The sequence below is a fragment of the Diceros bicornis genome, chromosome 13 (assembly GCF_020826845.1).
Source record: "Diceros bicornis minor isolate mBicDic1 chromosome 13, mDicBic1.mat.cur, whole genome shotgun sequence".
Classification (NCBI taxonomy): domain Eukaryota; kingdom Metazoa; phylum Chordata; class Mammalia; order Perissodactyla; family Rhinocerotidae; genus Diceros; species Diceros bicornis.
In genome coordinates, this window is record NC_080752.1 from 21,870,495 (window position 1) to 21,991,389 (window position 120,895).

The following is a 120,895-nucleotide window of genomic DNA, read 5'->3' on the forward strand; positions in this document are numbered from 1 at the left end:
ATTTCAGCTGGGGAAAAGCTAGAGCCCTACAAAACCTCCTCCACCCTGACCTGTTTCCCACCCTGCCCCTCACTCACGCCCTCGGTGTCGTTCTCCTGCCTCTGCGCTGTCCTCACAGTCTTCCCAGATTTGCATGGGCTCACACTCATGTTTGGGTCTCAGCAGGGCTTCTCGGAACTTCCCCTAAAATGATACGCAGACCCACCCCAACTCCCCTCCCTCCCCTCCCAGGTTCGCACCTGTCGCACTCGGGACGCGTCCAGTTACACGTGTGTGTTGTCGGACTCCCCCGACGTCGTCTCCGCGAGGGTGGGGTCGTTTTCAGGCCGTCGCACCCCGGACTCAGAGCACCGCCCAGGATGCAGCAGGCGGCCAGCACCGGGGACCGGTGAGTGAACCGGCGCGCGGGGGCAGCGCGCGGTGCTGTCGGCCGAGAGGCGAGTAAGACGCGGGCCCTGCGTACAAGAAGGGAAGGCACCGAGGAGACAGGTGAGCCACACAGCAAATGCACCCACACCTGAAGGCACAGAGATAACGGGGCACATGCGCGGGGCGCCAGGCCCACCTTGGGAGGGAGGGAGTCAAACGGCGTCCCCGCAACCAGGCGAAGAAGGCGGCGAGTCTGTTTCGCGAGTGGGTACATCGCTAGCAAAAGCGAACGGACCTAAAAAGAGAGGACCGCCTAGATTTCCCGACGGCTCAGCAAAGGAGATGGAGCGGCATGAACTACACTTCCCAGAAGGCTCAGCGCCGCCTCGGAAAGGGCACGAACGACGCGGAGGGCGCTTGGCATTCTGGGGCCTGTAGTCCAGGACCCGCGGGGCTGAGCGACTCATCGGACAAAGGCAGCGGGCACCCAGCCTTGGGTGGGTTCCACCGGCGCACAGACCCTGTCACCGGGATGGTGGAAGGGCGGGGGCTGCGGGAGGAGCATTCAAGAGGTATTTATCGAGTGCCTGTTTATGTTCGTCGTAAATAAGCGACGAAAACCCTGCCCTCGAAGTGGTTTGCATTGAAACACAGAGAGGGAAGGACAAATGCTAAACAAACAATGAGGCTGCGCAAGGGCGGTCTCAGGTTGTGGGTGGCCAGATGAGGCCTCCCTGAGAAGGGACTTTTGAATGAAGAGCGGGAAAGGGTGGGAAAGCGGACTGTGCGCACACCTGACAGAGGGAGCTGCGCGCGCTCCGGGGAGCAGGTGGGCCGGCAGGTGTGAGGTGGAAAGCCGGTAGAGGGCAACCTGAGCTGACCTGCGAGCTAAGCTCTGATGGGAGGAAGGCAGGAGAGGGAGAGCGGGAAGAAGGGATGCAGCAAATGCCGGCAGCGTGGCCCAGGGCGGTGACCGTGGACAGAGCAGAGGTCACATTCAGATGGAGGGGTGTAGAGTGTGACGAGAGACAGGAGTCAGTGGTACTGCCGACAGTTTACCCTGTGCAACATTCAGTCCGTGACATGAACATGTAAGAGAAACAGCTCACGGTTGAGAAACCTAGGATGAGAGTGCTTTTTAGGGTGGGTTTCTCCACAATCAGACCCTGAGAAAAGTATTTGAGTGCAAGTGGTTCATTGCTGGGGGAGGGAGGGGGGTGACCCTAGGAAGCACAAGGAGGGGTAGGCAAGCAGGGTGTCACTGTGGGCCGCTGCACTCAGTCCTCTCAGGGACCTGGGGGAGACAAGGACACGCCTCAAATCGGCAGCCCGGCCCAGGGGGCTGGGCCTGTTCACTGACCGATCCATCTCTGTTAGGAGGCTGCTTCCACGGTGTGAATCCTCCAGCACTTTGGCCTGGGCGTGTGCGTTCCTGTGACCAGAGAAAGCCCTGGGCGGAGTGCAGGAGCTGGTGGTAAAAAGCTGTAGGTGAGTGTGGATGAGAGGGGAGCGGGCCCTGGCCACATCTGCTCCAGTGTCCACAGAGGTGTGAGCAGAGAGCTAGTCTCACAAACACAAGTCCCGGTGAGGAGGAGGGCGGGAGAACACACGAGGTCATCACAAAGAGTGCAGTCTGAACAGACAAGAGGCCCAAGGACAGAGCCGCTGGGCCCTCCAGCTTTTAGAGGTCCGCCAAAGGAGGAAGAATCTGGAAAAGAGACCGAGAAGCTATGACCAAGGAGGGAGGAGAAAAGCCAGGAGACTGTGGCGTCCTAGAAACGAGTGAGAAGCCATGCCTGAGGGAGGAGTGAGCACCTCTGTGGCATGTTGCCTTACCAGTGTGGAGGTCCCCGGGGCCTCAAGCAACAGTTCTGGGAGGCTGGGATGGGGAAAGCCGGCTGCAGCAGGTGCGTTGGTTTTCCTAGCTGCTCTCGTTCAAAACCTGTCTTAGTCTTCTTTGTCTGCATTGTGCTGAGTAATAAACAAGGTCAAAACCTCAGTGACTTACAGTGGCATCCATCAGAGTCCAGTCAGGAGACGGAAACCACACTAGGAACTTAAAGAGGGAAATTTTCGTATAAGGAATCATTGACGGGAGAGCTGGGTATTCATAAAGGGGTGAAAGCCCCCTGGTGTCCCGGCCCCTCCAGGTGCTGGGGCAGCCCAGATTCGTAGTCTCCATGGCCTGGCCTCAGCTACCCTCTCTTCCTGCTCTTGTCCCTGGGGTGAGAAGGATGAGGCCTGGTGTGGAGATGGCCTAGGGGGCTCCCAGCAAAGAGGATGACCCTCCCTCCCACACTGTGTCTTCTGTGAGGCCTGTCAATCACGATTTTCTCTGTTCCATATTGGTGTTAACAAAAAACAAACACTAGGGCCAGCCCGGTGGCATAGGAGTTAAGTTGGCGGGCTCTGCTTTGGCGGCCCATGGTTCACAGGTTCGGATCCCAGGTGAGGACTGATGCACCATTTGTAAAGCCATGCTGTGGCGACATCCCATATAACGTAGAGGAAGATGGGCACGGATGTTAGCCCAGGGCCAATCTTCCTCAGCAAAAAGAGGAGGATTGGCAACAGATGTTAGCTCAGGTTAATCTTCTTCACAAAAAAAAAAAACAAAATAAAAACACTAGGGTTTGTTTTTTCTGCCTAAATATAAAATATAATTCTGAAGGTGCCTTCTCAAATGACATCAGGTGTGCCCTCCCCAGGTGAGACTCTGTGACCAGGGCCTCCGAGGCCACATCTGCAAGTCAGTAAGGGGGGTGGCCTTAAGTAAGGGGTGCCAGCCTACGTGGCCCCCAGGACAAACCACATCCCAGAGGCTCCTAGGCACAGTGGGGAGGGGCCAGGACTGTTTTCTCTGCGGGAAATGCCACCACAAAGAGCACTTTGTCCACCCTCCCAGGCCGGGACTCTCTGGAAGGGGTCCCAGGGAAAAGAGACCCACCTGGAAAACCTGTCCCTTCCCTCTAGGTGTATGGGTGGGAAGGAGTCTGGGTGGCGGGGGAATCTGCACAAGCAACCAGGGATGAGTGGGGTGAGGTGAAGGGGGCGTGGGCGCCTGTGTGAGAGGGCATCTCCTGTGTGTATAACCCGTGGGTGGAGTGGGGTCCACGTGGCTGAGTATTGGGGGGCAGTGATGTCTGCGAGGGTGAAGGGTTATCCATGTGTGTGTGGAGGGTGCTGTGTATGTGCAACCGTGTGTAAGGGTTTGTATGTGTGAGATCTCTAGGGGTCACCATGTGTGGCTCTGAGTGGGGCAGTGGCCAGTCAGGCAACTCTATTTACTGAGAAATGTCGGTATGGAGGTGTCCTCCTGTGACCGGGGGAAGAAATCAGTCTTTGCATGTGACCCTGGGTTGAGGGAGTGCCCATGTCGATGCATGTGAGGCAGTATGTGCTTAAATGTGTGCAGGAAGGAGCATTGGGGGAAGCTGTAACACCAGGTTAATTAGCAGCCCCAGGAAAGTGACCTCCTGTCTGGGGATGCCATGGGGCGCGGGTGCGTCTCCAGAGTGGACAGCTGCGGTCTCTGCTGGCCCAGGGTCCTGAGCTGCCGCTGGGCGGAGCCTATGGGCTCCTGGGCTTCCTGTCTGTCTCACCCTGAGAGCAGAACAGACAGGCCTCCCGCCCACCCTCAAAATCTCATCCTAGCTGAAAGACCCCGCTCCTCAGCCCACACCAGCCTGGGGCCCACACATTCCCTGTAAGGAGAACAGGGTCCGGCTCCCAGAGAGGAGGGGGTGGGTTATTGGGGGCCACTAACAGCCATCCCGTCCCGCCTGAGTTCCGGGAAGTCAGAAGAGGTTCAAGTCCCCTCCTCTGAGGGCAACACTGGTTTGCAGGAAGTGCTGTGCGCTTGTGGTGGACGCCAGGACCACTTGTGAGCTGCAGAGGTCGCTCACCATATTCGTTTGCCATCACAGATACCACAGATGGGGCGGCTTAAACAACCGACGTTTATTTTCTCAAGTTCTGGAGGCTAAAAGTCAGAAATCAGTGTCGACAGAGTTGGTGTCTCCTGAGGCCTCTCTCCTTGGCTTGTGGACGCTGTCTTCTTCCTGTGTCCTCACGTGGCCTCCCCCACAGCTTGTCTGTGTCCTAATCTCCTGTTCTTAGAAGGATGCTAGCCAGGCCGGCCCCGTGGCTTAGCGGTTAATTGCGCGCGCTCCGCTGCTGGCAGCCCGGGTTCAGATCCCGGGTGCACACCGACGCACCACTTCTCTGGCCATACTGAGGCCGTGTCCCACATACAGCAAGTAGAAGGATGTGCAACTATGACATACAACTTTCTACTGGGGCTTTGGGGGAAAAATAAATAAATAAAATAAAAAATTAAAAAAAAAATAAATTTGCATTTCTTTAAAAAAAAAAAAAGGACACTAGTCCTTCCTCATTTTCTCACTGTGCTGGAGGCTAGGAGTCCATTTCTGTGTTCAAGCCACCAGTCTATGGTGTTTTGTTAGGACAGCCCAAGCCGACTAAGACGGTGGGGCACAGAGGGGCAAAGGGGGCCAGTCTAACCCTTGGGCCTCGGAGCATTGGAGGCTCTCCATCCCTGCTGTCACACCCCAAGCCACTCTTGCAAGAAGGGTCCAGCAGTGAAGGTGTCTAGAAGGTGGTCCTGCCTGTGGGGTGAGGGTCGGGGGACAAGTGACCCCTACAGAGGCCTATGGGAGCACAGGTTTGGGGCAGCTTCCTTTGCGACAGGCCGAGCCTGGGTGCCTCTGGGCCTCCAGATGTGGGGCTGGAAATGGAGCCTCAGGAAGGTCAGTGGGGGGAGAAGTCAGCATGAGGCCACGTGTGGGCTGTCCAGCACAGCGTCCTGAGGAGCAACCTTCCACGTGCTCATTCCTTAAAGATCCTGCTGCACCTGCCCTCACGTCCATCTCTGCATGTCAGGGCCTGGCTTCTGCCCAGTGCGGGCCACGACCCCTTGGCCATCGGCACATTGGACGCTCATTCAAAAGCAAGGAGGCTGTAAGTTAGACAGAGAGGAGGAGGGGAGGGGCAAGGCAGGGGTGGGGTATGGATGCTCTGGCCACAGTGGGAGCAGCCTGGCCATGCTTTGGTGTGGCTGCACCTTCTCCTCCTAAATTACCACAATCTCTGCAAAGGCATATTGATCTCCTGCCAGCCCCACCAGCCATGAGCAGGGGCACTTTCTCTACAAGGCACTTCTCCTTCTGGGCCCCCAACACCCTCCTAGAAGTGAGACTTGGAGACATGGGGGAAGGGAGGGAGAGTTATTAACCACTTCTGTGCTGTCTGTCACCCAGGGGAGGAGGGGTGGGAAAAGTGGCAAGAGAGCAAAATGCTCCCCCAGGCTGAGCTCTGGGAAAGAGGACAGTAGGGCTCATGAGCTCTTCTGCTGCCAATTAAGCAGGGTGCTAATTGCCCATAAATAAGCAGGTACCTTCAGAAGCTCCTGCAACCAGCAGGACAAGCTGAGGAAAAGCAGCAGATAAGGAAAAGCCCAGATAAGGCAGGCATTCTGGGGGGCGGGGGTGCCCGGCTGGGACACCTGGGGCAGGTGCACTTCAGACCCCTACTAAGGGCAGCCAGGCCTCATGGTGGCTGTCCTGCTGGGGATCCGGGGACCTGGCTAACTTTAGGCATTCCCTCCTTCACCATGCCATACAGGAGCTGAGGACTCAGCTGTGAGAAGGGTGCTGCAGAGTGGGTCCCGCCGTGGCCTCTGGGGCAGGACTGGGGCTGAGACACTTCTGAGAGCCCCGCAGGTCCCCACTGCATAAGGCAGGGAATGTATTTTTTACCAAAGGAGGAAAGGTGAGTTTGGCAGCAGAGGAGCTGAGGAGAGCAAAGAGGGGATACGGGGACAAAGCGAGGGTGCCCTGGCGTCTACACAGCATGTGACAGTCTGGTTGGAGGGTAAGAAACCGAGGGAGCTGCTTCCTGAAAACTTTGAGAGGCTCTGGGCACAAGCAGGGTGCTTTGGTCTGGGGAGCAGTAAGCCCCTCATGACTCTGCCCCTGACCAGGGCAGCTGTGAGGGCCATCAGCAGAGGCAGCTGTGCCCTGCTGCACCACCGAGGGGTTGAGAATGTGAACTGGAGAGGAGACCTGGGGAACTTCCAGGAGTATCTGGTGACTTACGCTGCGGGAGCCCTTTCATCCGAGGAAAGTCCCGCCTGCTAACCCCACTTCACAAGGCCATTCTGTTTGATCTCTACCTTCAACCATTTCCATTCAACAGACTTCTTCCCGTGGCTACTGTGTCTAGGATTGGGGGAGTCCAGTGCCTTTCTGGCTGCCCGCTTCATGTACCCCTTTCTTGAACAGGCGGCTTCCGTTCCTTCACCTCCTCCATCTGCCACCCCTGTGGTCAAGCTCTGGGGGTTATAGCAGCCTCCATGTGGGCAGTCCAGGACACTCTTCAGCCCCCTCCTCCCTGACTTCTGGGCAGCTTTGCTGACTGCACCATCCTCGTGGGATGCTCTTCCAAATGCCCCTGCACCCCAAGGGCTACCTTTTTCCTTTCCAGACTCTCTCCTCTGCCACACCACACATACCAACTACCTTCTGGGCTTCGTCCTTTCAGTCCACACTCTCCCCTGGAAATGTACCCACGGCTCCAATCACTTGTGGCTTCAATTTGCTAATACCTGCCTGCCCACTCCCCCCCAAATAAGCATCTATGTCCCGGATTCACTTTCTAAACTCCAGATGCACATGTTCAACTGCCCCCTCAGCACCTCCACTTGGGTGTCCCTCCAAAGCAGAATGGAGAAGTGCTGTCCTGTGGCTGATTTTAGTCCATATCCTCTCACTGTAATAAACCATCACCTTGAGTATCGTGGCTTTTCTGAGTCTGAGTGCTTCTAGCGGATCACTGAACCTGAGAGTGTTCTTGGGGCCCCGAGCTGTGCTCTCAAGTCAGGCTGCTCACAGCACGCATTCCCTTCGCTGGCCTACTGACACATCTCCGTCCTCTCTCTTTCCCCTTTGCTCACTACGTTCCAGCCACACCAGCCTTCTCTCTGTCCCTGGAAAACACCAGGCTTGTCCTGATTCAGGGTCTTGGCACTCGCTATTCCCTCTGCTGCCAACCCCGTGGCTGCTCCTTCTCATCATCTAAGTCTCAGTTCAAATGTCGCATCCTCAGCAAAGCCTTTGCTGACCACACAGTCTACATTAGCGCCCACCTCCCAGGCCCTCTTCCACATCTCCTCAGGTTTTCTTCTTCCCAATACTTATCACCATCTGAAATATCTAGTTAACTTATTTGCTTTCTTATTGGTTTATTATCTGTTTTCCCTCTAGAACAGAAGCTCCTTGGGGTCAGGAATGTGCCTATCTTGCTTGCTCCTGTACCCCTGGTAATAACGGAGCAATCACCCTGCTTACAGCTTCTCTTCTCCATAACCATCCATAGCAACTAGCAGCTTCAGCTTCTAAATGAAAACTTGCTCAGATTTTTTTCACAGGACCCATCCATGACAGGATAACATCCATACTTCTTAGCCAATCTAGATTAGTTATCTATTGCTGTGTAACCAATTACTCCAAAACTTAACACAACAAACACTCATCATCTCACAGTTTCTGTGGATCACAAATCTAGGTGTGACTTAACTGCCTCCGCCAGGTTCAAGGTCTGCCTTGAATTTCTGTCAAGCTGTTGGCCAGGGTTATGGTCTCACCTGAAGGCTTGACCCGAAGAGCTCCACTTCCGAGCTCATTCTTGAGGTTGTGGTCAGGCCTGGTCCCTTGTCACTTGGGCTTCTTCATGGCGCTGCCTCATAACATGGTAACTGGCTGACTTGGGGTGGGGCCAAGATGAGCCATAGTTTGTGTTCTTTTTTTAATTGAAGTACAATTGACATATAACATTATATTAGTTCAGGTGTACAATGTAATGATTTAATATTTGTATTGATGGTGCTCAGGGCAAGCTGCCCCAGGAAGCACCACTCTGGTATGCGGATTATTTCGAGCTGAAGACAATAAGGATATTTGACCTCCCCCACTAACTGCCTAGAGAATCTGGCATGGTGGCTCATTCCTGGAACAGATCTTCTATCATGATGGCTATAAAGATAATGTAAAATAGATGTTGCAATGGGAGGGGCACCAAGCCCCTTTTATCAAAAAACTCTATCTCTCCCTGACCAAATTATCAATAGATGACCCCGAAAAAAAATTGTCCTTCTACCCTCTGAAGTCCCAGGCCACTACCCACCCCCAACACGCTCCTCGCCTTTAGCTGCAATACTTAAGCAAGCAGCTTAGACAGAGGGACGAGTTGCTCATTTCTGAGTTTCTCCCATGTATACATGTTATTAAACTTGGTATTATTTTCTCCTGCTAACCTGTCTTGTTGATTATTTGGCCAGCCAGAAGAACCTTAAGGGAAAGGGCAGAGGGAGATTCTCCTTCTTCCCCCGACAGTATATATCACAAAATGATAACCACAATAAGTTTAGTTAACATTACCACCACACATAGTTACAAATTTTTTTTCTTGTGATGAGAACTTTTAAGATCTACTCTCTTAGCAACTTTCAAATATGAAATACAGTATTACTAACTATAGTCATCATGCTGTACATTATCTCCTCATGACTTATTTTATAGCTGGAAATTTTTACCCCTTGACACCCTTCACCCATTTTGCCCATCCCCCACCCCCAGCCTCTGGCAACCACCAATCTGTTCTCTGTGTCTATGAGCTCAGTTGTTTTTATTTTTTATATTCCACCTATAAGTAAGATCATATGGTATTTGTGTTTCTCTGTCTGACTTAGTCCACTTAGCATAATGCCCTCAAGGTCCGTCCATTTTGTCACAAATGGCAACATTTAATTCCTTTTTATGGCTGAATAATATTCCATTGTATATATATACCACATCTTCTTTATCCATTCATCCATTCATGGGCACTTAGGTTGTTCCCATGTCTTGGCTATTGTAAATAATGCTACAATGAACATGGGGGTGCATATATCTTTTCAAATTAGTGTTTTGTTTTCTTTGGATAAATACCCAGAAGTGGAATTGCTGGATCATATGGTAGTGCTATTTTTCACTTTTTGAGGACTTTCCATACTGTTTTCCACAGTGGCTGAACCAATTTACATTCCCACCAGCAGTGCACAAGGGTTCCCTTTTCTCCACATCCTCGCCAGCTCTTGTCTTTTTGATAATAATAGCCATTCTAGCAGGCGTGAGGTGATATCTCATTGTGCTTTTGATTTACATTTCCCTGATGATTAGTGACGTTGAGCGCCTTTTCACGTACCTGTTGGCCATCTGTATGTCTTCTTTGGAAAAATGTCTGTTCAGGTCCTCTGCCCATTTTTTAATCATTGTTTGTTTTTTTGCTACTGATTTGTATGAATTCCTTATATATTTTGGATATTAGCCCCTTATCAGATATGTGATTTGCAAATATTTTCACCCATTAGGTAGGTTGCCTTTTCGTTTTGTTGATATGCAGAAGCTTTTTAGTTTGATGTAGTCCCACTTGTTTATTTTTGCTTTTGTTGCCTTGGCTTTTGTTGTCAAATCCAAAAAAGTCATTGCCAAGACCCATGTCAAGGAACCTACCGCCTATGTTTTATTCTAGGAGTTTTATGGTATCAGGTCTTACATTCAAGTCTTTAACCCATTTTGAGTTAATTTTTGTGCATGCTGTAATACAGGGGTCTAGTTTCATTCTTTTGCCCATGGCTGCCCAGTTTTCCCAACACGATTCATTAAAAAGACTGTGCTTTCTCCATTGTATATTCTTAGCTCCTTTGTCATAAATTAATTGACCATATATGCATGGGTTTATTTCTGGGCTCTCTATTCTGTTCCATTGATCGATGTGCCTGTTTTTATGCCAATACCATACTGTTTTGATGACTATAGCTTTGTAATACAGTTTGAAATCAGGAAATGTGATGCCTCCAGCTGTGTTCTTCTTTCTCATAATTGCTTTGGCTATTCAGAGGTCTTTTGTGGTTCCATACAAATTTTAAGATTGGCTTTTCTATTTCTGTGAAAAATGTCATTGGAATTTTGATAGGGATTGCACTGAATCTGTAGGTTGCTTTGGGTAGTATGGACATTTTAACAACATTAATTCTTCCAATCCATGAGCACAGAATATCTCTCCATCTATATGTGTCTTCTTTAACTTCTCCCATTAATGTCTTATAGTTTTCAGTGTATTGGTCTTTCACCTCCTTAGTTAAATTTATTCCTAGGTATTTTATTCTTTATGATGCAAATGTAAATGGGATTGTTTTCTTAATTTCTCTTTATGATAGTTTGTTATTAGTGTATGGAAATGCATCAGATTTTTGTTTATTGATTTTGTATCCTGCAACTTTACTGAATTTGTTTATTGATTCTAACAGGTTTTTGGTGGAGTCTTAGGGTTTTCTATATATAATATCATTTCATCTTCAAATAGTAACAGTTTTACTTCTTCCTTTCCATTTTGGATGCCTTTTATTTCTTTTTCTTGCCTGACTGCTCTGGCTAGGACTTCTAGTACTATGTTGAATAAAAGTGGCAAGAGTGAGCATCCTTGTCTTGTTCCTGATCTTACAGGAAAAGCTTTTAGCTTTTCACCATTTAGCATAATGTTAGCTGCAGGTTTGTCATATATGGCCTTTATTATGTTGAGTTATCTTCCCTCTGTACTCTTTGTTGAGAGTTTTTATCATAAATGGATGTTAAATTTTTTTAAGTGCTTTTTCTGCATCTATTAAGATGATCATATGATTTTTATCCTTCATTTTGTTAATTTGGTGTATCATATTGATTGATTTGTGGATGTTGAACCATCCTTGCATCCCTGGAATAAATCCCACTTGATCATGGTGTATGATCCTTTTAATGTATTGTTGTATTTGAGTTGCTAATGTTTTCTTCAGGATTTTTGCATCTATGTTCATCAGGGATATTGGCCTGTAATTGTCTTTTCTTGTGGCATCCTTGTCTGGTTTGGGGATCCGGGTAATGCTGGCCTTGTAAAATGAGTTTGGAAGTGTTCCCTCCTCTCCTATTTTTTGGAAGAGTTTGAGAAGGATTGGCATTAATTCTTCTTTGAATATTTGGTAGAATTCACCAGTGAAGCCATCTGGTCCCGGACTTGTGTTTGTTGGGAGGTTTTTGACTACTAATTTAGTCTCCTTGCTAGTAATTGTTCTATTCAGATTTTCTATTTCTTCATGATTCAGTCTTGGTAGGTTGTATGTTCTAGGAATTTATCCATTTCTTCTAGGTTGTCCAATTTGTTGGTGTATAATTGTTCATAGTGGTCTCATGATCCTTTGTATTTCTGCAATATCAGTTGTAACATCTCCTCTTTCTTTTCTGACTTTGTTTATTTGAGTGCTCTCTTTTTTTTGTTGGTGAGTCTAACCAAGGTTTGTCAATTTTATCTCTTCAAAGAACTAGCTCTTAGCTTCATTGATCTTTTCTATTGTCTTTTTAGCCTCTATTTCATTTATTTCCACTCTGATGTTTGTTATTTCCTTTCTTCTAGTAACTTTGGGCTTCATTTGTTCTTGTTTTTCTGGTTCCTTGAGGTATAAAGTTAGGTTATTTATTTGAGATTTTCTTGTTTCCTTTCTTTTTTTTTTTTTTTTTTTGCTGAAGAAGATTCACCCTGAGCTAACATCTGTGCCAACCTTCCAGTACTTTGTATGTGGGTCACCGCCACAACGCTGCCAATGAGTAGTGTAGGTCCACGTCTGGGAACTGAACCCAGGCCACTGAAGCAGAGCACACCAAACTTAACCACTAGGCCACAGGGCTGGCCCCTCTTGCTTCTTTGTGTGTGTGTGTGTGTGTGTGTGTGTGTGTGTGAAAGGAAGATCAGCCCTGAGCTAACATCCATGCCAATCCTCCTCTTTTTGCTGAGGAAGACTGGCCCTGGGCTAACATCCATGCTGATCTTCCTCCGCTTTATGTGGGACACTGCCACAGCATGGCCTGACAAGTGGTGCATCGGTGCACATCCAGGATCCAAACCCTGGCTGCCAGCAGTGGAGTACACACACTTAACCACTATGCCAGGGGGCCGGCCCCCCCTCTTGTTTCTTAGTGTAGGCATTTATCACTATGAACTTCCCTCTTAGAACTGCTTTTGCTGTATCCCATATGTTTTGATATGTTGTATTTCCATTTTCATTTGTCTCAAGGTATTTTTTTATTTCTCTTTTGATTTCTTCTATGACCCATTGGTTGTTCAGTAGCATGTTGTTTAATCTCTACATATTTGTGAATTTTCCAGTTCACCTCTTATAATTGATTTCTAGTTTCATACCATTGTAGTAGGAAAAGATGCTTGGTATGATTTCAATCTTCTTAAATTTATTAACACTTGTTCTATGACCTAACATATAATCAACCCTGGAGAATATTCCATGTGCACTTGAGAAGAATGTGTATTCTGTTGCTTTTGGATGGAATGTTCTGTAAATGTCTGTTAAGTCCATCTGGTCTAACATGTCATTTAAGACTGATGTTTCCTTATTGATTTTCTGTGTGGATGATCTGTCCATTGATGTAACAGGGGTGTTAAAGTCCCCTACTATTATTGTATTGCTGTCTTTTTCTCCTGTTATGTCTGTTAATATTTGCTTTATATATTTAGGTGGTCCTATATTGGGTGCATAAATATTTACAAATGTTATAACCTCTTCTTGGATTGACCCCTTTATCATTATGTAATGCCCTTCTTTGTCTCTTATTGCAGTCTTTGTTTTAAAGGTGAAATTGTCTAATATAAGTATGGCTACTCCTGCTTTTTTTGTTGTTTCCATTTGCATGGAATATCTTTTCCATCCCTTTACTTTCAGTCTGTGTGGTCCTTACATCTAAAGTGAGTTTCTTGTAGGCAGCATATCAATGGGCTTGTTTTTTATTCATTCAGCCACTCTGTCTTTTGATTGGAAAATTTAGTCCACTTACATTTAAAGTAATTATTAATAGATATTTTATTTCCATTTTGTTAATTTTTTTCTAGCTGTTTTGTAGTTCCTCTCTGTTCCTTTCTTCTTCTCTTGCCCTCTTCCTTTGTGGTTTTATGACTTTATTTAGTGGTATGCTTATATTCTTTTCTCATTGTTTTGTGTATCTACTATAGGTTTTTGCTTTGTGGTTACCATGAGGATTGCATATAACAACTTATATTTGTAACAATCTATTTTAAGTTGATAACTTAAGCTTTAAGTCTGAAAGCATTCTAAAGCTCTACATTTTTACTCTCTACTCCCACAATTTATGTTTTTGATGTCACATTTTACATCTTTTTATCTTTTCTATCCCTTAATTATTGTAATCATAGTTATTTTTACTATATTTGTCTTTTAACCTTCATACTAGCTTTATAAGTGATAAATCCACTACCTTTACTATATATTTACCTTTACCAGTGAGATTTATTCTTTCATATGTGTTCTTGTTACTAATTAGCACCCTTTTTTTCAACTTAAAGAAGTCCCTTTAACATTCATTATAAGGCCAGTTTAGTAGTGATGAACTTCTTTAGCTTTTGCTTGTCTGGAAAGCTCTTTATCTTTCCTTCAGTTCTGAATGATAACTTTATCAGGTAGAGTTTTCTTGGTTGAAAGTTTTTTTCTTTCAGCACTTGGAATAGATCATACCACTCCCTTCTGGCCTGCAGTTTCTGCTGAAAAATCTGTTGATGGTCTTATGAGGGCTCCCTTGTATGTAACAAGTTGTTGTTCTCTTGCTGCTTTTAAGATTCTCTCCTAAGGGAACTTTCATACACTGCTGGTGGGAGTGCAAACTGGTGCAGCCACTATGGAAAACAGTATGGAGATTCCTTAAAAAGTTAAGGATAGAACTACCATATGATCCAGCTATTCCACTCCTGGGTATTTATTCCAAAGAGCATGAAAACACGAATATGTAAAGATGCGTGTACCCCTGTGTTCATTGCAGCATTATTCACAATAGCCAAGACTTGGAAGCAACTTAAGTGCCCATCAAGGGACGAATGGATAAAGAAGATGTTGTATATATACACAATGGAATACTACTCAAGCCATAAGAAATAATGAAATCCAGCCATTTGTGACAACATGGATGGACATTGAGGGTATTACGCTAAGTGAAATAAGTCAGAGGGAGAAGGTCAAATACCGTATGATCTCACTTATAAGTAGAAGATAAAAACAACAACAAACAAACACACAGAGACAGAGATTGGATTGGTGGTTACCAGAGGGGAAGGGGGGAGGGAAGAGGGTGAAAGGGAGGAGTAGGCATGTGTGTGTGGTGATGGATTGTAATTAGTCTTTGGGTGGTGAACATGATGTATGCAGAATAGAAGTATAATGATGTACACCTGAAATTCATACAATGTTATAAAGCAAGGTTACCACAATAGAAAATATATATACATAATAAAAAAACAAGATTCTCTCCTTGTCTTTAACTTTTGACATCTTAATTATAATTAATATGTCTTGGTGTGGGTCTCTTTGCGTTCATCTTTTTGGAACTCTGTGTGCTTCCTGAATCTGAATGTTTGTTTCAATGGCTGAGGTTTTCAGCCATTATTTCTTCAAATAAGTTTTCTGCCCCTTTCTCTCTCTCTTGTCCTTCTGGGACCCCTATAATGTAAATGTTAGTCTGCTTGATATAGTCCCATAAGTCCCTTAAGCTGTCTTCACTTTTTTTTCATTCCTTTTTCTTTCTGCTCCTCTGATTGGGTGAGTTCCCCTGCCTTGTCTTTGATTTCACTGATCCTTTCTTCTGCTTCACCTAGTCTGCTATTGAGCCCCTCCCATGTATTTTTCAGTTCAGTTATTGTATTCTTCACCTCTGTGACTTCTATTTGGTACTTGCTTATCCTTTCTCTTCGTTGAAGTTCTCACTGTGTTCATCCATTCCTCTTGCCAAGCCTTTTTATACTCTAATCTCAGAAGTGATGCTCCATCACTTCTGCCATTACAAGAGCATGGGCACCATGAGGGGGTGACTAGGGGCATCTTAGAGGCTTTCACAGGCTCTTATCTTCCTTCATGCTCTACTCCAAGCCCTGCCTCTGAGTTGCTCCCAGCAGGTATACTCACTGGGCACTTAGGAGTTGAGAATGAATGAACACCCCACATCTGTACACTTCTGCTAACATATGTTCATCTCCTTCTTCCAGATTGTTCTCCCCACTCCCACCCCCACATAAAGCTCACCAATTCATCCTCAAGGTGCAGATCACACCCCATCCCAGAGACTCCAGGGCCTGGCATTGGAAATGGGTCTGGAGGCTGATACTCTTTGGACACTGGATCTGCCTCCTCACTAGGCCCTACATTAATTTTATGTTAATTTATGTAAATACATACTATTGTGGAGGATAATTCATGAAGGTTGAACCTTTAGCTGGAAAAACATTTCTAAAATGTCAAAGACAAGGTTGAATACTGGGCTTGTGCAGGGGGCCTTGAGAAGGCTGGAGCTGGAGGTCCAAGGAGAGGGACATCCCAGCTTTTCCTCTGCTGCCGAGGGAGGGCACCGGCAAGCTGCGGACAGTGTCGCCAGTGGCCAGGCCCAAAATAAGAGCTTGGATCTGGGCTGGGGGTACCCAGAATTTAGCCCAAGCAAGAGGTCTCTCAGCGAGACAGACGTGGCTCTGGGTTAGACCGCTGCAGCCTGAGTTCCCTCTGTCATTGCAGTGTCACCCAAGCAGTGAGAATGAGCCGCACAAAGCCACCGGGGCTCACGGATGAGCACTGTGAGTCCCAGTGTCCCTGAACTCTGGCCTTACAGTTTTGTGATTTGAAGCAAGGCCTTCAACTCCTCTGAGCCTCATCTGCGTGTGGGCAGGTTCTGCTCAGGGTCCCGGAGAAGCACTGGGAAGAGCAGCAGGAGGGAGGTGGGGCCTGCACTCTCTGAACCCAGATTCTCCTCTCTAGAGCCAGGGCCTTGAGAATAGGAGTGTGGAGGCCCCTTCCCACCCTCAAACTGGCGAGGTGCAAAGAGGCCTCTGCTCCCAGGAGTTTGATGAGGCTCCAGGGCCACCTGACACCCCTCCCATCACCCTCCTTGTGTAGAGGAAATGTCCCCACATCAAGTCCCTTTCTTCTGCTCACCCCCTTAGGAGAGCCCCTGGGCCTTGGGGTGCTGGGCCGTTGTGGCCGCCTGCACCTGGGTCTTCTCTCCTCAGGTACCTGGATGACGGAGGTGCTGCCCCCTCCCGCCCTCTTTGCATCTCTGTCCTTTCCCAAGATGCCGTGGGCTCTCCCATGCTGTCACCGATTTTCCTGCCGGGAGCTCCGGCCGGTCTCCCGCGCAGGTTCGCAGCGCCGCCACCAGGGGGCGCTGCTCCTCCTTGCAGCGCCGCTCCAACTTCCCTGGATGAAAGGCTCCAAAAAAATAGACGCGAAAATAAGTGAGCGACCAGGAAGCCCTTACAGAAAAGACAGCATCAGAGCAATCGCCAGGTTCCCCAAGTTCTTGTCTTCTTCTGGACCCCAAATTCACATAAAGAGGCTCGTGTTCCGGGAAGGATCTACCCGTAGAAATTTTGTTCTGACACCTGCCTCAGATCCCCCACTCCTGGGTGAACACATGTGGGACTCTGTCACCACAGGTGCGGGTTTGGTCGTTTGAGTTCGTCGGGAGACCAGCCTAGTTCCCAAGACTCAGTCTTGTAGGGACAGCAGGGAATAAACAGGGCAGAAGGGGCTTTGGAGTCCGCAAGTTCTTCCCCCATAAGAAGCAGCATGTCCCCAAGCAAGTCACCCAGCCTCAGAGGCTCTTTTGTCCTGGAGATAATAGTGCCTCCCGGAAGCGTTGTTGGAACCGTCAGAGGCAATGTGTACAGTTCCCACCCCATCACCAGGCAGCTTGACCCTCTCACTCTCCCACCCCACTGGTAAACTGCAGCCTTCTGAAACCACCGTTCAACTGAGAAAACAAATATATAAAATAAACGGGCCAGGAACCACTCCACTTCCACTGGAGTGGCTATAATTAAAAAATATATAAAAATTTAAAAAGCAAGCGTTGGCGAGAATGTGCAGAAGTTGGAACCCTCATGCACTGCTGATGGGAACATAAAATGGTGCAGCCTCTAAGGAAAGCAATGTGGTCGTTCCTCAAAAAGTTAAACACAGAACTGACATATGATCCAGCATTTCCACGTCTAGGCATATACCCAAAAGAACTGAAAACTGTATCAATATGCATATACATGCATGTTCATTAAAGCACTATACACAATAGCCAAAATGTGGAAACAGCCCAAATATCCATCAACTGATGCATGGATAAACAAATTGGGTATATCCACACAATGGAATACTTTCTCGTTGTTAGTGCCGTGGAGTGATTCCAACTCCTAGCGCCCCTGTGGACAGCAGAGCGGAGCCCTGCCTGGTCTTTTTGCTCCATCCTCTCCCCTTCCAGGGCTCTATCAGACAATGCTCTGCAGCTACTCATAGGGTTTTCATGGCCAATTCTTCCAAAGTGGCTGGCCAGGTCCTTCTTCCCGGTCTTAGTCTGGAAGCTCTGCTGGCACCTGTCCACCATGAGTGACCCTGCTGGTATTTGAAATCCAGGTGGCAGAGCTCTCAGCACCACAGCAACATGCAGCACCACAATATGACAATTAACAGACAGGTGATACGGTTCCCTGACAGGAAAATGAGCCGGGGCCGCAGTGGTGAGAGCACCGATCTTAACCACTAGACCACCAGGGCTGGCTAATGGAATATTATTCAGCCATGAAAGGAATGAACCACTGACACATGCTACAACATGGATAAATCTTAAAAACAATATGCTACATGAAAGATGCTAGATACAAAAAGTCATATATTGTATGAGTCCATTTATGAAATGTCCAGAAAAGGCAAATCCATAGAGACAGAAAGCAGATGAAAGGTTGTAGGGGTTGGGGGAGAGGGTAACAGAGAATGACCGCTTAATGGGTTCATGGTTTCCTTTTGGGGTGACTAAGATGTTTTGGAACTAAACAATAATGTTGGTTGCACATTATGAAAGCACTAAATGTCACCGAATTGTTCCCTTTAACATAGTTAATTTTATGTAATGTGAATTTCACCTATATAAAATAAATAAACAAAGCCAGCCTCATGTGCCCGATGCACTTGGTCGTACAGCTGTGCCTGGACTAATGGGAGCCCAGCCATTCCCTGGGACACCAGCTCCACAGTCTGCTGCTCTGAGGCCTGGCGCCCACAGGCCCCCTCCATGTCCCTGATGGCACCTTCCTCTCCACCACACCTGCCCTCTCCCAGGCCCTCCACCCTCACCAGCTTCATGTCTTCTGTCTCCCTCGCTTCATTCACCCCCATATGAGACCCATGACTACCCCACTTCCAAAACCCACACCCCGATTTCAGTCACCTAGCAGCGACCCCTGGGCCTGCCCTTCCACCTCCTTCACCAGCCCTGACCTGGCCTCGAAGACCGCCACCTGTCAGGCCCTCCCGCCCTCGGCCTGATGCTGGGGGTCCCTCTTCCTGTCTAAGGCTGACTTGCTCATTTTGGGGGGACTCCTGGGTCTTCAACCCCTGCCTCTGAAGCAGACCCTTGGCTCTTTAACACACTCCATCTCCCAAATTGCGGGAGGAGGGGTCATTTTCCACGACTCTAACCTTGCTCTCCGCTTGGTCTTCTCTCTGATGCTCCGGGTCAAACCTCTAGGAAGAGTAGTTCACAGACGCATCTCCACTCACTCTGCGCCTCCTACCACACTCCACACCTCAGCAGCACCCCCACGTCTTTGCAGTGCCACTCCAAGGAGCACGTTCCAGCACTATCTTCTCGTGATTGGCAGCTCCCCTCTTCGCTAACCTCACTCTTGCCCCTTCACATCTCTCTTGGCTTCCTCGGAGGCCTCCTTCTCCCGCTCCTTAAATGTGAAGGAGTGTTCTCAGAGCTGTCCTGGAACCTCCGCTTTGCCGTCTACCCCAGGGGTGCCCACCAATAGTTGCCCTGTATTGATCGGGGTGGGCAGACTTTTGGGGACACATAACCCAGGATCTGAGGCTTACCTCACCGTCACTGAGGTCTTTTCTGGCTCAGCCAAGTTGTACGGGGATCCCCTGGGCAGCTCTCTGAGCTGTGACCTGAGAGAGCCTCTCCTGCCCCTGGGCTCCATCTGTGGCCCCCAGGATCACAATCAAAGGAGGGGAGCCTTAGGTTCAGCCATTCCTCACCTGAAATGCACAGCGGCCAGGAAGACAGTGGGGCCAAGTGGTTCCCTGCAGCGCTCGTCACTCTGGAGGAAGGAGGACTGGGGGTCAGCTGACATCTGCACCACAACCTGCAGGCAGCGTCTACACTCCGATCCATCCTCTAACTACAGACAGATGGCCAGTGCCTCCTGAGTCTGAGGCCATCTCCCCGGTAAACGCACTTATTCTACAGTTTTTGTGCCCAGACACCCAACCTGAAGTCTTGGGGAGCAGAGGTTACGTGTGCCAGCACGTGAAGAAGCTGGGCCCACAGAAACAACTCCAGAGAGCCCCACTTTGTGGCGACTCCTTTTCCGTCCTAGGTGAAATCTAAGGTAAGTCCCAAGACTTTTCTGTCATTCTCCAGTAACTGAAGTTTTCTGTTCCTTAAAGTCATTTCTAAGTCTCATTTCAGTTAGAAGCCCCAGTCCTGTGTAAGCATTCAAGCTGGTCTCTTGCAGCGGGCAGAAGGGACTGGGTTCACTGTGCGATTCCTCAGCCCTTGGAGGGTCAAGGTGGAGAGGTAAGGGTCAAGGGTCTCCCCTGATTACAGCTGCCAGAATCCATATTCTCTGGGCTCAGCGAGTGTCTGGAGCTGACACTTCCTCTCCTGGGACCCACAGACACGCCCGCCCCCACCACTGCCTGCAGACCCTCCTCAGGAGCCCTGGGAATCTCATGGTCTGCCTACCCATGGGCCACATCACCTCTCACACCATCTGCTTGGGAAACAAAGAAGACCCCATGCCAGCTCTCATTCCCAGGTGGTGAGAAATCCTGCACATACCCTCCGTCCTGAACAGCAATGGAGTGCAGACACTCCTCAGTGGAGACCACCCACAGTCGCTGCACCTCCTGCCCACCAAGCTCCATCTTGCCTCAGAACTTCCCAGGGCCCCTCCTTCCATCTCAAGGGGGCTCCCTCTGGCCAAGTCTCAGCTCACTGTCAACATTCAAGACACAGTCAGAAACAGCCCCAGAGGCACTTACCCTATTACAGCCACTCTATCTTCACTCCCCACATAGGACCATCTAGTATTTCTCTAATGTATTGATTAGTCTATTTGTTCACTGTCTGCCCCATCCCCTAGTGGGATACAAGCTCCAGGCAGCAGGGACCTCCCAGCGCCTAGCAGAGCCCTGCACACAGTAGGAGCTCAATAAAAACTTGTCATCAGTATATGGGCTGTTAAAGCTACCTGGCAGCAGATGTAGACCACAAAGAGGGACAGACTGGGGTGCAGGAGAGAGCAGGGGACCTAACACTGAGGGCGAGAGTGGCTAGAACATGGGAGCCAGGGAGGGGTGGGGATGGGTCCTGGCAACGACTGACAAAGCGTTTCCTGGTGGGAGAGGGCAGGAGCCAGGGGAGGGTAGTGCTAAAGTTCCAGAGCAAGCAAGACAGTGGGAGGCAAGGTGTGGCTGAAAGAAAAGCAGGACTTCAGACAGGTTTCTGTGTTGTGATGTTGTGGTGGGGGCGGGGGTGGGGGGGGAGCTGGGGGGAAGCAGCTGCAAAGAAAGCAAAGTCTAGAGATGGGAGAGGAAGGTGCAAGGTGCAGGAGGGGGAGGGAGGGGACATCAGCCCTGAAGCAGGAGCGGGATCCTGCTCAGCTTCCTTCACTGTGGCTGTGGCCAAGTCCTTGGCCTCTCTGGGCCTCAGTTTCCTCATCTGTAACCTGGGACAACACGGGTATCCTGAGCGCCACGATCTGTATGAGCAGCACAGTGGCTGACACTCTAGTAATACTGGTAAAAATAGTTATTGTTATTGGTATGTCATCATTGTTATCCTTGTGATTTTGGAAGGACAGGAGGGCAGATGTGGCTGCAGAGAACCTGATGGGTGTGGGGTGAGAGGGCAGGGTGAAGTGTGGGAACCCGGAAGGAAGGAAGGGATGGTTTCCTCAGTAACCAAGAGAAGGCACTGACCCAGCACGGGGCCAGGGGACCCCGGGGTGGGGTGGGGGCTGTACCTGAAGGCCCCTGGAGCTGCCCACCGGGGTCTCCGTCTGGGCAGTGTAATCAGGCTCCGGGGACACCCCAAGCTCCGCGGGCCAGACTCAGGCCCGGGTCTCCCTAGCTCGGCACCAGCCTGCAGGCTGAGTCCCCTGGGACCCGCGCGGTCTGAAGGCCACAGCAGACAGCGGACAGGGAGGGAAGGGTTAACCGCCGCGCGCGGTTGAGGGGCTGGGGCCACGAGTCGCCGCGATTGGCTCGGGCGCAGGACCCGGGGGCAGCTGCGGGCGGACTGCCGCCCAGACTTCCCGGACGCGCCTGGCGCCTCCGCTGCCCCGCCGGCGGCCTCCGGGGACGCGCTGCCCGGCGGCCTGGGGACAGCTCTGCTCCTGCGCCAGCCCCCCAGGCTCCCGCCCCGGTTTGGGGGGGCGGGGACTGTCTCTCTCGGTGCTCGTCAACAGCAGTGACAGCGCGGCTGTCAGCGCCTCCGCCGCGCACCCACCAGCGGCGGTGCCTCTGCCCTCCCCGCGGAGGGGCGAGAGCCCCAGGTTGCCTGTGGGGATGAATCTGTCTGTCCGGACGTCCAGCCATGAGGCGACCTACTGGGTCCCATGAGCTGGGGGTGGGAGGCCCTTCTTTAGGGATCACTTTGGCTGATCTGGGGGAGGGACGGGGCTGGATGCTCTCATCCCCGCTCCCAGACCCCAGGAAACTCACAGACCTAACAGAGAGGGGTGAGCTTGTTCTCTGGGCCCCCTGTGCCTGCCACCTCCCTCCTGCCAAGCCCTCAGCGCCCCCACTGTGGCCAGGGACCTTGGGGGGGGGGGGCAGGCCAGTACCCCCACTGCACGCCCACTGGCAGCCTAGCGGACTACAATCCTAGCATGAGCACCTGGGAGAGGCTCCAGTTGTCTACAGCAAGTGTTAATAGTCTGGTTGTCACTCTGAAAAGTGTCAGTCTGCCCACACTGGTGAGATGGGTATGTTGAAAAAGATATCAACTCGTGGAGAATTTCATTGCAAATGAAAGATGGGGGTAAGACTCCTGGAGGACTATGGTGGTGTTCAGAAGTTTCTGTGATTTTTCTGTCCGGACGCTGGAGCCGCTCACCACCTGCCCCCGCAGGACCCTCTAGACCTCAGCCCTGAGCAGGATTTGGGGGGAAGGACGCATCTGCTCCCCTGCTTGGGTCTTTCCAGGTGTTCCTCCTGGAGGTCTGACCCCAGTCTGTGCCCTCTGCCTCCTCCACCCCACTCCCACCCTGGCCTTGCCAGTCACCCTCACTGTGGCTCTTCCCTCCTCCTCCCTTTGTAAAAGTCTCCTTCCAGCCTCGCTCTCCAAGTGGAGGGAGGCAGCGAGGCGATCACCTGCCCCGCTCCCTCATCTATCACCCTGAACTGTGTTTCACGATAAAATTACTCATCCTGGGCCAGTGATAAATGAAATCAGTCTAGAGGCGACCACACGAGGTGGGGGTGGGGCGCCCCGTTCAGTGTTTCTGGGCCTGGGTGAGGGAACCCAGATGAATTGTGTCTCTGTGTTAACACACAGCCTGGTGAGGGCCAAGTTAGTGGGTTTGTATGGGAGACACGGCAGAGCAGCCTCCTGCAGCTTCAGGGATCAGATGAGCCTCTGCCCCTCCAAACGGGACCCTCCAGACTTGAGGTATCCAGAGGTCAGGAAACTTAGCACCAGCCCAGGTCAGCAGGGTGACACCCAATGGCTCCTCTGGATTCTACTGGATCCCCCATGTTCTTCTGCTTTCAGCCCAAGAATCCCTGAGAAGTCCTTAGCTGATAACCAAGGGGTTAATTAATAACCAAACTGAAGAGCTCAGGAGCAGCTGTGGGCTCCTCTGATTAAAGCACAGAGGTCCACAGGACCAGGCCTCAAAGCTCCTCTGCCACCTGCCAGCTGTCATCTGTGAAAGGAGGTAAAAAGAGCACCTGCCTCACAGGTTGCTGCCAGGGCACCTGAGGTTGCATTTGTGAGGTGCTGAGTCATCGTGGCACGTATTTCCAAGGCCCTGGAGCAGAGAGGAGACCACTCTGGAGCTCATGGTTCAGGGAGGAGCCAGAGCCAGGGCTGTGGACATGCAGTGATGTGTGTGCAGGAGCTCAAGGGACAATGGACTCGTTCTGACTGGAGGGCTTCATAGAGGAAGTGGCATTTGAAGTAAATGGTCATGAAAGGATGAGTAGGATTACACAGAGGGTTCTGGTATCAATGTACTCTTCTGGAATGTGGGGCGATCCAGCCGCTCCTGGGCTGTGTCATGCAGGAAGCTGTGACAGAAGCAGGGTCTGCTGCTCCAGGTGGAGAGTTGGAGCTTCCCTTTCTGACTCCCATACCAGGGAGAAAGGGCTGTGTGAACTGCTCACGTTTGTCCCTGGATGTGCCACACTGCCTGGCACAGTGGACAAATCAGGGAGAAATGATAAGTGTGTGCTCACCCTGTGGGCCACGGAGCCACGGAGCCGCGGAGTTAGTCGGGAAAGGACAGTCAGATGCCGGGGCAGTGAGGCGAGGCCAGTGGAGAAACAGCAGATGGGCCCAGGAGGCTGCCGCCAGGCCAGGCTCAGGGGAGGCCTGAGACTCTCCCAGGAGAGCAAGCCTGGGATGGGGAGTGGGGCTCACCTGAGAGATGGCACAGGGCCCCAAGGAAACGCTGGGCCAAGCGTCTGTGCTGTTTGGGCACTGAGCCTCCCAAAGTCCCTGCCTTTGAGGACAGTGCTAGGCAGAGAGGGAGGCCACCTCCCAGAAGTAACACTGGCTTCCCAGCATCCTCCCCACCGTGGGCCTCACCTTGGGGTTTCCAGAGGCTCTACCCTGCCGCTGGCTGTACTCAAGGCAGGTGGCATTTTGAACTGGGCCCTTTTCCCCTTTTCTCTGGGAGAGAGTTTTAGCTGCCACTCAAAGAATGCCTGGCTCCAACCTGTCCCCCAAACAGAAGAAACAGAGCCCAGTTCAAGACCAAGACTCTGGTGGATGGCACCCTCACTCCCCCTCCACTCTTTCTGTCTACGGCCCCTCCACCCTGCGCTGGACCACCCCATTCCTGACACCATCTGCCCATCCATCTGCAAAGCTGGGAGCCAAGGCCCCGGTCTGGCTGCTGGTCAGATGTTGCCTCCTCCAGGTACCACACGCAGGCTACTCGTTTGGCCAGAGAGCCAGCCCTGGAGTGTTCCCCCAACTCCCGCTCTATGAGCAGCACTCTGTCCTTGGAGCCCCTGGGCAGTGACAAGCTGAGATCTGAACCTCCCTCTGTTTCGGACAATGTCCACTCCAAGCCAAAGCCAGATGCTGCCAGGCCTGCCTGTGTCTCCTGTGTGCACACATGTTAGCAAATGTGTGCCCTTGTGTGGCACACACGTGTGTGTGGTCTACAGAGTGCACTTCCAGGTAATAAAACACACCCAGCATCTTTAAGCCTTCACTCCTCTCCCAGGGCTTTTCCAAGATTAAATTTCCTCTACCAGAGGCAGCATCCTGTCACTGGGGCACTAGTGACAAAGCCTTCCCCACTGAGGGATAGACCCCTGGTCCAGGGCCCACCAGGCTCTTCTCAGAGTAGACTCCGCCTCCCCTCCCAGCTCTTGCCGCTCCAGGTGTGGGGTGCACCTTCACAGATAACGTGCTATGGCCACTCCCTCTCCCTGTTCTCCTGGTCCCACAGTAAAGCTACCAGCCACCCTGGGCAGCAGGGATTGGCCTGAGGTCCTAGAGGTGGACATGGGCAGTATAGGCCAGGCTGGGGGTGCTGCAGGGAGTTGTGGCTCCCAGGCCGTGGAGCCCTCCCTGATGCCACCTCCCTGGGTGAAGTTCAGGATGTCCCAGGCTTTACTAGGCTGTAGTGGATTAGCAAGTGATGGGGCCAAGCGTCTGTTGCGCAGCAGGTTATACAGTCCATGGGGCCCAGGTCCCACGAGCAGCCCAGGCAGGCTCAGAGAACACTTGCCGAGAGCCTCCTTCACGCCCAGCACCAGGTCCTGGCACATCGTGAGCAGAGCAGCCAGACTTACCCTCATGCCAGAAACAAACACCAGACAAGATCCAGGAAACAGCAGCCCTCAAGACACCGGACATCACATGACGAAGGACGGAGAGCCCTCCGACCGCCCCAGTTCACCGCCTCGAGAGTTTCCAGCTGTGGCTCAGCGAGGGGACCCAGGCGGGTTGAGGGGTCCCCCTGAGAAGAGAGATGGAGCTGGGTGTCCCGAGAAGCCAAGGTGGCTAGGGTTCACAGGACGGAGCACTGGAGAGGAGAGAGCCCCGGAGTCTGCGGAGCACGGATCAGCACGTGTGGGTGAGGAACGTGCTCAAGGCCAGGGAAGAACCATCGAGAGGATCAGAGGGACTGCTGTCCAGAGCTCGCACAGGGCCGTGAAAAGTGCTTGTTCCATCAGCCAGGCAGGAGACCTTAGCTCACTGCAGCCGAGCACAACAGGTCCTGCCAGTGAAGTGGGCAAATCAGCCTGGACTAAACACTGCTCTGGTCCTCCCAGCGAAACGTAAAAGCAAGACCTGACGGGACCGAACTGCTTCCCAGTACCTTCCTGGTGTCCAGAGCAAAGTGCCAGAATGTTTAGGAAAATACTCAGCACCCAATGAGACTCACAATCCTGTTCACCCATTAGAAGATCACCAGGCATGCAAGGAAGGAGGAAAATACCACCCATCACAGTCAGTCGATGCTGACCCAGAAATGACTGGGCAGTAGGGCAGGTGCATGGGGACATGAAAGCATCTGATCCTGCTGTGTGCAGGAGTTCAAGAAGCCAGAGGACAGGTTGAATGTGTTAGGCAGGGGCATTCTGAAGCAAAGATGAGTGCCGCTGAGAAGGGGTCAGTCATGGGAAGAGAGCAAAAAGCTTGGATGTGGACAGAGTGCAATCTCTGCAGCGGGCTCGGGCTCAGACCCAGGCCCTGAGGAGGCTGCCACCACACATACAGCTGCGGGATGAGCCACTGCCATCCCACCCCACCCCACCGCACATGTCCCTGGATCGCCTGGCACCCAGGAGGGGCTCAGCACATATTAATTTTGTCTTGTTTAATTCTCACTCCCATTTTACGGATTGAGGCTCAGAGAGGTTAAAGGCCTTCCCAAGGCCACACAGCCAGGCAGTGGTGGGTGCGGTACCCTGGGCATGAAGCCTTAAGCACTCTTGCTACACAGCTCTGACCACCAGGTCTCACCAACTTGGGGAATCCAAGGTAGGCTGAGAGTAACCCCAGTCCCCCAGGAAGCAAGCTGAGACTGGGAGGCACATCAGAGAGTTTGGGTCCGATAACGTCAGCTGGCAGGAAGCCGGTGCCTCAATTCCTTTCGCATCCTCCGTCCAGGACATCTGGGGTCAGAAACCCCCCACCCCAATTTCCCAACTTTGCCTCAGCCTGCCCAGTTTGGGGGTGCGGCAGGCAGGCAGGGAGCCCAGCCTGAAGGTGCCCATTTCTGAAATTATCATAAGTGCCTTAATCACCACTTGGGCTGGAGCACTCTGGGCTCTGGGCCTTTGTGTTCAGCCCCACCTGGGGGTGCAGGTGCACAGCCCGGGGGCACAGCACATGCTCCCAGCCACTCTCACCCGGCCCCATCTGCTGCGGCTCGGGCACCGGGCACCTCTGTCAGCACCGACCCCATGTCTAGCCTGTTTGCTCGATGCCTGCCTCTGAGACCAGGAGCCCCATGCTGGACACAGAAAGACAGACTCAGCCGGGGAGTGAATGCCACACCTGCACATGTGCACACTCAGGTACAGGTGCTCACTCTGAGTCCCACCTGGGGAGGCACAGACGCACCCAGAGGAGTTGACACAAACCCAGACACATTCCTTTCCTTTCCCCTGGTCGAGGGGTTGGACTGGAGTGGTTTGTTGGCCTCTGTTGTGTTGATGATAATGACTGCTGCCCTCATTGAGCAATACCACGGGCCAGGCGTGTGAGGTTCCTTACCAACCTCCAGTAGTTTCGCTTCACTTACAGGGAGGGGAGGTCTGAGGCTCAGAGCACAGGAGCTAAGGCCCTAAAGCTCCCCAGCTCCAGAACCGGCCTCGCCACCAGCTGCAGCCTCTAAGCTGAGGCAGAGGCTCCGGGCATCCTGCCACTGAGGGGCTGGCGTAGGAAGGGTGAGCAACCCCACCCAGAGTCCCCACAACAAGCGGCAGCTGAGAGCCAGGCCCCGGCAGGCGGCGGGACAGCTGCCGGCTCCTGCCAGGCCCCTGGCAGCATGAGCAATGGCAGGCTGAGCGATAAGAAACTAATAATTTATGTTTCCAGCTCCCGTGGCCCCGGCGCCAAGGGAAGGCTGGGCCACAGCGTCCTCCTCACTCGAGCGCTGCAATCCCTTATTGCACAAATTATTAACGACCAGAGAATGAATGACTCTGTAATCAGATCAGGGCTGCCAGCACTTTTCATTTTGTTTATTTGTATAAATTCTGAAGTCAAGGTCTAGCCTAAGCTCAGAAAGCCAGCTTCGTGCTGGGTGGTGCCCAGGCCCCCACTTGGACAGAGCACACCCCTCCCTCCCCCTCCCCCAGGACTCCAGGGGGTGACGAAGACAGAGGGAATCGGGGAGGGAGCAGGGAGGTGGGCCTGAGCTGGAAGACCTGGGTCTATGTGCACCCACTGCAACCTCATTAGACAATGGGTCCCATTCTCAGAGCCAGGGGCTGGCCTAGGGCTTGAGGGATGGGAGAAAGCCTCTCGTCCCTAAGGGAAAACCTCTTCTCCCTCTCTCTCCTCGTCCTTCCCCCAGGTGCCCACCTCCTTCAGCTGATGGTCCAGGCTAGCAACTGCCCAAGGCCCAGATCCCGTGGCACTACCCTCCATCCCTGCCCCTTCCCATCATCTGCCTCCCAGGCTAATCTCTCCCCTGCCCTCCCTTTTCCCATCCTGCTGCTGGGCTGCACTGTCACCTCCCTTAGGCCCAGGGATTCCGGCGGTGAGGTTTCCTGTGGCAGTGCTGAGGAGTGGGCTGCTATGGTCCTCTCATGAGCCCACTTTTAATCTCATTGACCTCTCGTTATACTGCAGTGCATAAATTCAGATTTGGAGAGCTTATGTTCCCTCATAAATTGGGCTGGCAGACTTCCAATCAACAAGATAAAGCTGTCTCCCATGGAGGGCGTGTTTTATTAGGTCTTGGCCTCAGTGCTGCAGGCAGTGGAGGGTGGGGGGGTGGGGGAGGTCTCTGTGCTGGATTCTCCTGTGCCGTTCAGAGGGGCTTGATGGTGCCCAGGGATCTGAGTCCCTCCTATCATCATGGGCAGGTACCTGGGCATCCCCTGGACCTGGGCTGTAACCGCCCCTAGACCCCCATCCCCACAGCACCAGGGGAAGCAGCCACTGCTGGGCCCTCAGTGTAGGCATTTGAGGGTCAAGACAAAGACCTCATGTGCACCCAGATGTGTGTCCATGGGTGCCCCTCCCTCCATGGTGGACCTTTGGGAGCCTGGCTGGGCCCAGACTGGATTGTGGGATTCATAGTTTGCAAGAGAACAGCTGGGCCTGCCTGAAAATTCTGGGTCCAAAGGGCTGCAGGAGTGGGGCCCAGAGGAAGGGAGCTCAGGCCCCTGGCTCTGGAGACGTGGTGGCCTGGTCTAGCTCTGCCTCCCGGTGCAGACACCCCTTCAGAGGCCCAGAGGCAGACACAGGGAGGTCCTGGCAGCTATGGGCCACCATGGGCCTGGGCTCCTGCCACCCACCCAGAACTGGGGGTGATGTCTGTAGGCCTTGCTGCCCCTCCCTGGAGGTCAAGTCTTTCTTCAAAAACTCAGTCTCTGTCAAGACCACCTTTCACTGCTGCCAACACCTCCAGCCCAGCTTCTGGAACAGCCTGCTGGCATCACGTCTCAGTGAAGCCACCCAAATTGGTACCTCTGAGGGGGCTCCACCTGGCTCCTCTGAGCCACCAGTGCTCTATTCCTCACTTACCCTGAGTTCAGTTCAATTGGAGCATCTCTGAGCACACTGGCCTGCCCAGGACCTTGGCAGTACAGCAGGAAACCTGTGGGGCCAGGGTATGTGCTGGTGTTCTGGGAGTGCAGGGAGGCCCTAACAGGAAAGGAGGGCGAGCCTGGGAAGCTTCTTGAAAGAGGGGACACTGCTGTGAGTCTTGAAGATAGGTAGGTGGTAGCAGGGCCAACCAGGTGCGGCAGGCATAGCACCGGCCCCCCTGGTACGTCTAGGGACCATGAAAATGTTTTAATTTTAATATCCTTTAAAATCAGAAGGAAAAAAGAATATAATAACAAATAGCGAATAATGAATCAAGCATAGATTATATTCATCTTATACCAACATAGTCATAAAATATAATTTCAAAATTTTTAATGGAGGAAGGGGCCCACAAAGGCAAAAGGTGATACACGAGTGTAATGGGGCCCTGAGTGGCCACAGAATGGTGACAGTGGGGAGCAGGACTCCTGGGCAGAGGTAACCATTCAGCCGAGCTTGGACACTGAGGGAGGACAGGGAGAACAACAGCTGGGTCCTGGGGCAGAGGCAGGGCCTGCAGGGCAAGGAGCCTGGACTGTTCCTCAAGGAGCCCCTGGAGAGCAAGGAGGCTAGATGTGCCCATCAGGCTCTGGGTGAGTCGGGGCAGAGTCTGGGGGTGTCATGGAGGTCGTGATGGGTGAGAGGGGCCAGGTGAGGTCACAGGAGTGAGAGGGATCCAGGAAGGAGCACAGATGAGGCTTGCTGCCTGATTCATGGGGAAAAGTCCAGGATAGAGAGCCAGACAGCAACGACAACACGGTGAGAAAACGGCTCCAAGGACTGTGAGGTGGACACACACGGCAGGCTGAAGACCCTTGAGTGTCTGGACTGAAGCTAGAGATTTGGGGTCACAATCTGTAAAGGAAACCACAGAAGTACACACAAAAGAGAAGAGTGCCTAGGGTGGAACCCACTCATCCGTCCACCCACCACCTATCCACTTATCCACCCATCTACCCACCCATCCACTTAACCACCCATCCACTTATCCACCATTCTCCCACCCATGCACTTATCCACCATTCTCCCACCCATCCACTTATCCACCCATCCACCCACCCATCTACCCAGCCAGCCAGCCTATGCTTGAGGGATCAGTGACACAGAAGAGGATCCTGAAGGAAGGAATGAGAAGCGAGAGAATGGGAAGCTGATCTGAGAGGAGGGTCTCAGGGCATATGCCCAAGAGCACAGCTCATCTAATACACACAAAGGCACCAACTGAAAGCACTAAGAAAATTCTCAATGTGTCAAGGCCAGAATAGAGCAAAACAGGAAGCAGAACATCAGCATCAAGCAGAAGCTGACAAGTTTGCTGAGGGCCATGTTCCTGGATAGAAGATGGGATGACCCAGCCCAAGCCCCAGCTTTGCCCTTTACCAGTTATGAAGCAACCTGTCATGTCTCTGAGGCTCCTGGGGCTCAGGAGCCCACACAGACCCCCTGGACCTCAGACACAGTTACTCAACTGCTGATGTGGGGCAAACTCAGATTTTGGCAAGGCCACCCAGGAGGGTGGTCTGTCTATTCTCCTGGAGGAGAGTCTGCAGCACGCTGACATCTGTTGGCCTCTGTATGTACACAGAGCATCAAAGTTCGGCTCCTCTGTCCTGGGCCGTGCATGAGGTCCCCACATTTGGGGATGCCCACACTCCTCTATGCAGAGGTAAAAATACCCTCAGACCAGCCCCAGTCCTGCCAGCTGCCTCTGCTCCTCCCACTTCTCAGGGGCCTCCAAGCGGCCTGCCCAGTTCCCCAGTCTGCAGGTGGCAAGTCCCCCAGGGCCATCCCAGGACTTTGTTAAATGCTCTGGGGAAAGCGCCAGGTTATGGCCTTGGACAGAGCCCTGGAATTGCTGCCCTTCCCCTGCTGGTGGTAGGTTCAGGTCCGGCCTCTGCACATGGGCTCCGCTCAGGGTCTTGGCTGATACCAGGCTGTGCCCTTCGACCCACCCACTCCTGGGGCTGCACCTGGGGTACCGTGCCTAACTCCAGAAGCTTGTGCATCACAGAGTTCCAGCTTTCATAGCACAACGTGCAGGGCCATCTTATTGTGACACCACAGACAGCAGCACAGAGACGAGATGGCCCCACAGCAGGCTCACCCAGCCACAGACAGTGCCCACAAAGACTTCAGGGCACCCCACAAGGACGTTACTGAGTCACCCTGCCCTCAGAGGGATGAGCCCATTGGTAATGGGAGTCCGGGATTTGGCCTGGGGTGGGGTCAGGCTAAGTCTATGACCTCAGAAAGCCAGCCTGGGCCAGAGTTGTGGGGGAAACAGTAAAACTCATTGTCCACTTCGGCTGGCTACTTCTGAAAATCCCTGATGTGACAAATCAGTGCTGACAAAGTGACCCTGACTGTGGGACTGTGTGTGGGAGAGACTCAGACCACCCACCCTTCCCCTGAGTGCAGGCAGGTGCAGAGCCGCAATCCCGCTGGGATGTGGCTGGATGAGATCCTAAAACACACAGCCACATGCACAGTGGAACCCAGTGAATTCTGTTGGGGTGCAAGTTTCATTAAATAAGGAAAAATGGACGGGAATCAAGACCCCTGGCCCCACTCACAGGCCATGAGGCACCCTGGGGAGCAGCCAGAGGCAGCGGGCGGTGGGTGTGAGGGGTGTGTTCCGTGTCGTCCACCCACGTGCGTGTTCCCATTATGTTGTGTGCACGTTGCTGTTCCGTCACACCCAACATGCACCTGGGCCACACCGGGGCAGGGGCCAGCACATGTGTGATGGGTTCCAGGTGTGTGCTGGGATCTGGGCCTGGGCCCCTGTGCTCTCACCATCGGCGTCAGGCTCTCCAGGGCCAGTTCTGGACAGGGAGCTCATTACCCAGAAGAGTGTGGATGCTGCTTCCAGGTAACTCTGGCTGTTTTTCTTCATTTCGAATCTCCATGTCTGCCTCCCCTGTGACTGAGCTCTGCCTTCTAAGGCCCCAGAGAACAAAATGCCCCAAGACCCCTCCATGTAGAACAGAGAAGGCACTTCATGGGAGGAACATGGGAAGGGTGTCAGGAGGCCTCGGACAGTCACAGCCTGTGCTGGGAGCAGTATCTTGGAAGCCTCTCCACGGTCTGCATCTGTTTCTTCATGCAGGAGCAGGTGCAAGCCCTGCGTGTTTCTGGCCCCATGGGATGCATCATCGGGCCTCTGTGCCACCCCTGCGTCACCAGCAGGGACCTCAGAGCACCACACCTGTCCTTGGACTCTGACCTCACCTCTCAGTCTGGGCAACGCCTACCGGCATCAAGGATGCCCACCCTGGGCCCTGCCGGGAGATTCTCCAAGCTCGTGAGCTTTCTCTCTCTCTCTGATGAAGAGGATGCCTGTGGCCAAATTCTTAAGAAGCTTCTGGGGACGGGATGGAATTTGGAGTCCTGCCTGGGCAGAAGCCCAGTGGACAGGTGCTGGGAGAAGAGGTGAGCAGAGATGGGGCTGCCCCAGGCCAGGGAGGCCAAACTGGGCTGAGAGTGGGCTGCACTAGGATGGCCTCCCTGTGCAGCCCTCAAACGCTGACAGGAAGGTATGTCAGAGAACAAACAGAAGTTCAGCTTTCAAGGAGCTCACATTGGGCAGGAAGTCCACTATATAAACGGTCACTTCCGGGGCCATCTGGACTCCCTGCGCGCCCCCCTCCCAGCCCGCCCAACCAGCCCCTCAGCCCCAGCTTCCCTCTGCCTCCAGGGTGCCCTCCTGGACGTCTCCTCTTCTCCTTAAACTTCCACCCAGCAGTCCTGGCAAAGAGACCACCTGAGCCCACTGCTCCCCACCATCCTCAACTCCAGGGCCCTCCCATGCCTGAGCCCACTCCTCCCCCAACACCCACTCCTCTGCCCCCAGGGGTGCCTGAGCATCGCCCTGTGGCCCCAAGGACAGCACAGCCTGGTGTCTCTCTCGGGACTATGGTGAGTTCTGAGCGCTCACAGGTCTGCCCAGGCCACAACAGGTAAACACGCCGAGTGAACACGTGACCAGCACAGTTGGGATTGACCCTCCAGGGCCCAGACCCCCACGATGAGGAGCAGGGGTCCCGAGGCCTTCATGTGAGATCTGTGCTGAGTGTGAGCCGACCACAGTGAGGACTGTGGTCACAGGAGGAGGAAGGTACAGACCCACGTGAGTAGACAGGCATCCCTTGAACACGTCTTGGGCACATGTGAGCACACGTACCCCCACTCTCAGGTCAGGATCTGCTCTTCCCTGACACTCCTGGGACATGGGGCTGTAATGGGACTGAAGCCCAAGGCTGCGTGCTGGGCCCCAGCTCTGCTACTCAGCTCTGATCATCTCCCTGACCTGGCATCTGAAAGACAGGATGATCTTGGTGCTGCAGTGGCTTGTGCCATGAGGGATGAGGACTGTACAGGGCCTCGGTGCCCACGTCCACCCAGCAGGGCAGCAGTCACATCCAAGGGTCCTCATGTCCCCCGCCACCCCCCATACCCCAGGCCAGGTCCAGGCCAAGGTGTCTGCAGGGAGAGGAAAGGAACCAGCCCTCATGCCAATTCATTGGGACAGATTGTCTTGCTCCCAGGGGCACGGGAGGACCCTATTCCTTCCCTTTGCTTAGCCCCACCTTGAGGGGAGAGCCCCAGCTCCTGCACTCTGAGCCCACTTATGGAGGAAACATGTAAGATGTGCCAGGCTCACCTCCCTGTGCTGACCAGGGTGCCTGCAGCCACATTTTACCCTGACTGCTCTGCTCCAGGCCAAAGGGACTCCACAGATTTTGAGCCCCTCTCTCATTTTCAGATGGGGAAACCAGGGTCCCGAGAAGGACAGAGAGGACTGGGTCATGCAGTGGCCGGCCAGAAGGACCTGAGTCTCAGGCCACTGCAAAGTCTGCCCTCTCTACCACCTGCTTTAGCCTCCTCCAGTACAGCCCAGGCCCAGGTGGGCCACAGCGCCTGGCAGGCTGTCCTGAGGCAGGGGCTGCTCTCTGCCCACAGTGATGCCAGCAGGCGGGTGTCTCCACTCCTCCTGTGGGGGGGGAGCAGGTGTGCAGAGCCAGTGGCGGTCAGGACTCCTGCCCATGTCGCCAGACCAACAGCTTCCTCTGTGACAGCGTCAGAGTGGACCCAGGGCATCCTGTGGGGTGTCGAGCACCTGTGTGTCACTGTGCTTGTGTCTGGGTCATTGCAAGTGTGTCTGAGAAGATGTGTGTGTGTGAGTATATGTGTAACATAGAAGGTGAATATCATGGCACACGTAACACAGTCTGGCAGTGTGTGCACCCAGTCTGCACAACCATGGTGTAGGGTGTGAGGTTGACCGCAGGCCCTATCTCTTTGCTCCTTTAAATGGCTTAAGTTAAGGTCAGCGGCAGACTGCCCTCAGAAACACCTTCTCCTCTCCTGAAAGGTGGCGTGGACTGCAGCCAGCGCACGCCTGGCCAAAGGCAAGGCGTGTCCCAGCAGATCAGCCCTTCCTGTGTCTGACCTGGAGCCAAGAACAGACACATTCCTGTAGGCTCTGGCCACTCTTACAGGGGTGTCTGAGGAAGCCCTCGCTGACCGATCACTAACCTCTGACCCAGGTTAACCCTTCCTAGTGGAACAGTGCTGCAGATCAGACCCTTGCACCAGACACGCTGTCTCGGACATGACTGCTATATCCATCTGGCCCTCATGCTGCAGGCCTGTGTGTCTGTGTTTTGCGCACAGGTCTTGCTGGTGTCTTGGGTCTTGGCTGTGCTGTAAGTTGGCACACATACTCTCTGTGTGTTTGTGGTGAAAATGTCAGCATCTGTGTGTGCACCTGTTTGTGTGTGCAGCTTTGGGAGCTGCTGTGCATGCACTTGGGAGTGTATGTGTGTGAGCACACATGTGGGTTGCTGTCTGTGCTCTGTGGGCACATTTGTGTGCACATGGGTATGCTTCCTCACAGCTCAGTGTCAGCTGTACCCACACCTAGGGGGCCCATGTGATCTGTCCCTGCATGCCTTCCCATGTCAGGGGGTCTGGGCCTGCCCTCCCACCCCTCAGTCCCCATGGCTGAGCCAGGAAGACTCTGCACCTGTGCTCTCAGGGACACACTGCTTTCCTCTGCATCTCTCTCTCCTTTCGACCTCACCTCTGCGTCTCTCTTCCTGGGGTTACACCACATCTGGTGCTCAATAAATGATTGATGGATTAAGGAATGGATGAAAAGGGGGCTCTAAGGCGTGCAGTCTGGAGGGGGATAGGCAGGCCCTCCAGGATGGGAGGGAGGGTTCCGGCAGGAGCGCCAGTTGCCGACAGGGTCAGGCAGCGCCAGAATGCTGGGCTAGGGGCAGCAGGGTCTGTGGACCACCCCCGCGCTCCCTGGGGACGTCTCGGGTCACTGTCTGCAGCCGGGCGCGCCGCCCTGTGGTTATTTATGACCCCTCCCCTCCCCCTCCTGGCAGCAGCGGCTCGGCCCAGCGCCGAGGGCCCTGAGCAGGGGGACCGCGAGCAGCGACAGCGCCGCCGAGGCCGGGCGAACAGGGGCGGGGCCTCCGCAGGCGCAGGAAGGGCTACGCCCGCGGTGCCCAGGCCTGAGCGCCAGGCAAGGAGTGGATTCTAGCGCCAAAATTCTGTCCCTCTGGCCTCTGACTCTAGTCTGAAAAGTGCAGAGAGACGTGTGGGCCCGGGCGCCAGACCAGGACACAGGTGGACAGGTGAGAGGAAGTGAGCAGATCCTCGTGGGAGGGGTATGATGCCCAGGGGTGAGGCCATCTGGTCCCCATGGGAAAGCGGCTCTGTCTGCGTGGGCAGAGGGGTCTATTTCCCGTGAAGAGAGGGAAACAGGTGTGGCTGAATTGCCCTGCTCTGCCAAGGCCCTGGACAGCCCCTGGAAGGGGGTCTCCTGGGAGTCAGGGAGTGGCCCTTCGAGGAGAGGGGGTCCTACAGGGAGCTACAGGGAGCTTTGGACCCAGTCACACTCTTTTCAGGAAGGAGCCCTGGTCCTCCAGAGAGGGGTGGGGCCAGACAGTGGCATGGAAATCCTTGCCAGCTGGATCCTTCCCCTGAAAGCCAGAGTTGGGGCCCCCCCATGCCCCTCCTTAACCGCTATGGGCCTGTGAGTGAGGAAAGAGTCCAGGGGTGAGTGATGGGTGGTCCTGCAGAAGGAAAGGAAGAGCCCTCCACAGGCTGAGGTTAGATGAGAGGCCTGGCTTGTGGACCACGTAGTACCTTCTTGGATCTGGAGATGTGCTTCCTTGGCCTCCCTCCCCAAACCACACCTGAGGGGCAGGGGTTCGGAGACCTGAGGCTCAGCGGATAGGTGCCCCCACATATGAGAAGGGTGGGGCGGACAGGAATCTCTTTCGGCAGCAGGGTCAGGGGTGGTGCCCAGACAGTGGGCACAACATGGGCCCATCCCACTTGGCCTCCAGCTGCGCCCTGACAGCCTCTGCACACGATGCCACGATGGCGATTAACACAACAGCCCCTCAGTGGGCCTTGGCCCTCAGGCAGAGACAGCCTCCTGCGTCCATCAGACGTGGAAGCACCGTACAGCCTCAGCTATCACACCTGGGGTCAGGCTCATGCCGGTGTCCAGGCTGCAGAGGGGGCAATGGGGCTGAGGGTGGCGAAGTAAGAAAGGGTAACTCACACCCACACTCCCACCTGGCCCCTTAAACCCCAACAGATAGATGTGCCTCACGGAGGGAAAGCAGAGTGGTCGCCAGCTGTCAGCCACGTGCCCAGCTGGTGCTGGCATCTGGAAGGAGGTGGGTGGTGGTGGAGTGTTCCCTCACTCCCAGCCCCTCCCTGGCAGAAGTTGCAAGCCCTCCTCTGATCCAGCTCCACCCCTGGTCAGGGAGGTGCCCACAAGGATGCCCTGCCAGGTGCATCTCCGAGGAGCAGGGATGGGGAGTCTGGGCGCTGGGTTGGCATCTGAGGCTACTTTCTAGCTTGTCCAAAATGACACACCAGAGAAAGACAAGCTTGTTTCACCAGCTAGCACCAAAGCTACAGGGTTTCTCGGTTTCTTTTCCTAATTCCACCCCCCAGAAGGCTGACATGCTGACATGTAGGGGACAAGCTGCCCTCATTCCAGCGCTGGGCCGAGGCTGACCTCTCCCCCAAGGCACAGAGGTGGACACGGATGTAGCAGGTTTCCCTTCCCCACACTTGCTCGCAGTAGTGAGCAGAAGTGTTCTCAAGTGCACAACCCCACATGCAGCTGCCCTGCTCCTCCCTCACCCGGATTCACCCAGATTGGGTCTAGCCCACCTTCTTGCCCTGTATCCCGGCTCAGACACTGTCTGTCCTGGAGTCAGACCGCTTGGCTGTGAAGCACCTGTGTGACATCGGGAGAGTTACCTGACCTCTCTGTGGCTCACCTTCTCCATCTATAAAATGAGGATAGTAAAAAAAATCACAGCGGGATGATCAAATGAACTAAGGTGTGTAAAGCACACAGTAAGGCGGCCATAAATGACAGAATTGTTATCGTTGTTATCCACAGAACATGAACCCACCCCCCAACACATGTGCTGAGGCCACATACCACAAACGCACAGCCTCACACCCTGCGGATGCAGAGACCACCCACACCCTCCCCGACACTGATGCCCACCACCCACTCAGAGCCGCCGGCTCACACACACACCCGCCGGAGCAAGCGGCCGATCCGATCCCGGATCCGTCCTCCGCACGGAGCCCTCTCCTGGTCCTGGGCCCGCCCCCGCCCACGTGGAGGCCGGGACCCCAGCTGGGCTCGGTGACTCCCTCGACAATGGCGGGTCTCGCTAGCATCCGCACCCCCCACCCCGTCTCCGTCTCCGTTCCTCCTATCCTCGCCCACTGGGGAACAGGGCAGAGGGTGCAGCCCTGTCCCCCGTGAGCCCAGTCGGCCGTCACGCACCCCCTGCTGGAGCCCGCGCCTGCCCGCCCGCCGCGCTGGGGCCGTTTAAATGGGCCAAGTTGTGGCGGCGGCGGCGGGGGCGGCGGGGGCGGGAGTCTCCCAAGTCCCCGCCGGGCGGGCGCGCGCCAGTTACGCGGGTGCGCGGCCGGGACCGCGGGGCGGGGCGGGCTTGGGACCCCCGGGCGGGGCGGGGCGCCGGGCCGGAGACTCCACGACTCCTCACTGCCCGGCTCGGGACCGGCGAGCCGGGCGCGGGGCCGCGGGCGCAGGTGGCCCGGCGCCCCGTGGACCCCCGGGGCCCTGGAGCTGCGGCGCTTGGCAGGTCGATCGGGGATCGATAGCAGCTCCGGCAGCACCATGTCTCGGGCAGCCGAGGCCCCGCCAGCCGGCCAGGCAGCTGTCCGAGGTGGCCAGGCGGGCGGCGCGGCGGCGGCGGCTGCGGGGCGCAGTAGCGGGTAGGGCTGGCGCGCGGCCAGGCGTCTCCCCGGCCCCCCGCCCTCTAGACCCAGCTCCAGCCGGGGCCGGAACAAGTTGCGCCGGCGGCGAAGAGCCAGGCTGCAGGACCACTTGGCCCGCCATGCCGGCGGTCAAGAAGGAGCTCCCGGGTCGCGAAGACCTGGCCCTGGCTCTAGCTACCTTCCACCCGACGCTAGCCGCGCTGCCACTGCCACCGCTGCCCGGCTATCTGACGCCACTGCCCGCCGCGGCCGCCCTGCCCCCGGCCGCCTCGCTACCCGCCGCGACCGCCGGCTATGAGGCACTGTTGGTTCCGCCACTCCGCGCCCCGCGCGCCTACCTGAGCCTGCACGAGGCCGCCCCGCACCTCCACCTGCCCCGGGACCCTCTGGCCCTCGAGCGCTTCTCGGCCACTGCGGCCGCGGCACCGGATTTCCAGCCGCTGCTGGACAACGGCGAGCCGTGCATCGAGGTGGAGTGCGGCGCCAATCGCGCGCTGCTCTACGTGCGCAGACTCTGCCAGGGCAGCAAGGGTCCTTCCATCCGCCACCGCGGCGAGTGGCTCACGCCCAACGAGTTCCAGTTCGTCAGCGGCCGCGAGACGGCCAAGGACTGGAAGCGCAGCATCCGCCACAAAGGTGCGGCCGAGATGGGGGCACGGGCTGCTACCGTCCTTCCCCTCCGCTCCCCGAGGACCCGTGGGTCCGGACCCCCCTCGTTCTGACATCTGGGAGACTCCATCTCCGCCCAGAGAGGGCGCTGCGACTCCGGGGCTGCTGCAGGGAAACTCCCCCGCCCCCCCGCAGCACGGTAGCCGTGGTGGACCTGGGCAGAGCGCCCTCGACTTCCACCGTTCCCCTAGCTCGGGCCGCGGTGCCCTGGACTCCCGGCCGCGCACGAGCCGGCCGCTCCTTCCGTTCGGAAGGTCTTTGCGGGATTCTTGGGCCTTGAGGCTGAGGGGAAGTTTACGGGAACTCGGGAGAGCAGGCGAGAGGCCAGCTGGGTGGGACACTCCCCTCCCCGGGCGCGAAGCCACCGGTACTGGCGGGAGTCGAGGGGCATACGGGCGGCCGGAGTGCGGGTGCGCGCTGCTGGAGGGAAGAGGAAGGCGTAGGGGTGGCGCAAGCAGGTGGGGGCCGCGGGAGCGCGCGTCAGGGCGGGGGCGCGCGCGGAGCCGGAGCGGCGGCGGGGCTGGGAGCGGCGTGCTTGGGCTCCGGCAGGAGTCTGGCTGCACTGGTGAGACCTGCGGGTGCCTGAGCCGGCAAGCGGGGGAGGCGTGGTGAGCGCCAGGCGTGGGGGTGGGGGCAGTCAGAAAGTTAGGGACGCAGTCGCGCTTGACTTTGGGGTTCGCGGCTCCGCGGTGGCTGCCCTCTTCCCGCTGCGGGATCAGGCGCAGTCCCGGGTCCCGACGGCGCCGATCACCTGCGCCCGGGCTCGACCTTTCTGGGCCCTGCTCCGGGTTCCCGCGGACCGGCCTGGAGAGGGTGGAGCGCGGGAGGAGGGGCGCAGGGGGCGGGGAGGAGGCCGCCCGTCGTCGGGGGAGGGCGCTCGTCCGGATCTTGAGTTTCTGAGCTCTGCAGATCCCCGCGGCGTGCGCGAGGGTGGGGTGGGCGGCAGGGCCGGGTGGCGGGCTCGGAAGTTGGACGAGGTGGATGTTCATACACCTGGCAGGAGGGGGGACCGGCCTTGCAGCTGACTGCACCCCGGAAGCGTGCTCGGCCCCGCTCCCTCACCGGTCCCGCCTCGGCTCTCCTCGCAGGGAAAAGTCTGAAGACGCTTATGTCCAAGGGGATTCTGCAGGTGCACCCTCCGATCTGCGACTGTCCGGGCTGTCGAATATCCTCCCCGGTGGTGAGATGTTCTAGAAAATTGGGGCTTCGGGGTCTCCCTTCTCCCCTGCGCAGCTTGTGCCTGTGTCTTATAGGATCGAGAGTCCTAAGCTCAACCCTGCCATTGTACAGGTGGGAGTCTGCAAGGGGGAAATTTGGAGACTTTGCTTTGGGTGGGAATCCGGGGCACCGGGAGCCCCTCTCCTTTGGAGGCAGGGCCAGGTTTTGCCAATCCTGGAGCTTCCCCCCTGGGAGCCCTGCAGCTGCTTCTCCTGAAGTCGTGGGAACAGCCCAGGTGTGAAGGTCTCCTTCCTGGACAGTGTCATCCAACTGGGGTCTGAGGACTCTGCCCTATCACAGGTCTGGGGGTCAGCATGTCATCTGGCTCAACTTGGGAGAGGGGCCAGTCCTAGGGTACTGCTTGTTCCGGGGTGTGACAGTGTTGGCTGGCGTTCTGGGATGGTCCCAGGCTCGGATCACAGCGATGTGTGTCTGTGGGGTGCCAAGGCTGGAGCCCTGCAGAGCAAAGCCCCAGATGTCCAGGAGTGTCCAGACACAGCACAGTCAGGGGCAGGATCTGTGCAGGGCAGGCCTTTGGTGTCAAGAGAACTGGAGTTGGAGGCTGGTGTGGGGCTCCCAGCCCAGTATAGACATCTGTTCATCCCTTCACTGGCCTAGGGGAGCAGAAGAGATCAGGTGCTGAGCCAACCCTGAAGCACTGCCTTCTCCTTCGCATGTCTGCCAGGCAGGATGGTTGGAGGATTGATCTGAAAAGGAAATTGCGTCTTGAGAGGAGCCAATTTTGAGCCCCTGGGGGAGAGCCAATTAGGGCTGTGGCTCCTGGTGGTGGTTGGGACGGCACTGCTATTCCTGGCACCACTCAGCAGCCCCCTCTGGCAGGAAGGGGTGGGAGAGGCAGAGGAAAAGTGGCTTGAGAGGTTCTGGGCACCTGTCTTGGCTTCTTTACTCTGGACTGGCGACAGGGTGGGGGAGGGGGCCCTGGGTTCCTCTGGGCCCTGGGGAAGCCACAGACACATCTGTGAAGACAGACAGGAGATTGGGCAGGAGAAGGGGATACAGCCACACCTCACCCGTGTGCCCACCCCACACGCCGTCCGACACGAGCTCATCGCAGGCACAGACACGCCTGTGCACAAGAGCTCCCAGACAGTGTGTATGTGTGCACAAGCAGCTGTCTCCTGCCCACTGCCCCCACACCTGCCTGGGGCAGGAGGCCCAGCTCCCTCTCTGCTTCTGCCCTCTCTCAGGCAGCTGGTGCCAGAGAGGCATCCTCTGGGCACCCTCCAGGCTGGCCTGGGGTTTCTGTTCTGGGGGGAGGAGCCCTGCCTCTCCTAACCCTCCCCTTCCGGAGGCCATCCACAGGAGGCGGGGGCAGGCAGCCTGAGCCCAGCATCCATCCCCCCTAGGACATTGCTTGGATCGAGGGCTCAGACAGGGATGGGGCTACAGCCCAGGGCTGCTTACCTGTCTGGGGCTCCCAAGTCCCTGCCCTGCATGAGGGATGGTTCAGACCTGGGCCTGCCCCTCCTGAGCCTGGTCCCTCCCAGGTCTGTCCCTTGGGAAGGAGCCCCACGGACCCCCTTGTCTTTCCAGCCCCCACCCGCCACAGCCAGGCCCACAAGTATGTGCACACTTCACGGTCACAGATACGCCAGGGGCAGCATGCGGGTGTGCACATGGCACAGGGGTCATGCAGCCAAGCAAGCTGGCCTCCACACACCACCTGCACCATTCAAGGAGCCAGCTTGGCTCGGGGCAGAGGCTCGGCACCCAGCCCCCAAATCTGTGTGCTGCTGAGCAGGGCTGAGCGGCCAAGGGGTGCATAGGAGGCCTGTATGGTCCCTGTCCTTGGCTAGGGTCAGGGCTGTCCATCCTGCTCCCTCTTCCTCAGCCCCCCTCCCACAGGAGCATCCCTAGGAGCCACCCCAGGCCACGTAGCTGGACTGGCCTCATCCCAAGCAGCCTCATTTCCTTCTCCTCTTCCCCAGCCCACTGAGAGAGATGCATTTCATTTTCTTTTTAAGAGAATAATTGAATTAAAGCAGAAAGGCACCAGAGAAGGTCCCAATGCTTGGGCTATAGCAGGCTAGAGAAGGGCAGAGCTGAGCGGGACTGCCCAGCAGAGCACACTCCAGACAGGCCAGGGACTGCTGAAAACATTTCCCCCGGAGCCCACTGGCTGGCACAAAGAGGCATGGAGACCAGAGAGGCCGTCACAGCTGCAGCCTCGCCCACGCTCTGCTGTTGCTGGTATAGCACAGGGCCAAGGCCAGGGTCTTAGAAGGGACCACAGAGCCAGCCCACTCATCTGCAGGCCTACCCTCAGACTCCACTGCCCCACCCCACTCCACCCTGCCCCAGTGCCACCCCGTCCCTCCCACTGAGTGCGTGTTGCAGAGAGGAAATGGAGGGTGGCCTGGATGCGTCCATGAGGGCAGGTATGGGGGCCTGCGGTTCCTGGAGTCTGTGGGGAAGGGTTTTGGCTCCCAGACCCGGTGGGGAGAAGACCAGGGCTCCCCAGCCCCATCGGGGGCACTGCCCAATTTTGGGGCTGGGGTGGCCTGTGTGTCTGGAGGTGACAGTGGTCTGAGTCTGAAAGAACCTTTGTTCTGGAAGACAGGACTGTGGTGGCTGCACAGCTGCGCTTGGGGTCCAGGGTGACGTGGTCCGGGGAGGTGGTGAGACCCTCCTTGACAACTTCCTCCTCAAGCTCACGGGTGTGGTAGGGGCATGTTGTCCTGACAACAGGAGGAGAGGGGTCCACGGAGGCCCCGTTGACTGAAGAGATGAGAGAAAATTAGATAATTCCAAGGCCCCTGCTACCTCCTTGAGCCAGTAACCTGTTATTAAATAAGCAAAAGCCTCATGCCCACCAGGAAATAATCAACAACTTTTTAGTCTTCTCCTGGGTGGAGGGACCTAGAGACACAGAGGGGACCTTGCCTGTGCACATGAGTGCTGAGTGTGTGCCCACTGGTGTGTGTGCACGAGCTCTGAACACATACCAGCTCTATGTGCAGGGCCCTGTGCGTCTGTGCACAGGACACACCTTCCTGCTCTGTTCTCCCAGCTCTCGGCACCCGTGGCCGCACACCGGTGAGCCCTGCCTCGTCACACACTCCACACACTCACACACACTTGCACACACTCCACACGCTCACACCATGGACGCAGGGGAGGGAGAAGGCCTTGTGGGAAAACTACATCCCTCAGTTCCTGACCCAGAGGGCAGGCCTACCAAGGCCCATGGGACAGGACCTGGGCTGATCAGGGCCCCTCACCAGGTGACCTGTGAACCCCAGGCCTGCAGTGTGCAAGGGGTCAGCAGGCTCGGGCTCAGGCCCCTGCCTTCAGACTACCCCTGAGCTGGGCTCCGCACGGCACTAACAGACCCAGTTCACACAGCCTGAGAGGATGGTCAGGCAGACACACGCACACAGAGGCTGGGAAAGCCAGGGTCTGCCTCCAGGTGGGCGTCCCCACACTCAGGCCGAGTGCCTGTGGAGGGGGACGGGGCTGGAATGTGGCGTGGGGAAGGCAGTGCCCTTGTCTGGCCCATACCCACCTCAGCCCCATCCAGGGTGGGGTGAAGCAAGGAAGGCAGTCTGTGAAGGGGCCCCTGACCAACACCTCGTCTCCCTGCCTCTGGCCAGCTGTGGCTCCTGCTGACCCTGGGGCCTATCTTGGAGGCTGGAGGCCCCTCCGGGACAGCGAACGGGGAGCGATGGCCGGTGACTGTACCTGTTTTATCTTAGGGGCCGCTCCAAGGGCTTCTGTCACCTGGGCCTTGCTGGGGAGTTGGGACTGGGGTCAAGCACCCAGGAGGTTGAGGGGCCGGGCTCAGCCTAACCGTCCTCTCCTCCCACCTGCCCAGAACCGGGGTCGGCTAGCAGACAAGAGGACAGTTGCCCCACCCCCCGTGCGGGTCCTAAAGAAGGAGCTGACCCCTAGCTTCTCAGCCAGTGATGGTGACAGCGGCGGGAGTGGCCCGGCCTGTGGGCAGCGGCCGGGCTTGAAGCAGGAGGATGACCCACATGTCCGTATCATGAAGAGGAGGTACTTCCACCGAGGATCAGGGGGCAAGGTGGAGACCATGATGGGGGTCTCCAGGCAGCTTAAGGCAAGGCCGTTGCGGGGGTGGTGTCTCGGGACACTGACAGCTGAAACAAACTGGACTTCTGGGGACAGTCCAGGCCCTTCCACGTTGCAGGACCAGAGTGAGAACCCACCTTGCCCCCACTTGGGGACCGAGGGCCAAGCCAGGACCAGATCACCATTGTTGGGGAGCAGGCACCACCAGTGGCCCTGCCATGACCAGAGTGGGCCGGGGAGGGGTCGACGTGGCTCCCTGTGGGGCAGGTGCTGAGGAGGGACAGAGCTGCCAGGGGTGAGGAAGGAAGGGGCTAGGCCCAGGGGCTCCAGGAAAAGGGCAGTCAGGGAGCCCCAGGAGGGAGGGCCTGGTCCCACCACAGCCCGGCAGGGAGAGAGAGGCTGGGCAGACCCATGAGGGAGCAGCCTCCCGGACACTTGCTTATTCTTGTTGGCCGGCGGCAGCTCTCCTGGCTCCTCGCTGTCCCTTCCAGGCTTAGGGCCCCCTTCCTGACCTCCCACCCTCTCCCCTCCTAGCAGAGGTGCCTCCCTCTGTACACTCAAGTCTTTGTCCATTCATCCGTCCATCTGTTCATCCATCTGTCTGGCTGTCCATTCAGCACATATTATGCATCCCGAGAATTTCTAGGCCTTCTCTCTTCCCACTTAGTCTTTTAACATGTCCTAATATCTCCTATTCTAAGATAACTCCCCCGGACCCCCGAGACCCCCACTTCCCAGCCCCCACACCCACACTTGCTGAGGTGAAGCAGGACACCGGCTTCCCACTGCCCTCACTCAGCCCCCGGGCCCTTTCGGGGACTCTGCTGTGGGTGAGGATGTGGGCACAGAGCAGAGCTGTTTCCTTCCTTGGCCTCTCAGCCTGGCATCCCTGCTACCTCTGTTGTGTGGTAGTTACTCTCGGGAGGCAGCTTGGCAGCACCTGGGACGCAGAAGCCTGCACCCACCTCGGCTGACACCTGACCCTTGGTGCTGGTGGCTGCCATAGGCCTTGCTCCCTGACCTGGTTCCGGAGCAGCTCTAGTGACTGGGAATTCGCATTCATTGGCATGAGTGACCTGCAGAGGAAGCTGCAGCCCCCACCCCCAGCACAACGTGGGGACGCCTCTGGGTCCACTGCAACCGGCCTCAGTTCTGTCCTTCCTGGCTTCTCTGTCTAGTGAGGCCAGGAGCTGGCTCCCGCCTGTAGGCCTGTCCTAGTGGCAGCCGCTGGCCAGTTGGGCTGGTACCAGATGGCGCTGGAGGCAGGTCTGAGCCAGCCTAGCTCCCTCAGGGCTGGTGCTCTGGGGCAGATGAGGGGTATGCCACAGACACGCCCTGCTGTCCAGGTGCAGGGTCCTAGAGGCCACACTGACCCTCTGCTTCTCTCCTTTCAGAGTCCACACCCACTGGGACGTGAACATCTCCTTCCGAGAGACGTCCTGCAGGTAGGGCCGGCCTGGGCCAGACTTCTCCCCACACACCGTGCGAGCAAGGTGGGCCTTGTTGCTCCATTTCTGCTGGATCTGCTTCTGAATCTCTCCAGCCTCCCTCCTCTCTCCCCTCCTTAGTCTGTGTCTGTCTGTCGACTGCCCAGGCCTTGCAGTAGCACAAATGTGGGTTCTGGGCAGCCCAACCCTGGAGCCAGAGCACCCCCCACACATGGGACTGGCCATTTGAACCCATCTGCCTAAAGCTGAGGCCGTGACTTCCTCCCCCTACCCTCCCAGAGACCCACCAGGAGGTGAGAGTGGTGATGTGTGAGTGGGGTCTTGAAGGATACATAGAAGTTCGCTAGGGAAAAGGGACGTTTGCAAAGACGTGGAGGAATGAGTGACGTGGATGTGGAAGGGGAGGAGGAAGGGAGGCTGACAGGTCTGGCTCAGTTGGGTGCTAAAGGGCCTTGGATGCTAGGCCTGTTGGACATTATCCTCCAGGCAGTGGGGAGCCACCAGAAGTTCTGGAGCAGGGGAGTGACCAGGTTTTGTTTTGAAAAGGTCCTCTGGAGGCCCCACCCAGCAGGTTGGGGGTTTGCTCCAGTTGACGGTGATTCCACCTGTGGGAACAGAATGGAGGACGAGGGGGCCGCGAATCCAAGATGCAGAAAGGAGATAAAAGTGAAGGGACCTGAAGAGGAGGTTGGGGGCCTTGGGGAGACCCGAGCTCCAGGTTCCACAGGGGCAGGGGATGGTCAGTCCGTGGGTGGAGCCCAGGCTGTGGTTTCTGGTCATGGGGTCAAGTCTTACCCCCTGGCTTCTGAGGAGGGCACAGGAAAGGTCCAGCGGAGCAGGCAGGGGCGTCCAGTGCAGGCCTGGCTTCCTGCGGCCAGAGCTGAGAGGCCAGCCTGGCTCTGTGCCAGATGTGTTATTATTTACGTCTCTGAGAATGTCTGGGTCCTGGAGCCAAATTACAATGAAAACATCTTTAAACTTATTTCCACCTCGTTTTGAAGCCGCCCGCTCAACTGATCATTTTTATGAACCGTCATGAACATTGATGACATTTTATGAGCCTTTTACCTGGGAAGCTACAGGATAAATTTGCTGGCGAGGCCTCTAGGGAAACCCAAGGCTGCTCCTCCACTCCAGGAGTGACTCCTCCTGCAGCCCCCGCCTCGCTGCGCCTGGCATGGGAAGTGGAGAGGGTCCCGGGGGTGAGAGGCCAGGTCCGAGTGCTGTGGGCTCCTTCGGTCCCACACGGGCCCTAGAGGCACTGGGATGACTTTCTGGATTTTACCAGAGGGGAGACTGCGGCCCATCTGCCCTGCCTGCTGAGCAGACCCCGGCGTCTGGCCAGGGAGGGCTGCGGGGGCACAGAGCCCAGCCGCCTCATGCTGCCCCCACCCTGGCTCTATCTTTGTCTCTTCCTGGCTCCTTTTGGCCCCATCCATCTGTCCTTCTGTCTCTAGTCTCCTGTTTGTCTTTCAGGCTCTGTCCATCTATCTGTCTGCTGTTTCCATCCCTTCTGTCTCTGTCTCTCCATCTGTCTGTCCACTAGTACCTGTCTGTGACATCATCTCTCACTCTCCATCCATGGGTCCATCCTCATCTGTCATTCTCTATTTGTCTGTCTGCTGACTCCATCTCTTGGGCTTCATCTGTCTGTCCGTCCATCTGTCCATCATCCGTCTGTCCGTTCGTCCCCGTCCCTCTGTCTCTCTGACTCTGCAGTGAACTGCCTGCCTGCTTGGAGCTCCCCCTTCAGCCCTCGTGTACCTGGGGCAGCAGGCAGGAGACGTAGTCCCTGCCCTCCTGAGGCCCCTGAGCTAGGGGGAGATGGGCAAGGACTGGACAGTATGACAGTCTCTGAGGGAGCCTGAAGGAGGCCAGGGGCCCTAAAGGGGAGTTGGAGTCTGAGGGCCCCGGCCCCGGCGTTCCAGGCCCTTCTCCCCCTGGCCTCCCAGCACACCCCACTCTGTGCGGCCCTTTCCCTGCCTGCTCCCCTCTCCTTCATCGCCGGCTCTCCCCTCACCTCCTCTTCTGCAGCCTCACCCCACGGTGCGGCTGAGAGCTGCCAAGACCCTCGTGGGCTCATCCCTTGTGCGTAGCAGGGCAGAGAGGGTGTTTTCACGGCTGCGAGAACTTCATGCTAGGACAGGGGCACGGGGTTCACGCCTTTTCAGCCTGGTGTGTGCAAAGTTTCTTTCAGTTCTTTACATAAAGCTTGGCATAATTTGTTCAGTGAGTGACCAGGTGACCGGGACCAGTTCTGCAGGGCCGGGCCAGGCTGTCTTGGGGCCTGTGGAGTGAACCCCCAAGGCAGAGAGCTGGGGTGTGGTGGGCATGCAGCGACCCGATTCCCCCGGGCGTCACCTCCACGGCTGCAGCACCGCCTGAGGGCCCAAGGGCCCGAGGGCCCGAGTGACCAACCAGGGAGTGGCAGAGCTGACGGCTGTGGTGGGGATGGGGACAGCAAGGTCTCTGTGGGCACCGGGCTGAGGGTCACAGGGAGCAGATGGATAGCGCCTGTCCTCGCCGGTCCATCTCCACCTCCTGAGTCCTGGTGACACCAGAGGGGGGGTCCCCTCAAGGGAGGCTCCGTGGCACAGGGGCGGCCCTGCCTCCAGACCCCTGGCCCCTCCCTGGTGCTGAGGACAGCAGTTCTGTCTTGGGCAGCTCCGCACTGATGAGGATGATGGAGGGGATGAGAACTGCTGCCAATTAATCCCATCAAGTACTTACTGCCACCCCACCTGCCCTCCTGTTTGCTTGGGGGTGCCTTTCCTCCTCTGGGGATGGGGGAGGGAACCCGCATCTGGGTCTCTCAGAAGGCTCTAGAGCCCAGCCCTGGAGTCTTTGGTGCTGAAACTGATCTGCTTAGGGGCCAGCCCTGGATTAGCCTGCTCCAGCCGCCCAGGCCAGGGGGGCTGGGGGCTATTTAATGAGGTTCAGTGTCGGTTCCCGGGTCACTCCATGGAGGCCCCCTTGCAGCAGCCCAGCCGAGAGGCTGCTGCTTTACAGGTGGGCCAGGGAGCTGGGGAGGAAGGGTGGGGTGCCTGGCTCCCTCCCTGCTCCTCTTCTGTCCTGTCCTGACTTCCTGTCCCTCCGGGCTGGTCTGCAAGGTGGCAGGTGTCCCTTCTCTGTGCCAACTAAGGGAGAGGCTCTCAGAACCCCAAGAGCAAAGGGGTGGAGGTCTGTTTGTACCCAGTCGCCCTGGAGCCTTCTCCTCCCCCTTTTCTCCGGGGTTCTGTGACTGAGCAGGAAGAGAAATGAGGGAACAAAAGAGTTAAGTCCATGTTTATTCCAGGCCCATGTGTGCCTCGGAGCCTTGGGGAGAGCACAGTGTCACGAGTACACCAGGGGAGCAGGCCCCATCCACGGTGCCACGTATGCCCACATGGGTGTCCCTGCATGTGAGTGTGTGTGCGCCCGCGTGGGTATCCCTGTGAGTGTGCCCATGTGGGTGTCACTGCGCGTGAGAGTGCGTGTGCATGTGTGGGTGTCCCTGCACGAGTGTGCCTGTGTGGGTGTCCCTGCATGAATGTGCGTGTGCCCGCGTGTGTGTCCCTGCACGTGTTTGCTTGTGCCTGTGAGGGTGTGCCTGCACGTGTGTGCCCACATGGGTGTCCCTGCATGTGAGTGTGCTTGTGCCCGTGTGGGTGTTCCTGCACGAGTGTGCCCGTGTGGGTGTCCCTGCGCGTGAGTGTGCGTGTGCCTGTGTGGGTGTCCTGTATGTGAGTGTGCCTGTGTGGGTGTCCCCACGTGAGTGTGCGTGTGTCCGCATGGGTGTCCCTGCATGTGTGCTTGTGCCCATGTGGGTGTCCCTGCGCGTGGGTGTGCGTGTGCCTGTGTGGGTGTCCCTACGTGAGTGTGCGTGTGCTTGCGTGGGTGTCCCTGCGTGATTGTGGGTGTCCCTGCGCATGAGTGTGCGTGTGCCCACGTGGGTGTCCCTGCATGTGAGTGTGCTGTGCCTATGTGGGTGTCCCTGCACGTGAGTGTGCCCATGTGGGTGTCCCTGCGCGAGTCTGCCCGTATGGGTGTGCCTGCATGTGAGTGTGTGTGTGCCTGTGTGGGTGTCCCTGTGTGAGTGTGCCCACGTGTGTGTCCCTGCGTGTGCGTGTGTGTGTGCCCGCGTGGGTGTCCCTGTGCGTGATTGTGCCCATGTGGGTGTCCCGGCGTGTGAGTGTGCGTATGCCTGTGTGGGTGTCCCTCCATGTGAGTGTGCGTGTGACTGCGTGGGTGTCCTTGCGTGAGTGTGCGTGTGCCCACGTGGGTGTCCCTGGGTGTGTGCATCTCTTTGTGTGGGACTTTGAACCTTGGTTTCTTTCTTTGAAGAAACTGGGGGTTCATGGGTGGTTGCAAGTTTTACTTGAAATAGCACATGTAACGTTCTTACTGAGGCAGCTGGCTGGCGCAGTACTAAGTGCAGGGTACGTGTGACAGTGTGTGTCCTCTCTGGGCGCTTGTCCCCCGGGAGCAGTCCCTCCACCCTGGTGGGTGCCTGGCTGCCCCCTGAGACGGGGAGCAGGGACACGGTTAGTGGTCGCGCTGGAGAGAGCGTGGCAAGACTGAGCTGGGCCCTGGATCCACCCAGACCCTCCCTGGAGCAGCCTGGGGTCTGAGTGCGAGGCCCACGTGCCAGAAGACATTTGGAAAGCAGAAGTGTGCACGAGGCATTGCCACACTTAGATGCTGTCCCCTGGTGCCCTGCACACCAACAGCTCAAGCTTGGTCAGGCGCTTGCTATGCCCAGGGCTGGATGCGCGGCCTCACGAGGTCTCACCTCCCCTGTCTTGCTTTGCTGCAGCCAGGACAGCGACCTTTCCACCCTCATATCCAGCGTGCATCGCAGCCGCCACCTCGTTATGCCCGAGCATCAGAGCCGCTGTGAATTCCCGAGAGGTGGCGTGGAGATCGGCCTGGGAGCTGCAGGTGAGGAGCCCGGGGAAGTCAGAGGGTGGGGGGTTAGGGGGCAAGGACAGGGCTGCCAGGGCCGTGGCAGTTCCGCCTGAGGACAGTCCACCCCGAGACCCTCCTGATGTCTCCGCTCAGCCGCTCTGGATGCCTCCACCCCCAGCAGCTTTGGCCGGCGGCCAGCAGAGGAGGCGGGAGGTGGCAAGGCCGGCTGTCCCCCAGGGCTCCATGTGATGGTAATTGTGTTAATCCCGGCCAGTCAGGCAGACAGGAGGCAGAGGCGGTGGCTCCACCGTGGCTGCTGCTGGTGGGGGCTTGGAGAGGCCAAGGCCACTACCACCCCCTCCTCACAGGCGCAGACGAATGCAGGACGGTTGGGGATGTGCAGGCCTCACAGAGGCTCAGAAGTGCACACCCAGGGCTCACTTGAGGGCAGGGACGTGCTCTGCGTGCACGGGCGTGCCCGCCGACCCCACGGAACAAGGCGTTATGGGAGGGAAGGGGTCCATCCCCTAAGAGAGGGCATGGGAGCCTGGACCTCCACGGGATTGGGGCAGGAGGGTGCCAGCCCAGGAGCTACTGGGGCCACTGTGGAGGGGAGGAGCAGCTCCTGGGGCCAGCAGGAGCCCAGAAGGAGGCGGCAGCTGGGGGACTCAGGCCCTCCCTGGAGGACTTGGCCATGAGGCACCATTACAGAAAGTGGGGCACAGCTGAGCTTCGGCTGAAGGGGCAGGGAGTGAAAGGAGCTGGTGGGGTCCCTCCTGTCCTGTGGACCCTGGGCAGCTCTCAGGAATGTCCAGTCTACCATCCTGGGCCCCCGAGCGCTGGCATTAGTGCCTCCAGGCGTGCCTGTGCCTGGGAAGGCCTTCGTGGGGTGGGGGTGGGGGGGCTGCTGCTGGAGCTGTTTCGGAGGCAGCAGAGCAGGCGGCTGATAAAATCTAATTGCCCCATCGATCTGCGGAGCCGCGGGAGCCCCGCGGTGATTGAGATATTCTGAGCCAGCAGGCCCTGCCCCTGCTGCCTGCACACGCAGAGGGCTCCTCCTGTACACGGGCGCAAGTGTGCATGTGTGAAAGCAGATGTGTGTGCCCTGCTCCCAGCCAGAGGCTGTGGCCTCGGGGCCTCCATGTGGCCAGGGACCCACTCGCACCCCGTGTCTGGTTGTCCTCACCCTCACTGCGCTGAGAAGCACTTCAGGGGTCAAGCCTGCGTGGCATGAGTGTCACGTGTGTGCTGTGTCCAGGTTTTGTCAGCATCCCCCGTCGGTCCTGGGCAGGAGGGGAGGACGGGGGGCGCTCCTCGTGGGTCTGCGCAGGCATCTGGTGACTGTGTACTTCTGGCTGCTCCGGGTGTGGCTGTGAGTGATTGCGGCCTCATCAGGGACTGGTGACCCCAGACCCCGTGGCAGGTCCTCCCTGCAGCCACGGGCTGGGTCCCCCCACAGGTACCGTTCCAGGGGAGAGGGAGCTCCCCAGCCAGAAAATGGGAAACAGATCACAGGGCAGCGAGAGCCTTGGGTCACCTGCTAAATCCTGAGGGGCGTGCGGGTCAGGGCATGGGCAGCAGGCATGGATGCAGCCCAGACCCACCTCCAGGCCTGGCACAGCTGGACATCACGGCCCTCCTGCCGTTGGGCCCTGATGCCCCAACGCTGTTGGGGCCGGAAGACTTGGGCCTCCTCAGCGGCCTTGTGCTGGTTGTGCCCCTCCACCTGTCCGGCCAGGTCTCCAGGCAATGGGGACCTCGCCCCTCTTGGGGCAGGGCCTGGAGCTGGCCGCTGGGCTGCTGGGCCCAGGCCAGTGGCAGTGAGGTGGCCGAGATCAATAAGTTATTAGCACCATTCTGTCAGCTGTAAAGTGGAGATTGATCGGCTGCTTGCTGCTGCCGCACTTCCCCAGCCTGATATAAATGACCGATTAAGGGAATAAGGAAAAGGAATTAGGCTGTGGAGCTGACAGCAGGCCTTCTAGGGAGCCGCCCTCGCCGAGGTGTCACAGCGGGCCCGGGTCACAGAGGGGGCGTCCCCTCACTCCACCTACCCAGCTGGCCTCATGAGGGTGGAGTGGGAGCCAGAAGCAACGGTCCAGCCTGGAGGCCAGCCCTGTGGCAGGCCCAGGAGATAAGGACAACCGCTGAGCTGTACAGCAGGGACCCCCAGGCTTGGGGCTCAAGAGGGAGCCTGGCGTTGGGCAGCCAGGGACTGGGATGGAGGGAGGCTGGCTCGGGTAGATGGATGAGTGTGGTTTGGATGTGGGACCCGAGAGGATGTGGGGAGAGGGGTGGGGTGGGGCCTGGGCCTCCCACTGCTGTGGCAGGCTGTATGTGGGGCTGTAAACAGTGGGTGAGGCTGCTCAGGGGTGCCCTCAGGAGCCCAGAGCCCGCTGGGCAGGTGGGCAGGTGGGCAGGTGTGTGAGGCAAGGCCGAGGAGCTGGCTTGGGCCTCCTGGGGGCAGCGAGGGGTGTGGCCTGAGTGGAGAGGCCCAGGAGAGGTGGATGTGGCAGGTGCACCTGACCTCAGGGACCTGCAGCCTGGGGACTTCCCTGAGCAGGAAGAGGTTGGGGTGCCCTGGCATGGGACCCTGCACTGCTGGTCCTCACCCTGTCCTGGGAAGAGAAGGTGAGTTCCAGTCAAGTCAAGAGCCTTTCGTTCATCTCCCCCAGGATGCTGAGGAGGCTCCTTAACTGAGCTGGGAGGGCAGTGGGGCACCTGTGGGGCCCTGAGTTGCTGCCTGAGGCTGCTACCATGAATCTGCCATCACATCTACACACACACATAACCCGGAGCCCTGGATCAGGACTGTCCCATGGCCTCGCCCTGTCCCAAATCTGGCATGATGTCCTCTGGCTGAAGGCCTGGGACCTGGGGCTGGGCAAGGCCTTGACCTGGCCAGGACCCACAGGCACCGCCAAGCAATGTGGGTGTGGTTCTGGGCTGAGCCAGGGCTGGGCAGGGCCTGAGGCCGGTGTTGGGGTGGGCCTGGGCCGGGTACCCCCAGCCTCCATCCCCTCCAGGCCCTGAGACACAGGGTGGGGCTCACTCTGCCCTCCCCCAGGTGACTTGCTGGGCAAGAGGCTGGGCTGCGCCCCCCACATCAGCAGTGACTGCCCTCTGGAGAAGAAGGCCCGAAGCAAGTCCCCCCAAGGTGGGAGCCCGACCCCGGGTGGGAAGACAGGTTACGGGAGGAGGGCGGGGCACAGTTTAGGGCAGGGTCAGCCCCAGCAGCAGGTTCTAAGAGTGGAGGCCCTGTCTCTCCTGCTCAGCAATATCTGGAGGAGAAGCCCCCTCACCATGTGCTCCCCCAACACAGAGACTCTGCTGCTGCCGGAACTAGGGCCCAGCATGGCCCCTGAGGACCACTACCGCCGGCTCGTGTCCGCCCTGAGTGAGGCCGGCACCTTTGAGGACCCCCAGCGTCTCTACCACCTGGGCCTCCCCAGCCATGGTATGTCCCCCCACCCTCCGCATGATCCCCTCACCAGGTGTCCACCCACATCTGCTGGGCTCTCCCTGTCCCTGGAGGCCTCTGCTCCCCCTGGAAAGAGGCCCTGGGGTCTCTGGCTGCTGACACCAAGGGCAGATTAGAGGCGGGTCCACCGGCCCCTGGGCCCCCGCAGGCCTCTTGTGGGTGGCAATGAGGCACGACTCTCTTCCTCTTCCTGCCGGAGCAATAGGTCCCCTGCAGCCCCACCCCCACCATCTCCCACACACTGCCCCTCTGGCCCCAGGTGCAGGCAGGGTCATTTCATAGGTAGGAAAATGGAGCTGAGTGAGCCCAAGTGAGAATGGGAGGTGGGGTCACACCAGGCCCACCTGCCCCTCTCCCAGACACGCAGGTTCTCGTGGACCCCTGGTCTGTGCACAAGGTCCGTACGCCAGAGTCCTTCCCGCTCCACCTGCAGCCAGGGCACCAATCTGTATGACTGTGTGTGATTGTGCTGCACGCCTCTTGCGGAGAGGGCCTGGGTCACTGGGTGGGAGGGGCCTCCAGGAGGGCAGCAGTCAGCTCCAGAACGTGCCCACTAGGGAACGTCCACTCGTGAACGTCCAGAAGGCGGGATGGGCAGAGTGGGTATTTGGCCATCAAACCCTCAGGGGAAGCCCTACCCGGCTCCCCACCCTCTGGACGGCTCCGTCCATCTGTCCATCCCACCTCTCACGGACACTTGGGGCACACTCTGGGTAGCTGCACCCTGGCCTCCTTGCAGACCCCAGCCCACGGTGCAAGGGGAGCTTGGCCTTTCTGGCTGGAGGCTGAGTGAGGGGGCGCTGGGAAACGGGCAGGATTTCCTCTGCTTACACCAGGCGCTGTCCCCCAGGGCAGTCAGGCACGGAGAGCCTGAATAATTCACCAAATGTTAATAATTTAAAAATCTTCCTTTTAATTGCTTTCCTTGCCCTGCCTGGGGCGGCTCGCTGGCCTGCGCGGGGGAGGGGGCACCGGCCGCCGGGGAGCCACGGGAGCCGGGCTGTCAATCAGGCCCCGCGCCGCCGCCCCCGCTGCGGAGCCGACTGTAAATAGCCGCGGCCGCCGGGCGCGCGGGCGGGGGCGCGGGGCCCCGCTGGGATGGAGGCGGGCGGCCGCGCCGGCTGGGCTCTGCGGGCTGGCACCCGGCCCAGGCAGGACCCACCTCCGCTTTTCGGGTAATTAATTTATAAACAGGCCGCCACGCGGAGCCTGCACAAGTTGGGGGGCTGCGGGGGGACTCGGAGGCCCGGCCTTGGGGCAGGATGGAGGGGCAGGGGTGGGGAGCAACGGGGAGCAGAGTGCCTTAGACCCATTGAGTGCACCACATGCTGCCTAGGAGGGGGTCACTTGGGCAGCGTCAGGCCAGGGCTCAACACCCACTCCATCACCTGGACCCTGGTCACACTGCCTCCAGGAACAGGCCTGCACCCCACTCTTCGGTCTTAACACAACCCTCTCCCCTCAAGGCTCCCGCAGCCTGCCATCCCGTGCCCCCTGGAACTCCTGTCAGTGTCGACACTCATGCCCCACCAGAGTCCCCTACCTGCCGGCTTTCCCCTCCCTCCCACCACATCTTGGTTTCTAACATCCCGGTATCCTTTTCAAATGCTTACCTGGTCCCCCACCCCCACCCCCAGCATCCTCCAGCATGCCTGCCTGCTGCCCGGTAATGATTTGTTTCCCCTGCCCTTGGCTGTCTGCTCATCTTTGTCCTGGCGACCAACCAGCAGGGTCAGTGTGAGGATGTGTGCTCCTTGGTGTCCTTGGCCAATGTCCTGTGCTTGCCAGGGTGGAGGGAGTGAGAGCCCAGGAGGAGCCTGGCCTCTGGGTCACTGCTGTTGCCCGCTACCTCCAGATCTTCTGAGGGTCCGGCAGGAGGTGGCAGCAGCAGCTGTGAGGAGCACTAGTGGCCTGGAAGTCCACCTGCCCTCATCCACAGCAGGTCAGCGTCGGAAGCAGGCCCTGGCTCAGCACCGAGAGGGTACCACCCCCGCTGGCACCCCATCCTTCTCAGAGAGGTACTGGGGTGCCTGCATTTCAGAGGCCCCCATATTCCCTGTGCTCGTTACTGGGGTACAGAGCTGGGGTGGGCAGACCCGTCACCTCGTTTCTCACCTCCACACCTTGTCAGCCACCCTCACTCCTGCACACTCCCCACCCAGTCGCAGCCACGCGGCCGTGTGGGTACAGCACTGGAGTGTGCCGGGCACTGTGCCCGACCCGGGTCCGTGGCCTGCGGTGCAGGAGGGTCCTGATGCCCGCTGAGCTGGGCGCCCCAGGAGAACATTACTGGGGCAGAGTGTGTGGGGTGACCAGCCCTCTTGGGGGGTGTTAAGGGCGACTCCCATATCCGTTGAGCAACTGTGGGACCCGCTGGATCCAGGTGCCTGAGACAGCTGAGGGCTTTGCTCCCCCACCAGGTAGGTGAGGGGGCTTGAGGCAGGTTGGGGGCGACCATGGAGAGGGAGGTAAAGAGGGGGCAGAAGAGGGAGCAGCCCCAGGCTGCAAAACCCGGAAGTCGGAGGAGAGCTGGGGGCGGGACGGGGGGAGCCTCCCGCAGTACCAATTCAGATGCCGGAGCCGTTGGCGACACAGACGGGGCCTCCCGGGCTTGTCGGAGCCGGAGACCCGGAGGAGGGGCGGGGCTGGTCGACCTGCAGAGGCCGAGGGGTGAGCCAGCTGGGGGGCCGGCAGGGCTGCGGCGCTCTCAGCCTCCTGCGGGCCCCCCCGCCCCGGCCTGCGGCTAATTGCAGCCCGCCCCCCGGCGCGCGGGGGTCCGCGGGGCGCGGGCGGGAGGGGGCCTGGCGCCGGGCGGTAATCACCGCTGTCGTCTCCGCCGCCCGCCGGGTCAGCGCCTCCGCCGAGATTAATTGGCGCCGCCGGGGTGGGGCGGGGAGAGAGGGGGGGGGCGACCCGGAGCCGTGACTGCGGCGCATCGACCGCCCGCGGGGCAGCAATTAGCGGCGGCGGGGTGGGGGCGGGGCGTTAGGGGAACGGGGCCGCCGCTCACCGCGCTGCCGTCCGCCCGCAGGGAGCTGTCGCAGCCGCCTCCCCTGCTGTCACCCCAGAATGCCCCGCACATCGCCTTGGGCCCCCACCTCAGGCCCCCCTTTTTGGGGGTGCCCTCAGCTCTATGCCAGACCCCAGGTGAGGAGCAGGCGAGTGCCCAAGCCCTTAGTGTCCTGGGGGGCCATTCGTGGGGGGCCATCTGGGTTTGCCAGTGACCGACCCTGCATCCACAAGAGCTCCCCAGGGACCCATCCTGTCCCTATTGAAGCCAAGGAGAAGCCAGGGTGGGCTTAGGCAGCCCTGGACCACTCGGCCACCTGGCCTCGTGGTCTGTCCCCTTCTCACCAGGTTACGGCTTCCTGCCCCCTGCCCAGGCGGAAATGCTCGCTCGGCAGCAGGAGCTCCTGCGCAAGCAGAACCTGGCCCGGTAGGTGCCGTGGGGACAGTGGGGCAGAGGTGGCACTGTCAGCTGGTTGACTCTGTGGCCTGCTCTCCCCCGGCCAGGCTGGAGATGTCGGCAGAGCTGCTGCGTCAGAAGGAGCTGGAGAGTGCTCACCGGCCGCAGCTGCTGGCGCCCGAAGCCTCACTGCGCCCACCCGAAGGCACCGAGGAGCTGCAGCGGCGCGGGGCCATGCTGGTGCTGAGACACAGCTCTGCGCCGCTGCTGACTCTTCCCCCCCAGGGACCCCCAGGCCCCAGCCCCCCTACCCCACCTCGGGAACTGGCCCGCCGGGCGCCTCGAAAGGGGGGCCCCAGCCTTCCCTCAGCCCGGCCCAGTGAATCCAAGGAGACCACTGGGACTGGGCTTTGGGCACCAGATGGCTCTGAAGATGAGCCCCCCAAGGACTCAGACGGAGAAGACCCTGAGATGGTGGCTGCTGGGGGCCGGGGACCCACCCCAGGCCAAGCCCCAACTGGAGGGGCCAGCGCCGAGGGCAAGGGGCTTCTCTCAGGGTCCATGCTGCCCCCTCCACTGCCCCTGGGCTTACCCTACGCCATCAGCCCCTACCTCCACACAGGTGAGCACCCCCTTCCATGCTTCAGATTCCTCCATGGCATGAAAGGAGACCAAGGCCCCATCCCCCACCCCAGGTCTCAGGGAGGGCACCCATGGGAAGAAGAACCCCTTTGTCATCAATCCAACATCTCTGAACAATTAGGGCAAGCAAAGGTCAGCAGACAGGGGGAGCGTAGCAAAGAGCTTGCCAGAGTCCTAGTAATACCCCCTGTCCTCCAGGCACCGTGGGGGGCCTCCTCATGGATGGGGAGGAGGCCGCAGCCCTGGAGGATGTCAGCAAGTGGACAGTGGAGGACGTCTGCAGCTTTGTGGGGGGCCTGTCTGGCTGTGGAGAATACGCACCGGTGAGAACACTTCTCAGCCCCCATTCCCCAGGGCCTCTCCCCACCCCAGATTTCTCTCCTCGAAAACGGTGTAGGGAGGGGGTACACTAGTGCATACTCCCCCACCTCGGGTACTCCAGTGCTTCTGCGTTCAACACTGGATGTGCCCAGCACAACAAAGATTTTTCTTTCATTTCAGTTTTCCCTGTAAGCTGTACCAACAGCCCCTCTTGGCTCAGTTCTCTGCAAAGCCTTGAGTCAGCCCTGGACACCCAGCCTTTGCTGGACTGGAGGGATCCAGCAGGGTGGGCAGGCACTGTTCCTGGCACTCAGGCCCATATCGCCCCCCCATCCAGGTCTTTAGAGAACAGGGGATCGACGGGGAGACCTTGCCCCTGCTGACCGAGGAGCATCTCCTGACCACCATGGGGCTGAAGCTAGGGCCTGCTCTCAAGATCCGGGCCCAGGTGAGCACTAGCTGGGGGTGGTCTCCAGACAATGGAAGGGGCAGCACCAAGGCTCCTGCAGCCTGGCAGGCCCCCACCCAGTCTTGTCTCTCCACAGGTGGCTAAGCGCCTGGGCCGCGTCTTCTACATGGCCAGCTTCCCAGTGGCTTTGCCGCTGCAGCCACCCACACTGCGGGCCCCGGAGCAGGAGCTCACCCCAGGGGAGCAGACCCTGTCCCCAGCAATGGTCCCCTCTCCTTATGGGGGCGGGCATTCCCCTGCGGGCCGAGCCTCCCCCAAGCAAGAGAACGGAACCATGGCTCTGCTCCCAGGGCCTACAGACCCCTCCCAGCCTCTGTGCTGAGTAGAGTGAGGGGTGGATACTCAGATCCCCTGGCTCTTCAGTGCCAGGCACTCCAGCTGCAAAGGCCCCTCCCTCCACAGCTTATTTTCTTTTTGGTTTTGGATGCAAAAACACAAAGAATTTTTACAAGGAAAACTTGAGCCTTAAGAGGAAAGGAACGAGTTTCCAAAGACTTTCTGGGGGTGACTGTAGAGCGCAGTGCAAACGGCCTGGGGACCCGAACCTGGGCAGCTGCAGACAGACCAAAGACAAAAGAGGCAGCAGAGGCACGTCACGCCATGTGGGCTGGGCCGGGCCCGCTGGCTCCTGCTGAGACCAGGACTGCTCCGCGAAGTTTTCCGCATCCTGACATCAGGCAGGAGATCACCAGCTTCCCTCATGGGGTTGACAACAGTATCTCAGCCGCCACTGTGGGGTGCAGTGTAGGCAAACTCCACGGCGCTGGTGTCCAACCCCACAGCTGCCACTCCAGAGATTGCACAGGGCTTGGTACCTTCTGGTCTTTTATGTTGTAAGAATAAAGCCCCGTCCACCATTGACTGCCCTTCCCCCCCACATGGTCAGTGACCTCAGGGCCACTGGGCTCAGAGCCAGCCAGGAAGCTGCATGGCAAATGCCTGCAAGGTGGGGACACCACGGCAGCCCCCAGGCGGCAGCCCTCAGTCCTCCTCGGAGAGCTGTAGATCCTGCAGCTCGTCCTCTGGCCCCTGGGCCAGTCGCCACAGCTCCCTGGGGTCCAGCCCCGCCTCTCCATCTGGGCCTCCATCTGCAGGGAGAGACCAGGCTACATAAATTCTGCTTTATCAGGAAGAAGCCAGCTTTGGAGGTTACTCATCACTAATTAATCACAGCACTAATTAATTTATTGGTGCCGCTGCTGCTGCCTGCCAGAGCCAGCTGGAATGGAGCAGCTGGCCTGGCATCCCGAGGGAGGGGCAGGGGCCTGGCACAGAGCCATCCTCCCGACGGCCCTGCCCCCGACCCCAGAGACCAGAGCCCATGACAGCCTTAGGCTCTGGGACACGTGGGCTCAGAGCACCCATGCCTCCAGGAACCACTCACCCTCTGAGTCACCGACTTCTTCCTCTGGACCGCTACTGCTGCCGCCCTCCTCCTCCTCCTCTACCCTCTGCCAAGTTCTCGGGGACCCAGGCGTCCCTGGGGACCAAGGAGAAGAGCCCATGGGAGTGGGCCCACCAGCAAATGCACAGTGGGGGCAGCCTACAGCAGGAGGGTGGGCCAGGCTCACAACCCTGCACCCACCCACCCCTCAGGCAGCCTCTGTGCAAAGGAAGAGGACTCAGAACTGCCCCAAAAGAAGTGGGAGAGGAGACAAGGCTCCCATTCCAGGAGGCCCCCCCACCTAAAAGCAAGGAAAGTGGCAGAAGGGGCCGGTGACAGGGGCCCAGCAGACAGGAGAGCTGAGGTAGGAGCTGGCGCCCCTCCTCTGGTTCCATGAGGGGCCCACCGGCCCCACCCCCAAGGAGCGCGAGCTGAGGCCCACAGGCCCCCACCTCTCTTTGAGAAGTCTGTGGCGGCGGCGTCGTCCTCACTGTCCAGGTCAAAGAGGTCCCTGAATTCTGCTCTGTCCTCATCCTTGTCTCCCACCTTCCGCCGCTTTATCTCTGGGAAGTTCAAGTCTTCCAACTGGAAGGGCCCAGAACCAGAGCAGCAGGTGAAGGTGGGCAGGTAGCCCTGAGAGCCCACCCTCCACCTGAAGGCCCACCCCACAGCCATGGCCTGACCACAGCCATGTCTCTCCCTCACTCACCTTCACGAAGACCCAGTGTCCCATTCTCCTCTCCCTTCAACGCCCCTTTCAGGCCTCGCCTCCCCACCGTCCCCCACACAATGACCCTGCTGGGCCGCTTTCTCTAGCCAACTCCTGGTCAGCACCACTGGGTGGGATTCCTGGACAGCCGCCCTGCTAGCCACACACCAGCCACTAAGTTCCATCAAAGCCACAACCACTGGCTGGAGGCCCAGCTGCAGGCCCCCATCTTTCTGTTCCCAAATCTTCGGCCGTCACTTCCAGGACACACAGCTGACCCAGAAAGACACCAGGACAGGGATGGAGACAGTCACAAGCGTGCTACTTGGCATGAAGCTATCCCCTCACATCACACTATCCCAAACCCACTGGCCAGGCCCACACTTCCTGCCCCTCCCTGCTGGCCCTCCTGTCCACAGGCTGGCCTGGGCGACAAGGTCAGTCCAGCCACTCGTTCCCCTAAAGCCCCCAGCCCATCAGGCCCGATGGCGGGGAGGAGACTCTCCACCCCAGCACAGCCCTGGGACCTCTCCTCCTGGGGGTCATGGGAGAAGCCCCCAACTCTACCCACTGCTGCACGACATCTGCCTCTCAGAGCAGCCGCAGCACCAGGACAGGCTACAGCTGGGGACAGCCCTAACCACTCCTGCTGCCATCATCCCTGACTGTTCCCTCCCCAACAGCCCTCTTCCCTACCCCAGTCTTGAAGGCACAGCCAGGATGTTAGGTCCAGCTGATTGTGTCCATGCCCTCCACTTACCCGCTCTTTGCCGCTGATCTCCAGCTGGATCTCTCGGTCCCTCAGCTTCCGCCACTGGCTGTAGTACTTGGTGAGCGGAGTTCCCTCCTCACGGGTCTGCTTCTCCCAGGCATCCTGTAGGAAAGTTCAGGGTCACATCCCACCCTGCACAAACCCCCAAACCCCAGACACACACTGACAGGTGCCCTCAGGCAGTGCTGCCCCCCAGGGCCCAGACGCCAGCTCCCAACTGACCGCTGCGTGCTGGTCGGACACGCCAAAGGAGACCCTCTGGCGGCGGCTGTGGATGAACTCTGTGTTCTCCTGCACCTTCTCGAGCAGCTGGCGCATCTGCCGGCAATAGTTGGCCACCTTGCACTCCCGGAGAAAGGATTTCAGCTGCAGAAGGAAGAGGGGGTCGGCCTAGCTCCAGGCACAGGGCTGCTCTGCACCCCAGGAACAGCCCAGGACCTATGAAAACCACGTGACCACAGGGAGGCGGGGGGTCATGAGTCCACATACTCAGAACCCGAGTGCACATGCCTGTGTGTGTGTGCGTGTGTGTGTCTATCGGGGGGCGGGCTGCGTGACCTCTATGGCCCAGCCCTTGGAGAACTGACACGGTGCACACTTGGGGAGGGCTCATCCCATGGGCCAGGTGGAGGAACAGGGGCAGCGGCTGTGGGGCAGCACGGATCTACCCTCCAGGCTAAACCCCGCCAGGTGTCTTGTCTCTGTAAATAAAGCTGTATTGACACACAGCCACACTCACTTGTTTATGTATTTCTGTGGAGTTTTTTTGTATTTCAATGAGAAAGTAGACCAGCTGTGAGAAACCACATGCCTGTAAAGCCTAAAATATTTACCATTTGGCTCTTTACCAAAAAAATTTGCTGATACCTGTCTCAGACCATGATCCCTGGGACTTCAACCCCAGAAACAGCCTCGAACACGCGTGCACCTGCGTCTGGATGGGGCTCTGAGCCAGGTGCAGTTCGGGTGTCAGCAACCCCCCATTCACCAGGCAGGCCTGACTGGGGGGGAGGATCCGCCCACTAGGGCCAGACAGGGACATAATGCCCACCCCCGCAGCCCCTCCCATGAGAAGCACAGGCATCCCTGAGATGGGCAACATCTAGGCCGAAAGCAAATGGGGACCCAGAAGGAGCTCCTGAGAGGGAGGACCCCACGCCACCCCTTATATCGCCTGAAGGAAAGGTGAGGTGCAGCCTGTGGGAGGGCGGCCAGGGCTCTCTGCCGCTGGGAGCCTGCTCCACTTCCCACCCACACCCGGGACCATGGGGGGAAGCACGCAGTCAGGAGACCAGCACGACCCAGGGCTGGGGGCCCAGGTCCAGCCTACTCAGTCCCAACTCCCCCCAGGGAAGACTTCATGGCCAGTCTGCTCCCTGGGCTGCGGCAGGCATGGGGGCAGCAAGGAGGTCCTGGGGTCCTTTTTGAGTTGCCAGGCCAGCCCCACACCTCAGGCTCCACCATCCCATGTGCATACCCCCCATACCTTGACCCTGGGGATCCAGCTCCCAGGCGGAGGCAGCGCAGAGGCCCTATGCTGGCCAGGCTCTGCTGCCGGGCCTGTGTGGCTGTGACAAGGACGCTTCCCTCTGGCCTGTGTAAATGGGGAGCTGACCCCATCGGAAGACAGTCTAGTCTACCGTAGAGCACGCCGTCAAGAGATCTGGGCAGGAAGGGGGAGCCAGGCAGTGTGCACACACCTGCAGGACGGCGGGGAGCACCAGCTCAGGGAACGCGATGCTGTGGGCCTGGCTGTGCAGGTACTCCAAGGTGAGGTCGTACAGCTGCTCCACCAGGCCGTCCTGAGGCAGCAAGGGGGGAACGTCGGGGCACAGGACAGGGGAAAGGGGAGTTCAGATACCTCTCTGACTTGTCAGCCCACTCTCCAGGGTGGAGACCAGGAGAATGTGACCCCACAGCCTCCCTGGAAGCCGCATGCAGGCTCACTGGGGCTGGGGCCAAGGAGGGCCTGTTCCCTCCACCTAGGGAGACCCAGTCCACACTTACACTCTGGAGAGCGGTGAGCCCCCTCCTGTCCACACTGTCTGCCTCCACAGTCACCCTGCTCAGTGCCCTCTGACTCTGCCGTGACCCCATTCAGGACATTCCCCTGGGTCCCTCCCCACGACGCTTGGCCAGTGGCCTTACCCGGTACGCCTTCTCCTGCAGGTTAACCTTGGACAGCTTCAGAATCACGGCGAAGTTGATGGGCTTGGAGCTCATGCGCCCCGGCCTCCTATTGAAATCAACCTGCTGGAAAACCTGCCCCAAGGGCCGTGTCAGCCAGCCTGTCGCCCCCCACTGCACCCTGTGCCCTGCTGCACCCCAGGCCCCGCTCCCCACTGCACCCTGCTGTACACCACACTCTACCGCACCCCACGCCCCGCTGTACCCCACACCCTGCAGCACCCCATGCCCTGTCCATACCATGGGTCCTTGGAGAACCATCTTGAGACCGGGGCAAGCAGCCAGATGCAGTGCCAGCCCCAAAGAACCCCCCCATAAGAGTCTGCTCACCTTCCAGAGCTCTGGCCCCCAAGAGTCCCTTGGTCCCAAAGTTGGGCCCTGGCCAGTGGGGGCAGGACCAGGAGCACACACACACACACTGCTACTGACCCCCTCCTCTCCTAAAACTGGGCCAGAAAGCCATAAGGACCACCATCTGGAGACAAAGGGTCCCTCCTGTACAGGGCCACCGTCACCACAACATCCTCACCCACGATCGTGTCCCCAAGGCCTGGTCCCAGCTCCAGGGCTACACATCTAGGGCTAAGACACCAAGGGACACAGGGTCTCAGGTGAGGGCCTGGGCAGCTCCCTCTCCCGCTTCCCCTGCAGAGACCACAGGCTGCGCACATCAGCCTCGGCTGCTCGGAGAAGTCCTCCCCCAGGTCGCAAGGCTGCAGGCTGCCCGGGGGAGCAGAGCCAGAGCTGTGCCTGGCCGCTCAGCCAGGGGCCCCCTCCCCACCACTCGCATACAAGGGTGATCCAGGGTGCGTCCCTGAGGTGGACAGGTGGCTGCCACTGGGGAGGCCTAACGGGAAAGGCCCGGCAGAGTGGGGAGGATGCTCCACAGCAGAGCTCAGCCAGCTCCAGATGACAAACAGCCATGACAGCAGCAACAAAGAAGTGGTTCCCAGGACGGCACTGCCCTCCCTATAGCCTGGCTCAACCTGAGGAGGGCACTGACTCCACATAGGGCTGCTCTCAACCCCGTTCCCACCCAGGGAGGGAAAGGCAGGGACAGAGCGCTTGGCTTCTGTCTCTGTGGTGTGTTTTCTCTGGAGAGGAGGGACCTGCACCCCTGGGTGAGAGGGACGTGCAAGGCACAGCTACAGCCAGCGAAGGCAGGGGTCAGGACGAGGGCCGTGCAAAAATGAAGGAAAAAAGAGAAAGATACTTTGGAAGACCATGGGCAGAGGGAACACAAAGATGCCAAGACCTGCCGGCAAGGTGAAAGTGGGGACACCAAGCCAAGGGCCACAGGGCTGGGTGGAAGGTCATGACCAGGGAGTGAATATGTTTTCAAAGGACATTCCTAAGAGCGTGAAACTACAGCATCCCTGCCTCAGGGAATCGCAATCGGAACGCCCTGGGGCTCCCCTCCCTCCCCGATTTGGTAATGGGGTCCCTTCCCTCCCCCAGTTGGTAAAGGGGCAGACCTCAGCCCTGGCCAGCCGGGACACTACTCTGGGCTGTCCAGGGGGGTGGTGCTGAGGCCCCTCTAATGGGGGATGTGAAACTCCAGTGGATTTCTGGGCTTCGGAAGGCAGCCTTTCCCTACCTGAGCTATGTGCACGTGCAGACACACAAATGCACACGCGTGCACATGCACACACACAGGGGTGCAAAGAAGAAAACACAATTTCTTTTGAATCACATCTGGGCTCCCGGCCCAGCTCTCCTGCTCACTCTAATCTTCAGCAAACGCCCAGATCTCTCAAGTCTGTGCCCTAAAACCAGCACCCTGAGGCCCCGCAGAGCCACTGTCCTCGTCCATGTTGCCTCTCTCACCTACCAACACATGCCACCAGCTTGGGCAGGGAGCAAGGTCCTCCAGGTTAGGAACCAGTGCTCACGAGTCACACTGTGTCGAGGCGCAAGGGTCCATGAGCAGCAGGAAGAGCTTCCAGGCAACCCACCCCAGCACACACCCCGCTTACCTCGAGGATGAAGGGCAGCACTGGGATGAAGATGCCGGTGCTCTCCGAGAGCAGCGTCAGGGCACGCACACAATGCATGCGTAGTGGGTAGAAGCGGGCAGTGGGGACAAGCCTGGGGGCACGGGAAGGCGGGAGTGAGCAGAGGCCCCAGCCTCAGAGACCCTTTCTGGCCCTGACCCCTTTTCACCCACTGGCCTCCAACCTCAGCGGGGCCCTTCCCTGTCACTTCTGTCAGGAGACATACACCCCCCATAGGAGTCCGCCGACAGAAAAGGGCAGGACAACAGGCCCCGACTGCAGTCCCAGCTTTGAGGACCGGCCTCCTCATCAGTTACGGGGGGAGGCGACACCCTTCCTGACTTCCGACTTCATTTCATTTTAATGTGGGGGGAGGTGTCGTTCAGTGGAGCCCTTCTTTCTTCCCTGCTCCCTGTTTTCAGGGTTCCCCCTTCAGGAAAACAGGGGTGCCCCCTCCTGGCCAACAGAGGCAGCCATCTGACCACATGTGGCTCCTCCACTCTCTGCCCCCAGAGATCAATGCTGACTACTCACCCAAAATGTGGCACTCCACACCAAACCTGCTCTGTCCAAGAACCCCAACTCCCTCGCCTTGTACACAGCCCCTCTACCGAGCATCCCCCAGAACGCACATGTGTGCCACATCCTGGGCTGAGGCGCTGGGGGGGAGTTGACACCACAGGAACCAAGAAGCCCGCCACCCATGAGTGCAGGGCGCTGCCCCTGCTGGGCACAGGCCACAGACAGCCCCACTCCCGGCCCTCCCCATCTCAGGTGCTGCCAAGTCACAGACCTCAAACCCTGGAGGTCCCGGCCACCAGAGGCACTGCCCAGACCCTCCTGGCCCTCCAGGAAGCTTCCTGTGTAACCCTGGCCCTCCCCTGACCCCCCAGGAGGCCCCGTGTGACCCTGGCTGCCAGGACAGCTCCGTGTGACCCTGGCCCTGACCTCCTCCAGCCCAGGGCCGGTCCGGCTGCCCCGACTCACTTGATGCAGCCGACAATGACCTGGGAGAGGGGATAGATCAGCGGCTGGAGGGCCTCGCTGGGGCAGATGGTGCTGAGGGCACGGCACCACAGGTAGAGGCAGTGCACGAACTGCCAGTTGTACACAGACTGGTGTGTCTCCTGGGCACAGTAAAAGCCACCTCCGAGTCAGCCCAGGAGTCCCGGGAGGTCCCAGCCCTCCTGACCCAGCACGTGCGCAGGATCCCTGCTGGCAGCCGCACTGTGCCCGCCCACCCGCCAGTCCCTCAAGGCCCCGCGACCTGCCCTCTCCTCCACCTACTCCCACAGCCCCCGCCAGCAAGGACCCTGACCCCACCAAGGTGCTGGGTTGTCTCTCCCAAGAGACAGGCTTCCAAGAGGCCCCAGGCCCTCGACTGGGTCGGGCTCCTGGGCTGCTCATCCGCCCAAGCCCAACCGCACACCTTCTTGCGCGTGGTCATAGCGTTGCGCAGATGGATGGCGAGCTGGCGGATGTAGAGGAAGGCATGCTGGTAGGCGACGCTGGTGTCCAGGGCAAGCAACTCTGTCAGGGTCCGCTGCATGAAGTTGATGAGGGGCAGGGCACTGGGAGAGGTGAACCTGCAGTTCCTCACGTACGTGATGTACATTTGCTGCCAAAAGACCCCAGTAAGAACCACCTTGGAGCTCCCAGGGCTCTGAGGACCACCACCAGAGCCCCAGGCCTTCCCCTCAGAGCTGCTGCATCAGCAAGAGCCACAGCCTAGGCACATCTGCTGCAGGCCCTTCCCCCTGCACGGCACCTGTACCCTGGGCCCCCGCTGCTGCTCAGCTCCCACATTTGCACCCACCAACCTCGGGGACAGAGTCTGCACTGCAGAGGAGAGGGGTCTTATAGGGAGATCTGGGTACCAGGGGAGAAGTGAGCTGCAGCATGAATAATTTCGGGAACGGTCAATGAGACCATGGAAGGACTGGAAGGGAGGGAGGGAGAGAAGCCCCTGCTGCATGCCAGACCCATGAAGAGAGTTCCAGAGGGTCCTTGTGCAAGGCAGCCCACCCCAGGCTTGGGGCTGGGCAGCAGGGTCCACGTCCCTCTCCACATCCAGCGTCCTTGCCCACTGAGGGGAGAGTTGTGCGGAACAGTGTCCATGGAGCCCCAGGGCGACCAAGGGCTCCCATCCCTCTCACCATCCCCCACTTCTCACAGAGAAAACCATGACAAGTGTCTGGGTCGGCTCAGGGCCGCAGCGCTGGCAAGGGGCACAGACCATACAAGCAGCCTGCCCGGCCCTCAGGCTGAGGCTTTCGACCCAGACTATGACGGACTCAGACCCGGAGGACTACAGGCAGAGGCCCCGGCACACACTACCTTGAGAACAGGGCTAAGGAAGGCGTCCTTCTTGTGCCGGCAGACTCTGACGAGGACCAGGAAGGCGAGCACTCGCAACGTCTCCTCACCTGTGCTCCACAGGACCACCATCCTCTGCAGAGGGCGAGCCATCACTGCCCGTCCCCGCCTCCCCAAGCCCAGCCAGCTCCCATGGTCACTGCTGGCAGGAGCCCTTCCCAAAGCACCTCGGGCAGGGGGGGGGGGGGCCGCCGGGGGCCACGAGTTAGAACTCACTCAGGGAAAAACAAGAGCGCAGAATAGAGCAGCTCACCCCTACACGGCAGGACTTTGTGTTATGGGTGTGTGCGGGGTGTGTGCATAAATGCACGCCACGTGACAAGCCTGTGTTTCTCGTCTCTCTCATGGTCTCACCGTCTCACTGTGGTTCTTGTCAAAAAGATCAGAAAGTAGCTGCCCAGGGAGCCTGTTCTCACATGGCTGTGCTGCCCTGAGGGCGGGGAGCTGCCCAGACAGCACCCACCTCCCGGGGGTGGGGTGGGCACAGACGCCGCCTCCTCCCCCGCCACTCTGGCTAGGACTGGGACGTATTTCGGGGTAGCCGTGTGTACTCCCATCGTGCTGACACAGGGAGAGCACCCACCTTGAGCAGCATGCGGCACTGCTTGGGGAAGATCAGGTAGTATGGGACCGCGCTGATGACGTGCTGGAGGACAGCTGCCGCCACTGTCGCCTCTGCCACGCAGATCACCAGCTGGGGAAGCAGGAGAGCTCAGTAAGACCGAAACCCACTCACATCCAGAACACAAGGAAGGACTGGACCACTGGAGAGGCCCTCCCCCCAGAACCGCACCTGAACAACTGAGCTCAGGTAAGCTTTGACGTCCAGCCGGAGCTTCCCCCACAGCGGGCTGCTGGACGGCTGCAGCACCCTGTGGAGAGATCACACCCACCCACCCAGTGAGGCCCTGCAGCGGGGCCACGAGCCTGCCAGGAGGCAGGAGGGTGCCCTGAGCCACGTCCTGTCCGTGTACACAATGGCCCTGTGGGAAGACCCCTCCCATTTCTCCCCACGAAAAGCTCAAGAACTCCTTATAGTTGGACCTACGGGGGTTGCACCAGGACCCTCTCAAGGGTGGCCCAGACCGACACCTGAGAAGGAACAGCACCAGGCCCCTCCCACAGGCCATCCATCCAGGCCAGAGGGCCGAGAGCAACTGTCCTCCCTGTCTGAGCCCAGGGCTGGCCACTTCCCCCAGTATCCCCAGAGGAACTCCCAGCCTCCGGCTCCCTCTCTCAGAAATAAACCTCTTCCTGTTTCCACCACATCAGGTACTCCAGATCTCTGAAGTCTAACCCAGGCATTGCTAACCACCATCACAAGAGAGTTTTCTCTGGCCCATATGTGCTTTAGAAAATCCAAGTCGTTCTCATTTACAGCTTAGTTTCTCCACATGATCCAGACTCTGACCTCTTTTGAAAAAGCGGAGGATCCGGCGACAGCAGCTGATGTACCTGAAAGTTTCTCTAAGGCATCACCCCCCAGCATTCACCAAACTCAGCACACAGCAGGGGCGCATCAAACTCTGCAGACACGCACGAAGAGACAAGAGGCAGGGTCCCCTGGAAGTCTGCCCGTCGACTGACTGCAGCTGTAAGGCACCTGCAGCCAGCTCACCCCACAGGGCAGCCCTGCTCACCTTCTCCCAAGACTCCCGCCCGTCCCGGTGACTGCTCTCCCCCTCGCAGCAGCCCCTTTACACGAGCATGCACCCGGCCAGTGCCAGCCCCCCTCACGCCACGTGCGTGCGTTTGCTGCCTGCTCACTCACCACCTGTCCCACCTGCCCTCCCCCGTCTGTCAGCTTCCCTGCCCCTTTCAGACAGGGCCAGACCATCTGACCCATCAGTGCAGCCCCGATGCTCCCACTAGGCCCAAGTACTCCCACCTCCAGGTCCACCACCTCCCCCACCTCCCTTCGGCAGGACCCCTCCCTGAAGCCTTCCTTGTTCCTTTGAAAGGTGTCTGGGGTGAGTCTGATCCTCCAAGCCCTTACTGCCTCCAGGCCACGTGGTTGCATGGTCCTGCAGCCCCAGTACAACCAATCTTCTACCAAACATTTGCTCTCTACTTTCCCCCCTGAAGACCTTGCACAGCCGTCTCTGTTCAATCTACCTCTAACATGGAAGTCAAGGTTCTCAAACCCACCACCGACAAGGCCCCCACGTAGAGACACACACACCAGCCACACAGCAAAGGGCAAAGAAAATGGACGACATTTATTCATCCCAAGAGAAAGAAAAGAGAGAGAATCCTGACCTAGGAGAATAGAGAAGCAAAACCAAGCACACATTCTAGGGACCCTAAGAAATTCCGGGCAAAGAATTCCCCTTTTCAGAAAGAAACCAGCCCTGAGGGCCCAGCCTCTCCCAGGAGCCCCACAAAGAGCCGGGCTCTGTCCCCAACATCCCTCTGTGCTGGCTGGGTCCAAAGGGGCCACTAGGTCACAAGGCCTCTGCCTTCCCCAGTGAAAGGCCCTGACCATGCCCCACCTCACTTTCTTCCCTCTCACCTGCTGCTGTCCTGTGGGCCTTTTCCCAATAGCAGCTTCTGGAGGCAGCCCAAGAGATCTCTGATGCAGAAGGTGACCAGAGCGTTGAACACTGCAGGGAAGAAACCACAGATGGCACTCACGGGACAGAGAATGGATCAGAGAGCCTGTATCCTGGGGCCCCTCACCCCAGCTCACCAGCACTGTCCGTGACCTGGAATTTGCTGCCCTTAGCACCCTCCTGGTCTCCTTGGGTGGTGGCCACGGCTGCTCGGAACGCCTGCACAACTTCGTGCAACAACTTTGGAGTAAGGTGCTGCTAAAGGAGCAAGAGAATCCAGAATGTTAGTGGAGCAGTCGGCTGTGCTGGATAGAGCAAGAGGCAGTCGGGGCTCCAGGAACCTGCTCTGTGATAAAAAGGCACCCCTTGCCCACACTCTCAGACACGGGGCAGAGATGGGGACAGTTACTGCTCCACGTGCTGGGGAAAAAAAGACAGAGTCCTCCTGGAAGGGCAGGGAGCCTGGCTTGGGGATGATGGGGGAGGGGCTGAGAGTCCCAGATCTTGACAATGGTCACCTCCAGGTGGTATCTGGAGCTCTCCCTTTCTGTCCTTTCCCTGCAGAAACCACTGCAAGACCCTCAGAAGGGCCCTGACTCCACTAACTGGCAAAAGCACGTAGGCTACACCCTGCCCACAAGGGACTCTGGGGAGCAGGAAGCCCAAGAGAGAGACAGAGAGAAAGGGAGCAGACAAAGCCCCTAAAATCTCTTCCTGAAGGAGCCTTACAGCCCTGCAGCCTCCTGGCATGCAGGAAGACCTGTACAAGACTTGTCTGTACTAAAGGGGACTCGCTGCCAGTGCTTAGAGAGGGGCTCCTGCCACCTGCCTCCTCCCACCTGCACAGCCACAGACAACTGGAATGAGGCAAGGGCAGACTCCCAGAGCAGGGCCATGTCAAAGTGCCCACTCCACGCCACTTCTCACCTTTGCCGCCTGTTTCCATCTCTCAACCATGGCGAGAGTCACGGGGGCAGAATCTCTCTTCTTCCCCTTTGGTCCTCTGGAGACCCCATCCTCGCCCTCCTCGTCTTCCTTCTCACTTGCTTCCTGAACCAGATACAGAGGACCAGGTTGGAGCAGAATGGAGAGGTCACAAGCATGCCCCCCACCCCCCAGCTCCGCCCAGGCCTTACTTCCAGCACATCTGGCAGGAAGTGGAGCTGCTCCTCTTCATCCTCAGAGCTGTCCGAATCGCTGAAGTTCAGTAGGCTCTGGTCGTTCTCCTGTAGGAACTTGTAGAACTCGGGGTCTTTCTCCTTCAGCCGAGAGAGCTGGTCCTTGTGCTCAGACGCACGGCCTTTACGCCGGCTGAGAAGGTAGGGGTCATCAAGCCCAGTGGGCGGGCACAGCCAGCAGGGGGTGAACGGGTGTCAGGCTTCCTCTCCCCCACACTGTCAGCATGCCAGCCTCCTCAAAAAAGCTATAGGGTTTAGCCTGCTTCCTTTATAACTACTACCAATAACCTAGGCAGCAGGATTTCCAGGAGGTAAGTTTTCAGCAGATCCCTCTCTCCCCCTGAATCACAGCCCCAACGGCCTCACTATGCGTTTCAGTATATGCATTCCAAATCCAATCCATACATCACTGCACTTGAGGTTCCCCAAACCGGCTCTGCCTGCACTCTGCTCTGGTTAGTACTCTACCTTTCCAGACGTTGAAATAGAAAACAAACTTCTCTCTCATACCCAGCATGCAATCTGCCAGAACATAGCATCAGCAACACCTTCAAAACCTCTCATGCCTCCTCTCAAACCACCACCCCATCTCGCTTTTCTCAGTCACCACAGCGATCTCTCCCTGTCTCCCTCCCTGCCGCCCACAAGCGACCTTTCATCTCATGTGCCACGTGACGCTACTTCCTTGCTCAACACCAAGATAACTTCCCATTTCACCGGCTTGTCTCACAGATGGCATACAAGGCCTGGCCGTCATCCCCTCTCCGGGTTCACCTCCTGCCGCAGCCATATTCATCTCCGCACAAGGCCAGCTCCCACTATCTCAAACACCAGAACACGCTTCCCCTCCCGTCTGCGTGGCTGACACTCTCAAGTCTCTGCTCAATTATCACCTCCTCAGACGATGTTCTCCACTCCAATAACATAGCAACAGACGCCCTCAGCTGTACCCCCTGGTCCTCAAGCCCCTTCTGGTTTTCATTTCTGCGTGCCGCGCCTCTCTCTTCTAACCTACACACGCTGCGGTTCAAGTGAGACCGAGTGAGCTCTCCCAGCCCAAAAAGGGAGCATTCGTATCACTCGCCAACGTATACCCCCGCCAAAAAGAAGACTTGGCACAAAGCAGACGCGCAGTAAACTTCGGACGAAAAACGGACACGGGAAGGGTCTGGGGAAGGGTCGGAGGTCCCGAGGCCCAGGGCGGTCAGCATCCTCGGGGGGCGCGCACGACGCCGAGGGTCACACGTCCCGCGAGAGACGCTCGCTCACCTGGCCGCGAGGCTCCCGCCTGGCCCGTCCCGGCTCCGCCCGGCTCCGCGCGCCGCCCGCGGCTCCGCGTCCGGGGCGCCTTCGGACTCGGACTCGGAGTCAAAGCCCGAGGCCAGGAACTCGTCCACCGTCAGCTCCGCCAGGCGCCTGCGGGCACGACGCGGTCACGGCCCCGCCGCCCGGGCGCCCCGCCGCGCCGCCCGCGACCTCGGGAGGGGAGGCGCGGGGAGCCTTTCGGACACCAGCACCCGCCGGCGGCCGAGCCGCCCAAGCCCTCACTCACCGCTTGCGGCCCCGCGCTGCCGCCATAACCGCCGTCCCGCAGCGTGCGCCCCACTTCCGGCCCCAGAATGCCGTGCGGCAGCCGCGCAGCCTCCGGGCAGGCCCCGCCCCCGGCCCCGCCCCGCCGGGTGGCTCTATGGTTCTCTCACCGCGGCCCCGGCGGCATCCAGGCGGGAGGGCGCGTTCACACGCTCCGTGCGCAGGCCCGGTTCAGTCCCAGCCCCCGGCACGCCTCCGGGGCGCGCCGGGCTACAGAGCTGGAACATGGGCAGGACTGCATGGGGTGGAATCCGATGTGCCGCTCACAAATCCGTGTCCTTCTCCGTAAGAGGCAGTAATAACAGTACCGACCTGGGGGAAGATGGGCCTCCCGGGCTCCGTAAACACGTACCTGTGAGGATAGCAACGCACCAACAACGAACAAAATGCTTCCGGGGGAAAACATGAGGCAGACAGGACTTTTATATAAACAGCTCTTACAGATCAACAATAAAGAGCCAAGACTCTAGGAGGAGACACCAAGGGAGACAGAAGCAGCGATGCCACACGGGCAGTTCCCAAAGATGAATGACGCCCTGGTGGCCGGGCCGGCCTCGCCCAATCAAAGGAGGGCCAGAACGACAAGAGCCGTTTGCACGTCACCGGACAGTCCCATAGCACCTGTCCTGGGCATGGGGGGAGGAGGGGCAGACAGCTCACAGAACCGGATGCTGTTACTGAAGCCAGTTTGGCCAAATCTACCTGAAAGTGCTGTGCCTGGTACTCAGTCCAGCGAGTCCTCTCCTGCAAATTCGCTTGTGAACACATCTGCCTAGGTCCACAACACTTTTCCTCTGCCCTGTTGTGGGATCAGCCAGCAAGTGCAAAGGCTCAGAGGCTGGAAGGTTGCCTCGGGGAAGGAAGGAGGTGGGGAAACCAGCCTATACCCTCCTTCCCTTGCCCCACTTGCCTAAGAGCAGGGGTCCCCGGGCCTGACCCCACGACAGGAGATCCCACAGTCCCCAGGACGCCAGTGAGGCTCTGGGCAGGTGCCCCCAGCCAGCCGCCCCCCGCACCCCATCGCAGCCAGCGCCCGGCTCAAGGCCTGGTACGTGTAGGTGTTATACCTGTAGGGTTAGTGGAGCAAACCCAGCAAAGGTCAGAGGGGCAAAGTGGCCTGCCTGGGGGTCACAGTGAGGCGGGCAGGACGCGGCCCTCTGGCTGGCTCAGGTCCCAGGGGCAGCACGTGGGGCCGCTCGGCCTCCTTGAGCTGCGAGGCCCAGGGGGCTTTGGGGTGTCAAAGGGGGCCTTCTTGAATGAGTTGGCGGGGGTCGGAAGGTTCTGGAGACTTCTTAGAGATAGTCCGCAGGCGGGACCTGGGGGGCTTCCTGGAGGAGGAGAAGGACGGGCGCAGGGACTTCGGAAGGATTCGTGTCCTACGTTGCGTCCCTGACGCTGCGGGGGAGTGCGGGAGGCGGGGCGGGCGGCGCCTAGAAACAGCGGCTGCGGACAGGCGGCGGAAGCGCGGGACGCGGAGCGGGCCGCCACCGTCGAGCAGCCTTCCAACTGTCCGTGCGTCCGGTCGTCTGTGCGTCGTCCGCGGACCGGCGGCGGGTCCGGCGGCCGAGCCCATGCAGCCGCGCAGCGAGCGCCCGGCCGGCAGGACGCAGAGCCCGGAGCACGGCAGCCCGGGGCCCGGGACCGAGGCGCCGCCGCCGCCACCGCCGCCGCAGCCGCCGGCGTGAGTGGGCCGGAGGGCTGGGGACCCTGAGCCGGGCCAGGGGCCGAGTGGGTCCTGGGGGGAGGGAGGGAGGGAGGGCGCGCGCCGACACTGGCAGGCTGCCCAGAGTGGGCGGCCTCGGCGCCCCGCAGGCTCGGCCCACCGGTGGAAGGTCCAACACTTTCCGCTTACCCTCACACAGCGGACGCAGGGCAGGGCGTCTGGGGGTGGCTGCTCCCGGAGGCTGTGTCCCCTCTTGCCGCCCTTGAATCCCGGCCGCGCCGGTCAAGGCTCCGGTGACTTGTCTGTAGAATGGGGGTGTGGGGGGTGGCGCCGCTCCGGAGGATTAAGTGAGGTCAGCCGTGCTAGTGGGCGTAGGGGTCTGCTTCAGAGCCGCAGGACAGCATTGACCAGTTTCACTTCGTGCACTTCCTGTGTGCCCAGCCCATGATGAGGACGTGGGACTCCGACGGGGGCACGGGAAGGGTGGCCAGTGATGGACAGAGGAGAGCCTGGTTCCGAGGAGGGCAGAGAAAGCCTGGTTCTTGTGGGGGCGCCTGGGCAGAGAGGAGTGTGGAGCCATAGAGGAGTTGTGGCAGAGGAAGCTGTACAGGTTCGGCAGTGGGCATCAGGTGCGTCTTCCCGCCTCTTGCGGGGAGCAGTTGCTTGTTGCAGGAGTCTTGTTGACCCCGGGGAGGCTCCCTGGAGCAAAGGAAGCAGAGTAGGGTGGGGCCCAGGCGGCAGGGGAGGTGGTGCTGGAGTGCTGGTCCTTGATGGAAGCCAGGTCTGGGCCGCTAGGGGAGGGGTGGCCTCCCGGGTGCCCTGACTCTGCCCGAGGTCTGGGTTGGGTGAGCAGCTCCCTGCACAGTGCACCCTGACTTGGCTCTGCCCATCTGCAGCCCTGAGGCAGAGCGTGCACGGCCGCGGCAGGCCCGGCCCACGGCCCCCATGGAGGGTGCAATGCAGCTGCTGAGCCGCGAGGGCCACACTGTGTCCCACAACTCCAAGCGGCACTACCACGATGCCTTCGTGGCCATGAGCCGCATGCGGCAGCGAGGCCTCCTGTGTGACATCGTCTTGCACGTGGCCGCCAAGGAGATCCGGGCACACAAGGTGGTGCTGGCCTCCTGCAGCCCCTACTTCCATGCCATGTTCACAAGCAAGTACCACCCCCTCCCGTCTGGTACTGGGGGCGCTCTGTGATCTTCCAGAGCGGGCACCGGCCTGACCCACTGTCCCCACAGATGAGATGAGCGAGAGTCGCCAGACACACGTGACACTGCATGACATCGACCCTCAGGCGTTGGACCAGTTGGTGCAGTTTGCGTACACAGCTGAGATCGTGGTGGGCGAAGGCAACGTGCAGGTGAGCCGCCTCATCCCTCAGTCCGCTCCCCGCTGGGCCTCAAGCCTCAGCTCTCCCTGCGTCCCCAGCACCCCCCTGTGTTTCTCTCCATCCCCTCAGTTCTTCACATCTCATTTCTCTGTCCCTGCTCCCCCGGCCCTCTTTCCCATATCAACCCACAGACTCTGCTCCCAGCCGCTAGCCTCTTGCAGCTGAACGGCGTCCGTGACGCCTGCTGCAAGTTCCTGCTGAGTCAGCTTGATCCCTCCAACTGTCTGGGCATCCGAGGCTTCGCCGACACGCACTCATGCAGTGACCTGCTCAAGGCGGCACACAGGTACGTTCTGCAGCACTTCGTGGATGTGGCCAAGACTGAGGAATTCATGCTGCTGCCGCTGAAACAGGTAATGCCAGCTAGAGTATAGCCTGGACCCTGACCCAGCCCTTGACCCCCAGCCCCCTTCCCCTGGGCTCTTAAGACTTGGCCCTTTGCTCCTCGGTTCTTATTCCCAGCCTCTGACCCATGTTCCAGCCCTACCATCCATTCTCTGGGCTCCTCCGCCCTTGCCCCATCTTTTGACTCCACCCAAGCCTTCACCTTTGATTCCTGACCCCATTCTGTTCTGAGTACACCTCTGCCTACCGTCCTCAGTTTCTCGTTCCACATGCCCAGGGCTACTCTGGACTAAATCCCTAGGAACCAGATCTGTGGCTCCTAACCCTGCTTGGTCCCTCCTCATAGGAACAGTGGGCCCCTCGTTGGACTCTCCCTCCCAGGCACCTTTAGGGCTCCATGGGCCCCCAAGGTCCTCCCCAAATCTCAGGTCTCAGGGTCCCCACCCGCAGGTGCTGGAACTGGTCTCTAGCGACAGCCTGAACGTGCCTTCAGAAGAGGACGTCTACCGTGCCGTCCTGAGCTGGGTCAAGCATGACGTGGACGCTCGGCGGCAGCATGTCCCTCGGGTGAGGCCAGGCCCTGGGTGGTCCCATGGTGTCCAGGAGGGGATGCAGTGGCCAAGGGCCTAGGTGTGTCTGGGCTCCTCTGTCCAGAGACTCCACTGGGTGGTATAGGCATGTGCCTAAAGAAAGGTTCAGGGTGTCTGAGGGTGGTCTCGGTGCCGGGGCCAAGTGTGCCCACACGTCCCACCTGCCACCTGACTGTGGCACCCCTACCCCAGCTGATGAAGTGTGTGCGCCTGCCCCTGCTGAGCCGGGACTTCCTGCTGGGCCACGTGGACGCCGAGAGCCTGGTGAGGCACCACCCTGACTGCAAGGACCTGCTCATCGAGGCCCTCAAGTTCCACCTGCTGCCCGAGCAGAGGGGCGTGCTGGGCACTAGCCGCACACGGCCCCGGCGCTGTGAGGGTGCTGGCCCCGTGCTCTTCGCTGTGGGTATGCCCACTTCTCCCGTCCCCTCCTGTCCAGCCCCCACGTCTCTGCCCTGCGTCTTCTCTCCGTGAGCCTAGCACAAGCTCCTCCACCCTGTGCTGGTCACGTCCTGCACCCACCCCACTCCTGCTCCTCTGTTCCTCCACGGAGGACCCTGTGTAGTGTGACCTACTCCCTAGTCCCTGTCCCCAACCGCTCTTGGAGTCCCCACACCTTCGACCTCGAGCTGTGCCAGAGCCCCCAGCCCATTGCCTCCCTGGGTCCGTTCTCCTGCCCTTCACCTTCTCTTGTCTAGGTGGTGGGAGCCTATTCGCCATCCACGGGGACTGTGAAGCATATGACACACGCAGTGACCGCTGGCACGTAGTGGCCTCCATGTCCACACGCCGGGCCCGAGTGGGCGTCGCAGCCGTCGGGAACCGGCTGTACGCTGTGGGCGGGTAAGTGTGGAGGACGCTCTCAGGGCAGGGGCTCGGCATATGCTCTCCAGGCCACTCCTGACCGGCAGCGGACCTCTCTCCTAGTTACGACGGGACTTCAGACCTGGCCACCGTAGAGTCGTACGACCCTGTCACCAACACTTGGCAGCCAGAGGTGTCCATGGGCACGAGGCGCAGCTGCCTGGGCGTGGCTGCCCTGCACGGGCTCCTGTATGCAGCTGGTGGCTACGATGGGGCCTCTTGCCTCAACAGGTAGTGGCTGGGGTCAGGGTTGGGTGGCCTTTTGGGGTTGGCTCCGCAGTAGGTACGGCTCCATCAGGACTGCAGAGGTCACGCTTGAGGGGAGCAAAGGGGGATTCCCCCTGACTGGAGTCACCAGGGTCCCCAGGCCTCCTCATATGTGCCAGCCCAGCTGCCCCGTTTTCCTCTCTGGGGTCCTTCCCACCAGTCCAGGGCTGGGCCCAGGTGGACAGTGCCTACCCAGCAGGCCCTGCTTCCTGTTCCAGGGAGACTCAGGTCAGTCTCCATGACTACCCAGCACAGGATTCTAGTCCTGCCATGGGGAGGACAGGTCCAGGGGCCAGGACAACCTTTCTGCCACTGCTCAAGGTCAGCGGCGGTCCTGATGCCCACAGTGCCGAGCGCTATGACCCCCTGATGGGAGCATGGACGTCTGTTGCCGCCATGAGTACCCGGAGACGATACGTGCGCGTGGCCATGCTCGGTGGGTGACAGGGCCTGCTTCATGTAGTGCCCACCCTTCCTGCCACCTGAGACCCTGTGCCAACAGGTGCACCATGGGTTTGTTGACTCTCTGCAGATGGGAACCTGTACGCCGTGGGTGGTTACGACAGCTCCTCACACCTGGCCACCGTGGAGAAGTATGAACCCCAGGTGCGAAATATGCCCCTGTCACGGTTATTCCCCAGAGCTGTTTGAGGTCATCACTTTGGCCACCCACGTCCCCTGAGGGTCAGCCTTTTACATCCCACCCCCAAGCACTCTGCCCTGGAGTAGGGGTCTGCACCATGGAGGTGGAGGGAGGTTGTGATGGGGCTGCCCCCATCCCATCCCGTCGACTGCAGGTGAACGCATGGACGCCCGTGGCCTCCATGCTGAGCCGGCGCAGTTCTGCGGGTGTGGCAGTGCTGGAGGGGGCCCTCTACGTGGCCGGTGGCAATGATGGCACCAGCTGCCTCAACTCGGTGGAGAGATACAGCCCCAAGGCCGGTGCCTGGGAGAGTGTGGCGCCCATGAACATCCGAAGGTGCACCAGCCCCACCTCGCTGGCCAGTCGTGTCCCCCTCGTGGTGTTCCCCTCCACACACTGACATACGTGCCCCACAGCCTCACCACTGTGGGGTGTGTCCACCCCTCCATCCCCTGCCCCCTGCCCACTACTCCCGGGCTCCCCCAGCTCCATGCCCCAACCCAACTCCAGAGATTCCTCCCATGGCCTGGGGGCCCCGCCCTGCCACTCAAGCCCACCACCCCCCTGCCCCCAGGAGCACGCACGACCTGGTGGCCATGGACGGCTGGCTGTACGCCGTGGGGGGCAACGACGGCAGCTCCAGTCTCAACTCCATTGAGAAGTACAACCCGAGGACCAACAAGTGGGTGGCCGCGTCCTGCATGTTCACGCGGCGCAGCAGCGTGGGCGTGGCGGTGCTTGAGCTGCTCAACTTCCCGCCACCCTCCTCGCCCACGCTGTCCGTGTCGTCCACCAGCCTCTGACCCGTGGCGCGGCCTGCACAGAGGCCAGCCCACAGCCTTCCACATGCCTTAAGCCCCCCGGGGCAGTCCCCCCGGGGGCGTCCTGCGCCGTCTGTCGCGTCTCTGCGTCAAGGCCACCGTTTGTGTTCATTCCTCAGAGTTAGTTTCTGTGTGTGCAGTTTATTTATTTACTCATTTATTTATTCATTATTTATTGACCGACGAGCAGCGCTGCAGCTGCCAGTTTATATGTTTATTCAAAGTGTCCTGTGTCTCTGGGACCAAGCTGCCCTCCAGGGTGTCCTCCCACCCCAACGGGGGCACAGGGAGCGATGTGGGTGGACATTTGGGCCAACTCCGACTCTGCAGGCCTGGAGGGACCAAGGAGCAGATGCAGAGCAGCCAGGGTTGGTGGGGGGCTTTCTGAGCGGAGGCAGACCCCCCAGCCTGCACTTTGCATACCGCCCTTTCCTTGCCCAGCCAGGCACGCTCCCGGGGAGGGCACAAATTGGGCTTCCGTCCTGTGAGGGTGGTGTCTTTTCTGGATTCTGCACTGAGCTGGGCACACATGTGCCCCAGACTACACAGAGCAATATGAGCTGACTTGAACAATAAACATGTGTTTTGGGCTCTTTGGGCCTGAGGCTGAGTGTCCATCTCCGCCTTTCAGGGTGCTGTCTTTGTTGATCGGGAGGGCCCCGGGGTGGGTCTGCAGCTGGGCTGAGGCGCTGCATTGGCATCTGGGGGTTTTGAGGCAGCACCGTGATGTCCAGGTGGGGCAGGGCTGGTGATGTCCTGGATGAGCGCCCACCGTGAGCATGAGCCTGGTCCTGAGAGGCTCCTGTGTCCCCTGGCTCACCTCAGGCTCTGGGGAGGGTGGCGTGCATGGCATTCTTCCCATTTCACCGTGACAGCCTGGGTGTACCTGGGAGGGTTGTGGTCTCCTTCCTGATTCTGGGTAAGCCTCGGGGACCCTGACGTTGGCTCAGGGTGAGGATTGGGCCGGGGCGGGAAAGGAGCCTGGGAGAGGGTTCTGGCCCCTTCCCTGATGTTGCAAACTCCCGCTTCTGAGGCTGAGAGCAAGGACACACCCCCTTACAGTCACTGCTGACTCAGAGACGGCATTTAGGTGGAAACAGGATGTGCGCTCACGCAGGTGAGGCCTGGAAGGTGGTCCCTGGACTCAGGGAGCTCCAGCCCCAGGCACCCCCAGGCCGAGTGCAGGCAGGCCACGCACTCCCAGGCTAGGTGTTCAAGGCCCTTCCCGTACAGACTGGCAGCTGAGTTGGGGGCTCTTGACTGGGCTGAGAGGCAGGCTGGACTGCACGTGTGAAAGACTCAGGAGAGCACTGAACGGCTCTGCTCAGGTAGGGGCCAGGTTCCTCCCAGAAAGTCTCCACCCTTCCCCAGGTCTTGGATACAGGGCGAGATTTCCCGGAGCCCCGCCCCAGGAGGTGGGGGCAGGAGGCTTAGGACAGAGGAACCCAGACGTCGACCTGCTGTGCTCGGGGCAGCAGTCACCGCCACCCATGGGAAACAGCCACTGCGTCCCTCAGGCGCCTCGGAGGCTCCGGGCCTCCCTCTCCAGAAAGCCCTCGCTGAAGGGAAATAGGTGAGGGGGGCAGGAGCACGGCCTCGGCCTCTGGGTCACAGGGTCGCCCTCAACCTGCCTTGGGGGCCAGGCTGTGAGCCCCCCTCCCTTATCCCCAGAGAGGATGGTGCGAGGAAGCTGGCTGGTCTGTTTGGCACCGAGGCGGGTCCCGACGGGGACACCACTGCCGACAAGATCTTCTACTACATCCCTGGGACGGTGAGCGGGCGGGTGGGCGTGTCCCAGCTGGAGCGAGGCCTCGAGGGGGTGCGGTGGGGGTCATCGGTATGTGACTGCGTGTGCGTGTCCTATCTTGCCTTGGCTCAGGGTCTTCCCCTGGCAGCCCAGGGGGAGTCAAACCCAGAACAAGGTGAGGAAGTAGACACTGCCCCACCCTGGGGAGCTCATCTGGCCGAAAGTCTGAGCAGAGAGTGAAACTGAGACCCGACACTGAGTCAGTGGGGTGAGCGAGCACTGGGCAGGAGCGGGCCGCGGGCGGGGCCTCCAGGAGCCTCTGCTGCACCAGAGGGGGCGCCATGGCCAGGCCATGCATTCAGAGCCATCTCTGTGGGGCCCCAGCCCTGGTGTCTGCCCACCCCCCAGGAACAGGCACGTTCAAGTTGGACCAAGCTCACGTACTTCAGTGTTGCTGCGTGGGCACCCGTGTCGTGCTGGCAGTGTAGCTGTGAACCTTCACCCCCCGTTGTCACTCTGAGGGTGAGGGGCTTCACGTGAACAGTGAGCCAGCCTCTCACCTACTCCAGGCCTCAGTTTCTGCCAGGGAGTGTCTTCTCCACATCCATCATGCCTCATCTCACAGCACCCCCGTCTCCCCTTGCCAAGGCCACGTGGCAAGGACGTGGCTCCGAGCCCATGCTAGGCCACCTCTGAGCTGAATACCACCCCACCCACCCTGCCCCCACTCCTGTGGGGCTAAGGGTTAGCTGAGGGGGAGAGACAACCAGCCCTTTCCCCAACATGGCTGCACTGGGTTGAGGTGAGGCTCTGCTATGTGCGGAGACACCAGGATGTGAGCAAAATGATCTCGCAGCTTCTTACCCCAGGAGCATCAGGGAGAGGACAGGGAAGGAGGGACGGCTGTGACTCTGTGCCAGGAGCTCCAGCCCTGCACTCCTCGGTCCTCACACCATCCCCTCGAGGCCTAGCAGCTAGTGTGGGCTTCAGAGCCCACCTTCCCAATGTGTTGCTGTCAGGCTGGGAAGGGCTGGCGGGCCTGTCCCTTCTCCTGGCCTCTGAGGTCCCAGGGCTCCCTGTGAGCAAACGCTGTCTTCAGAAACCGTGCTGCCTCAGAGACGTGGACAGGGCACTTCCGTCCAGGGCCTGGCCTGGCCGGGATGAGGTCCTTCATGTGTCTGCATCCCAGACCTCAAGTCCCTCTGTCCAGGCCCAGGACACATCATGTGACCCTGGTGGAGTTCCATGAGGCATGGTGGTCCTGGTGGTCCTCTCTTGCCAGGACATGGTGGCTGGAGAGGGGACCAGGCATGTTGAACTTTGAGAGGGAGGGGTCAGGGGAGGAGCCAGTTTTCATTGGGACCTGCCCTGTGGTGGGTTCTGCCCCCACACATGAGCCGGCCCTGCCTCAGCTGTGAGCGGGCTCCTCCCTGGACCCTAAGGCTGGGTCTGGGCCACAGGGCCAGCTGCATGGCCTGTCCTGCTCCGTGGCCTATTTTTCGTGGTCCCATCCCAGCGTCATTACCGGCTCTGGGTGTGGGTACCGGAGGCCCCACCCAGAGGCAGGGAGGCCGGGACGCTGTGTGTCTGTCTGTTCACATTCCTGGGCTTGCCCAAGGGGCGGCTCAGCTTGGCCAGGGCACAGCAGCCTGAGAGGCAGCCCCTGCCAGCTCCCACAGGGAGGGTGGCCCCCTCCCCAACTCAGCCCTGAGACCCTAGCCCTCAGGTCCTCAGCCCCAGGTCAGCACCTGTCTCTCTCCGACTCCAATCTGATGACCAAGCCCCTCTGTATAAAGGGTTCTCTGTGCCAGGGCTGGCCAGGTGTTTGTGAGCGCTGATCCTCCCTCCCTTCAGCAGATATCCCAGGCCTGTCCTAGGCTCTGGGGATACAGCGGTGGGCGAAACAGACAAAGGCACTGTTCTCGTGGTGTTCCCATCCCCGTGGCATAGTCAGATGACAAGACAAGTAGAAGATATAATAAGCCAGATGTGGCTATCGCTAAGGAGGAAAGTAAAGGAGGAAATGTGTGCAGAGGGCTCAGGGAAGGTCGGAAGGTTAGAAGGTGCCCAGACAGGACCTCACGGAGGAGGTGACGTCTGAGCCAAGCCCCAAAGGGTGAGAAGGGATTTCAGCTGAGTGTTCCAGGCCGAGGGAACTGCGAAAGCAAAGACACAGATAGGCGTGTGCCTAGCGTGAGGGGAGGAAGGAAGGGGCGCAGATCACGCAGGACCACCTCCAGGACCCTGGCCTTTACCACGAGCCAGGTCAAGGGGCACACATGGGGCTGGGGTGGCTAGCACTGGCTCTCGAGAGCCAGCCCGATGCATCTCTTCCAGCTCCACATATACTGATGTCACATCAGTAGCTTGAAATGGACCACGGCAGGAGTATTTACACCCTGCGTTTTATAGGACCAGCAGACACAAGGCACCAGAGGGTTTTGAGCATCGTCTCACGCAGACGCGTGAAAACCCCTCTGACCCACAAGTCTTGGGAGGTTGAGTAACCAAAACAAGGGTACACAGTTTAGAAATGGCAGAAATATGGGTTGAATCTCCACTGAGTCCAAACCTCACCGTGTCCACCACCAGACCACGTAACTGACCGGCAGAGAGGGTGTGTGTATGTGTAGATTCTGTACGTATGTGTGATGGTGTGTGTGTTCTTAACCTGTGTCTCATGTGACTGGGGGGGTGTGTCCGTAGGCTGGGGCTGCTGGCCCCGGTCTGGCCCCTCCTCTGAGTCCTGCTCCCCACAGGACATCCAGAGCCTGGAGAGCCAGCGAGAAAACCTGGAGCAGCCGTTCCTGAGCGTGTTCAAGAAGGGGCGGCGGAGGGTGCCCGTGCGGACCCTGGGCAAGGTCGTGCACTACGCCAAGGTCCAGCTGCGGTTTCAGCACAGCCAGGTGGGGGCCAAGCTGGGCGGAATGTGCTGGGGACTAGCCTGGGGCCTGCCTCCAGCCCCTCAGACTCCGCCCCGCTCTCCTCCAGGACACCAGCGATTGCTACCTGGAGCTGTTCCCGTCACACCTCTATTTCCAGGCCCATGGTTCCAAAGGACTCACTTTCCAGGTGAGGGGACTTGGGCAGAGGGAGGAGGCTGGAGGAGAGGAGAGTGGCCACGTCCTGCTGGGGGTCCCCCAGCCCTCCCCTCCCCTCTGTGCTCTGGCAGGGGCTGTTACCACTGATGGAGTTGAGTGTCTGCCCGCTAGAGGGGTCCAGAGAGCATGCCTTCCAGATCACAGGTGTGTGGGGGGCATGAGTGGACTGGGACCCCAGCAGGGTGAGGGAGCTAGTGCTGCTCAGTGACCTTGGCCTCTGGCCGGGCCCCAGGATACTAGCGGGACCCCGAGCACATTGAGGGGTCTTGGCTTTTCCTCCGATGGGCACTCGTGCCTTTACTGGACTGGGCTGAGGGCAGCGGGTTGGGGATCTCCAGAGCTGTGTGTGACCCGGGTTGGGGGTGGGGAGGAGCCCTTGGGAGGAGCCTTGGCTGTGGGCTGCTAGCCCAGCCCACTCTGCCACCGCCCGTCCACAGGCCCGCTGCCTGCCCCACTCCTGGTGCTCTGCCCCAGCCAGGCCGAGCTGGGCCGCTGGCTCTACCACCTCGAGAAGCAGATGGCGCTTGTGGGAGGGCTGCGGCGCTGCCACTCGGCGCCCCCACAGGTCAGTGCCAGGACCCCGCACCCCCTTCACATCCCCACCCTCCCCAGCCTGCCCTGACCTCCCTTTATCAGGGCCCCCCCGAGGACGAGCTTCCCTGGACTCTGCAGCACAGGCTGACCCAGCTGCGGACGGCATCTGGGCGCCAAGTGGCCGGCAGGGCCATCTGCGCATCGAGGGTCAAGCTGCAGCATCTGCCCTCACAGGTGGGTGGGGGGACACAGGAGTAAGAGGAGGTGGGGGCACGGGGTGGGGGATGGAAGAGGGGTGAGGAGATGGAGGAGGGGTGAGTAGATAGAGGAGGAGATAGAGGAGGGGAGTGAGGAGATGGGGGAGGAGATAGAGGAGGGGGGTGAGGAAATGGGGGAGGGGTGAGGAGATGGGGGAGGAGATAGAGGAGGGGGTGAGGAAATGGGGGAGGGGTGAGGAGATGAGGGAGGAGATAGAGGAGGAAAGTGAGGAGATGGGGGAGGGGTGAGATGGGGGAGGGGTGAGGAGATGGGGGAGGAGATAGAGGAGGGGGGTGAGGAGATGGGGGATGGGTGCGGGCAGCAGGTGGGGGCCAGGCCGGCTGGCCCCACTCTGCCTTTGACCCCCCCACAGGAGCAATGGGACCGGCTGCTTGTCCTGTACCCGACTTCCCTGGTCATTTTCTCTGAGGAAGCAGATGGGCTTTCCTTTAAGGTGAGTCCTCCCCACTGTGGACCCACCCCAGGGAGGCGCCCTATGTGTGGGGGTGGGAGGGGGCAGCCACCCAGGAGGAACCTGTATTTCGGGGCCTGTTGGGACAGAGGTGTGCCGGCCACACCCACCGGGCCTGCTGCCCTGGTCAATCGGGTCTCAGCTCTGATGTGGACAAGGAGGGGCCCCACCTGGGTGCCCCGTATCATCCCAGAGGGTCCTTAGCCACCAGCCAAACCACCCCCGGGGGCGGGGGCAGGGGGCACAGCCGCTCCTGGGAGGCTCTCCTGTGCTGGCCCCGGGTGCCCCTGAGAGGGGCCTGTCCCTCCGGGCAGGCGTCTTCCTGGTGCCTGGCTGCCCCCCAGACTGAGGCCCCATCCTCACTGCTTCCCACTCCTCACAGGGGGAACTCCCGCTCAGCGCTGTCCACATCAACCTGGAGGAAAAAGAGAAGCAGATCCGCTCTTTCCTGATCGAAGGTGGGCTGAGGTGGGGCTGGGAGGGAAGGCGTGAGCCTGGAGGGTGCCCAACTCTTCAGTGGGTCCTCGCTGGGGACCCCTGCCCGCCAGGCCCCTCATGGTGTCTGTGCGCAGGCCACCTCATCAACACCATCCGTGTGCTGTGTGCCAGCTACGAGGACTACAGCCACTGGTTGCTCTGCCTGCAGACCGTCTCCCGCCGGGAGGGGCCCCCCCCACTGCCTGGCCCTGAGGGCTTCCTGGGGCTGCGCATGCCCACGCAGGTGAGGGGTCAGCAGGGGAGATGCCACCCCCACAGCTCAGGCCCCAGACAGTGGTAATACAAACTGGAGGGCAGAGGGGTGGGTCTGGGCACAGGTAAGTGGGGAGAGGGGTCCTGCCCTCTCACTCACCTCCACTCCACGGCTGCCCAGGTCGTGGGTGGCGGCCGAGGCTCTCTCTCTTCAGATGGACGGACCAGCTGGGACTCAGGGTGCCCCGCACCCCTCTCCAGCCACACCAGCCACTCCCTCCCTGAGTACTCAGCGCCATCCACCACAGGCTGCCCTGCCCAGCCTGCACCGGTGAGTGTCTGGGGGGATGAGCAGAGGAAAGGGACAGGAGCCATGAGGCGAGTTTGTGTTAGGGACCCTGGGGCACTCCATCCCAAGCAGGATCCTAGTTCCTCAGGGGACGGGAGGCAGACTGGAGGGAGCTCCATGCAGCCTCAGAGGGTTGTGCGGGCAAGGGCCCCAGGGAACTCTCTGCAAGGTCCTTGGTCCCCACAGGACCAGACCAATCCTGGCTGCACCAGCAGCAGCGGACAGAGGGCAGAGCTGAGACGGGGTGGCAGCAACCGGTCACCCAGGAGCAAGGTTCGAGGTGAGAGGCCCCGCCCAGCTACCCCGCTGCACCTGGACCTGACCAAGGTGAGCCCAGCGCACAGACCCGGGCTCTGGGCCTGGCTCTCCCTCCTGCTCTCCACCTCCTTGGCCCCTGTCTCAGGCCCACATGGTCCTTCTTGCATGGAGAAGGGAGGGCTGGGGCCACTTCCAGCTCCAGGAAAACACTTCCTCTCCTTTGCCTGCAGCTGAGCAGGGGGGGCCTGGAGGGCAGCCCTGAGGCCACAGACCCCTCTCTGGAGTCACCACACTCCCCACTCTACGTTGATCCCTACACACCACCTGCCACCTCCCACCACAAGATCACAGACGTCCGGGGCCTGGATGAGGTCAGTCCCTGCTGGGTGACGGAAGGGGCTGGAGGTGCCACAGCCTGAGGTTTAGCGTGTGCCTGAAGCCTGAGGCCTGCTCAGGCCATGAGAGAGGCTGAGGGGGTTTTTGGGGCAGGGGTCCCTCGGCTCCACAGAGGCCCGGCACGGGGCCCAGGGTCACCAGCACTATCCCCGCAGTTCCTCAGTGTGATGCAGAGCTTGCCTGTCCCGGAGCCCTCGGGCCCATTCTCCTCAGTCCCCGTGTCTGTGCCTGTCCTGGAGCCCAGCTCTGGACTCTCCCAGAAGGGGGCCCTGCAGTCCCCAGCCTCTCAGCGGCACAGAGGCTCCATCAAGGGCCGAGGGTCCCAGCCCCCAGACGCCCCTGAGCTTGTGAGTAGCAGCCCCTACCCTGGGCAGGGGGTTCTTCGGGGAGGGGAAACAGTGTGGGGCCTCCCAGGACTCTGAGGGAGAGATGGAAACTGGAGAATGGGGTGGGTGGAGACCAAGGACAGGGAGCAGTGGGCAGGAGGGGGCAGTGGGGGGCAGGAGGGAAGGTGGGGTGGGATTTGGCAGGTTCACGGGCTCCCCCAGGGCTCGGCTCTCAGACTTGTGGTTGGGTCCCCAGGCCTCCTGGGCGAGGGAACTTTTGCCTGGCCCCCTGCTGCCTCCCCCAGGTGAGTGAGGGCTCCTGTCTCTTTCTGGGGGGACCTACCTCCTGGTGTTGCTTCCTGAAGACACATGCGTCTCTGCCCTCCCCACCAGACGGCCATCCCCCCAGGAGCTATGACAACATCTGGGACAAGGCTCCTTCTCCTTCCCACCAGCGATGGCCCCGAGGGGCGCCCGAGGCTGAGGAGGGGCTCATCCAGTGGATCTGATGGCCCTGGGGCAGGCTGCTTCTCAGGACCATCTGCCAGTGTCAACCTGGAGGGGGTCTGCAGCAGGGCCCAGTCTTTCTTTGTGGGGCCACAGGCTGACCAGCCCCCCATCCAGTGCCGAGTCAGGCTCTGGCCCCAGAGGGTAGAGGTCTCCAGAACACTGAGTTTCCCTGGGCTCTGGAGGGGCCAGGAGAAGGATCTCATCCTGAGGATGCCCTGGCCCGAGCGACAGGATCACAGATCAGGCCGGGATGCCTGTAGGAGCCAAACCTCAGTCTGCTCCCCAGGGAAGGAATAAGGGATGGCACTTGATAGGGGCTTCACCTAGGAGTGGGAGGTCAGAGGGCTGAGAAAGTCAGGTTAGCGAGGGTCAGAGGATGTGAGGTCAGAGGGCATGAGGGTCAGAGGTCAGTGAGGTCTGAGACATCACAAGCAGAGGCAGGAGGGTTTCCGGGCCTGTGCGAGTGGGATGGGGCTGGTCGGGAGGAGCTGACAAGAGACTAAACAAGAAAGAAAAGGCGATTTATTGGTGCTCTGTTCACACGTTCTCCACTCAGCAGCCTGGAGTCTCCCGTCGTCCTGGGGACCCCGTGCTCGCCCACCCAGCGCCCCCATTGCTCTGCCACCGCTGGCCCCCCGCCCACCTACCTACCACATCTCTGGCTCCTCTCAGCCCCGGGACAATCCCAGGTCCAGTCCCTCCACCTGACACCACTGCCTTCTGCTTCTGCACCTTGTCCAGGCTCTGCCCTACAGACCCCCACCCTGCAGGGGCCTCTGGGGCTCCTTCCTACAGGTCCCTGTAGGCACCTGCTCACTGTCTCAGGCAGGAGCCAAGGAGGCCTTGGCCACAGGCCCTTGGGGCTCAGGTGTCAGAGAGGCCTCGGAAGCCCTCACCAGTCCAGCCCACTTGTAAACAGGGCAGGGAGTCACTGGGACCCCCCAGCCTCGAGGCCACCCAGCCTCGTCACCCTTGCCCCTGCCTAGGTCTCCAGCAGGGGTCTTGCTCCTGCTTTGACCCCCTAATTTCCAGTGCCCTATCCTGCCCTCACCCCCTAACTAGGCAAGCAAGTAAAATACAGGGTGCCCTGTTAAATTTGGTTTCAGATAAACCACAAATACTATCTTAGTGTAAGTACGGCTCAGATACTACATCTGAAAGTCACGCGTCACTGGACACCCTACCTTCTGATTTGCTAACCTGGCCACCATACTAACCAACTCCCTGCTCGGCCCCTTCCCACCCAGCCTGCCAGAACCTCCCCCTCCCACGTGTGGAGTACAGCCTCGGCCACTGGCTGGAGCCTTGGGTAGAGTCCAAGGGAGCCAGGACCGAGGACACTGGCTCCTTCCAAGACGCCGTAGAACACAGAGGTCAAGGGCAAGGCCTGAGGGCAGTGCCTGTCCTGAGCACCTGTGGCAGTTTCCTGGTCCTGCGTCTTCCTGGGCCACGCCTGGGTCCTAGGGGCTGGGGCTGCGGCTGCGGCTGGGGCTGCGGTGCCCCCGCCCCACCTGCCGGCGGAAGTATCGGATGGCAGAGATGGTGCCAATGTTGGCCAGCAAGGCTGTGGGAGAAGCACAGGCCCCTGAGTGCCAGTTCCACTCCGGCCTGGTCACCACCTTCTACCCGAACAGCCCAGCCCTCGGAGGGCGGGAGGAGGCTGGCAGGGCATAGGGGCAGCAGTGGGAGGAGCAGGGTCGGAGAGAAAGCCTCCCCACGCTCCCTCATCCCTGCTGGCCCAGCTGGAGAGACTGGACACCACCGCCCCTCCTCCCCAGGGCCCCAAACCTGTTTTCCAGGCATCTGGGGTGTGCAGATCCGATGTTCTCACAGCCCAGGTGGCAAAGGCCACAAACACTAGGCACATGTCGTTCTGGCTGAAGGTGAACGAGGTGAGAGGACCCCGGGGCTTCCCTAAGAAAGAGAAGCACACCCTGAGCTCCAGCTGCTCCACCCGGACGTGCCTGCCCCAGGACACCTGCCCGGGACACAGCTGTCCTGGGACACGGCTGCCCTGGACACACCTGCCCTGGACACGTCTGCCCCAGGACAGGCTGTATGAGTCACATCTTCCCCATGATACCTCTGTCCCAAGACACAGGGTGGTGTGTGGCATAGTTGAGTCAGGCTGACTTCGGCAAGTTGCCTCTGGGGCACTGTTTCCTGGTTTGTAAAATATCTTCCAAAAGGAACGTAAGATGAAGTCTATTGATTGCCTGACTCGGCAGGGAGTAAGGCCTGAGCAGGAGCTGTCCGACACCTGTCCTGCTAGGGGCTGGGGGCAGGGTGCTGCTGCCATCAGGCCTAAACACAGGTGATGGTCAGTGCAGAGCAAAACCCCGGAGTGGCCACGATGCTTGGCCTGGGCTGCCCCACCTGGACTGTGTCCTGGGATGGCTGGAAGCTGGTCCTTCCTTCTCAAAGCATCCCCAAGGCCCCCCCACGGGCTCATGACACAGGGTCTTGGCCTGTCCCTCCCCACCGGCCCTCCTGGCTGAACTCCCTGGACAGTGTGTTCCCAGGACCTGGACAGGCCATGGGGCATGCCACACATACCTGCTTGCCTGACCGCCAGGCTGAGCTGCTCTGCTGTGGCTGGGCAGGCCTCTGGTGGGGTGCCAGGGCCCACTCCACGGGGGACCGACCTGGGGTTCTCTGTGGCCTGCAGCTGGAGAAGGGCAGCCGGTCCCAGCATGCCCACTCCCCTGTCCTCCCCAAGGAAGTGTTCATAGGCCTCGGGGATGGAGATGGGCACGGGGTCTCCAGGATGGGCTGGCACAGGCTTGGCTTGAGGGAGTGGGGCCAGGGAGCGGCCCCCCTGGTGCCCCGACCTCTGGGCTTGCAAGTCCTGGAAGAAGAACTCGCACACGTCTGGCCACTGGACTTCAGCTGGGGTGTGGCCAGCCTCTGCTGCCTCCTCACTATCTTCGTCCTCCTCCTCAATCGTGTCACAGAAAAAGAACTCATAGGCTTCTGGGAGGGTCACTGCAAAGCAGCTCCTGGGCTCGGGCCGCTCCAAGGCAGAGGGGACGGGGGGAGGCAGGTGCTTCAGGATTCGAGGCTGGAGGGGCCGGGGCCCAACCGCCATGGCGTCCCAGGCTCCAGGCCCCCTGCGGCCCCCAGCTGCTGCCCTAGGGGCTGAGGGCCTGGCCGTGGCTGGTGAGGGTGGGCCCAAGGCCTCTCCTGACCCTGGCTCCTTGGAGGGACTGGGCACAGCCATGGAGAATCGCACTTTCTTCTTCTTGGGGGTTTGGATGGCGCCTACGGGAGGCTCCCCTGAGTGGTGTCCAGGGGCACCTGCTGAAGGCTCCCCTCTGGGCTTCTCTCGCTGCCCTGCTGGAGACACAGTGGGGCTCAAACCCAGCTCAGCCGCTGGGGCAACCTCCACCATGTCAGGCTCAGCCTGGGGAAGGGGAGCAAGTGTAGACACACCCACATTAGACTGGGCCTTGGACATAAGGTGAGGCAGAGCTGTGCATGGTATAGCCTTTGAGACAGGTGTAGATGAATCCACTTCCGGCTTGACCACTGGACCTGGTGTAGGCAGGTCCACATCCAGTCTAGGCTTGGAGGCAGGTATAGACAGAGGCATGTCGAGTTGAGGTTTGGATGCTGGTGTACACAGAAGCGTGTTGGGTTGAGGCTTGGAGGCAGATGTACACAGAGTTGCGTCAGCTTGAGGCTTGGAGGCAGGTGTAGACAGAGCCACATCTGACTTAACTATTGAGACATCTGGACGAGCCTCCTGGGCAGATGTGGACACAGTTTGTTCCTCAGCTCTGGGGCTCATGCTGAGCAGGTCTGTCCCTGGCTCATTTGTAGAGACAGGTGTAGACAGATCCAAGCCTGACCCTTGCCTGGTCGCCTGCTCAGGGGCTCCTGCAGACTCTGGCCTCCATTTGTCCTGCCTGGCCCCTGCTGTCTGCTCTGCTGTCCCAGCTAAGAGACCCTTCCCCCTGGACCCAGCTGGGCCAAGTCCCTCATCGGGCCTGGCCTCCATGAGCAGTGGGCAGCCCAGCTGGGTGGGGGCACAGCCGGGGGCACCCGAGCGCCCGCCCCCCTTGGCACCTGCAGGGCGCCTCTTCTTTCGGCTGGAGCTGCGTGGCGGGGCTCCAGGGCTGCCAGGAGGCCTCTGAGGGGCAGCGCTGGGGCCAGGAGACTCCGGGCTCTGAGGAGGCTCACCAGGGGGACCAGGGGCAGGGCCCCGGGGCGCTGGCCCTTGCAGAAGCCTCTGCATCTCCTCTCTGGACGACAGTGGCCCTGGGAGGGCTGAGCTCTGGCCAGGAGGGGTGGCATCAGAGCTGAGGGACAGCCGAGCGTCTGACTGTGGAGACGTGCTGGCTGTCTGCTGACCGGCCCCCAGTGCCAAGACGGGCTCACGCCAAGACCTGCTGACCAGCTGCCGAGTGGCCGCTTTGTCCTCCTCCTCAAGGCTAGGCCAGCCCCTCTCCCTGGAAGCCGGCTGCCCCTGGAGAAGGGGCAGGGGCCCAGGGGGACTGCTGCCACTGCTGTCCCCTTGGTCAATGTCACTCGACAAGAGCTCGTCCCCAGAGGCCAGGCCGGCCTGCAGGAGGCCACACTCTTCGGCAGTGGCCGAGAACTCAGCCCAATCCTGGTCGCTCAGCTGGACGCTGTACTGGAAGTTTTCCATTTCGGGTCAGCAGAGGCACTTGAGCAGCAGAGCGGGTTGTCTTCACGGACCCAGGCCCCGGGCACTGGCCAGCACACACTGCCACCCGCCCCCTGGGGCACCCCGGCCTCCCTGGCCCCGGGGCTGGCTCTTCATCTCTGTCCTGAAAGAAAGCAAGCCAGGAATCCGGAGGGAAGCTGTGCTGCTTCCAGACCTGATTCTTCTCCAAGTGAGAAAAGGCAACTCCCGCCGTCCCTGCCTCCCGCCGACCCCAAATGGTAACTTTACAACAACATGTTGTTACATTCCTACTACTAGATAAGGTTTTAGATTAGTGAAGTACACTACAAAAGGGGACTCCTCGTGGTTGAATTTAGGCCCCAGAAGCAGCTTCCTTCACATCGTGGAGCATTTCTGTCTCACTGAGTCAGCCTCACCTCCTCCAACTTTCCTCCAGAGTTGTTTGTACCGAGGCCAACTTTATACAGCAAAGCCCATTTCAAGGACCACCCACTGGGAGTCAGTTCACCTGGGCGATGGTCAGCCCTGGCCTGTCGCAGCATGCCCCCAGTGGCAGCTGGCCATGGGGAGAGGGGCCACAGTGTCCAGCAGGTGACCAGCCTTTGGTGATGACCTTCCAGCGGCCTTGGCCGGGACAGGCTGTTGGGCTTCCTCTGAGCTCACCAAGGTCACGCTGGTGCAGACTGGAGCCCACTCTGGGGTCATCAGGAAGAGCTTGGCTCTGCCCCTGCCTAGGCAGGAGGTCACAGAACAGAAACGAGCTTCCTGACTCCCGGCGGACCCCTAGGGCCATCCTCAGGGTCTGTGCCCCTGATCCTGGCCTGCCCAGCTGGCAAAGCCCCCTCCTGTCCCATCTCAGTGAACCAAGGTGGCCATAGCTGACCCTATGGGGGTTGCCCTTCGGCCTTTGGTCAGCTACTGCTGGACCCAGGGAAGTAGGAGGTCCCTCTGGCCAGGCCAGTCCTAAGATGAGACACCTGGAGAACAGGGCGCCGTGGCTTCCTGACCCACTGAACTTTGCCCTTCTCTCTGGCAAGAGGTCCCTATGGGAGCTGTCCGCCTTTGGGACCCCTTAGGGCGGGAACGAGGGGCTGACCGTGTCGTACCTGGGACCCCGCAGCCAGCCGGGGCAGCGGAGCTGGGCGTCCGAGCTGCCTGTCCCAGAGGGGCATGGTGCTGGGCTCCCACGCAGGCCCCACCCCCACTGCCAAAAATACCTCGTCCCTGTGGTCACATGGCTCCTGCCAGCAGTCAGGGTCCAGGCCACAAATAGATGGCATTTGAGGGGCCTCCAGCTATGTGAGGGACGCCTTCCTGGTCAGGTCAGCCGCCAGCCAGAAAATGCTGACCAGCAATCAGGACCACACAGCCTCCCTTTCCCAAGTTGAAGGCCACTCAGCACTCCATCTCTTGACCTCAGGCTGCCCTTTCCTCTTAAAGGGGTCCCGCCCACCTGCTGTGAAACCTCACCCCCGCCGCTCCCACCGCCTCGCCTACTGGCAGCTGCCCAAGACCAGACCAGCCCCTTCCAAGTCTTAGGGCTTTACCCTGTGGCCTGTGGGGAATACAGGGAGTTATGAGTGACAAGCTGCGAAACCGACAGTTCCAGAATGTTCCTAGAGGCCATTTCGGGGCAGGGCTTGCACCTCCCTGATCTGACCTCAAGGGGCTCACTGGCCCCTCCCCTGGCAGCACTGCTGAGCCTGCTGCTGGGGCTTGGGGGACCAGCGGGGGCACTGAGGGCTCTCGGTGGAGGGCTCCCTGAATGGGTCTGGGCCTGGGCCTCTGGAGAGGGTTGGGAGGGGTGAGGGGAGGAAAGTGGGTCTCTCCCCACCAGTATCTCTCCCACCTAGGCTCCTGTGGACGGGGCCCAAGGTGGGGGTGGCAATGCAGAGTCTGTCCCTCTAGGAAAGGGGGTCTGGTACTGCCACTAGAGGTGAACGCCTCCCCCAGAGGAGACAGGCAGGGGTGACTCGGCCTCGAGAACAATGGCCCCTCGCAGGCTCCTCCCACACCAGTTTCCCCTGAGCACTTTTCTAAAAATGTGTCCATCCTGAGAGGGGCGCATGGAGGACCCCTCTTTCACAGCTGAGGTTGGTGAGGCACAGAGAGGGTGAGTGCTGTGTGCATGGCCACACAGCTAGTAAGTGGCAGAGTTGGGTCCCAAAGCCCCTGCTCTTAGTCATGCTCCAGGCCATCCTGACGTTGGGGCTGCTGGTGCCCATCCCTGGGCAGGTCACTGTGGCACACACACCCTGGGCCTCCTTGTTGGAGGAAATGAGGAGGGAGCAGAGAGTCAGAGAGCAAACGTCTAAACAAACAGGTAAATAAGACTGTTTCCCACAGCATCACATCATAAGAAGGAAGGAGAGTGGAGAGAAGGGGCGGCCTGGGGGGGCTGGAGACCTCTCCGAGGAGGGGCCTTGGACTAAAAGGCCTGAGGGTCAGAGGGACAGGACTTGGCAGGGGACAGCAAAGGCCGAGGCTGTGAGGGTGACAGTGGAGGAGGACAGCAAGGCTTGGCATTTCAATTCCCAGTAAGCTCTGTTCAGTGTAACCTGTGCAGGGAGGGCACAAATGGACGCACGGCGAGGGAGTACCACCAGACCCCAGGGAAGGACACAGCTTGCTGGTGTCCTCCTGGCGTCCTCTGCCGCTCCAGCCGCCTGGGCTGGGGTGAACTTTATGCAAGTGGAATTGCACCCTACAGACCTTTCTGCCTCTGTGTATAAGGAAAAACCAGCTTTCCCTCCTGTGTGTTTCTCCCATGGGTCTCCTTCGCTACTCACACAGAACACTGCACTTCCAGTCACCAAATGTGTGGGGTTTCCCCCTACCAAGCAGTTCTCTGACACCAACTGGGCGTCCTACAATTTAACTCAGTTCTGACACTGTCTGCCCCACTTCAGATGCCAATCGCAAGTAGCAGGTCCCTGGGTGACCACAGCTTCCGTCCGGCTTGGCTACAAATCAGAGATCCCCATGACCTTCTCCTACTTTGGATTCGCTAATTTGCTAGAACGGCTCACAGAACTCAGGGAGACATTTACTTACGACACAATAAGGATCAGATGAACGTCCAGATGGAAGGACGAGCAGGGCGAGGCATGTGGAAAGGCACGGAGCTTCCACGCCCACTCTGGGCGCTGCTCTCCCAGTGCCTCCACGTGCTCACCGCCCAGAAGCTCTCTGAACGGCACACTGTTGGAGTTTGATGGCGGCTTCATCACGTAGGCTTGATGGATCATTAACTCCATCTTCAGCTTTTCTCCCTTCTCAAGAGAAAGGGGGGCAGGGCTGAAACTTCCAAGCTTCTACTCATGGACTGTCTTTCTGGTGACCAGCACCATCCAGGAGCCCACCCAGAGTCGCCTCATTAGCACAAAAGATGCTGAATGCTCCTCTCACTTAGGAATTTACACGGGTTTTAGGAGCTCTGTGCCAGCACCCTGGGGCAGAGACCAACCTGTGTGTTTTCTATTATCTTACAGTCTGCTCCTTACCTCCTCGTCATGTTTTGGAGCCGGGCGCCTGAGGGGCTGTGTTGGCCAGCTTCAGCGCTGAGGGTGGTCCCTGTGTGAAAGTGCGCACCGCTGCATCCTGTGGATGGAGATGTGGGTCGTTTTCCAGTCTGCAGCTACAACCATCCCTCCTCATCCATGGTTTCGTTTTCCACGGTTTCAGTTACCCGAGGTCAACTGCGATCTGAAAATATTATATGGAAAATTCCAGAAATAAACAATTCATGAGTTTTAAATTGTTCACTGTTCCAAGTAGCATGATGAAATCTCACGCCGTCCTGTTCCATCCCACCCTGGACATGAATCACCCCTTTCTCCAGTGGATCCACACCGTAGACACCACCAGCTCATTAGTCACTTAGTGGCCATCTCGGTTATCAGATCAATTGTCAAGTATTGCAGTGCTGTGCTCAAGTCACCCTTATTTTACTTAATAATGGCCCCAAAGCGAACTTTGTTATTGGTTATTGTTGTTAATCTCTTACTGTGCCTAACCTATAAATTAAACTTTATCACAGGTATGTATACGTAGAAAAAACAGTATATTTGGGGTTCAGTACTATCCACGGTTTCAGGCATCCACTGGGGATCTTGGAACGGATCCCCCACGGATAAGGGGGGACAACTGTATTATAAACAGTGATGCCTTGGATATTCCAGAACATTTCTTTTGGCAAACCTATGTACGCAGTTTTGGAGCCGTTGGGTCAGGGTGTGTGCGCCCACTTTTAGGTTCTGCCCAACAATCTTCCTGAGGGCTGTGCACTCGCTCCACCCCCAGGACACACTCGCGTGACTTCCATGGCCCCGCGTGTTTGCTGACGCCTCCGATCGGCTGTGCTCCAGGCGCTCTGGAGGCTCCAGGTGAGTCCATCACGCTGTGGTTTTAATTCACGTTTCCTTAAGAATAAGAAAGCTACTGGCCATCAGCACCTTCCTTTGGGAGAAGTCTGTCTCTTTGCTGCTTTTGCCACTTTCTCTGCCTTTTTCTTGTTGATTTGTGGGCTGGATTCCGGATAAGAATTCTTTATTGAATATCTTCTCCCTCTATCTCACCGTTTCATTCTCTTAACGATGCCTTTTGATGAACAGAAATTTTAAATTTTAACATGGTCCAAATTATCAACAATTTCCTTTATGGTGATCACTTTTTCTGTCCTTTTAAAGAACTCCGCCCTCCCTAAGGTCATGAAGATTTCATGAAGATGTCCTTGCCTGGTTTCTTAAAGCCACATTGTTTCACTTTTCACACTGACCTGCAACCCACCTGGTACTGATTTTTGTGCGTGACGGGGGTCGTTCACACTTGTTCGTCTCCATGTGGACACCCAGCTGGCCCAGTGCCACGTCAGGGTTCCTGTGGCGCACAGAGTGGGTTTGTCTGTCCACAGGGGCCGAGCCCACGGGGACTTTCAGGAGATGAGGAGGTGGAGGGTTTGGGGCTTCTCCACAATTGCCCTGGCTGCCCTGGGAGAACAGAACACAGGGTCAGAGGGGAGGCAGGGAGGCTGGCTCCCAGGCTGCGGGGAGGCAACGGTGGGCTAGGGTGGTGGAGAGAAGGGTCTTACCTGGGCCATGCGAAGACCAAGCTGGCCTTCTGAAGACCAAGGGTCGCTGGCATAACCCAGGCTTCCCTTTTGTCCGAGCCCGCCCAACATGGACCTCCTCAGTGGGGGCGGCGGAGGGACAAGGGTGAGGAAACCAGAGCATGCCACGTTCTTAACCCAGCTCCATGGTGCAGGCTTACCTCTTGGCGGAGAGCCGCGCCTGGGTCAGCGGGAGCTGCCCACGGCCAGACAGACGGGCGGACACAGCCCTGAGGAGCGGGAGCCGCGGATCCCCGGGAGCGCAGCCCGCTGTACTCCGGGAGGCCGCCAGGGGGCACCAAGACCCAGCCCAAGCCGACGACGCTCTGCTGCCGCCCCGCCCGTCCGGTGCACACTTCTGGGGCACGAGCCCCGCTTTCCTGAGGCCACGTGCCCCTCTGAGCCCTTGACCTGGAGACAGTAAGCACTCAAAAATAAAAGCCAGCTTCAACGAGCAGCTGTCACATGCCACGCAGTCTGAAATGCTTTACACAGATAGAGTATGGGCTTTTTACTTTTTAAATTTTTTAATAGTTTTATTGAGGTATAATTTACATACAATAAACTGCCCATATTTAAAGTGTAAAATTTGCTAAGTTTTGACATACGTATACACCGGGAAGCCATCACCACAATCCAGAGTGAACATGCCCATCACCCCTAGAGGTTCCTGTGCCTTGTAATGCCTCCCGCCACTCCTCCCAAGGTAACCGGTAATCTGCTTTGTGTCCCAAACAGATTACCGACAGAGCTGGGTGGCACTGTCCAGAACTGCATATAAATGGGATCATGCAGTATGCACTCCTTTGTACAGAACAAAAAAGTATGGTGTGTCTGGCTTCTGTCACTCAGCATAATTATTTTGAGATTTAGCCATACTATTCTGTATACCAATAGTTCTTTTCTCTAAATTAATGTGGAGTGTTCCATTGCTGGATATACCACAATTTGTTTATCCATTTACTTGTTGATAGCCACTTGGGTCGTATCTAGTTTGGGGCTATTATATATAAAGGTGCTATGAACATCTGTGTTTAAGTCTTTGTGTGGACATGTGCTTTCCTTTCTCTTGGGTAAACACCTAGGAGTGGAATGGCTGGATCATAGACGGTAGGCATATGCTGAACTTTTTAAGAAACTGCCAGATTGTTTTCCAATGTGGTTACAAGTTTTCATTCCCGTCCGGAGTGCACGAGAGTTCCAGTGCTCCACATCCGTGCCAGCACTAGGTCGGGCTGATCTTCTAACTTCAGTCATTCTGTCAGTCATTCTAATCGATACATAGTGGTACCGCATCACAATTTTAATTTGAATTTCCTTAATAACTAATGATGTTGAGCATCTTTTTATGTGTTTTTTTTTTGCCATCCATATATCTTCTTCTGTGAAATGACTGATCAAATCTTTTCCCATTTTCTTAATTGGGTTATTTGTTTTCTTATTGTTGAGTCTTGAGAGTTCTTTATATATTCTGCATATAGGTCCTTTATCAGACATATGATTTTAAATATTTTCTCCTAGTCTGTGGCTCATCTTTTCATTTTCTTAACAATGTCTCTTGATGAGCAGAAATTCTTAATTTTGATGAATTCTAATTTATCCATTTTTCTTACATGGATTATTCTTTTGGTGTTGTTTCAAAGAAATCTTTTCCTAAGCAAAGGTCACAAAGAATTTCTAAGTTTTCTCCAAAAAGTTTTATAGTTTTAGGTTTTGCATTTAGGTCTACAATCCCTTTCAGTTAATTTGTGTATACAGTGTGAGGTATGGATCCAGGTTATTTTATTTAATTTATTTAATTTATTTATTTATTTATTGTGAGGAAGATCAGCCCTGAGCTAACATCTGCCAATCCTCCTCTTTTTGCTGAGGAAGACTGGCCCTGGGCTAACATCTGTGCCCATCTTCCTCCACTTTATATGGGACGCTGCCACAGCATAGCCTGCCAAGCGGTGCGTCAGTGCGCACCCGAGATCTGAACCGGCGTACCCCAGGCCGCCGCAGCTGCGCACGCACTTAACTGCTTGTGCCACCGGGCCGGCCCCCAGGTTATTTTATTTGCATATGGATATCCAATTGTTTCTGTACCATTTGTTGAAGAGACTCTCCTTTCTCCACTGAATTGTCTTTGCACCTTTGTTGAAAATCAATTCCCCACACAGGTATGGGTGGGTCTATTTATAGAATTCTAGGTTGATAGCTTTTACTTTTAGTACTTCAAAGATGTGCCACTGTGTCCTCACATGCATTGTTTCCAACAAGAAATCGGCCATCACTTTATCTTTGTTCCTCTGTACACAATGTGTCTTTTCTTCTCCAGCGGCTCTTAAAACTTTCTTTATTGCTGTTTTTCTAGGGAGAGGGTTAACAGCTTTATTGATATATAATTCACACACCATACAATTCATTCATTTAAATTAAATGGTTTTTAGAATAGTCACAGAGTTGTGCAACCATTATTATAATCAAGCTTAGAACATTTTCAGCACCCCACAAGGAAATCTCACACCTATAAGCAGTCATTCCCCATTTTCCTCAACCTCCACCCTGGGTCTAGGCAACCACTAAGCTACTTTCTATTGATTTGCCTATTGTGGACATTTCATGTAAATGTGATCACACAATATGTGGCTTTTGTGACTGGCTTCTTTCACTTAGCATAATATTTTCAAGGTTTATCCATGTTGTAGCATGTATCAGTACTTCATTCCTTTTTACAGCTGAATAACATTCCATTGCATAGATAAAGCACATTTTATTTATCCATTCGTCAGTTGATGGACATCTGGGTTATTTCCACTTCTTGGCTATTACAAATAATGCTGCTATGAACATTTGTGCACAAGTTTTTGTGAGGGCATACTGTCTGTCTTTTTAATTATAGCTGTCCTAGTGAGTGTGAAGTGGTATCTCATTGTGGTTTTGATTTAAATTTCCCTGATGGCTAATGATGTTGAGCATCTTTTCATGTGCTTATTGGCCATTCATATATCTTTGGAGAAATGTCTATTTAGATTTTTCAGCCATTTTTTAGTTGGGTTATTTATTTATTATTGAGTTGAGAGAGTTATTTATATATCCTAAATACAAATCCCCTGTCAATATATGTTTTGCAAATATTTTCTCTCATTCTGTGTGTCTTTTCACTTTTTTGATAATGTCCTTTGAAACACGAATGTTTTCGATTTTTATGAAGTCCAATTTATCTTTTTTTTCTTTTGTCACTTATGCTTTTGGTATCATATCTAAGAAGGTTTTGCCTAAAGGTCCTTCATGACCCTAATACTGAACCTCTTAATCTCTAGTTCATGTGCCCAGTGTGCAGTAAGCCAATCACTGAGACACCAGTGCTTGGAGATAAAGAAAGGTTTATTTGAATTGGCCAAAATGAGAAGATGGGAAGATAGGCTCTCTCAAATCCACTTTCTTCTTAACAAAAGAAGAAAGCAGGTGGTCTTTATAGAGCTAAGAGTCTTGGTAGGAAGAGTTTCCGAGAAACAAAGGGGAAATCCGTGTTTCTTTCACTCTGGATAAGCCTTTGGGCAACCAGACTTCTGGGTGTCAGCAGCAGCTGGGGGCTGGTTATCTGGTTGTCATAACTTCCTTAAAGGCACTCTCTTTCTTCTGCATAACAAGCTCATAAACGCTTGTGACCTTGAGTCACTCTCAGTGACCCCTTACGATGATGCATGGACTTGCTTCTTTTCATCTGTGTCTGTGTGGGGAACAGGGTCGAAGGGTAACCATGTCCTTACTGAATATTTATAGTCACCCTCAGGTACCCAGCTTCAACCCAAGACCATGAAGATTTATCCTATATTTTCCTCTAAGAGTTTTATAGTTTTAGCTCTTACATTCATGTGTATCATCCATTTTGAGTTAATTTTTGTTCCTCCATTGGATTGTCCTGGCATCCTTGTTGAAAATCAATTGACTGTAAATGGAAAGGCTTATTTCTGAACTCTCAATTCTATTCTATCAATCAATATGTCTAACTTTATGCTTCGTACCACACTGTCTTGATTATTGTGGCTTTGCAGTAAGTTTTGAAATCAGGAAGTTTGAGCCCTCCAAATTTGTTCTTCTTTTTCAAGATCATTTTGGATATTCTGGGTCCCTTGAATTTCCACATGAATTTTAGGAGTAGCTTGTCAATTTATGGAAAAATGTTAGCTGGGCCTTTGATGGAGATTGTGTTGAAACTATAGATCAATTTGAGAAGTATTGTCATCTTAACAATGTTAAATCTTCTCATCCATGAACATGGAATATTTTTCCATTTGTTTAGATCTTCTTTAATTTCTTTCAACAATGTTGTGTAGTGTTCAAAGTACAAGTTTCGCATTTCTTTGGTTAAATTTATTCTCAAGTATTTTATTCTTTTTGATATTATTATAAATGGAATAGATTTCTTAATTTCATTTTTAGATTGTTTCTTACTAGTGCATAAAAATGCAATTGATTTTTAAAATATCGATCCTGTACCCTGAAACCTTGTGTAACTCATACATTAGTTCTAATAGTTTTTTAGTGGATTTTTTAGGATTTTCTAGATATAAGATCATGTCATTTGAACACAGATAGTTTTACTTCTTCCTTTCCAATATGGATGCCTTTTATCTCATTTTCTTGCCTGATTGGCATGGCTAGAACCTCCAACACTATTGAGTAGAAGTGGCAGGAGCAGACATCGTCGTTTCATCACTGTATTTTAGCAATTTGAGTACGATGTTCCTTGATGTTGTTTTCTTCAAACTTTTTGTGCTTGAGTTTCATTGAGTTTCTTGGCTCTGTGGGTTTATAGTTTACATCGAGACTGGAAAAATTCCAGTCATTATTTCTTCAGATGTTTTTTATTTCTTCCCCTCCCTCTGGGACTCCAACTGCATGTATATTAGGCCGCTGGAAGTTGCCCCACAGCTCACTCATGCTCTTGTCTTCTTTCTTTTCCAATGTTTCAATCTGTTTTATCTTACTGTTATGTTGCAATTCACTAGTATTTTCCTCTGTGATATCTCCTCTGACGTTACTCCCTCTCAATGTGCTTCTCATATCAGACATTGTAATTTTCATCTCTGGAAGTGCAGTTGAGTTTTTTTATACCTTCGACGTCTCTAACACATTGAATCTTCCCTCTAGCTTCTTGAACATATGAAGCGCAACTATAATAACTGTTTTAATGTCCTTATCTACCAATCCTATCATCTGTGACATTTCTCGGTTGCTTTCAAATGATTGATTTTTCTCCTCACTATGGGTCTCACTTTCCTGCTTCTTCGTATGCCTGGTAATTTCTTACTGGATGCCAGACACTGTGAACTCCACTGTGTTGGGTGCTGGGTATTTCTGTGTTCCTATAAATATTCTCGACCTTTGTTCTGGGTGCAGTCGAGTCACTTGGAAGCAGTTTGATCCTTTCAGATCTTGTTTATGAACTTTCTTAGGCAAGATCAGATCAGCATTAGTCTAAGGCTAGTGATTCCTCACTATCGGGACCTGATCCTTCTGAGTGCTCTACCAGGCCCTGTGAATTATGAGGTTTTCCACTCTGGCTGGTGGAGACTAGAACTATGTCTGACCCTGTGTGAACTCAGGGTTTTCCCTCTAATCCTGTTGGGTGGTTCTTTCCCTGGCCTCGAGGACTCTCCTCACAGGCATGTTCTAACCAGACTTGAGGGAGACCCTCTGCAGTGCTCTGAGGTTCTCTCTCCGGCATCTCTCTTCTCTCTGATACTCTGTCCTACGAACTTTGTCTGCCTTCATCCCCCCTGGGCTGTCAGCAATATTTCCTCTACTCAGGGAGCCTGCCAAGCTCTGCCCGGCTCCCCTCTCCATGCACTATGGCCTGGAAACGGTCATCGGTCATCTGGGGCAACACAGGGCTCACTCCATTGTTCCCCCACTTCTCAAGGACCACTGTCTTCCATCACCCAATATTTCATATATTTTGTCCAGTTTAGTTGTTTTAGGCAGGAGGGTAAATCTGGTCCCTGCTACTCCATCTTGGCTGGAAACAACTGTCAAAATGTAGATTACTTATCTTATTTAATCCTCCAAACCACACAGTACTACTAGGTACTAGGTAGTGCTAGGTAGGTACTATTACTAATCCCACTTTACATTTGAGAGTTTGTGACTGCCCCAGGTCACACAACTGAGTGACAGCAGAGGTAGCATTCAGTCCCGGGCTGCGCTAGAGCCTTCGCTGAACCACCCGTGCTTCCAAGAGCTTGAGGCTGCCCCAACACAGGAGCCCCACACTGTGGAGAATGCGGGGAGACTGTGGGGTAGGATGCGTGTCTGCTGGCTTCCCAAACTCAGAGGTGACTGAAGAAGGTTCAGGGGCATCTGAATCTGTGTGTCTCTATAGGGAGGGCCCTGGCCATTCTGGGGGGGTCTCACTCTGTGTCTGACTCAGTGTACGTCTCTCGATTCCACAGCCGTGTCTCTGACGGTGAGATTGTGTGTCTCTGGCTCTGTGTGTTCCTCCTCCTTGCCTGCTGCCCAGATGGAGCCTAGTTCTGAGCGGCATGATTGCTGGGGGCCCAGAGGCAGCTACAGATCCATGAACAGGTGGTAAATGCCTCCCTCCCCCTTCCCTCTTCCCAACCTCCTCCAACACCGCATCACAGACCTGAGGGACCGTGCACCCCGCCTGCAGTAGACGGCAGCCGGGAAACCCACAGACTGGTTACACAAGCACAGTCACAGCGACCAGCCCTGCAACCACAGCTGCCGAGCTCTAAGCCCCTCGTGGGGACTGTACGTCACGGGCACTGTTTCACTGATCCGCACAACACTCTCGAGCTCCAGGCTGGGTGGGTGGCTCCCCGGGTTCGGGCCTCACGCTGGGTGCAGTAGGAAGGAAGACGCTGCCTTGCTGGACTTGGGCAGGAGGCCAAATTTGAGGCTGAGGATAAGGCTCCCTGGGGGTCGTTTGAGGGGCCCACAGATCCTCGGGCCCCACTCCCAGCTGTGTGCCCTGGTGCCAGGGAGGAGCCCCTGCACAAGGGGGCATCAGCCCAGACACCGAAGCTTTAGTTTCTGTCCGCAGGACAGGGAGGCATTTGTCCAGTGATTTCCAGAAAGTCAGTGACAACCACTTGCCTCCAACCTGCTTGGTCACATTAGGCTGTGGTGTCTTAGTCTACTCTGCTGCTACAACAAAGCACCACAGACACGGGGGCTTATCAACAACAGAAATGCATTTCTCACATTCTGGAGGCTGGAAGTCTGAGATCAGGGTGCCAGCAGGTTAGGTTTTGGTGAGGGCCCTCTTCTGGGTGCAGATGGCCACCTTCCCACTGCATCATCACATGGCAGAGAGACAGCGAGCACAAACTCACGTGTCATGTCCTTTTTATAGGGGCACTAATCCCATTCCTGGGGGCTCCACCCTCATGACCTAATCATCTCCCAAAGGCCCCACCTCCTAATGCCACCACCTTAGGAGGTGGGTTTCAACATACGAATTTGAGGGGACACATTCAGTTCACAGCACCTGGTCTCTGCTCCTAATGTCTGATGAAGTCTGATGAAGATTGCCAACTCCAAGTGGACAGGTCCGCTCAGCTCTGGATGTTACCCTCGCCTCTTAATTCAGCAAACCAAATTCCTAGGGACACATTCATGGAGCTTCCTCTTTTCCTGCAGCTGAATGGGAGAGAAGGAAATCGCAGGCACAAGCAGCCAGGTGATGCCCTGTCCCAGCCTGATGTTGCGTCTCCTCCTGGTCCATGTAGAGGAGACGCTTGGCCAGGGCTGGCAGGCAGAACTGAGGTCCAGAGCCCTGCAGGGCCCGGGACCACGAGAGACAATGAGAAGGGTCAGGAGTTGGGGGTCCTCGGGCTGGAGCCCCACCAGCCCCCTGCCCTCTGCGGGGGTTATTTTGCACAGGCCAGTCAGCTCATAAATTGGGGTGTGGTAGTGGGAGCCGGAAGAGGACAGCAGTGCCTCCCCTCACCTGGGGCTGCTGAACCCTCCCCTTCACTGTGCCAGACAGGGCAAGGGGTGCAGTGGGGGGCCCCAGTGAGGGTGGGGTGGAGCTGGGGAAGCCCTCCCCCCACCAGCCTCTGGCTGGGACAGCCAGCTACAGGGAGGTCCCCCTTCCGGGCCCACCAAGTGGGTGAGGATGGGCGAGCAGGAGGGGGGCTCCTGCTGGCTCAGGCGCGTGCACATCTCTTCCTGTGGGTGAGTCAGGGGTTGGTGAGGGCCAAACACAGGGCTTCAGGATTCTACTCTGACCTTCTATTCCCCCCCACAGACTCGGCATCCTCACTCGAAGCAGGGGCCCAAGTGAACCCGAAGCCACCAGGTGGGTGTGGGGTCAGGAGAGGCACCAGCAGCTGGTGCTTTTGCCCTCAGGATGTAACCATGGATACCAGAGAGCAGAGAGGGTGGACGTACCCCACCTGGGGCAGGTCAGTGTGGCCCCGGTATGTTGCAGTGTCTGTGCTGCAGGTGGCAGGCCAGCTGAGGCCAGACCTGCCCAGGGCGGTGGGTCCAGCATGGAGCCTCTCCTACACCTGTCCCTGTTTGAAGCCTGGGGACTGCGAACCCCCAGCCCTGTGCTCCAATCCAGGCTGCCCGTCAGTTACTGCCATAGAAGTGACCCCCAGCCCTGCCCGGACGCCACAGGTGTGGGGGTCACAGCCTGGGCTGTGGCTAGGCAGCACCAGCACGGCTGGGCTGGGCTGGGCCTGGACCGTCCCTGCACCCACCAGGCAAGGGCTCCCTGGGAAACTGCTTCCGGATCAAAGTCATGCCAACCCGCTCTGCTCGTCGCCGCAGCTGCAGGGGCTGCCCCCATTCCAGTCCCTGTCCCCACTCAACCTCTTCCACAATCCTGTCATCATGAGGGCAAGTGGTGGTGACCCTGGGAACGTTAGTTGTTTATTGCTTTTATTTATATTTATTTTAAATTTTACATAAAACTTACTATTGTTATTTATTGCTATAACAAATTAACCTAAAATATAGCAGCTTAAAATAAGCCACAAACATTTATTATCCCACACAGTTTCTGAGGGATGGGAATCCAGGAGCAGCTCGGCTGGGTGGTTCTAGCTCAGGGTCTCCCACGAGGTTGCCATCAAGATCTCAGCAGTGGCTGGGGTCTCACCTGAAGGCTAGCAGGGCCAGAGGATCTGCTTCTAAACTCACTCTCATTGCTGATGGCAGGAGGCCTCAGGTCCACACTGTTGGCCTCTCCATAGCAAAGGACAGCTAGCCTTCCTGAGTGAACGATGTGCGACAGAGAGACAGTGGGAGGCACCTGAACCTCATCTCAGAGAGACATCCCAACGCATCTGCAGGACCCTATTGGTCACGCAGGTGGACCTCAACATGTTTACAAGGCTGACTCCCAGGAGGGGGGTCATTGGGGCCTTCTGGGAGGCTGCCAACTGAAGGGCCTGTTTCCTTGCTCATGGGTGCATCCCAGGGTGGGTATATCCTCCAGGTGTGTCTTGGAGCAGGGACAGAGCAGCTAGGCACAGCTGCAAACCCTTTAGGCTCGGCTTCCTCCTTGGGAAACAAGCAGGTCCTGCAGCCAGGACGTGCCGGGTGAGCGGGAGGCACTGGGGCCTGGAAGTGACCATAGGAGCTTCGGGGGGTAGGCTAAGGCCTCACCTCCCACAAGCCAGGGCTCCAATTAGCCCCACCCCCTCCCCCCACTTCAAATTCCCAAGGGACTGGAGTTTCGTTGGCCCGGCCAGACTGACTTATCACCACAGGGACTGAGTCTTTCTCCAGATGTCAGACACCTATGATTCGCTGTCATTGTTCAGTCCCCAAGCCCTGGCCCCACAGGCAGACAGACGGCCAAACAGGGCTCCCACAGAAGCACGCAGATCAGCTGACCGTTAACATGAATTCAGCAAACATTTATCGACCCTTGGTCTTGGCCAGGAAGTAGGCTGGAAGGAAGCAGATGAACACGACTCCGCCTGCCATGGAGAAGTTCTGGCCACACCGTCCCTTCAGGGGGAAGAAGCCCTGATTCCTCCCTCACCCCCTCCAGGGCCTTGCCCTAGAAGGAGCTTCATATATTGTTCAAGAGGAAAACCAAGATAAATACAGCTGACGGGGGGAGGGGACCAGGGGAATGACCTGGAGCCCATCCTCCAAGGGGCCTTTCTGAGGTAGGAAGAGGAGCAGGAAATGGGTGGAAGGAGGTGGGAGGGAGGAAAAGGGTGAAGGGAGTACCCCACCTTTGGGGCCACAACTCCCACCAGAAAAAGCACTTGGGAGAGTCTGCCCAGCCTGGGCTGTGCTTCTTCAGACCTCCCTAATCTGACCCAGGATGACACCCCTCCCCAAACCTCCTGGCTTGTCTTTCATTCAAGTTCATTAACTAGGTCAGTATGGACTGAGCTCCTTAGCTATTTCATGCGGGTGCTGGGGACGGAGGTGAGCGACACAGACGTGGCCTCTGGAGCCCACGGAGCCCAGGGTGGCTGCCTCAAGAGGGAAAGTGGGGACAGAATTCCAGGGGGGGAAGCTGAGTACAAAGAGACAGAAGCCAGGAGGAGCTTGCTTGTCTGAGAGACAGCGTGTGGTTCCTCCCAGACCTGAGAGGTCCCTGCAGGGCTAACAGTGAAGGAAGAAAGGAAGGAAGACGGGGGTCAGGAGGCCATGCGTGGGGGAGGGAACAGGAAGAGAGGCAGGGAGGGGACACAGGCTAGGGGTCTGGTCCACAGCTGTCACTGCCCATGGGAGGAGGGAGAGTCTGGTGACCCAAGTTCCAGGTGATGTCCCCAGGCCTCCACTCTCTCTGCCCTTCCTGCAGGACGTGTGAGGCCCAGCTGTGAGCATGCCCTGACCACCCCCCACCCAGCTTCACATCCCAAAGCCCCCAGCCACCCCCCACCCCCACACTGAGGCCCTCCCTGAGCAGCTCCCCTCCCCCAATCAACCTGAGCTTCCAGCTCCCACAATAGATCCTCTGCAGCCCTCCTACTCAAGAGAGTCCCTGGGGCTGATCGACACCTCCTCCCTCACTGTCCTGCCACTGCCCCAGCTCTGAAGGAAGAGGCGTTACTTTGAGGTTCCCCCAGGGTCAGGCTCACTGAGTGTTCCCCCAGGGTCAGGCTCACTGAGTGTGTGTATGTCCAAGGGAGCAGCACCTGGCCCACACGGCCGCCGCGTCCATGCCACTGCACCAGGCTCTGGATGCTCAGGGAGGTGGGCAAGGCAGCAGAAAGCAGCAGGTGACTGGCTTGGCGGGGACTTGGAGGTCCCTGCCGGCTGAGCATGGCCACGTCCAGGAGGGCCCAGGTGAACCCTTGCCATAGCACAGACCTGGGAGCCGTTGGAGAAGGGGCAGACCAGCCCTGGCAGTGACTCACCCTCCTCCTCCACGAGGGGCCCTGGCCAGGCAGGCGGCAGGCAGCCATCTGAGGATCTCGGCTGCAGCTGGGAAATGGATCTTGGCTCGGCCTCAGGCAGGTTCAGGATAAGACACTCCAGTCTTGGCTTGTGTGACTGGGACCACCCCCTCATCACACCTGGAGCACAGCCCCCAGCAACAGCTCGAGGAGACCTGGGACCATAGGACATGACGATGTCCAACCTGCTGTTATATCGCTGCCCAGTATCGTAGGGCCAACACACGGCAAATGCTCAGGACTGATCCATGGGCAGGACGAAGCTCCAGTCCCTTCCCACTGCTGGGGGGGGGCCCCTTCCAGGCAGGGCAGGGCATACAGCAGACTGGACTCAGCTGCAGCACTAAGTGCTCTCTGCTGGACTCACCCCAGTTCCCTGCCCTCTCCTGCTGGCACCCCTCTCCTGGGCAGACAGTGGCCTGGGGCAGGCTCAGTCCCCAGTGGGCACAGGCAGCTTTGTGTTGAACCATGAGAACGAAGCAGGAGGTGGATTAGGCCAAAACTGAAGCTTCAGGGCACAGTCACCCCTCACCACAGCTCAGCAGCCTGCGACAACAGTATGAAAACACACCTCCACCTTCCAGAGTCCCCAGGAGTGGGAGTGGGGAAAGGTACCTTAAAAAAAAACTTGCCCAGTGATGCTGAATGCTTCCCAACACTGGGACACATTCTGGAAAACGTGGTGACTGTCACCTTCCTGCCTGAGCCTCCTGAGGGAAGTCTCACACCCCCCACTTCAAGGGGGGTCGCCGGCTCCAGCGCAGAGGCAGGTGGACCCCATGCGGAGGCGGACCCGCCAGGCCTGGTGGGACAGGAGGGGACGGGCCCAGGGGGCGGAGCCTGGGGAAACGTCTCCCGAAGCCCCACCCGGAGTCCAGCGCCAAGTGACCAGCTGACCCTCCACTGCTGAGGGCCGCAGGAAGCGCAGCGCTGCCTCAGCTACAGGCGCCACCAGATTAAACTCTTCACAAAGACAAAAACCAAAACAAAACAAAACTTTGAGGAAATAAATATTGTCTGGTACAGTCTCAGCAAAGGCTGCGGCTCTAAAACGGGGCGCGGCCTCCGCTCCAGTCCGAGCGCCGCGGCCTCACCGCAGCCACGGCCTCCAAGGCGCGCCCTGGCCCTGCGGCCCCGATCTGGGTGCGGCGGGCGCTCCGGTCAGGCCCGGGAGGAGCGGCAGCGCGAAGGTGGCCCCGGGGCGCAGCAAGGGGAAGGGGCCGTCGAACGTGGGGAGCAGCGGGCGCCCGGCGTAGACCTCGGGCACCGGGACCTCCGCAGCAGGAGGCGGTGGGGCCGGTTGACACGAGGGCCCCAGCTGGCCCAGGCAGGCCGCCAGGTGGCCGAGCAGGCGAGAACGCACGTCGGCCGGGACGCCCTCGCAGCCGGCCAGGAAGCGATTCACCTCGGCCAGACACTCGTTGAAACCGGCGCGGTACTTGCCGAGGACGGCGGGGTCGGCGCTGAGCGCGGCTGCGGGGGCGACAGGGGACAGGTCGGTGCCCGCGGCGGTGGTCCCGCGCCTGCCCCCTTCCCTCTCTGCCGCCGGCGCCTCACCTGTCACCTGCACGCGCCGCAGGCTCTGCAGGTGCCTTACAGTCATTTCTAGGATGTCCGCCTTCTCCAGCTTCGAGTGGCGCGAGCTCTGGGGGCAGGACCGGTGTGGGCGGCTTGCAGCCCAGTAGTGCCCGAGACTCTGGGCTCCGCGCCTCAGCCCATCGATCTCCCTCCCCACCCGCCGCCCCCGACTCACATCTTTCCTGAGGGCGTCAAGGATGAGGGTCTTGAGCTGAGCGAGGCTATCGTTGATGCGCGCTCGGCGCCGCTTCTCCATGACCGGCTTGGAAGACTGCGGGTCGGGCAGTGGCTAAGTCCTGCGTGCATCCGTACCCGCCCCCCACGCCTCTCATCCCACGCCTGACCAGGTCCCACCTTTCGGTGCTCGGCCGCCCTCCGCGGCTTGTTTGGGGTTCGGCTGGCGCTGGCCGGCGCTCCTGCCAGCGGCGAGGCTCTCGGCTTCCCCGGGATGTCTGCAGGCATGATGCGCTCCCGCGCCTCCCAGTGCCAGGCGGGGCGCGCCGCCCTCCGTATCCCTCTCCAGCGGGTCCCAGGCTCCAGGCCAGCGCGCGCGTCGCCAGCCGCCCGGCTATTTAAGGCACAGCCGCCGCGGGGTGTGTGAACCCGGCTCGGCATTCTTTCCCACACTCGCTCCAGCCAATGAGCGGCTGCGCTCTTCTCTCACCCTTCCCCCCGCCGGCGCAGGGCCCCCGCCCCCGCCGACTGTCAGTCACGCGTCTGCTCCCAGCCCAGCAGCCCGCGAGCGACAAAAGCGAGCTGGGCACCCCGCCCGCGCCCGCCTGTGGCACCGCCGGAACCAGGCGGGAAAATCGCAGCGCTCTCTCCAAGGCCGCCACGCTCCGAGCAGCGCGCCAAGAGGGGCCTCTCCGGGCTAGCCCGGGCAGCGGACCCCCAGAGGCGGGGCGCAGAGGTCACGGCAGGCGGCGCGGGAAACCTGAAAGGAAGATCCGTGAGGCGAACCGGGTCAGGCGCCCCCGAGGAGTGGGCACCTTCGGCCACACCTCTCCTCCTTCCTCCTCTGCCATCGCCGGTCCCTGCGAAGGCCTAGGACCTCTGCACAGCATCGGAATCCGACCTGCCGCGCGCTCAGCCTCCGGGACCCCCACCACCAGCGGCACCCACGCAAGGCCTATGACACAGGGAACGTGAAACACCAGCCACTGTGCAGGAGACGTGGGCTGGCCAAGGACATGGGGCAGGCAGGGTGGCATCACAGGACAATTAAATGATGGCGTAGGCCATGGCATAGCGGTTAAGTGCGCGCGCTCCGCTGCTGGCCGCCCAGGTTCGGTACCCCGGGCACGCATGACGCACCACTTGTCAGGCAGTGCTGTGGCGGCGTCCCACATAAAGTGGAGGAAGATCGACAGGGATGTTAGCTCAGGGCCAGTCTTCTTCAGCAAAAAGAGGAGGATTGGCACGGATGTTAGCTCTGGGCTGATCTTCCTCATTAAAAAAAATAATTAAAAAAATGATGGCATAGGACCAATGAGCAGGTCGAGTGATGTCACCAGTCAGGCAGGATGACGTCATGGAACAGAATGTAAGGATGTCACTGGTCAGGCTGGCGATGTCACCAGAGAGTCAGAGGTGATGTCTCAGGGTGAAGGTGGGTGATGACACAGCCAGGTGGGACGATGTCATGGGGCTGATGACGTCACACTCTTCTAGATTTTCTAGATTACCAGACAGCGGGCTAAGCACCAGCAAGCAAATTAGGGCTCACAAAAAATGAGGAACAACTGCTAAAATTCTGTTTGTTAATTCAAAGCGGCATAGCGGGAAAAACATATTTTCGTGCTTGATGTTTCATTTTTAATTGCGTTGGGGGGCACTGCGGTCTTTGGAGTACTCGGGTCCCCAGCCCACTGGGACCAGCGGCAGCCCTGCTCCGTCCCTGATGCACCCGGTGCCCGCGGCCCGGGCTGCGACGCCTCTCGGGGCTTCGAATCCGGCGCGGGAGGCGACGGCAAACAGACAAAATAATGACTCGGTTGTAAGATACAGGCGGGTCGGTGGCGGGCCGGGAACCCCTCCTGGACTGGGTGGTCCCCAGGTCTTCGCGGTGGGGTCTTCAGAGAAGCGGCGCCTCTGCAAGGCCCAGAAGGCAGTGGTGTCCCGGGATGGGAAGGGGCCGCAGGGCTGAGGGCGGAGGGGAAGAGCGGGCAGGGGCGCGGGGACCCGGGGGCTTCGACCCGGGGAGGGGTCGCGACCCCTTGAGGGGCTTTTCTGAGCCAGGGAGCGCGCCGACTGGCAGCTCGGGAGGGTCGCCTCGGCGGCTGTGGGCCCAACTAGTGGGTGGTGTAGACGGCTGGCCCCGCCCCCACACCCGTTCCGGGGTTCCAGTCCGGGCCCACTGTCCAGACGTCTTCCCAGGCCAACCCTAGTCTGGCCCAAGTCCTGTGCCACGCAAAGTCCCGCGCCTCCCCCTCCGGGAAGCCCTCCGGAATCCTGGTGCCAAACCGACCCCTCCGCGGTCCTCTGGGGGCGGCAGATGGCTCAGGTCCTCCGGCTACACAGGCGCGTCCACGCCGGGTGCGCGCCTCCGGACAGGCGGCAAGGCAGCTGTCACTCACCGAGGTGGGGCCGCCCGCTCCCCGCTCGGGCCCCAGAGGCTCGTGCGGAGTGGGGGAGGGGGGCGTTGGAAAGCCGCGGAGGGCGTGCAGAAATCCGCGGAGGGGACCCCGCCAGCACCGAAAGCCCCGGGAGCGCTGATTGGTCCGGTGTAGGGGAGGCTCGCAGCAGTCCTGCTGACCAGGAGGTCGCCGGGGTCGCGAAGCCCCGACCCCACCCCCACCCCGGCGAGCGCGCTGCGCGGGGGACAGACAGTCCGCGAGCGTCCCCAGCGGCCACCGGCGCCTCCTCCTCCTGCTGGGAGTCGTGGGGAGCTGCCCCCCCTGAGCCTTGGGGGCGGGTCTGCGTGGGCTCCGGGCGCCCCCAGCCTCCTGGGGGACCAGGCATGGGTTCCGGCTAGAAGGAGAGGCCTGAGGAGCCATCTTCTTGGCCATTCTTTCCTTCGTAGTTGTGCGATGGATTCGCCCTCCTGTACCTGTTCCCTCACCTGCAAAATGGGTTATCTTTTTACTTATCCCAGGGTTATTGGAAAGGAGTGGGATCCGAGTTTACAAGGACCCAGCACATAGTGCGAGCTGGACATTTGTCAGCTACAGTTGTTCCTGCCCCAGGGAGGCCTGCGGGCGGGGCTGGAGCAGAGGGGAGGCTGAGGCAGGGAGGGGCTCCTGTGCTCACCTCTGCCCTGTGCCCCACAGGCTCATCCTCAGACGGCTGCCAGAGATGGAGGGATGCCTCTGCCAGGGACTCCAGGAGCCTGTTGTGGCCATCCCAGCCCCCGCCCCAGAAGGAGCCCTCTTTAGGCCAGAGCAAGGTGCGCCTGCCGGGGTCATCACCCACCGACTCCTTCCCACTGGGCTGCACCCCCACTGTCTGTATGGCTGTGTCTCTCTGGACCCCCGCCCTCTGACTGTCCCCTCCCTGCCTTTCACATCTGGACTTGCTCTCTGGTGGGGCCCACGGGGCTCCCTTGCTCTGAGGAGGGAGGGAGGGTCTGGGGCTGCAGTGGGGAAATGGTGCTTAGACCTTGGTGTGGCAAATCACATTTTCCAAAGATGGCCACAATGTCTCCCACCCCCCATACCCTCAGGGTGTGCCCGTGATGAGACGTTGTGACATCCACCAGTAAGGATAAGGGCAGAGGCAAGATGTGACTTCTGAGGCTGGATCTTAAAAATGCCTCACATGTCAGCCTTGCTGTCTTGGGGCAGCAGCTCTCAGAACCCAGATGCTGTACTGTGAGGACCCAAACGGGCCCCAAGGGGAGGATCGGAGGAGAGGCCCCGAGGAGAGGGTAGGAGGAGAGAGCAGGAGGAGAGGGTAGGAGGAGAGGGCAGGAGGAGAGGGTAGGAGAAGAGGCCCCGAGGAGGGGCCCCGAGGAGAGGATCCAAGGAGAGGGTAGGAGGAGAGGATCTGAGGAGAGGGTAGGAAGAGAGGCCCGATGAGAGGCCCCAAGGAGAGGCCTCGAGGAGAGGGTCCAAGGAGAGGATCCAAGGAGAGGCCCCAAGGAGAGGCCCCTTGGAGAGGGTCTGAGGAGAGGCCCCATGACAGAGCACGTGGAGAGGGCTTGTATAAGTGTTGCAGCAGCCCAGTGGAGGTCTGAGTGGCCAGATATGTGAGTGAGACATCTCCAGATGATCCCGACCTGCGGCTACCGAGCCACCCCCTTCACGTCTTCCCAGCTGCCCCTGCATGTTCTGTTCCAGTTCTTGATTTGGAAGAGGACAGCGTTTACCATGACTTTTTGCGGTCCTTTGTTACACAGCAGTACTGAGTGGAATAGCTGGGACGGACCAAGTCCTGGACCCAGGAAGAGCAGCCTTTCCCTTCCACCCCTCTTCCCTGTCCTCATCCCTTCCTTTCTGCGGCATTTGCAGAAGCTCAGTGCCTTTGGGCCCTGGCTTTCCATCTGATGAGGTGCTTCTAGGAAGCCATCAAAGGCCATCTCTCTGTCCTCCTGGACCCAGGCCCAAGTGGGCCAAGCCCGAGATGGCTAGTGGTCCCAGGGGCATCTCCAGGGCCCACTGTTAGCCATGGGAGTCGGGGGCGGGTGCTGAGGTAGGAAAGTCAGTGGAGTAGTCTGTGGGGAAAGACGGAGGATCTTCCAGGCCAGACACAGGGCTCCGGGCCTGTAGGGGGCCTCGTCTCATCTGGCCACCGTGACAGCATTCCACATGACAGCGTTCAGCTCATGTCCCTTGAGGGCCTGCCAGATGCTGTCTGTGCAGGCCCTCTCCCCACCTCTGACATGAGGGTGGTGACTGCATTCTGCCCTGGCCCTCAGCATTCCACTGGCACTTGGCCTCCAGAACATCAGAGACGCTGTAGACCACTGCCTGCCCCTGGCCTTCACACTGTCCTTAGAGTCTGTCCCTCCTCTCCTGCCCAGGGGCAGCAGCGCATGGACTCAGGCAGCTGGGACCAGAGCTGTCAAGTGACCAGGCTAGACCCATCGCAGATTCTCTGGAGAGTGGGAATTGGGTGCTGAGTTGTTCATGGGTGTTTGCTGGAACCGTGAAGTGACAGAGGCTAGGGCTGAAGGATCCCAGGATGCAGGACGGAGACGAGGGAAGCAGACGCCCAGGACCCAGGCAGAGGCCGGGAGCACCGGGCTGCTGACGCCAAGGTTCCAGGTTGGAGTGCAGTCCCCACCCCCACGGCCGAAGGGGGGTCTTCCACTCTTACCGGCCATGGGACCGACACCCCTTCCCTCAGCCGCCAATATTGGGCAGTGAGAGCATCCCAGCACCTGATGAGGGACAGCATCTCCCTGTGGTCCGGGCCTTGTCAACATCTTTCTCCAAAATCTGAGTGTTGACTCTTCTCAACATTTGGGAAGCCATGTCCCCCCACTTTCTGGGTAGGGAGAGACCCTCCTCCCAACCCCGATCTGCCTGGGGTGCCGCCTCCTCCCACTGGCTCCTGCTGGTGTTGCTTTTCTCTCCCCTCTTCTTGGACCGCCTTTCTCCTTGGAAGATGTCCTTCCCCCTTGGCGCTTCTAGACCAGTCTCTTCTCCACTTTGAAGCTCGTATTGTCAGACCTCACCCTGTTGAAGTTGGCAGCACCCCAGGGGCCTTCCTGGTCTCCTGAAGGTGTCATCCCCTGGTTCCCTGTGACTTCCCAACATAGTTCTTGGTGACCTCAAAATCCACCTGGATGGTGCTCCAGCCTTCTGGACTTCCTCTCCTTTGGCAATCCTGTCGCCTCCCCCCTGGCCATTTGCTCCTCTGGTCGAGGTCCTTTCTCCTAACTGCAGCCCTCCACAGTCTAACCTCGAGGCTCACATTCTCTCCTCTGGAAACACGTCCCTCACCGGCTTCTCAGCCACATCAACCCCTTATGGCCCTCCTGCTCATGCTCACCGCCACGCCTGCCGCCTTTCTGGTCTCTCCAGACTCCTCGCCCTCCAGCTCTGACCTTGGTCCTCTGTCTACACTGACTCCCTCACACACCTCACCCAGGTTCCTGCTGATGACTCCTGATTGGTACCCCAGCCTGGACTTCTCCATGAACCTCGGCTGTGTCTCTGACCGGATTTTACTTCTGACCGGCCTTTCAGATGTCACGTGTCCACTAAGCTCCTGATAGTCGCCATCCATGCTGGGTTTTGACCATTCCACTCAGTTTCACAGCCACCTTGGAGCCCTCCCACCCAGACGCCCCGCCCACGGGGGCACAGGCCGGAAGGCTGGAGCTAAGGGGGATGGTCAAGCTCCCTCTGGGCACCACCTGGGGTCTTGCCTCCTCCCTGCAGAGCCCCGCCCCTCGGGCTGGTCTCCCGGTCCCCCCTGCACTGACGCAGCAGTGCCGCCATGTTCCCCTTTTGCCTGCCAGTCCTCTGACACCCGGTGAGCGAGTCTCCACACTAACTCTCCTGTTCAGACGGCTGGGGCGTTTCTGCCTGGTGACCGGCCTGACCGAGGGTCCTCGTCTCCTCTGCATCTGACCCTTCTTGGAGTTCTCAGACCAACATTCTGCCACCACCTGAATACTTAGAGTCCATCCCCACACTGGCCCATCGGGACCTCCTTGATTGTCCAAACACCCACTTCTCACCACTCGCTCTCCTGCCACCATCACTTCTGGCCTGGATTTTCCTAGAAGCTCCTGATGGGTCTCCAGCTTCCTTCCTGACCTGCGGTCTTTCCTTCTCACCACAGTCATGGCGAGCCTGTTAAGCCTGAGCTTTATCAGGTCAGAAACCTCCGTAGAGAAAGTGGGCCATCTGCACCCAGCACTTCTCCAGCGTCCACTCTCCAGCCTCACTGCCTCACGTGTGCAGGCACGTTCCTGCCTCGTGGCCTTTGCACGGCCTGCACCTCTGCCTGGGAAGCTCTTCCCTCCCTGAGGTCTTTACTCAAAAACCACTTTGGCGTCTCCTCTCCTGCCTACTGCACCTCAGGACTCACATGCTCCTTTCCTGCGCTGCCTTTCTTTTCCGCACTTGTCCCTGCAGCATGTGCCTCTGCAGCTGCTTATCTCATTCACTGTCTGTGCACTGTGCACTGAATGTGAGCTCCGTCTTGTCCAGGAGTAGCAACTGGCACATAGTGTGTACTCTGTAGAGACATGTTGACCGAATGAATGAATGACAGAGATGGCATCTCCCACCATCCAGGGAATGACATCATCTTGTCCTAAAATCTGAGTGGTGACAGCATCCTAGCATCTGGGTAGTGGGAGCCTACCTTCCAATATCTGACGTCAAAATATGATTTTCAAGGCAAAAAGACATGACTTTCATACAAACACAGGGTGAGCACATGTCAAGGGTTTGTGTAGCTCCCCAATGTGGACACCAGCTGGTTCCAGGCGGCTGTGAGGGCCTCAGGCTTACAGGCAGGGAGGGGATGCAGGGCAGGCACGAAACTGGCAGATGCCACACGGGGCAGCAAGACCATGTTTCCCCAGGACAGAAGCCCTGTGTCTGGTGCGACAGACGTCTACACCACATTGACTTATAACGTCAAGAATATCAGCAAAGGGCCGGCCCCATGGCTTAGCAGTTAAGTGAGCGCGCTCCGCTGCTGGCGGCCCGGGGTTCAGATCCCGGGCACGCACCAACGCACTGCTTCTCCGGCCATGCTGAGGCCGAGTCCCACATACAGCAACTAGAAGGACGTGCAGCTATGACATACAGCTGTCTGCTGGGGCTTTGGGGGAAAATAAATAAATAAATAAAATTAAAAAAAAAAAAAGAATATCAGCAAAGATACTCCAGGCAGGGCCGGCCCAGTGGCGTAGTGGTTAAGTGCACACGCTCCCCTTTGGCAGCCCAGGGTTTGGGGTTCAGATCCTGGGCGCATACCTACGCACTGCTCATCAAGCCATGCTGTGGCAGTGTCCCACATAGAGCAACTAGAAGGATGTACAACTATGACATACAGCTATCTACTGGGGCTTTGGGGAGAAAAAAGGAAAAAAAACAGATACTCCAGGGGACCTTCAAGGACAGAAAGGCTCCTTGTGCCTGATTTCCAAGTTTGGGATAATTTTCTTAACACTGTAGACTGGTGGCCTCTCTGCCTCCATCTGGCAGTGGGGCCTCTCCCCAACCTCCCCATCTGAGCCTCCCCTCCCCGCTTTGGCCCCAAGGCCCAGATCCCTACCGGGTGAAGTAAGACAGCTATGGGGTGTGGCCAGGCTTGGGCTCCGGACCTCATGGGGGCATCAGGCAGGAGTCCCAGTTCAGAGGCTACCGCCCGTGTCCTGGGGGAGGGCAGAGTCCTGTCAGAGGGAGGGCAGAGTAGCTGCTCCCTCCTTCTCCATCCCCCTCTCCACCTCTTCTCTCACCTCCCAGGGGACAGGGCCACCCCCTGGGCTTTCTCCTCACCAGGCTTGGGTCTGTCAGGTGCCTGCGGCTGCCCAGCTTGGTTTGGGGTGGGGGTGGAAGTGTTGCTCGGTGCCAGGGGACATCAGGGAGCCTAGTTTGGGCACAGCCCAAGCCCCAGCTGCCGTGTTAGTGCCTCCAGTACCATTGGCCCCGGGGCTCCTCGCTGTAGATTCAGGGCCTTGTTCTCATGTGGGTCTGAACTCAGAGAAGACAGGCTGTGAGTTGACCTGCCCCGATTGTGGGTGTGCCTGGCCCTCACACCACTGCAGTCCTAGCGCAGGGACCACACAGGCCAGAGTCCAGGTGTGTCCAGCTGGCCGTGGGGCCTGCTGGGTCCCTCCTTGCTCTCACCAGGTGCATGGGCTCCTCCCTCGCC

The 120,895-nt window shown here is 58.2% G+C and overlaps 6 protein-coding genes across 9 annotated transcripts; 3 read left to right on the forward strand and 3 right to left on the reverse strand.

Moving 5' to 3' along the window:
- The first annotated feature begins 38,619 nt into the window (after positions 1–38,619).
- On the forward strand, positions 38,620–60,148 carry SAMD11 (sterile alpha motif domain containing 11). Its single transcript, XM_058552547.1, has 14 exons — positions 38,620–39,464; positions 40,586–40,677; positions 44,551–44,732; positions 46,163–46,213; positions 51,012–51,136; positions 54,171–54,260; positions 54,426–54,560; positions 56,440–56,602; positions 57,616–57,731; positions 57,942–58,020; positions 58,098–58,612; positions 58,831–58,955; positions 59,291–59,401; positions 59,499–60,148. The coding sequence occupies exons 1-14, from the start codon at positions 38,948–38,950 to the stop codon at positions 59,742–59,744; spliced, it is 2,547 nt and encodes an 848-aa protein (XP_058408530.1). The 5' UTR covers positions 38,620–38,947; the 3' UTR covers positions 59,745–60,148.
- Positions 60,149–60,234: 86 nt separating this feature from the next.
- On the reverse strand, positions 60,235–74,175 carry NOC2L (NOC2 like nucleolar associated transcriptional repressor). Of its 2 annotated transcripts, none has more exons than XM_058552550.1 (19): positions 74,127–74,175; positions 73,844–73,990; positions 72,533–72,707; positions 72,324–72,446; positions 71,534–71,651; positions 71,357–71,447; positions 69,638–69,716; positions 69,428–69,538; positions 68,806–68,919; positions 67,898–68,086; positions 67,456–67,595; positions 66,451–66,562; positions 64,436–64,549; positions 63,988–64,089; positions 62,510–62,653; positions 62,276–62,389; positions 61,259–61,391; positions 60,807–60,902; positions 60,235–60,510 (listed from the first exon to the last, which is right to left on the reverse strand). In XM_058552550.1, exons 1-19 carry the CDS (start codon positions 74,150–74,152, stop codon positions 60,404–60,406), a joined length of 2,235 nt encoding a protein of 744 aa, XP_058408533.1. In that variant the 5' UTR covers positions 74,153–74,175; the 3' UTR covers positions 60,235–60,403. The 2 variants fall into 2 exon arrangements, with proteins under 2 accessions (XP_058408533.1, XP_058408531.1); XM_058552548.1 differs by having other exon boundaries at positions 71,534–71,654.
- A 1,492-nt stretch (positions 74,176–75,667) lies between these two features.
- KLHL17 (kelch like family member 17) lies at positions 75,668–81,343 on the forward strand. Of its 2 annotated transcripts, XM_058552553.1 has the most exons (12): positions 75,668–75,845; positions 76,724–76,983; positions 77,069–77,190; positions 77,352–77,573; positions 78,016–78,132; positions 78,348–78,561; positions 78,854–78,998; positions 79,083–79,250; positions 79,634–79,722; positions 79,819–79,892; positions 80,084–80,265; positions 80,504–81,343. In XM_058552553.1, the coding sequence occupies exons 1-12, from the start codon at positions 75,736–75,738 to the stop codon at positions 80,730–80,732; spliced, it is 1,932 nt and encodes a 643-aa protein (XP_058408536.1). In that variant the 5' UTR covers positions 75,668–75,735; the 3' UTR covers positions 80,733–81,343. The 2 variants fall into 2 exon arrangements, with proteins under 2 accessions (XP_058408536.1, XP_058408535.1); XM_058552552.1 differs by lacking the exon at positions 76,724–76,983 and having other exon boundaries at positions 75,815–75,845.
- A 54-nt stretch (positions 81,344–81,397) lies between these two features.
- Positions 81,398–91,863, forward strand: PLEKHN1 (pleckstrin homology domain containing N1). The gene is made up of 16 exons (XM_058552551.1): positions 81,398–82,323; positions 82,422–82,521; positions 85,257–85,403; positions 85,489–85,569; positions 85,670–85,742; positions 86,036–86,163; positions 86,235–86,366; positions 86,764–86,844; positions 87,245–87,320; positions 87,435–87,583; positions 87,734–87,883; positions 88,088–88,228; positions 88,390–88,530; positions 88,711–88,902; positions 89,138–89,186; positions 89,275–91,863. Exons 1-16 carry the CDS (start codon positions 82,241–82,243, stop codon positions 89,388–89,390), a joined length of 1,839 nt encoding a protein of 612 aa, XP_058408534.1. The 5' UTR covers positions 81,398–82,240; the 3' UTR covers positions 89,391–91,863.
- PERM1 (PPARGC1 and ESRR induced regulator, muscle 1) lies at positions 90,648–94,232 on the reverse strand. The gene is made up of 3 exons (XM_058552554.1): positions 91,948–94,232; positions 91,180–91,305; positions 90,648–90,955 (listed from the first exon to the last, which is right to left on the reverse strand). The coding sequence occupies exons 1-3, from the start codon at positions 94,040–94,042 to the stop codon at positions 90,852–90,854; spliced, it is 2,325 nt and encodes a 774-aa protein (XP_058408537.1). The 5' UTR covers positions 94,043–94,232; the 3' UTR covers positions 90,648–90,851.
- A 17,301-nt stretch (positions 94,233–111,533) lies between these two features.
- Positions 111,534–112,753, reverse strand: HES4 (hes family bHLH transcription factor 4). 2 transcript variants are annotated; one of them, XM_058552556.1, is made up of 4 exons: positions 112,469–112,743; positions 112,290–112,385; positions 112,094–112,181; positions 111,534–112,009 (listed from the first exon to the last, which is right to left on the reverse strand). In XM_058552556.1, the coding sequence occupies exons 1-4, from the start codon at positions 112,727–112,729 to the stop codon at positions 111,627–111,629; spliced, it is 828 nt and encodes a 275-aa protein (XP_058408539.1). In that variant the 5' UTR covers positions 112,730–112,743; the 3' UTR covers positions 111,534–111,626. The 2 variants fall into 2 exon arrangements, with proteins under 2 accessions (XP_058408539.1, XP_058408538.1); XM_058552555.1 differs by having other exon boundaries at positions 112,094–112,385; positions 112,469–112,753.
- Between the last annotated feature and the right edge of the window lie 8,142 nt (positions 112,754–120,895).

Coding starts and splice junctions, on each gene's coding strand:
- PLEKHN1 (XM_058552551.1), top strand. CDS start 82,241: ATGGGAAACAGCCACTGCGTCCCTCAGGCGCCTCGGAGGCTCCGGGCC. Junction 85,743..86,035: donor GCATGCCTTCCAGATCACAG/GTGTGTGGGGGG, acceptor GCCCGTCCACAG/GCCCGCTGCCTGCCCCACTC. Junction 89,187..89,274: donor CCCCCTGCTGCCTCCCCCAG/GTGAGTGAGGGC, acceptor CCTCCCCACCAG/ACGGCCATCCCCCCAGGAGC.
- HES4 (XM_058552555.1), bottom strand. CDS start 112,729: ATGCCGAGCCGGGTTCACACACCCCGCGGCGGCTGTGCCTTAAATAGC. Junction 112,386..112,468: donor GGGCGGCCGAGCACCGAAAG/GTGGGACCTGGT, acceptor CCCGACCCGCAG/TCTTCCAAGCCGGTCATGGA. Junction 112,010..112,093: donor GCGGCGCGTGCAGGTGACAG/GTGAGGCGCCGG, acceptor TCGCCCCCGCAG/CCGCGCTCAGCGCCGACCCC.
- NOC2L (XM_058552548.1), bottom strand. CDS start 74,152: ATGGCGGCAGCGCGGGGCCGCAAGCG. Junction 71,655..72,323: donor GATGGAAACAGGCGGCAAAG/GTGAGAAGTGGC, acceptor TTGCTCCTTTAG/CAGCACCTTACTCCAAAGTT. Junction 62,390..62,509: donor TGTCCGACCAGCACGCAGCG/GTCAGTTGGGAG, acceptor ACTTTCCTACAG/GATGCCTGGGAGAAGCAGAC.
- KLHL17 (XM_058552553.1), top strand. CDS start 75,736: ATGCAGCCGCGCAGCGAGCGCCCGGCCGGCAGGACGCAGAGCCCGGAG. Junction 77,574..78,015: donor TGCTGCTGCCGCTGAAACAG/GTAATGCCAGCT, acceptor CCCCACCCGCAG/GTGCTGGAACTGGTCTCTAG. Junction 79,251..79,633: donor GGGGCCTCTTGCCTCAACAG/GTAGTGGCTGGG, acceptor TGATGCCCACAG/TGCCGAGCGCTATGACCCCC.
- SAMD11 (XM_058552547.1), top strand. CDS start 38,948: ATGCCGGCGGTCAAGAAGGAGCTCCCGGGTCGCGAAGACCTGGCCCTG. Junction 39,465..40,585: donor GCGCAGCATCCGCCACAAAG/GTGCGGCCGAGA, acceptor CTCTCCTCGCAG/GGAAAAGTCTGAAGACGCTT. Junction 44,733..46,162: donor GTCCGTATCATGAAGAGGAG/GTACTTCCACCG, acceptor CTCTCCTTTCAG/AGTCCACACCCACTGGGACG.
- PERM1 (XM_058552554.1), bottom strand. CDS start 94,042: ATGGAAAACTTCCAGTACAGCGTCCAGCTGAGCGACCAGGATTGGGCT. Junction 91,306..91,947: donor CCTGGCGGTCAGGCAAGCAG/GTATGTGTGGCA, acceptor TCTCTTTCTTAG/GGAAGCCCCGGGGTCCTCTC. Junction 90,956..91,179: donor CCCAGATGCCTGGAAAACAG/GTTTGGGGCCCT, acceptor CTTCTCCCACAG/CCTTGCTGGCCAACATTGGC.